Source organism: Eublepharis macularius, chromosome 2 (assembly GCF_028583425.1).
Source record: "Eublepharis macularius isolate TG4126 chromosome 2, MPM_Emac_v1.0, whole genome shotgun sequence".
NCBI lineage: Eukaryota > Metazoa > Chordata > Lepidosauria > Squamata > Eublepharidae > Eublepharis > Eublepharis macularius.
Window position 1 is genome coordinate 234,108,774 of NC_072791.1, and position 128,604 is coordinate 234,237,377.

Sequence of the window (128,604 nt, forward strand, 5' to 3'; positions counted from 1 at the left end):
TCAGTCAGGGAAAGGGAGGCCAGCTGTGTGCTGCCTGAATATGTTGAAGTATTTATGAGAGAAATATGACCTGTGTGGAACCTGAACTGAGCCTGTTTGTGAAAGGACACTCAGTCAGGGAAAGGGAGGCCAGCTGGGTGCTGCCTGAGTACGTTGAAGTGTTTTATGAGAGAAATATGACCTGTGTGGAACCTGAACTGAGCCTGTTTGTGAAAGGACACTCAGTCAGGGAAAGGGAGGCCAGCTGTGTGCTGCCTGAATATGTTGAAGTATTTATGAGAGAAATATGACCTGTGTGGAACCTGAACTGAGCCTGTTTGTGAAAGGACACTCAGTCAGGGAAAGGGAGGCCGGCTGTGTGCTGCCTGAGTACGTTGAAGTGTTTTATGAGAGAAATATGACCTGTGTGGAACCTGAACTGAGCCTGTTTGTGAAAGGACACTCAGTCAGGGAAAGGGAGGCCGGCTGTGTGCTGCCTGAGTACATTGAAGTGTTTTATGAGAGAAATATGACCTGTGTGGAACCTGAACTGAGCCTGTTTGTGAAAGGACACTCAGTCAGGGAAAGGGAGGCCAGCTGTGTGCTGCCTGAATATGTTGAAGTATTTATGAGAGAAATATGACCTGTGTGGAACCTGAACTGAGCCTGTTTGTGAAAAGACACTCAGTCAGGGAAAGGGAGGCCGGCTGTGTGCTGCCTGAGTACGTTGAAGTGTTTTATGAGAGAAATATGACCTGTGTGGAACCTGAACTGAGCCTGTTTGTGAAAGGACACTCAGTCAGGGAAAGGGAGGCCGGCTGTGTGCTGCCTGAGTACGTTGAAGTGTTTTATGAGAGAAATATGACCTCTGTGGAACCTGAACTGAGCCTGTTTGTGAAAGGACACTCAGTCAGGGAAAGAGAGGCCAGCTGTGTGCTGCCTGAGTACGTTGAAGTGTTTTATGAGAGAAATATGACCTGTGTGGAACCTGAACTGAGCCTGTTTGTGAAAGGACACTCAGTCAGGGAAAGGGAGGCCAGCTGTGTGCTGCCTGAATATGTTGAAGTATTTATGAGAGAAATATGACCTGTGTGGAACCTGAACTGAGCCTGTTTGTGAAAAGACACTCAGTCAGGGAAAGGGAGGCCGGCTGTGTGCTGCCTGAGTACGTTGAAGTGTTTTATGAGAGAAATATGACCTGTGTGGAACCTGAACTGAGCCTGTTTGTGAAAGGACACTCAGTCAGGGAAAGGGAGGCCGGCTGTGTGCTGCCTGAGTACGTTGAAGTGTTTTATGAGAGAAATATGACCTCTGTGGAACCTGAACTGAGCCTGTTTGTGAAAGGACACTCAGTCAGGGAAAGGGAGGCCGGCTGTGTGCTGCCTGAATATGTTGAAGTATTTATGAGAGAAATATGACCTGTGTGGAACCTGAACTGAGCCTGTTTGTGAAAAGACACTCAGTCAGGGAAAGGGAGGCCGGCTGTGTGCTGCCTGAGTACGTTGAAGTGTTTTATGAGAGAAATATGACCTGTGTGGAACCTGAACTGAGCCTGTTTGTGAAAGGACACTCAGTCAGGGAAAGGGAGGCCGGCTGTGTGCTGCCTGAGTACGTTGAAGTGTTTTATGAGAGAAATATGACCTGTGTGGGACCTGAACTGAGCCTGTTTGTGAAAAGACACTCAGTCAGGGAAAGGGAGGCCGGCTGTGTGCTGCCTGAGTACGTTGAAGTGTTTTATGAGAGAAATATGACCTGTGTGGAACCTGAACTGAGCCTGTTTGTGAAAGGACACTCAGTCAGGGAAAGGGAGGCTGGCTGTGTGCTGCCTGAGTACGTTGAAGTGTTTTATGAGAGAAATATGACCTCTGTGGAACCTGAACTGAGCCTGTTTGTGAAAGGACACTCAGTCAGGGAAAGGGAGGCCGGCTGTGTGCTGCCTGAGTACGTTGAAGTGTTTTATGAGAGAAATATGACCTGTGTGGGACCTGAACTGAGCCTGTTTGTGAAAGGACACTCAGTCAGGGAAAGGGAGGCCGGCTGTGTGCTGCCTGAGTACGTTGAAGTGTTTTATGAGAGAAATATGACCTGTGTGGAACCTGAACTGAGCCTGTTTGTGAAAGGACACTCAGTCAGTGAAAGGGAGGCCGGCTGTGTGCTGCCTGAGTACATTGAAGAGTTTTATGAGAGAAATATGACCTGTGTGGAACCTGAACTGAGCCTGTTTGTGAAAGGACACTCAGTCAGGGAAAGGGAGGCCAGCTGTGTGCTGCCTGAGTACGTTGAAGTGTTTTATGAGAGAAATATGACCTGTGTGGAACCTGAACTGAGCATGTTTGTGAAAGGACACTCAGTCAGGGAAAGGGAGGCCGGCTGTGTGCTGCCTGTGTACGTTGACGTGTTTTATGAGAGAAATATGACCTGTGTGGAACCTGAACTGAGCATGTCTGTGAAAGGACACTCAGTCAGGGAAAGAGAGGCTAGCTGTGTGCTGCCTGAGGAGTTTTAAGCATTTCTGTGAGACAAATATTGAGTTAGAGAAAGAGGCTAACTGTGTGTGAAGCCTTAGAAGAGATCTGTGTGAATGAGAGTAAATGAAGTAACTTTAAGAACCAAGAACTACATTTATGAAACCAGTACGCTCCTTAACTTAAAGTTTGTTTTTGTTTTGTTATATCCCAGTGTAGCTGTCATTGTTATATCCCATTCCTATCCTCAGGGCCACATAGAACCACGAAGGAGCCTGACGCTTAAACACGTTACCAAAGGGAAAATTTAAATAAAATATCTTGGAATAAAATATTCCTGGTGGCAGCAGACTACCCAGAGGGTTAAGGGACAGATTAAAAGAAACATCTACCCCAAGGAAAGTAAAGATTGTAACACCTTGCTTCATTAGTCAGCCTGAATTACTAATAGCTCACTTAAGACTTCCTATATAAGCAACTCCAGATAGGCATTTTTCATTCCAATTGTTCTGATGCACAGTTCGCCTCTTCGCAAAGTTTATTCAGCACCAACTAGTTCTTCTGATAATAGTGGAAGTAACTTATTAAGAATAGCTATTTGTCTACCAGCATAAACCCCAGGAAACAGAACAGGAAACGGTGAAATTGACATCTTGGACTAAACTTTCAGTTTGCACAAGTATCATTTGTATGCTCAGAGGTACATCATGAAATAGATGATACAGCAGAAATATGATTTTTCACATATGTACTTTGTGTGACTTATGCACTTCTATATGACTTATGACATTCTCAGATCTAGATTGTGTGCATGTTCATTTCTGCATCTGCTAGGTAAAAGACGTAGAAAATGATTACTTCTTAAGTTTAATTTAGGCACAGTACGAACGTCATGTACACTCATTTATTTTTGATAGCTTTAGCATATACCAGTGTGATTTGTGCATCTTTGAGTCTTTCATTCTTTATTTTAACTGGAGAGCCAGTTTGCTGTAGTGGTTAAGAGCACACGAATCTAAACTGGAGAACCAGGTTTGATTCCCCACTCCCCCACTTGAAGCCAGCTGGGTGACCTTGGGTCAGGCACAGCTTCTAGCTCTCTCAGCCCCACCCACCTCACAGGGTGTTTTGTTGTGGGGATAATAATGACATACTTTGTAAACCGTTCTGAGTGGGTGTTAAGTCATCCTGAAGGGCGGTATATAAATTGAATGTTGTTGTTATTATTAACATGTTTATACTTTTAGATAAAGTTTTTAACTAGTACACTGTACAATTATTAGCTGGGATAAATAAGGTTCATCACCTATGCAGTTCCCATGTGTGCCTGCACAGAAGAACATTCGATGAATAACCATTACAGGTAGGTGTAACCCTGTTTTTTCACATGGAACCTGGAATCAACTTCTGATTTTCCCTTGAAGCCTGAGGACAGTCCTAGAAAGTGGAGGAGAAGTTCACTCACCACTATGACTTAGTGGTTACTCCACTGCTAAAATCCAGCCAAGATGTCTCGTTTCCATGTGGTTGTTTTTCGGTGACACCCTCTCACAAGTGGATGTTTTAGACTGGCACAAGGCAGGTCCAGTTCACTATGCCAAGTGCAGCCACAATCATCTAAAGCGAACGTGGATTCTGCCAGTTTTCCAAGGGAAGTGCCTGGAAGTCTCTCTGAACTGTATTACGAAAAGCCTTCAGGTAAAGGATGTAAAGATGTGGTGGAAAATACATGCGTGCACATTTTTTTCCAGAAACAGCACAATATTTATTTTAATCTTTATATATTTATATATTTTCTCTGCATTGCAGATTTCTTTCAATTTTATACATCTGTATTTACAATGATTTAAAATATCCTTTATCTCTGGCAGATATTTACAAGGTCAACAGTTAACTACATTTCACATTTCAACAACAGTCAACAGCATTAACCAGGTTCAGTAAGACAGTTAAGATAATGGCTGACATGCACGAATATAACGATCTTCAAACATGTCATCTGAGCTGAGCGTTCTTCCACAGGGCTCACATTAGATCACCCCGATACTACACTGCCATTTATCACACCTCCGTTTCGATTAGTCTTTTGCCAGCACCTAACCTTGAATGTTTTGGGTGTCATTAACCAACATGCATCCTCACTCATGCTGGTGGCATATTAACATAACTTCAAGTCCTTTTGCCAAACAGATTGTGTTTACAGTTAAGTGGGGTATTTTTCTGACTATGCTTCTTTCATGAACGAGGTAAAACAGGTTGCATAATGTCAACAAGTAAAAATTCTTCAAAATTCTCAGAGAATAAACCTTGTACAAGAAAGAGAGGGGAAGGAAAGGTCTTTCAACCCTAGAGGATTACATAGCTGCTTGTCAAACTGACTTCAACTCAGCAGGACAGTAAGAATCAAAAGATTAATTGCATTTTATTACAAATATTAAAAATGCATTGGGGCATCTCCATTCACAACTTGTAATAAATTAATAGTTTGTAAAAACTATTCAGACCCATGAGTAGTTTTAGATGGGTGGCTGGATCAAATAACGATAACCCTGCCTCTAGGTTAATCCGAAAGTGTGTTCCCAATTAAGAGTTTATGTATCAAGCCACTTTTCAAACAAAAATAATTACTTAATACCCTTTCCACAATGTCTACAATAAAGGTAAGAACATTATAAGCAGTCTTGCTTTAAAAATAGCAACAGCTGTATGCACACAAAAAAGTTCAAAGATCCATGGAAATTTTTTCACTAGCATGTTTATCCAGAATGATTACTAAATCAAAATCGATTATAGGATGGAAATGATACAGACTGTCCTAGTCTCGTTTATCATAAATAAAAATTTCAAGTTTTAAGGAAGGAGAACTTGTGTAAACTTAAGAAAATTCAGTAGTCCCCCACCACACCCCATGCGTGCCAATTTCAAGGCCTGTTTTATGTAGGATAAAGATATGGGTCTTCAAACTAGATGGACTGGTTAATGGTAGTACCCAAATGAAGGAATCTTGGTCCCACTTGAATTAAAGCACCAGAAACTATTCTGTTATTTTACGCTTAAGAGTAGTCATATGATTTAAATGTATAAGGATTTCAGCATTGAGACACTGCACAGAAGACTTCCTGGGGATTCAGTTTTTAAAATAAATGATAGATAATAATACACTTCTTTGCATCCACGAAAATATTTTTACCATGTAATTTCAAGAGGAATAGTCTCGGAAATAAAAATAACACTAATGACTAAGCAAAACACAGAGGGTTACATCTTATGAAGTGTGAGCAGAAGGCAGTCAGGCACGGACTCCCCAGGACTCCCAAACGGCAACGCTGAAGGTCATGGAATTTGCATGGTTAAAACGTAACCTCAGCGGCCCGGGGCGGGGGGGGGGGGGAAGCGGGCTACACTGAGATAAGGGAACTGGGCAAAAAGCGCCCCTTTGCTGCCATGCCAATGGAAGCACTGCTTGCTGTAGAGGAAAATGTGTGTGTCCAGGAGGGTGAGGGGGGGCATGATTTTGTCCAGTTTCTCCTCCTTATGGCAGCTTGTGTATTGAATCTCATGACTTGCAGCACCGCATTGGATCTGCTTCTGCAACCTGCACACATGTGCTTCAGAGAACCCAGCTTCCAAATGATCAAGGATTACTGCACATGTGTATCTAACAATGCTTCTGGAAAAGGAGAGTGAACTGACTGGAAGAATTCTGTTTTTAAAAAAAGACTTCACTGAAAGGTGGCTGAACTTTTAATCAGGGACTATAAACCAATTCTCACAGCATAAGCCTGCCCCGACCCTGGATGCTCTGGGCTCAGTCCAGCAGCTGCACTCCTCCGCTTTGCCTCCCTCCCTCCGGCAGTCCTCCGTGACCCCTGAAAATCCCCGGCCACCAGGCCAGGCCAGGCGTGCTGCATTGAGCCGGAGGAAGAGGATAAAACTGCCCTTCCCTCACTCGAAATGGTGGAGGAGGCACGGGTGGAGTTTCCGCCCAACTCTCTCACGGCAACTTCCTGTATTTGAGGTCCTTTGGTCCACAAGCCCCACCGATGCCCTTCCAGGGAGTACAGAGAGAGCTGGTGCCCAAAGGCTAAAGGGCCACACGGGGGATCCACCCTCGTGAGCGTCTTCCACTGGCACAGCAAGAAGAAACGGCATTATACATTGTATTTTCAAAGATTATTATAGAACAGGTTGTGATTTATACCCTTCCCTGTCCCAATCATCCCTAAGTTATGCAGTAAGTGACTGATTTAAAATGGCTACACCCACACATGCACTCCTTACTCTTGTGTCAAAATGGAAAAAAAAATGTCGCTGAATTTATCTTTGCATTTACAAGGTGTTGAAAATGGTTCTATGACTATTTTTACCTGCACTTACTTTCAAAATCTCCCTCATGTACTCTCTGGGATGCCTCAAGTTTGATAAATACCTTCTAGTCTACCAAACCAATGTAATTATCATTACACATTTTAGGGGAAGATTATGGATTATTTAAATTACCAACTGCACACAAAGTTAAAATACTAAATGAAATGGTAAGCGTACATGATCTAAAACTCGTAAGAGGGAGCTACAGACATTTTCCTTTAGAAAACAAACCTCTCAACGTCACTCAGCAAAGTCTCTTTAAAGCTGGAGTTTGTGGTGTGGCTTGTATGTCATCCCCCCCCCCCAAAGGAAAAGTAAAATATTAAATTCAAGAGGTTAGCATAAGCACAAGACATCTTGACTAGCTCTTTGGATTTCAGCCTTAAGACATGGCAGAAATAATTAAATGGTCAATTTCAAAAAAGGATGATGAAATCCACAGGGATCCGACATATTTAAGATGTGCTGAACAGAAGTGCTCAATGATGCAATACACAGCTGAGCCAATGAAGTCTCCATGATTTCAAGACAATAAACATCTCTCTAGACTGTACCCAGCAAGTTTGTCCATTTTGTTGCACCTAGTTGGGGGGTGGTGGTGGTAATAAAATAAACGCAAACTGACCAGCGAAGGATTTTACATACATAATCTATCCCTATGTATCCCTGTGTGTATGTAATGCATTTAAAACTAGACAACAATTTAACAAGTCTTTGGCAATTTCACCAGTTGAACTTGAAGGTTTGCCTGACTTCCTTTTTGAGTATTACAGCTCACCTGTTCCAACATATGTGGTTTTCTGAAAACAATGTTACAGGATAAAATTATCCAAACAGTCTTAATGTTGACTTTCGGTATGTTCTTGTTTGATAATTCTTAAATATAACACAGTATATATCATCCAACACCTGAACTGTTTTACAAGTTAAATTGCAATTGGCGCATTCCCAGGATGGGGGGGCGGGGGGCACCATCACAGTTTGAATCACAGCTTTGTGGTAGCACTTCCGGCTCAAAAATTATTCCACCAGAATGTATCTGTAGCCAACTTTTCCTTAACAAGTAAATACTGATTATTAAAGATGAAACTGCAAACCATATTATATATTAAAAGGTAAGAAAGATGCAGTAGCTTTGCCACTATTTAGGAATATATTTTGCCTTAGGATCTTATATTATGATTATATCTACATACAGCATACAACTGAGGCAACCGATAGTCCACACGTGACAAATGTAAGTATCTACCCACATACACACACCCATCACATAAACAAAATGTCCCTCACCAAAGTCTACTGTTCACAAAATAGTGCAAATAAAATAATTGGAAAACGTTATAGTTTCACTACTTTCAGCAAAGCAAAGCGTGTGGAATCAACTACTTTAAGTGTGAAACGTCAGATTTATGTATCAAACACATCTGCAAATCCTACACGTAGTTTAAATAACACAGGTCCACTAGGACAGGAGTTTCTCATTTTCGTATGAAGTATACGTGTTTCACACTGACAGAACTAACCCCGAGAGCTGCCCATAACTCACACTTTTGTAGTGAACGAGGTGCAGCCTTCAAAGTCAACACAAAGCTGCTTCTTGTTGGGTATCAATCCAGCCACTTCCGGTCATGCTGTGGTGGGAGGGCAATTCTGAAAAGTTGCTCACTCCTGTAACCAAAACCCCCATCCATTTAAGTCTGCCGACTAGCTGGTAGTTGTGTGTTTTTACTTTTCCTCCTCATCGCTAACGGCTGGAAGGTCACACGCTAGCTCAACTGACACGCGACCTCCTCCTTCCACAGTGTATGCAAAAAAGCTGCATCGTCCTCCTTACCCAGCTCTTGGCTTGTAAACTGTCCCTGTAAAAGGTATCAATTTTACAATTTCAAGGCAACTTTTTCCTCTCTGACATTTCTTCCACAGGTACGTAAGTGCATACCTCTGAGGCACCTTCTGCTCTTATGTTAGCTGCGCCTGGAACAAATTACTGTCAGGAGCTGCCATCGCCACGTAATTGGAGCTAGGACGCCACAGAATTCCCGGAGCAAAAGTCTTTACAAGCAAGTATCTGTTTTTGTCAGGAAAGCATATTCTGTTTTAACATTTTCTCCTTTGCCAACAGAACTGACTTTTCATGTGAGAAGGCTCACACACTCATCTCCATCTGACACCCTTTCATCTCCTTTCCCTAGCAATTCACCCAGCACAGAGGGCCACGCTCAGAAGTCTCCAGGATCACTTGGCCCCGGTTCAAAAGCAGCCCGATACCCTCCGCCTCACACGCTTCCGTTTTTAGCATTATGTCTGGTTCATGCTCAATGTTATCCAGAGTTAGCTTTAAACCAGTATTTGAAGCCCTGGCTAATAGCAGGCTACAAACTCTGACTTAAAGCTAGCTAATTCCTTTGCATTCATCTCTGTGCATTTTTAACTGAACAATAGGGAGGAATTTCAGAGAAAGAGGGGAGGAGCACACAAGCCTACATGAAATTCCCAGCCTCTTAAGAAACGGGGTACCCTTCCTTGCACATCAAGCCATGATTTATAGCCACGCAGCCGCACGTGCAGAATGTTTCCATACACACCTTTGGGACAACTTGGCATGGAGCGGCAGAGACTAAAGCAGCAGGAACCACAAGCTATTGAAATGACGGCTTCCTTTTAGTGAGTAAGAGCCCAGTCTAGACAGGATGAGGGGCTCCTGCGCCTTCGGTGGGGGGGGGGGGCTGGTTTTTAGATGCCTTACAAGTGTGGAGTTGTTAATCTAACTGGAAAGTGACACTGGGGGGGGGGGTATTTAACCTCTCCCCCTGATTAAAAAGACACCCAAAGCAGCTTGGTGTGTGTGTGTGTGTGGAAAGTATGATTTAGACCACAGAAACTGCAGAGAAGGAAACCATTACACACACACACACACACACACCCTGCCACTTCTCCAGTCAAGTGAGCCTCTCCATACAACTGCTCTGAAGTCTGCAAAAGTGCAGGAGAACACAACCCCGGAACTCCCAGGCCGTGTCTACTTCGGCCCAGTAAGACATACATCTTCAGCAGCACTCATTTGTAAGAGAACACACCTCACCTGAGGCCACAGGTATGGGAGAGGATCTAAACACATGCGAGAGTCATGAAATAAAGAGCAACAACACACAAAGATTAAAATATGCCAAGAGAGTAAAAACAAAGAAAACAATAAGCAATTTAACTGAACAGAAGAGAACCAAAATATTGATCAGTTTGAGTTTGAATACCCATATCTGACTACATCACCCGTAAAAATTATTCTAATTTTAATCTGAACTCAAGACAATATATTTTGGTTATTGTGTGTGTAATGATCTATAAGCCCCACAAGATGAAGACAAACCTCCGCATTCGACAGCAGGGCTGCCAACCCTCAATAGGCTTCATATGCAGATTTTTATATGCTGTGCGCACCGCCACTGTCTGTCAGAAATAAGCCGGCCCCGTCCTTTCAAAACTAGTTTGAGCATCTGACCTCCTCCTCCTGATGGGCACAAAGCAGCAGGACGGGTCGGAAGCACGGCTGTGGCGGTTTTCCCCTGACTAACGTTCCTTCTTGTTTGCGCCACGACCCAAAGGGGCGCCTGGAGGGATTTTCACCTCTCTGCGCAGATGACCTGGCCTCAGTCCACCCTCTCTTGCCGTGTCTGGGGCGCGTCTTCGGGTTCAACAGTGGCCTGCCCCACGGCACAATGGGCGACTGTCCTAAAAAGCACACCCATCTTGGGCTTGTGGCCCTCCGGGTCCCTGCCACAGTTTCTAATGTTTTTGAAAAAGGAAACATTTCTGCTTTAAGTACGGATCAGACCAGTGCCCTGGAAAATGGAAGGCACACCCCTCATCCCTCCATGGAAACAAGCATTTTCTGAAGCACCTTCTTGGCATTGCCCTTTTAACAATTTAAGTCAGAGCCAAAAGCAAGGCCCAGAAAGCTAAACACCATATATACTGATTTGCAAGTATTTACTAAGTCACCGTTTAACTTTCCTGGATTTGTTTTATATAATGTTTAATCTCGGGGCCCTTCCAAAGCAACTGTTATAATAACTCGGCTACAAGAAATGGCTCTTCGCTTGGCCAGGCTTCTTTTTAAAAAAAAAAACAGAGTCAGAGAGGAAAAAAGGAGAAGAGGAAGAGGCAACAGTCCGTGACGTTTGAAAAGGGTTTTAAAAGTTCACTACCAAAATAATGGCACTTCATAGTTCTGAGTGACAGTCTAATCCACCCAAGACAGCTCATTATATTTTTACTACTGCAAAGTTTCCTCATCTAATGTAATGAACTCAAACTGCCAATGGGAAAAAATATACCATCCATTCATTCCCTAGATTAATAAATAACCTGTACAATTCCAGTTCAACATATAGCAAGGGATAAAATGAAAGAACACATTGTCTGTCTTTTGTTTCTTAGGTACACAAGGCAGACCAAAGCATGGTCACGCTTGCCTTTGGAATAAGAAACGCCATTTAAAGCAGGGATCGACAGCGCCAGTGCCGAGAACTACCCACACCCCAATCACAAGCATTCGAGAGCGGGTTCACTGGCACGAGTTCTCAGACCGTCACGGGTGGGGGGAACCCCCTACTAGCTACATGAAATGGTCACAGATGCACTGGGAGTAGTCAAAAGACAGGCCTTCTGGGACAGGAGGCTGCCACCGCGCTCACGGCTTGGACAATGTTTAAAGGGAAACCCAATGGTTCCGTGTTTCCAGCAACCGTGACCTCTGTTCCCTGACACAACATGCTGGTGAACATGCCATCTCTACCGCAATCGAATTTAGTCACACCACTGTAAAGACTGCAGCTGTTCTCGCTTGGTTCCAAGATCACCAGTGTACAAAAATAACTTTTTTAAAGAAGCAGTAACCAAGCAGCTTGGGAAAACTGGGTGCCCCTTTTCCATTGCACAGTTATTTTAAACATGATTCATTTTTCAAAGTCCTAGTGTATATATGCAAAACAACCCTGTGTCCTGGAGGGGGAAGGGGGAAGACACAGAACATGAAATATGGCTACAACGCCATTAGAAGTGCATTGTAACCTACACTGTCTACTTACCGCCCGCTCTTTCCGAGGGGGCAACAACTTGGTAACATGCATGTCTCAGTTGCTGAACATTAAACATTTGGGGTAAGAGAGTGGAGCATGGCAGAGAAGGAGGTCTCCTCTTATTCCAATGACAAAGTGCATTCAGACAGCCACCAGGAGCCACGACAGCACTCCCTCCCTGGGAACTGGCGGCCCCAACTCAGAGTCCAGAAGTCCTACTGCCATCTCTGAGGCACTCCTGGTTCCATGAAACAAAAAAGTCACAATCCAGTAGTCTGTGCAGAACTGCAGATTGAGAAAACTAACCCGTTTCTACTCCTCAGAAGAGCCAAAAGCTTCATTTTCATAGGGATCACATTCGCCATTTCCTCTGATCTTCTCAAGACTCACAGTGTTGAAATGGGACTGATCAGCCTACAATGGATTGCACATCACCCAAGGAGAAAGGAAGGCATGGAAAAGGCATATCGTACATATTATACGGCTTCACAACCACATTTGGGGGGGGGGCAGGAAGGGGGGGGCAAGGACTGGAACATGAGGTTTTATTGCTGTTTCAGTACAAAATATAATATGGTATCGAAAATGAGTTGAACAAGATCACAAAAGCTAGGGTTCTCACACCACATAGGATGATAGTTGCTGTTGATGCTCAAAGAGGAACTGGGTAAGAGGGGAAAGTGTAGGAAAGACAACAAAGCTAAACTTGCGATATCAATTGCATATTGAAACTTGGGGATCGGGACTGCTTGGTCAGAGGAGCTCCGGCAGGGAGGATATCTTGACCATTCCCAGCTTGGCCTAAGCGGTCCTCCTGTAGACTGATAGTTGAAAACCTATTGGTGTTGCCTGCTGCTAAGTTAGTAATGCCCTCGCTGCCGATGCCAACAATGGAACCTGCCTGACCGCCATTCACATAGTCAAATGATTTACTGGAAGAAGCACTGGCAGTCCGGATCAGGCTCACACTATTGGCTTTTGGCACCACTTGCCCGGCAGGCAGGCTCAGGTGTTTCTTTGTAGGAGTCATTTCAACTGCGCCTGTACCGAGGTCGACCGACTGGTGTAGGTACTGCTTACGGGCAGACTCTCGAGGGCTCTCGCTGCTGGACTTGGCAGCCGAGGTCACTTCTTTTTCTTTGGCCGAACGCCCACTTGCTCCTTTCCGTAAGCTGCCCCTCTGGGATGTGGATGAAGGTGGTTTGGCCCCGACTGGCTGGCTGCTCAGTGATGCCCCTGATGAAAATCCTTCATCCGCATCATTCAGATTCACAGATTCTTCTCTTCCATTGATACCATCAACATCTAAAAATCAAAAATAAAAATTGGGCTGAAAAACTAAACTGTTTTGGTGCAGATCTGAGAAGTTTCAAAAACAGCCCCTGAAGCATTTCTTTACTGTTTTGTGTTTCCCACAGGAATACCTTTGGGCTGCAGTGTTGTATTGTTTTACTGAACTGCTTTAAAGCACAAGTAATTCTTGTGCTTCCAAGCGGCAGGAGCCAAAGTCGCTTCGGGGAGCCGCTCCCTGGGCGGACGGCCCCAGCCATGCAGTTCCTCTCCAAGCCGACACTGCCGCTGTCAGAAACGTGCAGTAACAACGCACACCTCAATATGGCAAGTGGCTTTCAAATGTTAATGCTATTGTGTGGAATTAACAGCATATTAATTCATGCTATTGTATGGAATGAGCCACCTTAGCATTCCCAAAACCCTCCCCCACGTAACCGTGTAAGAAGTGGGTCTAGCCCTTACTTAAAAAAAAAAGCATTCCTGTCTCATAACACTGCAACATGACAGAAAGCAGATCCTTCTGTCGCTGATGCTGGCCACACGGTGGAACCACCGCATGAAACCCTGCCAGAGGCCCTTTGGAATCTAACATAACCCCCCACTGGGCACATTCTTCATTCCCCCTCCCACCTCCCCCAGAAAGATTTAAGAACTGCAAGCATTTCTTTATCTAGAAATAAATTCAATAATCAAGGGGTGGGGGCTAAAGATGTTATACCCAGAGAAATTTTTTTTTTGCTAAACACGTCTGTTCAATTCAGCTTCATACATCATCATACTGCCCTGCAGACCAAAAGAATGCCTCACAGGCAGCGCACCTTGCATTTTCATACACTGCATCCCAAGAGAGCAAAGGAGATATTTTAAAAATAAGCCACTTTTCACATGGTATTCTTCAGAAAAGAAACTGGAACACCGTTTTATACATACCTAGAACAGAACACCCTGAAAGCAAAAGCGGCGTTTAAACTGAGTCCACCATGCAAAGCTGGGGTGCCAACGCACCGGCCGAGCAGCGGGCAGCACTGCCCCTCTCCCCGCCTCCTGGGTCTAGTGGGCAGCCCCCCAGCCGGCAAGGAGAGAGGCAGGCCTCCCCGCACTCGATGGCCAAGGCCCCCTCCACGAAGAAGGGAAGCCTCCCCACGGCTTGCCCAGGAGGACTCAAGGAGCGACGGCCGGAAGCAACACATTCGAGAGAAAGGAGCGCTGCAGGAGAGGGTCCATTCGAGTCTGGACAGGGGCCAGGGAGGCTACGAGGGAGCGTTTCAGGGCGCTACCGCCATGCAGAGGCCCAGGCAGCTCAAGAGTGCCCCCGTGTGAAAGGAAGACAACATGCGGGGGGGGGGGACACCTTCCAAGCCAGACTCCGGGCTCTCCCAGGGAGGTTTCTGAGCAGCTGCACTTCACAAAGCACGTACAAAGTGCCCCCCCTTCCGTTTACCCGTATCCATGTTCCTCAGTCCTTTCCTTTCCCTGATCAGACCACTGTTATCAGGGGATATGGACTGTTCTCCCCCCTCCCTTCCAAAGTAAGTTATAGCCTCCAAAATGCTAGTAGGCCACAAAACATTTGCCGTAACTTTTCCTCTTCCCCTTTGTGCATCAGTGTTTAGAGCTGTAAGCCACCTTGAAAACAAGGGCAGAAAGGCAGGACAGAACCGTATTAAATATGTCAATGAGAGAACTGGAAAACATCAACTAAATCTTTATTGTGCTAAAATGGCCGGGGGGGGGGGGGGGCTTTTCGTTTCTAGTTTGATAAAACTTGCAGTCCAATGACCACAAACTATACGTGCTGCAAGGTTATTGTCACTGCCCAGCAGCAGAAGACAATCACCACACGCCGTTTAAAACATGCACTTCTCCCAACAAGTGTTATTAATCCACTTTTTACTAACTTGCAGACTCTTTCTGCAAGGAAATACAATGGGTTGGACCCAAAGGTTGTTTTCTGCCCGCATAAGACACCCCCACTCATCAGGGTGTGTTCAGCCCACCCCCACTGCATGAGCCCTCCTCGCCCCCCACCTCCCCAGGGCTGTCAGTCCGGAATCCCCCCGGAGCTGCATCCCGGACAGCCTGGCAGGCGGCAGCAGGAAGGGGGAGCCAGGACATTTCTCCTCCAGGGATGGCACTTCAGGTCCAACCCAAAGTATTTTTTTGCTAGCACCTGTATTTCCTGATTATCGTTAAAAGTTACAACAATAGCAGGAAGACTGCACCAATATAGAAAAGGGACAGAACATTTCAGAAGTAGTTTAGGAAGATGCACGTCACAATAAAATTTCCAAGTAATTTTATGGAAGTCAAGTATCCCTCCACCAGCACCAAGAGGACCGAATTCTGATACCATATGCATGCTTGAGAAGACAAGAGGAAAAAGAGGAAAAGTTAACAGGTTATATGAATACCACCACCACCACCACCCCCGGAAGAATACCACTGTACAAGGCTGTAAGAATTTCCCCTCCAAGTTTGGGCTGTTTCTATCGTGACTCCAATACTTTGATGACTAAATTCAATTTTCAAAACATCTGCATTGTAAGAGACAGTCCACTCCCATGTTTCTCAAGATGAGATGACAAAATAAGTTAAAACTAGGAAGTCAGCAAATAATTTTTTTAAAAGTTTGGCAGGGATTTTTTCTTTTTAAAAAAATCTCTATTCACCTCCCCTCTAAATGGACTCCCATTTTCCAAAACCATCTCGGTGTGTCTGTTTGGTGAGCCCTCCTGTTTTAGGGGACGCACACCCAGCTACAGAGTGTTTCCAAACAATCCCAAAGTTAGCGGGGACAGCCGTTAGCCAGGTTTTGCTCATGGCAAGCCAAGTGCTGTGCAGAGGCTGAAATGCCTCCGGGTCACAAAGAGCAGCACCGATTCTGCTGCCAGATGTGGGAAGGGGAGGGCAGTGGGAGCAGGTGTGTTACGAAGAGCAAGCAGTACACTCTGGGATCGTGGAAATGCCCGAGAACGGGAAGGGGTTTTGCTTGGGAACGGGGCGTCCTGCTCCTCCTCCTGCCTTCCTGCCTTCTGCTTCCTCATCTCTGTCCTACCCTCTGTAGTGGCTGCTGCCAAGTTGAGCTCCGGTGAGCCACGCTCAGGGGTCCTGAGCACCAGCACGTCCCCCTCTTGCTCGCGTTTGATCCCTAGGTCTGTGGAGCCAGGAAGGATGGGGGATCCAGGAATGCTCAAGTCAGCATCGTTTGAGAAGTCAAAGCCATCTGGGATTCAACATACAACATTTTAGTTCTTTTCTCCTCTCTTCTGGAACATTCCAACCCAGGTAGGGAGCATTTGTAGCCAGAATATCAACTGTGCACCACACGAATAAGTAGGTATACTGTTTAGTATATATAAACAGACCAGAACACAACAAGTCAACAGTAAGGACACACATGATCAAGGATTTGCAAAATGGTACTGCTCGTTTTTAGGGTCAGGTAGCCAGAGAAGGAAAAAACAGAAATGTTAGTACACCTTTCCTGCCAAAGAAAAAGCACAGGAAGAAATATCTACTTTTTAAAACATTTCAGTTTCATGCTTTAGTACAGTATGACACATGAAATACTAAAGATCTTAATCATAACATCATTGAAGAGACAGAAAAGTTACCATATTCACATTTTCCTTCATTATTTTGCTGACAATGGCCAAATATCAAACCGAAGGCTTAGCTAGAATGCTGCACATCACTAAGAATGAAAAAAGTTTCTAAATTAAGTTAGATACATGATTAGAGATAGCCCCAAGTTTGGTTCCATTTCTAAATAATATAAAAATAATAGTAGTAATAGTAAATTGTGTGACCAAAGACACTACATAAAGAGAAACAAGACTCTCTCAGATATTGAAGGAAAACAAAAGAAAATAATTGTGCTAGAAGATCAAAACATAAATGAAGAAATGGAAGAACCTGAAAGGGAAAAGTAGAAACTGAAATAGTGCAATCGATGAGCTAGTATTCATCACATGATGGAAGAGCATCTAATTTTAACAGAGAAGCAAGAAAATTTAAGAAGGAGAATCCTTGAAACAATGACTAGCGTGGGTGACCGAAGGCATATCCCAAGCGTGAAACTTGTCCCGAACAATAAATTAGAGGAAACAATCCACAACGAGAACTCCACTGTTGCTGCAATACCAACAGCCACTGCCTAGCAGACAAACCAGTGGCCGTACAGTTCAGCCATAGTCAGAAAGAGGGAGGCGTGGGCATGACACAGACAGATCAACAAATATATTGCGGGGGGGGGGGGGAAGACCCTGAAATGGACACTTGGCCTTGATCTGAAGTTAAACAGAAGTCAGGAGGACACAAGTTGCTTGGAAAATTTGAAAGAGAGAAAATTAAAGAACAAACAAATGAAGATGATGTTAGAAGAAAACTACCTGCTGAAGTTGAGAACGATTCCAGAAGCACTGCCGACATTGAAGCAGCAGATAACTGCAGTTGCAAGAAAGATTTCCAGATATGACGCTCATATAAGCCAGTACAGGCAGAACACGCAGTTCAGATTGTAACCAGAGACAATTCTACAAAACTCTGGTGAATGTAGTAGCCGCAATATGCTTCTTGAGGAAGAAGAAACCACTGCATTTTGGTGAGGCATATGGGATAATCCGAAGAAACATGACACACACGCAGCCCGGACTGGTCAAGTTCGGAAAGACTTAAGGCTGGTATGGCGACGACCCTCTCTGCAGCCTTTCACCACCCTCGCCACTCACCCCAAATCTCCCTCCACACGTCTGAAGCCTCCCAGACAGGTAAAGGTTGAGTCGCCACACACTACAGCAGGCAGAGAGCCCTGACCCAAAGCCCCACGGGGTGCCCTCTCCCCTCCTCCAGAGGCTCCACTGGACAGGCAGCCCTTCCTTGTATGTACCTCCCCGGGGTCTCAGATGCCTCGCTAAGGAGTCGGGGACCACAGACTTCACCACTATGTTGCCTTACATATTGTCTGTCGTTTTAAATATGTACTCCTATGTACTACCTGTGCTTCATGTTGTCTAATGTCAGTTGTAGAATTGATTATGTTCTGCTTCAGTATTTCTTCTACTCTGTATTGGATTCTTGCTAATGCCATGTCTTTCAAACTTGTATCTATTTACCCTATGGCAGGGGTGGGCAATTGTTTTGGCTCGGGGGCCACTTTGTGGGAGCGGAGGTTAGCGGAGGGCCGCACCTTTTAAAATGATTGCATTCATTAGTTAACTTTGCATTTCAGAAAAGGTATAAATTATATCATAAAAATCAATAAATATAAATTAAATAAAATAGTGGTAGTTTTATTCAATTTATTTATTGTGTGAGGGAGAAAAGCTGCAGAGTGTTGCTCTTTCGGTGCCAGGTGCCCAGTAGGTGACTGGCTTGGCGGGCCGCATGTGGCTCTGTAGCGGGCCGCATGTGGCCCGCGGGCCGCAATTTGCCCACCCCTGCCCTATGGCATTGTTTATGGAAACGTCTTTGATACTGATTTGTACTAATCTCATACTGTGTAATCCACCTTGAGTCTCAGTGAGAAAGGTGGACTAGAAATGACAAATCAATCAATCAATCAATCAATCAATCAATCAATCAATCAATCAATCAATCAATCCATGGGTTTTGGCTAAAAAAAATTAACTAATACCCAAGGATAGCAAAGCAGTTTAACATCATGTTACAATCAGCTACAACTGACAACTGGGTGACAACTGGTAGAACAGTATTAATTGTGAACAATAAAAGCAAAGGGGCACGCCCTAAGAATTATCGACCAATCACTTGTCTGCTAACAATGTTTAAAGTGTTAACTGGCAAAATTGCTGATGCAATTCAATAGCATCTAAATGATAAAGCCCTTTTATCAAAGGAACAGAAAGGAAACTGCTGAAAGTCTCATGGAACAAAAGTTCAATTACTGATGGATAAAATGGCATTAAAAATTGCAAAAGGAAGAAAACAAATTTGGACATAGCCTGGATTGATTACAAAAAGGCATTCGGCTCCCTGCCATATTCACAGATTGAAAAAAACATTAGAAATGTTTGGAGCTAACAATAATATTACAATGTTCTTGTCACCAACAATGAGAAAACTGTGCACAACACTGACAGCTAATGGTGTGGAACTAGAATGTGTCAGTATCAGGTGCAGAATATTTCAAGGTGATTTGGGTCGCCTTTATTGTTTGTCATTGCTAGGATACCACTAACAATGATACTGAATAAAACACATTTCGGATACGAGATTTCAAAGGGAGCGGGAAAAATATCTCATTTACTATATATGGAAGACCTTGAATTATATGGAAAATCTGAAGAGGAAATCAAGTCTCTGGTGCTTACAGTGCGCCTATTTAGACAAGATATAGCTCTGGACCTTGGAAAGGAAAAATATGCAGCGCTACTAATAAAACGAGGGAAGATTACTGAACTGGATGGAATCAGAATCAAAAGACTATGAAGAACACCACAAATATTTGAGTATAATGAAAGCTAATGATACTCAGCATACAATTGTGAAAAATATGACTTGTGCTGAATACATAAAAATTATGGAAATATAACTCATGCTATGAACGCCTGGGTCATCCCAGTGATTTGTAGTTTGGACACAACCTAAACTGGATGCACTAGATTGCAAAACAAGGGAAATCACAACAGCCATTCCTACTGCATAACCTAGAAATGACATACATCAACTTTATTTGCCATGAAGTGATGGTGGCCAAGGATTGTTACAAGTAAAACTGTAGAAGAAAAAAGGATGCTGAATGATCACATCAAGAGCAAGGAAGAAAAGACGCTGACCGGTGTCTTAAGAGAAGAAATAACTAAAGTTCAGGGTACAAAAAATGAATATAGGAAAGAAATGTTGAAAAACCGCATGTATGAGTACTGAGGGTAAAAGTCAACAAGAGCAACAACTGGAAAGGGCTAATGCAAAGGTGGATACTGAGTAAAGAAACAGGACTTACATTAGCCGCACAAGAAAAGGCATTAAGAACGAACCGTATGAAAGCGGAAACTGAAAAGACCATGAATGACACCAAGTGTAGATTATGTAACAACATGGATGAACAGTGGACCACCCCATCAGCAGACGCAGTAAGATCGCACGAACTGACTACAGAAACCACCATAATAAAGTGGTTCAAGTGAAAAGCGGAGACAACTTTTGGCAAAGAAGGGAAGCTCGGGCGGAGAATGACATTATCTGCAAACATCTTAATGAAAGGAGAGTCATATCTCAGGGCTTGCAATCCACTCACCCCTCCTAGCTGAGGTTACGGTCCCCAGAGAGGTTGCTTTTGCTACCAGTACCTTAATGGAGCAGGTAGCTAGCGGCTCAAAAAGTTTATGCATGATTGAGATGAGAACCAAGGAGAGACTCCACTGGGAAAGAGGCCTAGACGTTGGGGGATGTAGGTTTGCCAGACCTCTACGGGAGGAAGTGCGTTGTGGCTGGGCCAGGGGGGATTTGCTGCTGACGTCGTCATGGTAGGCGGGAATGGCTGCTAGGCGGATCTTAATGGAGGCACTAGCCAAACCCGGGTCCTTTAACGGGACCAAAGAGTGTAAAATGGAGGGCAATGAGGCAAAGGCAGGGTGCGGATGGCTCTCTTTGGTCCAAAGAGAAAATCTTTTCCATTTGGCTAGATACGATTATTTCCGGGTGACAGTTTCCTAGCTTTCAATAGGACCTTTTCAGAGGAAAAGACTAATTCAGGTAGAGATTAACCAGGCTGTGAGTTTTAGAGCCCAGGTTGTGGTGGAGAACCACATTTGTCCTGCAGCAGGTCTGGGTTTCGGGGGAAACGGTGGATTCTTCCCTGTGTTATATGAAACCGAGTGGCAAACCAGGCCTGCCCCGCCCGGCCAGTAAGGGACATGGATGTTTGCTGGGGATCATTCCCGCATCACCTTGCTGAGCGTCAGCGTCCTGAGAGGTAGAGAGGGAATGGCACACAGGAGAGTGCCTGACCAAGGAATCTGAAACGCCTCTCGAAGGGAGGCCTTCCCTTTCACTGCCCTCCAGCAACGCACACTCCTTGTTGAGGCAGGTGGCAAAGAGGTCTGTCATCGGAGGCCCCACTTGGCAAAAGATCAGGCAGAGGAACTTCATGTGTATGGACCATTCATAATCCAGGGATTCTGGCCAACTCAGAGCATCTGCCAGAACATTCTCCTTGCCTGCTATGTGTATGGCAGAGAGAATGGCTCCATGTTGGATGACCCTATTCCAAATTAGTAAGGATTCCTGGGAGAGAGCTAGGGAAGGTGAACCCCCCCTAAGGAATGTATGGCAGTTGTATTGTCCATGCATATCTAAACATTCTTGCCCTCTACTAGTCGTACAAAATCCTTCAGAGCATACCTCATCACCCTGAATTCAAGCAGGATATGCACTGATGATTCCTGAAGGGACCACAATCCCTTTACCTGCCTGGTCCCAGAACAAGCCCCCTAACTTGATAGAGTGACACCTGTGATGATCAAGATCTGTATAGGAGAAGTAACAAATGGGGCATCCACTAAGAGGTCCAGTTTGTTGCTTCACAACTTCAGGGACTTGTGGATGAGTCTCGGGATAGAGAACTGCTTATACAGGTTCTGGCGGAGTGGATGGAAGACTCTGACAAACCAGTTTTGAAGGGGACGAAGCCTCAGCCTGGCAAAGAGAACTATCAGAGTCAGAGAGGCCACAAAACCCCAGAGTCTTTGAATTTGTTTTGCACTTTGGTGCCTGCATGAAAGGACTTTGTTCAGAGTGAGGAGAAATTTTGTTATCTTGTCTGGAGTGAGGCAGGCAAGGAAGGAGTCTAGGACTGCCCCCACAAAAACACCCTCTGTTGGGGAACCAGCGATTACTTCTCCAGACTGGCCCTGAGGCCCAGTTGGTCCAGGACGGTAAGAACCAGAGAGATGTGTTGGGACAGAGATTCTCTGGTTGGCCCACTAGAAGCCAATTGTCAAGAGAGGGAAAAATGGAACACCTTTTTACTCTGAGATAGCTCACCACTACTGCCATGACTTTTGTAAAGATACGAGGGGCAGAGGAGAGACTGAAAGGAAGAACCTTGTATTGGTATTTTTTGGAGCCACATTGGAAGCAAAGGAACTTTCTAAAGTGAACATTTATCGGAACATGAAAATATACATCTTTTAAACCAACAGTAGCAAACTAAACTTGAACTTTCAATAGGGGTAGAACATCCTTTAACAACAACATTCAAAACTTCTTGAAAACCATGGACTTGTTTAGGGAATGAAAGACTAAAATGGGACAAGAGCCCCTTGACTTTTTGTCCAAAATGAGATACTGGGAAAACACTCCATTCATGCCAACAGATGGAACTGGTTCTACGGCCCCTTTTATTAACAATGATTGCACTTTCGCTGTAAGCAGGATGGGGAGAGGTGAAGGGTTGGGCAGAGATGAGATGTTTGGAGGACTTGCCTTGAACTCCAAGCAATAGTTCTGGCTGACAACAGACAACACCCAAGCTTCCTGGGTGACTGACTCCCAGGCCTGCAGAGGAAGTGAGAGGGTTTGGTGTTAAAAACTCTGCTTATTTGAGCCAGATTGACCCTTTGGGGACCGGGAACTGTCTTTTGACTTGGTTCTGATGTACCTCCTATGAGACTGAATGGAGGTGGAGGAAGAAGGCTGCTGAGAGCCTCTGGACAATGTATGCATCAGCTGGGAATAGAACAGTTGTATTTATTATAAGGTGGGTATGGCCAAGGGGGATCTCTCTGCTTGAATGGATTTGGGTAGAAAGATGTGATACCCGAGGATCCAGCTGTCATCTTACCATCCTTAATCTTTAGTGCCTCGTCCACAATGGACAAAAATACATCTGAACCTTCAAAAGGAAGGTCTTCTGCCCTCCTCTTATGGTTAGGAGCTCTTGCTCTGGTTCTGAGCCACGCATGACTACGTATGACAACAGTGAAGGCCATAGTACTGGATGAGCAAACCCCAATATGCCTAACCGTGTTAATCCGTTGTTTGGGGAGGCCTTAGAGCTTCTCCTTGCAAGGTCTTAGTGGGCTTTCGTTTGTCATTGGGGTTAGATTCAAATATGGGCCCATCTTTTCCCATAAGAAAAGCTGGTAGCAGCCATGATAGCCTCATAATGACCGATTCTAAAGGTCAAAGCCTTTCTACCAAGTATGTCTAGTTTCCTACCTTTCTTATCTATTGGGGCCGAGTGGCCTGTGCTCTTTTAGAGGCCTTGGAGAGACTCAGTGACAATGGAACTGGCAGGGAAGTGAATAAGGTGAAAACCTGACCCGTCTTGTTTGGTCTTACACATATTATCCAGCTTTTTTGACATTGCTGGAGTCGAAGCTGGCCTGGACCAGGCATCTTGGGTCATGTCAGGCATCCCCTGCATGACTGCAAACACTGCAGGTCTGACCGTTTCTGAGCAAAAGACCTTGAAGACCAGATCCTAAAAGGTTGGCACGGAGCAGTTCCTCTCGATTTCCAAAGATCTCGCCATCCAAACTGACTGCTCAGTGTACAAGCGGAGATCCTCACTTGGAGAAACGGCAGAGTTCCCACTAAGGAATTCTGCTGGAGATGGTTCCAATGCAAAATCTGAACTGACGCTGGAGCTGCCATTGGACTGTATAGCACGGTTCAATGTCGGTTCCAGAGCAGTGTTGTCTTCTGGAACTGCAGTGGGAACCAAGGTAGACTTTGTTTTTCGCCTTGGTCCCAAGAGAACCAATACATATGGGTCATGGAAGAAGTAATGAGGAGGCAGGTACACACCCAGTGAACCGTCATATCCGTATGCATAATAATGGTAAGGGGAACCTTAACGGATAGTAAAGGAACTGATGGCGTCTTTAATGATGAGCCAGTTCCAGTTGACTGTTATTGGCAAACGGAACTGAGGAACCTCTCTGCCTTTCAACAGACCATATCTGAGGGGGTGGCAGCCAGGAAATGGCTGTAGATGGTTCAATGGCTTCAGGAATTTCACCCTCTGAGAGAGCTGGAACTGAAGCAGAGCAACAGTTGGAGAGGTGGAGATGGGGTTCTCAGAGCTTGGATGGACGCGATGAAACCGAAGTGGTCGGGCCCGAAGAAGAGGATTTCTTCCTCTTGTGCAACTGCAATGTCAAGCCTTTATCGATGTGCTTTGACTTGAACTCAGCCTTTTTAGCAGGCAGCTCTGTCTGGCACCAAGTTGGAACCAACGAAGCTGTGGCTGAAACCAACTGGTCCTTCTGAGCCATGTCAGGTGCTGAACATCCTGGTGGAACTGAGGAGGCCCATTCTGGGCACTGCAGTTCTTTATCTGTGGCACTGTGATTGGAGTCAATAGAGTCTGTCAAAGCTGACTCCCGAAGAGCCACTTTTAATCACGACGCCCTTTCATGGTGTGCTTTGGCCATGAATCATTTGCAGACCGCACACCGCAAGGCTCATCGTCTTTGCCCAGACAGAAGAGGTATTTGCCGTCCCCATCCAACTGGGCCATCTTCGTCCCACAATAGGAACATTTCTTGAAGAGGGACTTTGACACCATGGAACCAAAGGCCCTAACTCACATTAAGCATCAGGGATTCAAGGAGCGGGAGGAGAGACGTGCATTTATAGCTGCACCTGGGGGGGAAAGCACGTGAAAAGGCTAGGAGAGTGTTTAGAATATCCGCAGCTGGCCTGCAAAGGTCCCATGTGTGCCTGCACAGAAGACACGACGATGAACAAAATATCAAGATCTAAGATTTGAAGTTCAGTGTCTCTGGGAGAAATATACAACGGTGATTCCAGTAGTGACAGGAGCACTAGGTGCAATTCCAAAAGGACTAACTAAACATCTAAACTATATCAGTATAGACAGGATAACAATCGGACAGTTGCAAACAGCCGAATTACTTGGAACATGGTAAGGTGATAGCTCACAGACTCCTAGATACTTGAACGAAATCCGAGTCAGTGAGGGACCCAAAAATTCCAGCCCAAACATGTCATGGACTGTGATAACATCACATAATTGTAATTCTAGCAGATAATATATTATCTGGAGAATAATAAATAAAGGCTAGACAGAACAAAAGCGTTTGGGAAATTTTGTTACTAAAACCTGGAACTGATAGGGTTGAACCCTAACCCTGCCTCCCAGCTTGCCTGCTCAGCGTGTGGCCCACGCAGGGGGCTTTTGTCCCTGGGTGCCTCATTTCCCCAACAGGAACTTTGGGTTCATCAGAAGCGGCAAAGGGAAGAGCCCAGCATGGGAAATCTGCCTCTGTCAGTAGAGTGGTGGTAAGGCACAACCCATAGTTTTATATGCAAACTCCCTCTGGTCCAAGTTCTAGTGTTATTTTAGATTTCGAAACAGTGTCATTTTGTACCGAGAAATTCTCTGGAAAAGAATAAGAACTTCATTTTAAAAATATTTCATAGGTGCAGTTTTCCCATGAACTGCAGAAATCAACATTACATTAAAAAACAAGTCATTTCGGACACTAGAGAGGCAACGCAATTCAGCAAATGCAGAGAAGGTTGTCAGCAATTCTAGGCTCCAGTCTTGCAGCAAACCCTGGTTTGTCGCTGGATACCATATTCAAGTCCAGCTCTTATGCCTTCCGCGCTAAAAAGGCAAGGGAAATACTTACCTCCCTCGCAGGGTGTGGCTATGGAGATTACCAGTTCTCACACATACCACATACGGAAAAATGATCAGCACTCTGTGCGCATTACAGAAAAGGGCATTAACATTCAAGTTCAGAAAACTGCTCGTAGCCATGGAAGTGAAGGCTGCTCTGCTACATTATCCGTTTTGCCCTGGAGAGGTTTACCTTCTCTTCTCCAGCGATGCCGGCGGATTGAAGCGGTTGTGATGGCAGTCCGAGAAATCCTCGGCACTGTTGGGGTCACCTCCACCTTCAGGACTTTCTGTCCTCCTTGGGATGCATCGGGGGCATCAAAGGGCAAGGAGTTCTTCATAGCATTTGCAACCTGCGACAACAAGAAAAGGCCGAATAAAAGGCATCTCAAGGGGCAGATCAAGACAAGGCTGGAAGGAGAAACAGTGCCGGACGTGATGTCACTTCAACAGCAGTCCAAGGGTCCGGGCTTCATAAGCGCAGGCTTGTGCAGGGTATCTGCAGCTTCGCCCATGCACAGGTAGGATGTCTGCATACAGCTTTAGCCATCATTTTATACATTCTTCTTTATATTAAAATGATTTTTTGAACTTAAAAATTTGTATCGCCCTTCCAAAGTTCAAGGTGATGAGCAGTAGGAATAAAAGAATTAACACAATCATAAAATCCGAAGGCAAAAAAGTCACAAAATTCCTTCTCTTTGTCCGAATATCCATGCCCCCTCTTACCCCAGCTAATATTCTAAGCTGTCCAATCCACACCCCACACTCTCTCACAATTTGTAGTCACTGGTTTTGCAACCATAGATTTGTGGGCCTCCCCTGTCCTTTGGCGTGTGTAAACTCTAGATCCTGGAAGTAAATATATATGCCAACTGCTGACACTTGCGCTGAGAGAGCATCTTTTACCATTCCTATCAGTTACATGGGTTGTGTTGCAAGTCGTTAAGCTGGCGAATGCTGGTCAGAACAGAGCATGAACAGACTGGTTCCCGCTCCATTACAACTCAACATGCCTTGAGATCCAGAGGAGTTAGCTGTCTTAGTCTGCAGTAGCAAAATAGAAAAGGGTCCAGTTGCACCTTTAAGACTAACCAACTTTACTGTAGCACAAGCTTTCAAGAATCACAGTCCTCTTCGTCAGAGAAACGAAATTCTTCGTAAGAATTTCTTCTTAACCTCCATGCATCTGACAAAGAGAACTCTGATTCTCGAAAGCTTATGCTACAGTAAAGTTGGTTAGTCTTAAAGGTGCCACTGGACTCTTTTCTACCTGGCAGTTAGACACCCGTAGTCACTTCAGAAGCTTTTTTTAAAAAAACAATGAAATAACCTCCGCCTAGGGAAACAAACTGCACACACTCATTTGGGAAATACTGCACAAGTGTTGATTTTACTGAGCATGTATAGGTCAAAAAGCTGCAGTAGACAGAAACCTTTTGAGCCACATATTGCTCTTAGAAAACTAAACAGGAGTCCAACAACCCTGTGAAGACTAACAAAATGTATTCCAGCACAAGCTTCCATAGGCCGGAGCTCAGATTCAAACAATGTCTTTCCAAAGCAGCTAAATCTACACTTGAAATACATTGCACTCCCCACTTTTGATAAGAGTTTGTCTTACCCTTGTAGACCTGGTTAAGAGCCTAAGCATTATACTGGATCCAGCACTACCGCTAGAAAAACAAATTAAGGTATCTGCAAAAAATGCTTTCTACAGCCTCACTGGAAGATGGCTCCTTACCTCGACACAGCCAACCTGGCCACCTGGATCCATGCTATGGCAACATCAAAACTTGACTATTGTAATGCACTATACATTGGTCTCCCATCTAAGTTAAGTAGGAGGCTCCAGTTGGTGCAAAATGCTGCAGCTCAACTGTTAGCAGGAGCGAGCAGGAGCTTGAACATCACTCCACTGGCTACCTATCAGTCATCGTGCTCAGTTCAAGGTATTGGTTATTACATACAAAGCTCTTTATGCACTGGGTCTCGCATACCGACGGGACTGCCTCCCTCCCTATGATCCTCTGTGGCAGCTTTGCTCTTCCGAACAGGGTCTCCTGCAGGAGCCACCCTGCACATGGGGAAAATCAACAGCCGCCAGTACATGAGCTTTCTCTGTGGTGGCCCCTACCCTATGGAACAGCCTGCCTGAGGAGGTCAGGAGAGCCCCCACCCTCCTGGCTTTCCGCAAACAATGTAAAAGCAAATTATTCAAAAAGGCTTTTTACTCAGATAGGAGGGAAGTATTGTAGGGAGGGGGTCTCAGATGCTTCACTAACGAGTTATGGACCACTGACTTCACCACTATGTTGCCTTAAGTCCTATCCATTGCTTTAAGTATGTGGTCCCATGTGCTACCTGTGCTTCAAGTATGATTCTACTGGGTAGTTCTATGTTGTCTCATGGCAGTCCTACAATTGCTTCTGCTCTGTTTCAGCATTTTTTCAGCTCTTTATTGGATTCCTGCTAATGCTACGTCTTTGAGAACTTGTATCTATTTACCCCATGGCGTTGTTTGTGGAAATGTCCTTGATATTGTCTGTACGCATATCGTACTGTGTAATCCACCTTGATCGTCAGTGAGAAAGGCGGACTATAAATGCCATAAATAAAAACAAATAATAGTATTTGAACCTCTCAAAATCTTCCTTCCCATCTGTCCAAATGATGAAAACATCATCAATAAATCTCAAGCACAGGAGAGGCATTACTGGGTAGGAGCAGAGCAAAGGTTGCTCTAAGTCAGCCATGAAAATGTTTACATACTGTGGTGCCTCGTGGGGCCCATGGCTGTGTGATGAACTGAAAACATCCTTCAGTGCTGCAGAGGTCTTGGGCTCAGCCTAGTGAAATAAATCTGCAGGACAATCCAGAGTGGGTGTGTGGCACACTGCTGACAAGAGTGCCACAGTCACATTCAACCAAGTGGCCACACAAGCAAGAGAGGGCCACTCCTGCTCTGCCCCCAGTATACGTATTTCCCATACTTTGGCCACATGATATGTATACATTGAGTGATATGGGAAACCACCTATTTGCTCATTTTTATTTATTATCAATGATATACACCCAGGAAAAGCATTGTTAGGCACAAGCAATGAGTAGGTAGGATCTCCTAATTACACAAAAGGTGACAAGTGACTGCTCATTAACTGAACCTTTCAAATAAACTGCAGTTTAACACAATCATTTGTCTTACACAAGAATGCCAAGGATTTATTTATGTCGTTTACAATATTTATATACTGCTTTTCTATCATACGCTAAAAGCAGTGACTTGAACCCGGAGAGTACCACAAAGAGTGCAGCAGGCTCTTGCTTGAATAATTACATATCTCATTTTCTACTTTATGGTGGTCTTTGGCCAGCTGCATCAGCTGAGCGGAAAAACTTGGCACCTAGAAGCTGGCTGGGGGAGGGGGGGAGGGCAGGCACTGAGGACAGAAGGGCAGAAAAAAGAGAAGAAAGCAATGCAAACGGTGGCAAAAGAAGAACAAAAAAGGAGAGAATGTGAATGCGGGCAAAGGAACACAAAGGAAGTGGGAAACTGAAAAGGGATAACGAAGGGTATGAAAGGACTGAGAGGAAGTTGAGCAACAAGAGGATACACTAAACACTCCCGGAAGATAAAAGGTTCTTCTGCCACTACCATCAGCACCACAGAAAAGAATACCTGCCTTCCTCAAGAGGGATGCATGGAAAAAGCCCTTACACATAAAACATACTTTCGTTCACGCCTGTTTTAAGTATGAAACATCGCTTTCAAAAGCTGATGCTCTTGGATAATAACTGGATGGAAGTTTGCTTTTCACTTAACATCACTAGAAAGTAGGGTATAATCCATCTATCTGTGACTAGGCTACTATTTTTGAGAACTGACGGGGTGGGGGGCTGGGAAGGCAAGACATTCTGAATCTCTCTGAGAAGGGTGCAGAAGGGAGAGGTATCTAAAGGAAAACAAATAAGCATAAGGTGAAAAAATGGGATGGGAGAAAACCTACAGATATCTGAAAGAAGACGGTTTTCCTGTTAGTAATATAAACCTAGGCAAATCAAACAGGAACTACAATCAGTTTCTGTCGGGTTTGTTGTTCAGCTTCAGGCAAGACTGAAGGCTGAATTTAAAAAAAACACGGCATGCAGAGTCTTCTTAGTAGCGCTGATCTCCAAGGAACTCCCTCAACAGGCTCAATTGTTCATTTAAATTTTCCAGTCTAGTAGCATATTTAATCATTCCCCAAAGAAAGTCGCTGTTCCAACAATTCACCAAGTAAGAAGCATTTAAATCATCCTATTCAAAAGCAATGGCTAAAGTTACCCAAGCTCAGGACTTTTTCCCTGCCGGACCGCACCGGAACTCTGTTCCGGCAGTTCTCCAAAGAGATCATGTGATCACGTGTTCTCCTCCCCTCCCTCTCAACCAGCCCTCACCCTGCATGTTCACAATATTGTGTCTTCTGTTCCATATCCTCCCCTCAACCTCTCCCTGGTAGTTATGTTAAATCCCTTAATTCTCTTTTAATTTTGATACCTCTTTATTGACAACAATTAAAAAGGACGTATTGTTTTTAATCAGTCCCAGCTGAAGTAGGGGAGGGTTAAAATTTAAAGAGCCCTTTCTGTGTATGACCTGAATTGGCAGGAGCTTTGTGGCACAAGGTAGCACATGGGCAATAAACGGGTTAACAATGAAGTTGGAACCGTGCACTATGGGAGTTGTAGGCAATAAGGATACTGGGAGCTGTAGTAAAACACTGTGCTGCTTCCTGTAATGGCCCGTCCCAGGGATGTGAGGGGGGACAGTTCTTTCAGCGCAGTCTGATTCTCTCCCTACTAAATGCAGCAAATGGCCCTGAATGAGAAGCTGCTTTTAAAAATGTATTTTTAGTTTGCTTAAAAATACACAGGTCAGTTGTGCCCTTCTCCCCCCACCCTTTCCTATATTCACTTTCTTAAATTCTGGTACACTAGCAAATAGGCTTTCTTGCTGGGTGGAGTTCTTTTTCTTGTGTTCTTTATATTTTGCCGAAGTAATTGCATATTTGTGACATTTTTTTACTATACCTTCCTTTACTCTTTACCTGTGTAGGTAGATTTGTAATGACTCATTTCTCATATGTGCACCAAGTGAAATTACAAGTGTACTTGAAAATTCATTTGGGTTTTATTTTTTGTTTAAATTTAGGCTTCAATGAGGAACATTGAATTTTATTCTGTGGATAGTTCCAGATGCATTACATTTGCCTTTAAAAAAACACAATCTGTGCATGGTGTTTATTTCATTTCCATGGTCAGTCATTTTGCATACTCCAAGTCTTGGTATTGCATCATGAAAACGTTAACATAAATGTTTTGAAGGCAAGAGATGTGATTTGCCATTACCAGCCTCTACGAAACAACCCTGGAGGGATCACCTACTTAGCTTCCGAGATCTAAGATCAGGCTAGCCTGGGTTGTCCTGGTCTGGGCTCAGGTGGTATACTGCCCCAGTTGACTCTTACGGTCTCGAGCCTATGCTTGGTCTCACCTTGCTCATCCCTGATTTAGATTGGGGTTGTGCAGGGAAAAGGAAGGAGTTCTGGCCCTTCAAGCCCAGTTTGCTTTTGCTAATCGAAGCTGTGTTCCCTGTGCTGTGGTAGCATTTTAAAAGAAAAAAGATGCTTCATTTCCCCTTTAAAATGCTTAAAACAATACAAGAAGCCCAGTTACGAGATGTGTGAATATACCTTTCATTCACACATTTCTCTAATCATTTTTAAAGTCCCTAACACCCTCTAGCAGTTGCCACTTCATGTGGCAGTGGATTCCATATATTACAGATGCACTCTTTAATATCCAGAGGACTTCGCCGTGTTAGTCTGTAGTTGCAAAATAGTAAAAAGTCCAGTAGCACCTTTAAGACTAACCAACTTTATTGAGGCATAAGCTTTTGAGAAGCACATACATAAGTGGGTGTCATCAACATACTGATGGCACCCAATACCAATACCTCAGACAATCTATTTCAAAAGTCTTTTAATCAAATGGATTCTGGTTTTGGAAAAGGTGTGCTCAAAACTTGCAAGTTGCTGCCCACAAAGTAGATTTCTGGCTCACAACAATGCACCGCTTAGAGGGAACACTGATGCCAGGTAAGAGGCGGGGAGGCGAGCAGGCCTGAATCGCAGGAGCATTCCTGGGAGTGGCTCCGCCCTGCACAATGATGTCACTTCCCAGAAGTGATGTCACCGTGTAGTCCTGGGAGCATGCTCACGCAAAGCGCGTGAGCATATGGTCCCAGTGAGTTCCACCACCTCTTTTCCCAGAAAAAAAGCCCTGCCCAAGCCAATAACAATTGGTCAGGAAAGTTACTTAACCAGTGACTTGTCAGGAAACTCTCAAAAGACTTCACTTCAGGAGTTAAAGTTCTTTATTGATAAGATGCCAGTTTCATGCTCTTACTCCATCCTTGCTAGGAGTGGTGGCCACAGACAAGCCTAACGCAGATAAAAGTTCCCCACGGCTACTCCGTCCTAATTCTGCCCCCCTCCTCCTGGCAGTCCTCAAACTCTGTAAGCAGAAAAACAGGCTGTGGGATTCACAGACTTCTCAAGGCCAGGCAGGCTCCCAGACTCAGAAGAGATTACAGCAGGAACCAACAACCACTTCCTGTTCTCAGTGTCCCACCCCAGAGACAAAATCACAGAGAGAATCACTACAACAGCTTCAGTTGCAGGGATATTAAGTATGTCAGGTGACCCTGAGTGCCTGACACTGGAAAGATGAAAAATGCGATTCCCAGACTCCTCAAGTTTTCCTTTGTAAAAGCATATAAAATAATGCCAGTATTTAAAAGATAGATGAATTGTTAGACTGAAATAAGAGTCGACTTCAGCACCACTGATTCTACCTACTATTTTATTTATTTATTTATTTGACTTATACCCCGCACTTCCCACAAGTGGGCTTAGGGCGGCTTCCAACAATATTTCAATAAATACAATAGAAACATTAAAACCACTTACTCCAGATAAAGAGATTCAGGCGCCACTGATCAAACCAGGCTACTATAAAATCACTACCCCGGATTTGCACTGCCATGGTGCAAATCCGGGGTGGCCGCAAAAGGAGGGCAAGGCGGTCAGAAAGGGGGGACACAAAGCTGGCCCCTAATCAAAGGCCCGGCGGAACATCTCACTCGCAGGTCCTGCAAAACTGTAATAGGTCCCACAGGGCTCAGATCGCCAGTGGGATCGCGTTCCACCAGGCTGGGGCCAGGGCAGAAAAGGCCCTGGCCCTAGGTAAGGCCAGCTGAATGTTCCTCAGGTTGGGAACCACCAGGAGCTGCTTATCCACAGAGCACAAAGCCCTGCGGGGGTCATGACAGGAGAGGCGGTCCCGCAGGAATGCAGGTCTCAGTCTGTGAAGGGCTCTGAATACTAGAACCAACACCCTGTGAGGACGCGTGCCACTGCGTTTTGGACCAGTTGTAACTTCCCGGTCAAGCCCACAGGCAGCCCAGCATAGATCGAATTGGAGTAGTCTAGTCTAGAGGTGACTGTTGCATGGATTACTGAAGCCAGGTCCTGCGACAGGAGAAAGGACTCCAATTGCCTGACCTGCTGAAGGTGAAAAAATGCAGCTACGGATGTGGCTGCAACCCGGGCCTCCATAGAAAGTGCGGCACCCAGGAGCGCACCCAGGCTCTTCACCGTCAAAGAAGGCTGTCATTGCACTCCGTCGAGGGCTGGGAGCCAGATTTCTAATTCCCACGACCCAGATACAGAATCTCCGTCTTCAGGGGATTCAATTTCAGGCGGCTCTGACACCACCATTTCATCACTGCATCCAGACATCTGGCCAAGGAGTCTGGAGCAGTGTCTAATTGGCCATCCATCAACAGATAAAACCTGAGTGTCATCAGCATACTGGTGACAACCCAGCCCAAAGTTACGAACCAACTGGGCAAGGGGGCACATATAGATGGTAAATAACATTGGGGAAAGAATCACCCCTGAGGGACGCCACACACCAAAGGATGGCGGGCAGACATCTGTTCCCCTAGTGCAACACTCTGTCCCCGTCCATGGAGAAAGGAGCTCAGCCACTGCAGGGCTGTCCCACGAATTCCCACTTTGGCGAGGTGGTGAGTCAAAAGTTCGTGACTGACTGTTGAACGCTGCTGTAAGATCCAAAAGTATCAGCAACGCCGACCTGCCCTGATTCAGCTGTCGCTGTATATTATCTGTTAGGGCAACCAGAGCCATCTCCGCACCATGGCCGGGCCGGAAGCCATACTGGAATGGGTCCAGGATAGAGAAGTCATCTAGGAACTCCTGCAGCTGTCCCGCCACTGCCCTCTCAATTATCTTACACAGGAATGGAAGATTCAACCCTGGGCAGTAATTGGTTGGATCAAGTGGATCCAGTGATGGTTTTTTTAATAGGGGCCACACCACTGCCTCCTTCAATGAGTCCGGGAAAACCCTGGAGCTCAAAGAAAGGTTAAAGGGGCCTGGACCCCAGAAGCATCAGCTTTCACCAGCCGTGATGGGCACGGTTCCAGTGGGCACGTGGTAGGCTTCACAGAATACAGGACCCTATCCACCTCATCCTGGCATAGTAGCCTGAAGTGATCCAATATCAACTCTGAAGGCAGCCAACAGGCTCTAGTTCACATACTGTATCAAGCTTCGCTGGCAGATCCCGCTGGAGTGACAGGAACTCATCTGCAAAAAAAGCTTCCAAATGCCTCACAGCGTAATGCTGAATTAGCAGTTTTTATCACCCCCTGCAAGAGGGACATTCATGACCAAATTACCCTAGACAGTCGTGCCGGGCAGGAGCTTGTGGATGCAACGGAAGCTGCACGCATAATAATCCCTTTTTGCAGCTTTCTCTACCATCTCATAGGCTTTCATAAACGTCCTATAAGATGTTATTGACACTTCGTCACGGATCCACCCCCCACACTCGCTGTAGCCATCTCAGCTCCCGTTTAAACCACTGTAGCTCCCCGGTATACCAGGAGGCCACTTTGGCCAGGCACGGAGAGGGTGACGGGGAGCGATCTCATTGATGGCTTCAGAGAGACGGGTATTCCAGTCCTCTACCAGTGCATCAAATGAGCTGCCAGGGAGCATCAGATCCTGCAGGGCATTCTGGAAACCAACTGGATCCATTAGGCATCGCAGGTGAGCCTAAATCTGCTCGTGGCCTAAGCAGGGGAGGGGGTCGAGGTGCCCAGACGAGCCCTCAGGACGAAATGGTCGGACTATGGCACTGCCCCCTGCATATCCAGATCCATCTATAGCCCCATCCCAGAGATCAGGTCCAGCGTGTGTCCTGCACAACGAGCGGCATGCAAGACAAACCGGGAGAGTCCCAGTGACGCCACGGATGACACTCGGTCCGTGGCCCGTGAGGAGGAAGCATCATCGGCACGGACAGTGAAATCACCCCAGATCAAGAGTCGAGGGTGTTCCAAAGCCCAGCCAGTTACCACCTCCAGCAGGTCAGGCAAGGCAGCTGCCAGTGCGCTGGGCAGTCGGTACACCAGACAGCCATACTTTCCTCAGCGCCTCATGCCAGGACCACACAATCAGTGCCGGCAATCTTTGGTGTGGAGAGCGGCCTGACGCAGAAAGACTCTCGGATGAGCACCGCCCCCCCCCACTCCCCCCCCCCAGCCACCGTCTCGAGACTGACGAAGGAGCAAGAATCCTCGGGCGGGTGGGGGGGGGGTGCTCTTTTAAGGCGACAGTTTCGCCTTCCCACACCCAGGTCTCAGTCACACATACCAGGTCCATTTTCTCCATTTCAAAAAACTGCTGGAGAGTTGCAATCTTATTCTTTATGGACCTGGCATTGTACAACAGCAGTGTTCTTAATCCTCGCCCCACTACCAGCATCCCTCAGGATGAGGCAAAGACTGGAAGGGGTCTGAGGACAACCATATCTCCGGCTCCTTCCCTTAAAAGAACCTAGCCCCACCGCCATACTTCCCTTGCCCCATAAGCACTGCCCCGATCTTCTGCCTCTGCCCCAGGGATCTGCACCCTACAGTTCTAGAGTCTAATGCAGCCTGGCAGAGAACTAAATACGGCTCTTTAAAAAAGAAAATGAAATGATGCTAAGGTTTAGTGAAGGGGTAGGTGAGACGCTAGAATCACCAATATGTGAAGGGAATGGCAGGCAAAGATTTTTTTTTTAGGCTAAAGGGCTTTTTAAAGATTATTTACAGAAAGGGAAATGACAGGAGGGAACAGTGGCCAATAGTCCAAGTGAAAATGGCGTAGATTTATGCCACTGCAGTACAACAATCGCACAGGGTTCCTCCTTGGATATTCATTCTTTATTGTGAGACCTCGCGTGCTGCTACCCAACAAAGGACTCGCAATAAACCGTGTTTGAGCTGTAGAAACTGCCTGGATCAGCATGCCTATTATCAGTAATGTAAGCTGTAGAGTTTCAGTTATGCGAACGAGTTTCTTTAACGTGGCTCTGGGTTGTGTTCCGAAGACTGATGTCGTTTGAGTCTTTGATTATAAATGACTGCTGACCCTGCTCTAGTCCTCAGAGCGTTCAGCAACGGCCATCCCTTGGTCTCAATATGCCCCCCAGAAAGCACGTGAAATTAAAAGAAGGGTCTGGAGAGGGGTAGAAGGGGTACTTGTCATAGACCTCTTGTAAGGCGGGGCCTTCGCCAAATACTCTCTGGTAAAGCTACTTGCTAAATGAATATGATTTTCGTCTTCTCCATTGATAAGACAAGATCAGAATCTCTGCCTTTCAATTCTATTTTTATTCATTTCTACTATTTCAACACTGAGGAATAAAACTGCTGATGCAAGATCTGCTAAGGGACTTATACAGATGACTGCTAGGCCATGGTATTTGCTGCATAGAGTTCTCAGGGTAAAAGCCCCAGGGGAGAAGGACAGACCGCTTCTGCTTCAACTACTCACTGTGGGCCAAACGAGACATGAGGGAGTCCTTGTGTCTGCCGTGGGGACATCACCATTTTAAAGAGATTTTAAAATGCTGTGACGGTTCAGACCAAATCATATACGTATATCTTGTGTGTGTGTGCATGCCTTTGGTGTAACCAGAGTACGCATACATGCATTTGTACACCTCAGGAGACTGTCATGGTACAGCATGGAGAGCACACACTGGTCCCTCTCCAAGCTTCCCGTAGTCACGCCAACATTCTGTCTACCCCTGGCTTTCCGTCCCAACTCTCTAGGAATAAGCTTGCCCTAAAGAGCCCATAGCATCACCTCAGTTCCAAAGTACTAGAGCTTCCATTGCAAATGCATAGCACATTAATATGTACATTTTAATCACATCAACAGAACGCAGTCACTTCTCCCTTACCAACAGTGGCTGAGAATAGAGTTCAAGCTGTGCTCTGTAAATTATGTCATCCAGGGTTTCTTGGCCACGTTCCCACTGTCCATTGTATCTACATAAGGCAGCAATAAAAGAAGGGATCATTTTCCTGAACTTATCTTTTCCTTGCTGAATACCTTTCAAGTATGTGTGTGTATGAACACACACACACACACTTCCTAGAACTTCATTAAGTTAGAAGCAATCCAGTGATCTGAATGGCACCCTCCCTATACCCCCCCCCAAAACCAGGACAGTATTGTTAGTAACATTTATAATACAATAGCACTTATCTAAAAGTTAAAAGATTATTTTGCCAGATAACACTGAAATTAAATTCCACATTTGATCAGCCCAGTAGAAGCACATCACACAAATGCAGTTTTCACTAAGAACAATGGCAAACTGTGTGTTAAGTACTTCAACAGGGGGTTAATTCAAGTACACACACCTTTCATTACCATTTTTTAACACAAATACACACACAACTATGTGTACTCACAAATGTCTAATTAGCAGCAGGGATACACAATCTTCTTTTTTTAAAAGTATGCTGTTGAGATTCATCTAAAAAGAGAGGAAGCCAGAAGTGCAACACTCCAGGGTTGCAACATGCCGTGTGAAACAGCTGATTTAGACCAATAAAGATAGTCACAAAATGCCAACGGACTGAAGCGGCAGGAAATGGGGCAATAAAAGCAGCCACTGTTCAATGCCTAAATAAGCATGTGGGACACCAATTAAAGGGAATATATTCCAATTCAGTTGAAAACGGGGGTCTCTTCTGGTCTAACCCCCTGGATACTCACACGGCATAATAAACCCCCGTGAGGAGCTGGACCATGAAGTCGGGATCCAGGACGACTCTGCCACAGTCTTCCTTCCAGCATTTTTCATGTTGCCGTGGAAACCCACTCACACAGAGCCTAGCAAAACGCAGTAAGAGCATTTAAAAGACACACAATTTTGAGTAAACAAGTTTTTATACAGTCAGTTACACAGCTGGAATAATCAAAGTATCATTATTAATCTCCACAAGAAACAACTTTGATTTTTTAAAAATTATTTTATTCACATCAATTTTCTTGTCTTTAGAGAAACACCTCTAAGGGAATAAATCATGATCTCATACCAACTCTAACAAGAAACAGATCCCAGCAGAAAAAATATACCTCAGAGTTTCAGGAAGGAAAATCCAGTTTCCCTCCTTTGCAGACTGGCAAACTAGCCTAGCGTTTTAAAAAAATAATAACATTCTGCTTACTATCGTTCTTTAAGCACGTACCCTTACTTTACTTTACCTGGTGTTAGTATAATCATTCAACGCTGGGAGCAAGAGGGGGAATTTGTGATCCGTAAGATTTAGGGACAAGACAGAAACCCTGGAGGGGCACAGCCTGCTCTCGAGTGCTTCGCCCAAGGATCCTTTCCACAACAAAGGAGTGCCCCTCCGTTCCCCCACAGAACGATGAACGGGAGCTGGGCTTCAAGGTCACCCTCGCTTTGAGCCAAGTCCCACCTGGGCTGAGAATTGGCTGGGAGAAGACGAGCGGCAGAGCAGAACACGAGTGAACCCGCATGCCCCCCCCCCATCAATCTCTCAATGTGGTTAACTTCATGTCTCCACTGAGTCCTTCCATGCAACCTGGGGACCCACTGTTGAGAAACACAAGGCCCCCCGAGGGCATACAGCAGGAAGGTTTTCGGATCCTGTCACCAATACTTGGATTAATTGTTCAAAGATGCAGTTTGATTTTTTTTAAAAAAAATATTCTATGTAACAGAGAAAAACGTGAGTAGTTTCAGCCTATTTTTATTTCTTTGCCTTCTGTGGCAAATTAAGTCAAGGACACATCCAACTGCTGTGACAAAAATCATTTATTTAATTTCAAATCAACTGTGACAACACGCGCAATGTAAACTTTGTTGATTAAAAAGTACCCTCACAAAAGTTTCCCCCTCTACAGTATCGTGAATACCCTCCTCACCTGGAGCCCATCTGGCAAAGCGACTGATAGGAAGAGGCAGGCATATAGACAATGGCAGAGTTGTAGCACAGCATAAGAAAGCTCAGCACCTCAAACCTAAAGACGGAGGGAAAGGAATAAAAGGTTGAAACAGCCACGACTCCTCTACAAAAGACTCTTCTCAATGGGCCCAAACAGACTATATTATCTCTTGCTTCATGCCTCTTGGATTCGGAACAGAGGTCTTTCATGGGCTGTAGGCCCACGAGGAATCACGTAAGGGGAGAGCCATCCAGAACCCCCCCCGCCCCCCCCCTCCATCCACCATGACTCCTGAACGATATAAATGCCAAGGCTTCAGCAGGCAAATTTCCCTTCCCTTTATTTTGGTTTTTCGCTTGGTCAATTTAACTTTTTCTGCATACTTGAGGGAGTCCCCCGAATACACAAAAGACTCTGCCTTGCCTAGGGGTGACTGCCTGGCTTTCTCCCTTTTATGACTGGTGGGAGCCACTCACTTAATTCCTAAACATGCAGATTATTCACTGAGTGCATTTCCCTCCACTCTTCCTCCAGGCAGCTCAGAGCAGTGCACACGGTTCTCTCCGCCTCCATTTTATGTTCAAAGCCATCTGGTGAGGTGGCTTAAACGGAGAGAGAATTGCTGGCCCAAGATAGGAGAGCCAGTTTGGTGTAGTGGTTAAGAGCACGGGACTCTAATCTGGAGAGCCTGGTTTGATTCCCCACTCCTCCACTTGAAGCCAGCTGGGTGACCTCGGGTCAGTCACAGCTTCTAGGAGCTCTCTCAGCCCCACCCACCTCACAGGGTGATTATTGTTGTGGGGATAATAATAACATACTTTGTAAACCGCTCTGAATGGGTGTTAAGTTGTCCTGAAGGGCGGTATATAAATCAAATGTTATTATTATAATCAACTATGTTTCATAGCAAGAAGGAATTTGAACCTGGGTTTCCCCAGTCTTAGTCCAACCATCCGACCACAATTACTACACTGCAAAACATTAGGGCAACTGGACATATTGTTTTTTTACAGGATAGTCCAAACAGAACTGGAAGGCATTGATAAGCTACAAATGTTTACATCCAGCTAACAAATAGACACCTTGACCTTGATGATCCAGGCTAGACCAATCTTGTCAGACAAGGGAGGGACCCGCAAGGACTTGTGGGGGCATCTCATGCCCCCTCCCAAACCTGCCCTCTTTCCCTTCCCTGCTCCCCCCCCCCCAATAGCCTCTTCCCTTTTCCCGATTCCTTTTCCCTTCCACCTTTGGTCTGTCCCCGTTTTCACCTTATCCCCTTTCACCCCCGGTCGCCTTTCCCCTCCGGCCCAGTTTCACAGAGCCAGTTGAGCCAGGCCCAGTTGCTTGGTGGGGAACCTGCAAGGACTTGTGTGGGGTACTTCACTTCCCCCTGCATCCCCTTCCCTACACTATTTCCTCTTTCCCGCCGCTGGGCAGCCCCCATATCCTCACCTTTCCCCATGGCCTCCTCTCCTTCAAACCCACTCAACCGTTTATCTTTTATTTGTCCCCCTTCTTCATCTATACTTACTTACTCCATTTATATACTGCCTTTCTTCACAGTGGGGACCCATAGCACCCAATATTATGCCTCTTGCCTCCTTATTATCCTCACAACAACCCTGAGAGGTAGGTTAGGCTGAGAGTGTGTGACTCAATCAAAGTCACCCCGTGAGCTTCCACAGCCAAGTGGTGATTTGAACCTGGGTCTCCCACATCCTACTTTGAAACTCTGACCTCTACATTACATTGGCTTTTGGGGTGGGTGGATGCGCGCACATGCGTGCTGTTGAACAGCAGCTGGGCCTGGGTGAGCCACATGGTATCAGGTTGCCCGGTGGCTGCTTCTGGGCCTGGCCCCAGCGAGTCCTCCCTCAAAGGCCAAAACAGCCCTGGAAAGAGCCTCCCTTTTCCTGACAGAAACCAAGCCTGGAATACTGGCCTGTTACTCAGTTGCCTAGCAACAGCCACTGAGGGCATCCAGTTAAACCTATCAGAGCTCCCTTAATCGTTTGAGGGAGGAGGTTAACCTCAATGTGTGTGTTTTTGTTTTTTTTTAGATTTCAGGTTTTTCAGCAAACCTGGGGCATTTTTCAGGTGTGTACAAAGATCCGTCTCGTCCATTCATGGCTCCAGTCTCTGGATTTAAGTATCCTCAGATCAGGGCCATTCGATCTGAGGATCTGGGAAGCTAAGTGGGATAGGCCCTCGTTAGGACTTGGATGGGACACCACCACGGAAGGTCCAGAGTTGTCACACAGAGGCAGGCAATGGCAAACCACCTCTATTCACTTCTTGCCTTGAAAACCTTACAGGGTTGCCATAAGTCAGCTGTGACTTGATAGCACTTTACAGATACAATAAATATTCACTGACTGGGCACATCTAAAAACTGAAGCTCTTACAAACCACAAACAAGGCATCCCTGGAGTACCTATAGATGTAACATACTAAAGAAAGCCTTAAGAATAAATACATTAGAATAATAATAATAATATTCGATTTATATACCGCCATTCAGGACAACTTAATGCCCACTCAGAGCGGTTTACAAAGTGTTATTATTACCCCACAACCATCACCCTGTGAGGTGGGTGGGGCTGAGAGAGCTCTGAGAGAGCTGTGACTGGCCCAAGGTCACCCAGCTGGCTTCGTGGAGGAGTGGGGAATCCAACCCGGCTCTCCAGATTAGAGTCCTGTGCTCTTAATCACTACACCAAACTGGCACTATGAAAGTAATTAGTGGGTTGGATCCCAGCGAAAGGTGCTGGTGGAGGTAAGTCTTTGCCATGTGTCCCTTCCAGTCATAGGAAAATCGATTCTCGGCTTTGAGGGACCCATGCAGATTACCACTGACATAGCACTGCCATTAACCCCAAGGGCATATTAGTCCAGGTGGTCCTGTAGCCCCACAGATCAGCTTTTCCAGGGCTTTTTTTCTGGGAAAAGAGGTGGTGGAACTCAGTGGTGCAACTTAGGACCGCACAATGATGTCATTTTGGGTGTGGAACAAAGAGGGCGTGGAGGGCAATCTAAACTCCTTTCTGTCTGGAGACCAGGGGGCGGGGCCACTGGCTATGTAACCATTTTCAAGAGGTGCCGGAACTCCATTCCACCGTGTTCCAGCTGAAAAAAAGCCCCCTGAGCTTTTCTTTTTCTTTATAATATAATTATTTATTAAGGTGCAAGGTCACATCAAAATGCACAAGGCCCCTTAGCTTTTCTGAGGTCCAAAAGGACTGCTGCAAAGATCTGTTCCAAGGTATGTCTAACATTGTCTGCTCTTGTTAGAATCTGAGAAACCTGGGAACGTTCCTCTTAAAAATTCATTTAAAGGTGGTTCAACAGTCCTGGGCTTCCTCTGCTCACCTGTTCTGTGCTGTGAATGTTTCTCTCTGAGGGTGCAGATCACTATAAACTACTCGGAGGAGGTCGTGTTGACACAGGGCTCCTTCTGTCAAAGCCATGGATCCAATAGTAGACGGCTTAAATCAAAGAAGCAACATGTTACTTAAACTACAGTATATGAACGTGGATAAAGAGAGGCAAGAACAAAACACTGAACAAGGCCATCCCAAAACAGTGCAATGAGGAATGTACACGGCCCAGTTTCTTCCGTACTGGCAACTTCTACTTCTTACCTCATGGTAAATGGATGGCTTGGATAACGACGGGATGGTGAAAGATAAAACTTTATTGTTCCCATCTTTGTCAGCAATTTCCTGCAACGAAAGGAAAGCTATTGGAAAACTAAGCTACCTTGCATCACATTATTAGGTCGGTATGCTGGGAGCTACCTCACCTATCAAATGCAAAACCAGCACTGCAGAAGATGACGAGGATGCAATTTAAAGGGCAGCAAGTTGTTAGCAATTTCCTTGGCCATAAATAGAATTCTGGCTGCTGCCTGATACTCCTGAAACTCCATAACCCCTGTTCAAAAACAACGTGATACCTATCATTATCATTATGTTTGCTTTTTTTAACGTATGCGTAGCATGTATGCTCCAGTAACTGGGAGAGGAATGCACAACCTCTGAAGAACTAAATAGAAACCAAAACAAAAATAACTTTTTAAACACAAAGTAACACCAGATGAGCACTCTCGTTCCAGAGAGATACTGTGACATGGTGCAGCCTATGAAGCATTGCACACACACAAAAAAAATTATCAAAAATCAACAGAGTGGGGAGAAGAGTCCCACATCGCACAATACAGCGGTCAAAATCTATTACAACTAAGCTTACAAAAATATTGCTGGTGATCAGAATCTTGGAAACTGTGTAACAGAATGGGAAAGAAACTCCAGTGACTCAATTTAGCTGTAGTCAATACCGATGCAAGAGATCAAAGCACTTCTTGGCTGCTTCCCCAGAGATTTACTTACCAAATTGTAAATCCCTAAGAGCAAGGCTTCAATACAGCCGTTACTCTGCCGATCTTTGCTGGCAGTCAGACGCAGATAAACCCAGATCAGTTCTGGCAAGAACTGCAGCGTGAACCTTTTCAGACGAACCTCAGAGCTACGATAGAGTTCAAAGAGCTGGTGACAGACAGGCTCCAGAAGCTACAAAAGACAATCCAAACACACACCACAGGTTATTATTCTGACCTACTGATAAATACTAAGCAAATAATCATTTTCCAAGGGGTAAGGTCTCATATTTGTTAATGTGTTTTAAAAATTGGTACAATAAGAAACGATATTAAAGCCTATTTCACTGAATGTCAAAACAAATCCTCCAAAATAAACAAAAATAGAAGTAAAATACTCCTAAAACCGAAAGCAAAGTATTACATGCATGAGCATGAAATAGAAGTAGCATAAAATGGAAGATTTGTATACACTTACCATGAAGCTTCCTTTCTCGGTGGTCCAGGAGTGGGGCAGTCCTTACTTTTGGGATATATCTCCTCCTCTCCGAAGGCAGGGTCAGCCAGCTGATTTTGATCCCAGGGGGGAGGGGCTTGTCCCTGGAATCACCAGTCTGTTCCCAAGCCCTGACTCCCCATCACAATACCAGAAGGGAAAATAACAACTCCCCTCAATATTTTTTTAAATAAAAAGATCCCTCCCTTGAATCCTAACTCTTCATCCAATCCTAGAAGCCACCCCACAAGAAAACTTGGGTGGGCAGGACTGCCCTGCTCCTGGACCACCAAGAAAGGAAACTTCACGGTAAGCGAATACAAATCTTCCATTCTCCAGTGGTCCTAGGAGTGGGGCAGTCCTTACTTTTGGGACACACAAGAGCAGTGTACCCAGGGTGAGCAGTCCAGCTTCCAGGCCTAGAGGGTGTATAGTAGTACCCTGCTGCTAAAGGTTGTCTCTGGGGAAGACATCTATCCTATATTTCTTGATGAGAGAATATACTGATTTCCGTGTGACCACCTTATCGATCGTTTCTAACGACTAAAGGATTTAGAGGCTGCCTGTGTCGCTGTTTCCCAGTGAGTGCGCCCTGACCTCTATGGGCATCTCCAGACCTCTGGCTTGACATGCCAGAATTATGTACCTTCTGCCTTACCTACTTAGCCAAGAAAAGGACACTCTGGGTCCCAAGAAGGACCTCCTGCAAACACACAACTAGCATCCCAGACTTCTGAAACACTGTTTAGTCCTGCCCAAGTGGAAGCTCACATCTCTACATATATCAAGGTAGTGAGATTTATTTATTTATTTATTTAGTCTTCCTGTGTTTTGGATTAGATTAAAAGGAGGGAAGTACTATCTCTCCTGTCCTATGAAAACATGGAGTTCACCTTTGGAAGAAAGTTATTTCTGTTCATAACTTGCTCTACCATCTTGGAGGAAAGGGCATAGCTCTCTATCTACTGCTAGTGCCTGCCATTCTGACACTCGTCTAGCTGATTTTATTCTCATCTGAAAGATGACTTTAAAGGTCAGTTCATTTAGGGAACATGAGGTCATAGGCTCAAGGCATCTTTTGTATAATGCTCTCAATACCAGATTTAAGATTTCATGTGGGAAAAAACCAGCGAATCCTTGGAAGATTCTACAATGAGGTCCCTTTTTAGAATCCATTGCCATGACGGTGATATATAAGGAAACGTCCCTGCCTAGAACCCCTAATTGATGGGATGGTCACTACCTGTTGTCTAAGGGTGTTGGTATTAAGACTTTTCTTCAACCCCTCTTGAAGAAAGGATAGTACCTCCCTAATTGGCCCCCAAAGGTTACATGACTCTATCCATGCACTCTTCTGGGAACTTGGCAGGAATTTTTATAGACTCTGTGGAATTCTTCCTGGAGGCTAGCACAGTACCAATCATTCCTTCTGTTTAGTCCAATCCTATTAGCTGTTTGTGTTCGACCTCCACACTGTGAGGCTTGTCAGAGCTGGTTAGGGGTGTCGTATTGATCCCTGCACCAATGGGCCCTCCTGCAGTGGAGGTGGCAGGGATCCATGCTTGAAAGATTCTTCAGGTTTTGAGACCATGTCTTTCTGGACCTGAAGGTTGCTATTAGCATCACTTCTGCACTTTACTGTGTGATCTTCTGAACAGCTCTGTGCAATAGCTGTACTGTGGCAGACATACAGGACGTGTGAAGGCAGCTTCCTGCTCATCTATCCCTATGGTTTGAGGGTTTCTTCTCCTTGTGCCTTGTTGAAAACTGTGGTAGACCAGTTGGGGAATCTCTCTGGATAGCATCCATTCTGCTTGGTTCATCACTCTCTGGCTTAGCCAGTCCGCCTCAGAGTTGTCCTCTGTATAAACATATAGTGACCTATGGGAAGATTCTGAGATTCCACCACACCGTGTCTGATGGCTCCAAATTCCAAAAAGTTTACCCTGTTGATCATTTGTCCTTCAATCAGATGCCCGATGCCATTCTTCCTTGGGTGTGGGATCCCCATCCCTGAACACATGTCCATGGTCATCACTGTTCTCTCTGGTTCCCTGAGTGGGACACCATCGTGGGACTGAATGAGGTACAGCCACTGGTTGTTTTCCTGCTTGAGGATCTCTGGCAATTCAACTATCTTGGACCTCTTGTGATCTAACGCCCCATGGGATGGCAACAGGCATCTCTGAAGTGCACAGATCACGATGTCATTTGGATATGGGAAAGGAGCCACTCTCCGCGGCCTAGCCATGCTATCAGTGATACTAGGATTCTGGTGAACACCATAGGTGCCGTTTTCAGCTCAAAGGAAAGGGCCCAATGTTGGAAGTGCCTCTGAGAGATCGATGGAAGCCAGACAATCTCCCTCCTGAATGGCAGTCATGACAAATTTTAGCCTTTCCATTCCGACCTTCTTGTTCCTAAGCATCTATTTTATTTGACCAAATTCCTTTGGATCTAGGGGGAAAGGGACCAGGTGGCACAGAATTGAATTCCACTGATCACAGTATCCAACACCCACCTGTTTCTTATTATTAGCTGCCAAGGGTTTGTCAAACGTTTTAAGCTTGCCCCAAACACCATCGCACCTGCTGCCCTGGTGTAGACACACTGAGTTCCCTTCTTTGGCCCTTTAGTATTCTGATCAGATTTGTTGAGGGAGAAGGTACTACCCTTCTCTCGATGTCTGGTCTGCTGTCCTTTATTTAGAGTTTCTCCAGACAGGTTGATATCTTTGAAAGGAACCACGGTTACTTTGGCTTTGGGGCAAATGGTCCATGTTCCAATTTCTAAGCTAAGTGTTGTGCCTGGTTGCCTGAAAACCATGGTCCTTGTTGCCCACAGCACAGCATATTGCCAGGGCTATTTTCTTAGTTTTGCTCTTTGGCAGGAGTTTACTGCTCACTGCAGCCAGGTCTGAGACCCGAGAGAATGTGACTCTAGGAAGGAGTGGCGCTGTCACCAATGCTCTGAAGGATGTAGCGGAAACTTCCAATTTTCTGCACACAGCCAGTTCAAACCACATCATCCACCAATGGCAGCTCGATCCTCTCAGTAACCCCTGGAAGTAATGTATAAGACTTGGGGCGGGGGGGAGATAAGAGTAGTTAGTTTTGCCAAAGTTTCCCTCTTAGACCTCTACAAGTATGGGAGACTACTGGAAGGGAATCCCTGATGGGGTTATTCCTGATTCTAGGGAGGATTCTCTGCAGCCCCTTAGTCCTTAAGGGAGAAGACTCCAGGATCCTCATCACCTTAAGGAGCTTTCTAGGATACGGCTCCTGAGGAAGACCTGCGAGGGAATTTTCCCTTCTTTTAACAGCTCCCCTTTCTTCTTGGCTGAGCTCAGGGTCCTCAGGTTGAAGGCTTAAGCGAGATCTGTGCTCTTATTTCCATCCTGGGCCATGCCAGTTCGTTTGTTAATGAGTAACTATGGCTGTGACTATGTAAATAGGGGGCATGTAATTTCTTTCCCCTTAGTGGTGGAAAATGTCATCCAGTCTGTGAGGATCCTCCCTCACTGGCGCCCTCTCCTGACGGCCTGCCATCCTACCAGCTTTCCAGGCAGGTGTGCTCCGGCCTCAGCCGTGCAGGGAAGGGGGTTGCACCACCTTGTTCCTTCTCCTGCCCTGGGAGTAGCAGCACGCTCCAACTGTCTCTCCCTGCAAAATCCCCCTCGGCCTTCACAGGAACCTGAATTTAAAGGCCTCCCCTGGCCCCACCTCCCTGGCTCTGGCCCTAATCGTCACCCCACCTCCCTGACTGGCCCTGCTCCCAGCCTATCTGATAGGAGGGCTGGGTAGACTCTGCAGTCTCCTGGCCCCACCCACTCCATCCCCACCTAGGGTGTGGCATTTGGTCTGCTCTCTGCCTGGCTTGCCCCTGCTGCTTCTGAGCCTTCCCCAGTGGCTCCCTTGGCATCTTGGGGCCTGTGCCTGCCTGACTTGGGCTGATGGCAACCTCCTGTGAGCCTGGATGAAGTGGAGCCATCTGGGCAACTGCAGGAGACAGGTGAGTCTGCTGGGTGGCTGCAGGCTGTTCCCCAGAGTTGTGCCTGGGCGTCGGCTGCAACTGGCCTAAGGGTGGGAGAGGCCTGGAGGCCTGTGGGGACACCTGCAACTGAGGTACTGCCAGAGGCTGTGCTGCAGGGCCTAAAGGGGGTGTCTGCTGCTGCAGGGCTGGTGGTGAGGGTGGACAAAAGGCCGGCGTCGCCAGACACAGTCATAGTTGTCTCTGCAACACTGGTCTCTTTTTTGGAGGTCTCCCATCCAATTGCTAACCCAGGCCAACCCTGCTGACGTACTGAGATCTGATGAGATCTGGCTTGCCTGGACTGTGATATCAGTCAGGGGTGTGATAAGGTCAGAATCATCATTATTCCCCCAGAACTGCTAGGTAATTGAGACTTTTACTCAAGGTCAGCCACCGAGTTAAAGTATTATGGGACTCAAACCAGCAGGGTAATGATTCATGGCACTTATCCACAACATTACACCAACTCACTTCAGGCTTCCTTGCCTGGTGGATGCAAACCCCAGACCTTCTCCCTTTCACTAGTCTCTTGAGAGGCCCAGGAGTAGGCCGACGCCTGCAAGCTGGGCAAGTTTAGGCCACAGGCTTGCACTCTCTGAGGCCTGGGAGGAGGCTAGGCCTGCCTTTGCTGGCCTAACACCAGCAGAAAATGGAAGATTTAACTTTCACTTACTATGAAGCTTCCTTTCTCGGTGGTCCGGGAGTGGGTCATTCTCTACAAATGGGAAGCGACTCCTTTCCAGCGCAGGGTCAGTTGAAAGTTTGATGATCTCAGAAAGGGAGGGGCTTCCTTCTCTCCTCAGTTCTTCCAAAAGCCCTGACTTCCGCCAGGTACTCGTAACCTCTATGTAGAACCCCTCCTTATCTCTAAACAAAATCTACAATATTCTATGTATTGTCGAAGGCTTTCACGGCCGGAGAACGATGGTTGTTGTGGGTTTTCCGGGCTGTATTGCCGTGGTCTTGGCATTGTAGTTCCTGACGTTTCGCCAGCAGCTGTGGCTGGCATCTTCAGAGGTGTAGCACCAAAAGACAGAGATCTCTCAGTGTCACTGTCTTTTGGTGCTACACCTCTGAAGATGCCAGCCACAGCTGCTGGCGAAACGTCAGGAACTACAATGCCAAGACCACGGCAATACAGCCCGGAAAACCCACAACAACCATCTACAATATTCTGATTAACACAACTTGAAGAAAGACATGAAGTCCAATCTTTGAACTGAGAAAACTACATATAACAGATAGTCAGTTCATTTAACTAGTAATCCTGAACAGCCCTTTGTGCCATAGACATACTTCTGCACGACCTCCCATTCTGATTTGGGTGGGCAAGAATGACCCACTCCCGGACCACCGAGAAAGGAAGCTTTACGGTAAGTGAAACTTAAATCTTCCATTCTCTGGTGGTCCTATGGGAGTGGGTCATTCTCTACAAATGGGACTTTAAAAAGCAGTATGTCCCAGGGAGGGTTAAAGAACAACACAGAGTTAGACAGCGTGCTGAAGTACTCTCCTCCCAAATGCCACCTCAGCCGAGGCAATTTTGTCTATTCTATAGTGCCTAGTAAAGGAGTGTACAGACCTCCATGTAGCAGCCCTGCATATTACCTCTAAGGAGGGACAGGATCTATAGGCAGCTGAGGTTGCCGCTCCTCTAAGGGAGTGTGCAGTGATCCCCTCCGGGGAGTCCAAACCCCTAGCCTTGTAAGCCAGTCTAATGTATTCTCTAATCCATCTACTCAGAGTAGACGTAGAAACATGTTTCCCTATGTTCAACCCCCTAAAGGAAATGAACATTGATTCACATTTCCGAATCTGCTTCGTCCTGTCAATATAGTAACTAAGGGCACGCTTAACGTCCAGACAGTGCCATTCCTTTTCCCTCTCATGTTTGGGGTTAGTGCAAAAGGATGGCAAATTAATCTCCGCACCCCTATGAAAGGAGGAATTAACTTTTGGAATAAAGGCCAAATCTGGTCTCAAAACCACTCTGTCGTCGTGAAAGACGCAGAGCTCCCTATCTACTGACAATGCATTCAACTCAGACACCCGTCTGGCGGATGTAATTCCAACTAAGAAGAGAGTTTTGAATGTAAGTTCCCTAAGGTTACACATGGCCATGGGCTCAAAGGGTTTCCCCGTTAATGCCTGCAACACTACATTTAAATTCCACGCTGGAAGCCTAGGGATCTGAGGAGGATTGAGGAGAGCTGCCCCCCGCAGAAACCTCTTTACGTGCCGATGCTGAGTAAGGGACCTTCCCTTCCTGCACCCTGCTATAGCAGATATGGCCGCCACTTGCCTTTTCAGGGTACTTGTACTAAGTCCTTGGTTCACTCCCTCTTGAAGGAAAAGCAGTATCTCGTTGATGGACACTTGTAGAGGGTCCTTCTGCCTATTTGCACACCAATGCTGAAAAACTTGCCAGGTATTATTATAACTTGAACTTGTGGATTTTTTTCCTTGACGCTAACATGGTAGCTATAACTGGATCTGAATAGCCTAGCTGCCTGCGTTCAACTTCCAGGCAGTGAGCTGAAACATCTCTGGTCGAGGATGCAGCAGGAGTCCCTGTGTCAACAAGTCCGGCCTGATAGGGAGGCACCAAGGGTCTGCTGACGACATGCTCATCAGGTCCTGGAACCAAGTCCTTCTGGGCCAATGTGGTGTTACTAGTATAACTTCTGCTCTTTGCTCTATGATCTTTTGTATTACCTTGTGAAGTATCTGCATTGGTGGGAAGGCGTACAGAAGTCCTTTTGGCCATTCGCATGTCAGAGCATTCGTATCCAATGCCAGGTATTCCCTGCCCCTGGAGATATACCGTGGCACCTGACTGTTCCTTACGTTGGCAAACAGGTCTGTGTTTGGCATGCCGAACTTGGAGCATATCCTTTGAAACACCTCCCTGTTCAGCATCCATTCGTCCTGGTCTATCTTTCCCCTGCTTAGCCGATCCGCCAGGATGTTGTCCTTTCCTGCTACATGGACCGCCCTTAGCGACTGAATGTTGTTTTCTGCCCATCTTATTATAATGCTCGCTTCTGCGTGCAACTTTTTGAACTTTGTTCCACCTTGCCTGTTTAGATATGCCTTCGCAGTCATGTTGTCCGTGCGTACTAACACATGAGCATCTGACATTTGAGCCTCGAACTGAAAGAGCCCGTTCTTGACAGCTCTCAGTTCCAGCAGATTCATACTCTGATAACGCTCTGCTCCCGTCCAAGGACCCTGAGCTGTGAGCTTCTGAAAGTGAGCTCCCCAGCCCCAACGACTGGCATCCGTTGTCCATGATCACCCTCTTTGGTTCTCTGAGGGGAACTCCCATCGAAAATCTGTCTGGAGCCAGCCACCATTCCAACTCCTGACCAATACTCCTTGGTAATTTCACTATGACACGCTTCCTGCGGGCGATGGCCCTCTGGTAAGGAAGAAGGAACCATTGAAGTGGTCGTGTGTGAAACCTCGCCCACTGAAGTACATCTTGACAGGAGACCATCATGCCTGCTAGTTGAGCCAGAGCCATGACTGTCTGGTACCGGTTTAGTTGTATCTGAACAATCAGAGACCGTATTTTCTTTTGTCTCTCCTGGGATAAGAATATCCTGTCCCTTGCCGTGTCTATTAACACTCCTAGATGGACTATTCTTTGTACGGGAGTCAACGAGCTTTTCTTTGCGTTGATCACAAAGCCATGTCGCCGGAGGCATTCTGATGTCTTCCTTACTGTTTCCACTCCCAGTTCCAGGGAGGGTGCCTTGATCAGAAGGTCGTTGAGGTAAGGAAAAAGTGATATTCCTTTCAGCCGAAGCACCGCCACCAGAGTGACTAGTACTTTGGTGAAGACTCTGGGAGAGGACTTGAGTCCGAACAGGAGAGCTCGATATTGGAAGTGATGTCCATTGTATGCAAAATGCAGAAACCTTCGATGTGATTCTCTTATCGGTATGTGCAGATACGCTTCCGAGAGATCTATAGAGGCTAAGAAATCTCCCTTTTGAATGGCTGCTGCAATAGTTCTTAAAGTCTCCATCCTGAACTTGCGTGTTTTGATGAATTTGTTCAGCCACTGTAGATCTAGGATGGCTCTGAAGTCTCCGTTTTTCTTTGGTACTATAAAGAAGGTGGAGTAGATCCCTTGGTCCCTCTGGTCCATCGGTACGGGTTCTATAGCCTTGATTTGTAGCAGGTGATGAATTGCCTGCCACAGAAGTTGGTGCTTTAAGATGGAAGGGTTCTTTGGTAGTCGTAGCATGAGTCTTGGTGGAAGAGAGAAGAACTCTAGAGAGTATCCCTCTGTCACCGTGTCTAAAACCCATTTGTCTGAGATCGTCTGATACCATACGTCTGCAAATTCCTGTAGCCTGCCCCTGATCTCTGGGACCTGATCTGGGGCAGCGTAGTCATGCTGAGGCCTCCTTTTTCTGTGTCTTGTTGAATTGTCCGAATCTGGAGAACGATGTAGATCTGGTATCCGTTCTGGACCGGGATTGCCATTGTCCCTTGAAGGGCCTGGAACTCCCGAGGCGAGGAGACCTCTTTTGGTCACGAAAGGACTGGAATCTCCGTTTGTGCTGAATTTCCTTCGTTTTTGAAGGCAGTACTTTTTTCTTCTCCTTGTCCTCCACCAGGAATCTTTCTAAAGCTTCTCCAAAAAGGTTGGTCCCCTTGAATGGAATAGCCACCACCTTAGCTTGAGCCGAAGGATCTACTTCCCATTTCCGCAACCAGGTATTCCTTCTGGCCACTACATTGAATCCCATGGCTCTGGATGAAAATTGAAAAGCGTCCATTGATGCATCTGCCGCAAAAGCTCTGGCCAATGCAATCTTCTTGACTTCGTCTTTGATTTCCTTGGGGACGTCACTCCCCGCTGCAGCCAAGTCCGATGCCCAGGAAAAGGCCGCTCTAGCAAATAAGGAGCCAGCTACCGAGGCTCGTAGAGACGTTGCTGAGGCCTCAAAGTTTCTCTTTAAGGACTGCTCAATTCTTCTATCACAAAGGTCCTTAGGTAGGCCATCCGCCCCCATGGGGAGAACTGAAGTTGTAGCCAGGCTAGACATGGGATCGTCTACCGCAGGGAATTTTACTTCTTTTGCCGTATCTGGTGTCAAGGCATAAAATTTTGAGACCACTGACTGCGTAGCCTTTGACTTAGCTGGGATCTCCCATTCTGCTTTCATGATGTCATAGAAAACAGCCGGTAAACGAATTCCAGCTTGCGCACCCCCCTTCTTAGGAAGAGCCCTTTCTGATCCCTGTGGGAAGGCAGAGGCTGTTTCCTTCTTATCAGCCGACATTGGAGAAATCTCAAGAACCCTAAGTACCTTAGGCAAAAATCTAGCAAATACCTCCTGAGGAAACAATCGCACTTGAGTAGATGCCACTGTATCCTCCTCCTCTGACAACTCTCCCTCTTCTTGAACTGAAGAGATGTCTGACATGCCTGAGTTGGAGTGGTCATCTTCCCAGGGGCTAAGTTCCCTATGGGCAGCAGATTCCTCCTCTCTTCTCTTTTTTGATCTTGGAGGGGGAGGAGAAGGTCCCCTATGCTTGCCTGACTTGGAAGTACCTGGTCTAGACCTGCCTGTCTTTTTACTCCTGCCTAGCCTCTCTGAAGGGGTAGAAACCTCCTTAAGTAAACCATGTTCTTTTAACATTACTTTAAATTCCTTCCTCATTTCTGAGCCAAGCCATGACATAGTGTGTGCTTTGGCCTCCTGAACGGAAGGGTCAGATTCAATATTTTCCCCTTCATTCCCTGGAGACTGGTGAGGGGAAATGGAGGCTGGAGAGTTGGGGAGCTCTAGTTCACGCAGAGCGTCCGAGGTCGTAGACAATCCTGCCTTTGCTGCCATGGCTCTGTTTCTTCCCGCCCTATGAAACAGATAGAGGAGTCTTAAGGCAATGAAAAGGGAAGGGGGGGGGAGGCAAACTCAGCAAAACTAACAGAATAGTTACACAGCCAGCCCCAAAGCTAAAGGCAGCAAGGAATTAGCCCTCGAGGCTTCTTACCTTTCTCTCTGCCGGCTGCCGCTTTTCTTTGCAAGCGAAGAGGTGCTGGCAAAAAGCCCGCGCAGGAGCTAAGATCAAAGCCCAGAGGCCGACGATACTCCTGCCGGTCTTCTGGAGCTCTCCTGCACCCTCACCGAGGAGAGGATGAGAGGAGGGAGGAATTCAAGCACGCAGGCTGAAATCCCGTGCAGGAGCTCCTGCAAAGGCCGTGGAAGCTAGAGTTTCCAGCGCCGTCGGCCCCGCTACTCGCCGTCGCTCTGAGTTGTCAGGAGATGGAAGAGACCAACTCAGAGCAAACGGAGATGGGGGTGGGGGAAGAAAGCCGAAGCCCTCTCCACCCCGGCGAGCCTGTCCGATTTTCCTCTGTGGGTTTGTTTGTTTGCTTTTTGCTGTATAAAGCTCCGTGTTCTCGTGCTCTTACAGAGAGAGCAAATCGACGTCCTGCACCCAGGCAGGGTCAGAAAAAACTGAGGAGAGAAGGAAGCCCCTCCCCTTCTGGGATCATCAAACTTTCGACTGACCCTGCGCTGGACAGGAGTCACTTCCCATTTGTAGAGAATGCCCCACTCCCATAGGACCACCGGAGAATTTCCCAGGCCTTCTTGCCTGACGGGTCCAGGCCCTTGGGCTTCTTCTCTTTCACTGGCCTATTGGGAGGCCTAGAAGAGGCTGTAGGCCTGCACTTTTAGAGGCCTGGGAGACGGCTAGGCCTGTCTTTCCTGACATTCTGCCACCCAGGCCCCTGGGCATTGCTCTTTCACTGGCCTGTTGAGAGGCCCAGGAGAGGCTGATGCCTGAGAGTCTGGACAGTCTAGGCCGCAGGCTTACGCTCTTTGAGGCTTGTGAGGTGGCTAGGCCTGCCTTTGCTGACATTCTGCCAACAGAAATTTTCCCTCCAAAAGGAGAAATGAAAGTGAAAGCATACCTCACAAGTCCCGGCTGAAAGGAAAGAGAAACAAAGGAGAGCTCCCTTTTATTTAGAGCAAGCTGGCTCTGAGGCTTCTGCTAATCTTTTCTCCTCCCTCCTTCCTTTCGCTGCCCCCGTTACCTGCAGGATCAGTCTTACCACAGGCTGCCGGGGTTGGAGCAGGTCCTCTGCTGCTGCTGGAGGCTGCTCCTTCCAAGCCTGAGGGAGTTCCCGATAATATCAGTCTCTACAACAGGCTACCGCGGACTCAAACACCGCACCCTCTGGCCATCTGGGGGTGGTGGTGTTCCTCTCAACCCGAAGGTGGGGAACCTCGGTGGAATTTTGCGGTTGCGGTCGTAGAACCTAGGAGCAACCTAGGGCCGTCGGCTCTAATGCTCGCCGTCACTCCGAGCAAAACAGGGGTGGAGTAGGCGGTAGGGCCCTTCCTTTCCCCTGCGAGCTCCGCACTGCCTGTGGCCTCGGCCTCCCTGAGTACTGGGATTACAGGCGCACACCACTACACCCGGCTCACCTCTGGCAGTTTCTTCTTCACCGGGATCGCTGTGCTCTGCAGAGTGTTGCTGAAGACGTCCTGCTTGGATGGCAGGGCCAGAAAGACCGGGGATTCCAGGGACAAGCCCCTCCCCTCCGGGATCAAAATCAGCTGACTGACCCTGCCTTCGGAGAGGAGGAGGAGGATATATCCCAAAAGTAAGGACTGCCCCACTCCTAGGACCACTGGAGAATTCTATTGCTACAGTTGCACAGTGAAAATCAGAAGTCTGCATTTTACTGTGCTGTTAGCAAAGGATTACTTGAAATATTTTTCCGAACATTCCATCCATACTTGAACTTCAGGCTATATGGACAGAGATGTTATATGTTTTTGTTGCCTGTTCATTTTACATTAGCAGTTAAAAACTTGGTGGATAATTGGGAAATGCAGTATTTTTAGGAGGGCCATCGCTAACTTGCCCAGAGGCGACGACTTCTGGGAAGCGGGGTAGGTTAACTGTTGCACTGTTTACATTTTACATCTTCATTGAAGTTTACATTTGCCTATATGACTTTCTAAGCTCTCATTTTCAGAGAGCTTCAAGGAAGAAATCAGTTCAGAGCTGGGTCTCAGACTTGGGTTCCCAAAACAGCAGGCTACAACGGAGATTTCTTTCAACACTAAGAGGACTTTCAAAGGTAGTGACTGATATGCCGTTACGTAGGGCCTGTTATTACAAGAAAAAAGGCATCAAAATTCCACTTAGGGTTTGACACTAGTATATTTTCATGGCCTTACAATGTATAATTCTTTCTGCTCTTCGCTATTCACATTGATGCAAAAAGGAGGGAGGTGAATCCCACAGGGAACAAAAGAATCAATTTCATGCCATTTATAATACAATGAGTCAATTTATAAGTGCAATTGAAAGTGCAAAGTGCTAACAATTCATAAATATTCCCACAATTTAACAAATGCATAAATATCCATTCACAAATGTCCATACAAGTCCATACAAGGCAACATTTCATATATGGGCTTTCTCCCATATATGCCCATATATGAAATGTTGCCTTTTATGGACTTGTATGGACATTTGTGAACGGATATTTATGAATTTGTTAAATTGTGGGAATATTTATGAATTGTTAGCACTTTGCACTTTCAATTGCACTTATAAATTGACTCATTGTATTATAAATGGCATGAAATTGATTCTTTTGTTCCCTGTGGGATTCACCTCCCTCCTTTTTGCATCATAGTTTATTACAGGGACGGCCTAATTCTTTGTTTCTTCGCTATTCACAAGCAGGAGATCACAGTAGCTTTGTTAAAGCGCTGTTAACATTAAAGGTTAAGGAGTCAGCCTATTTATTTCCTACAGTAGGAAATTAAACTCTTTTCTGTATCCTGCTTCTAAAACGGAGCCCAACACTCTTGTACTGACTTGCAAAAGACCCCCTTTGTCAGATTCGTAATGCAATTCTTCAAGAAATCCAACCTGTGTCTACCTCTCTGTACAATGACGATCATCAAAACCAAGCAGTGGCACTGGAGACAATTCAACAGTAAAAACAGATAGCACTCAGCTGGAAACATGTTTTGCAACTCTCAGTCCTAAAACAGAATAAAGCAGGGTGGAAGGGTTTAAAAATCCCTCCCCCCACCATTCAATCAAATAATAAAACAGCAGCGACACTGTTTTTAAAATACGGCTGATTGACAGAGTTCAGAGTTGCACTGTTAATGAATTTGGTTGTTTCATACCTCATTATTTGGGTCCTGAATGACCTTATAAAGAGCAGGCACCAATGTTTTCTTCCGGTGAAGCGTGGCAGCATAACTGGAGATCTGAGTTTCAGGTAATGCCTAGAAGAAGCAATATATCCATGTTAATAATGGGTTGCTTACCTCTCAGCACAGACTACCGTAAGTGACCAACACAAAGATCCTCTGCACATCCCATGCAGAAGGCCAGTGGCACAAAAATCCCCCTCTACAGAGAAGCCTCCCAGGAAAACGGCAAATAGATTTCGGCTTTCTCACCTTGAATTCTGATAGCCATTCTTCTACCACCCCACGTTCTGATCCAAGCATTTTCTTACAACTTCTACTCCTTTTTCACCTTCGCAAAGGGAAAACAGATCCAGAGGAGTTAGCCGTGTTAGTCTGTAGTAGCAAAATAGAAAAGAGTCCAGTAGCACCTTTAAGACCAACCAACTTTACTGGAGCATAAGCTTTCGAGAATCACAGTTCTCGTCAGATGCAAAGGAAAAACAGTAACTGAGTAACAAAACATGCAGAACCAGCTACAAGGAACAAACCACTCCAGGTAACCGATTTTTTTTTTTAAAAAGGTCACCCTATTTTTGTTTAAAAGAAATTCTTTATGCTTGTTATTGCAGTTAATACATTCAGAGGGTGAAAGGGAACAGAGAAGTGCCCGCTGCTTTAAGGCAAGCATACACACTCAGTCTCTTACCAAATATAGTACAAAGGGTAGACAACTAGAACAAGCTAAAATACATTATGGAACAAAATCATGTGACATCCTCGAATGATAAAGCTGGCCATGGAACAAAGGAAAAACAGTTTTGTAGAGTCCCTTGAAGTCATAACGGCAACATGTCTACTTCCTCTGTTTGTTCCTAAGAAGCTGTGAAACCTGTTCCAAAGGTTCTTAACCTTGAATCCACCATCCCCACCAAGTATGCAACTTTGTCACTGAATGCCCTCCAAGCCACAAGTGCCACGTAAGAGCATAAAAACAGCTCTCTAGCCAAAGCAACCAGTTTCTGATCTATGCCTGGATCATGGCCTACACTCCAGGGAGACCCTTCCCTTGTGCTTGAGAGGCACCAGCCACCGCCTTACTGTTATAGCTCCCATCCCTAGTTGCTGCATGCCCCACTTAAGCAGCCTGGGGAAGAAATCTGGAATTTTAGACTCAGGGCTGAGTAAACAAGAAATACTGGAGAAGGTGAGGAGAAGGAAGCCAGTCTCTCTGGGTCCCCACAGAGAAGAAAAGCAGGGCACAGATATCTAAAATAAAATAAAGAGCATTTCAGTAGCTCTGTCCATTGTAAGTAGAAAGGAGGGCTGCCCAGAATTAAAAACACCCCCAAAAGTTCTGAATGCCCCCCCACCTTTAAGAGTCATTGCCCTACTCAATGGAGCACAAGTCTGAAATTATAGTATAGTTAGGAAAATTCATTTAGAAAACTAGCAACTATACCAAACAATAACGTTTTCAGCTTCAAATTCAAGTGTTCAATTGTTGTTAAGATATTTTAGTTCAAAGAAATTGCCAATTAGCAACTGCCTGTGTTACAATATCTGCTGTCCTTTTTTTAAAAAAGTGGTGGTGTTGCAACCTAATTTAGAATTAACTTTGACAGCTCAGGGTTTCTGCTTGGCCAAACTCTAACCAAGGAAGGCTCCTGCTGCCGCAGGCTCCGCACACACTTTCTCGCCCAGACGCCCCCAACCTTTGTGAGCCTGAGGGCAGCTCTGGAGTCCCGCCGCAGGAGGCAGAGCCAATCACAGCATGGCAGGGAGCAAGGCCAGGCATGGCTCCGAGGGCAGCTCTCCAAGGTTTCGTGCAGAAGCTCTGATGAACAGGCCGCCTTGGAGTCCGCAGAAGCCCTGCTGGCAAAGGCCCCACCTAGCCCTGCTCACTTTCCAGCACACTTGGCAGGTCCCAGGAAAGGTGCCAGAGGGTGCCACGTCACCCACAGAAACCGCACTGGGGACCCCGTTCTACCAAGTTCCATCTATCAGAGCAGCTAAGACTCCACGTTCAAATAAAACTGAAAATGGAGTGGAAAAGCAACGTGCATGTTCCTCACATAAGATCTGCAAGGGTGTGCGGTGCTAAGTCCAGCAGCATCTACAAGACTCACAAAATCTGTGGTGGGGTCTGAGCTTTCGTGAGTCACAGCTCCCTTCTACAGACTCACGAAAGCTCACACCCTACTACAGATTTTGTGAGTCTTATAGATGCTGTTGGACTTTTGCTCTTTTCTACTGCTACAGACAGACTAACACAGCTACCCATCTTGACCAGTACTAAGTTTTTTGTTACTAAATAGATGTCACTGATTCCATTTTGTACGTTTTTTGCTGGGATACTAAAAGGCAGTATCTATGAAGCTCGTAAAAACATTTTGAAAGAAGTCTTCAAATACGATTTCCAATTAACCAATGTAACCAAGATCCAAAATATTCCCAAATCATAAAATTAGTCCCTCAGGTTTATCAATTTAGTTTAACATTATTTCTGTACAAAGCCCCTCCACTCCAACTGCACCAGTACTGTCATTAACAAAATTAAGGTTCTCGCTGTGTTGATGTTCTGATTGCTTACAAATGCAAAGTCTTGGGAAGGTCGTCTTGAGAGTCTGAAATATTAAAACAGCCAAATGAACTATAATCTACAGATTAGTGGGGGGTCCGGAATTCCAGGCTAATTTGGCTGTTAAGTAATTATGGAAAGAAAGACTCTTAGGACAGAGTGGTTGTAGTGCCAAAGGCAGCAACGGATCACAAAGTAAGCAGAGCTTCCTTTTTATAAGATATGTATACAAGTAGCGGATTGTTGAACTGCTGAGGATATTGGTTAATTCTCCTCTCTCTTCCCCAGGTCAACAGCTCATAAAAACTGACTTTCACTGATCATGCTGAGAAGTAATGCTATTGTTCCTTCACCGCTTAACTAAAGTACTTCCCATGGTAAGGACAGCACACACCTACCTCATGTCTTCCAGACAGGCAGGCCCAAAGCGGGAGAGCTCATTAGCCTCAGTGGGGCAGTGGGAGCCAATGGGGAGGGTGTGTGTGTGTCAACCTTGTGCCAACAGCATGATGTTTCTTCTGACACAAACCTGGAAGTGACATCTCTATGTTAACTCTCTAGGATTCACCAAAAACTCTATGGTTACCACAGAGTTTCAGATGGATCCTAGAGCATTGTGCAAACATGGTGATGTCATTTCTGGGTTCACACTAGAAGTGACATCGGTGTCAAAGGGACACCTGGCATCTTCTGAGGTTTGCCAGTGCTGGACTGACAACCCTACTTCCAGAGGAAAATTAACAACACAGGCATTTGCAATGCACTTTCATAAACAGAGCAAAGCATTCAAAGGAAGAGATGGGGAGGGGGGAATGGAAGATTTTTCACTCACCGTGAAGCTTCCTTTCTTGGTGGTCTAGGAGTGGGGCAGTCAGGACTTATGGGTAGCTCCTCCTCCGTCTCTTGAGCAGGGTCGAACGAAACACGCGATCCTGAGGGGGAGGGGCTCCCAGGCTGCTCCAGTTCCTTTTCAAGCCCTCAACGATTTCCCCCGGAGTTCTGGTCAAGACTGCAACCGTCCTGTTTCAGATAACTACAACGGCAACTTGATAACTTTATTGAAAAAACATAACATTATAACTAGATCTCAGTCTAACGAACTAAAGAAGGCTATATGTCCCTTCCTCACGTCCTTGTCGGCTATGTCCCTGTCGTTTGTAACCATGTCTGTATTGGGTGGGATTGTGACTGCCCCACTCCTAGACCACCAAGAAAGGAAGCTTCACGGTGAGTGAAAAATCTTCCATTCTCTAGTGGTCTGAGTGGGGCAGTCAGGACTTATGGGACATAAGCATAGCAGTTAACCCAGGGGCGGGCTCTCTATGGATCTAGGACGTGCTGAAGAACCCTACGGCCGAAGGCCGCGTCGGCCGAGGCCATCTGGTCTATCCTGTAATGCCTGGTGAAGGTGTGGACAGATTTCCACGTTGCGGCCTTACATATCTTTTCCAGGGATGGGAAGGACCTGTAAGCTGCTGAGGTGGCTGTTCCCCTGAGGGAATGGGCAGTGATGCCTTCTGGGGGCGATAAATTCCTAGCCTTGTAGGCTAAACCAATGCATTCCCTGATCCATCTACTTAGTGTGGATGGGGAAACTTTTTCACCCATGGCGTTCTGCTTAAACGAAACGAACAAAAACTCTCCCTTGCGAATCTGACTAGTTCTATCTATATAGAAGCTTAGGGCCCTCCTAACGTCTAGCCTGTGCCACTCCCTTTCCCTGTCATGCTTAGGGTTAGTGCAGAAGGAGGGTAGGACAATGTCTTCCCCCCTATGAAAGGACGAGTTGACCTTAGGGATAAAGGCAGGATCTGTCCTTAGCACTACTCTATCTTGGTGAAAAATGCACAAGTCCCTATTCACTGAGAGTGCCCCTATCTCCGACACTCTCCTGGCAGATGTCAAACCCACTAGAAAGACTGTCTTGAGAGACAAGTTTTTTAAAGAACAGGTTGCCATAGGTTCAAATGGCTCCCTCGTGAGTGCCTTCAGCACCAGATTCAAATTCCAAGTCGGGAAACGATGTACTTGGGGCGGATTCAGCAAGGTGGTCCCTCTCAAGAACCTCTTGATGTGGGGGTGCGACGTGAGAGATGAACCAGTCTTGGTGCCTCTGATGGCAGAAATTGCTGCCACCTGCCGCTTCAACGTGCTGGTACTAAGCCCCTTGTCCAAACCATCTTGTAAGAATAGAAGAATCTGATCCACGGGCGCCGAAATCGGATCGTGGCAAGTCTTGATGCACCAGTCGTTGAAAACTTTCCACGTTTTATTGTAGCTTTTGTTGGTAGAACCTTTTCTTGAAGCCAACATCGTGGAAATGACCTTCTCCGAGTATCCTAGGTCCCGGAGCTGGACATGTTCAACGCCCAAGCTGTCAGCCTTAGGGACGCCAGGTCTGGATGCCGAATGTTCCCCTGTGTTAGAAGGTCCTCCCTGTACGGCAGAGTCCATGGGTTCCCGCCGGACATCCTCCTGAGATCCTGGAACCAGGGCCTCCGAGGCCAGAACGGCGCTATCAGTATGACGTTCGCCCTTTGGTCGAGGATCCTCTGAAGCACCCTGTGGATGATCTTCGGTGGAGGGAAGGCATAAAGAAGACATCGTGGCCACTCCTGAGTCAGTGCATCTACGCCCATCGCCTCTGGTTCGCTGTACCTTGAGTAGAATAGTGGTACTTGCCTGTTTTCCAAGGAGGCGAAGAGGTCCACCTCTGGAGTGCCGAACCTTTGGCATATTTGCACAAACACCTGTCTGTTCAGAGCCCATTCGGACTGATCCACCCTGTTCCGACTCAGCCAGTCCGCCAGCGTGTTCTGTTGTCCAGCAATGTGGGCTGCCTTCAGTGATTTCACGTTCTTTTCTGCCCATAGAAAGATCTGCTCCGCCACCCTTGTCAAGAGCTTGGACCTGGTGCCCCCTTGCCTGTTTATGTAGGCCTTCGCTGTCATGTTGTCTGTTAGAATCATCACATGACTGTCCATGAGGTCGCTTTCGAATTCTAATAGGCCATTCCTTATGGCTTTGAGTTCCAGGAGGTTTATGCTTGCTTCTCTTTCTTCGGGAAGCCATTCCCCTTGTGTCATCCTGTCCTTCGTGTGGGCTCCCCAACCTGTCAGGCTGGCATCTGTTGTCATCTGTCTCCTGTTCGGTTCCCTGAGGGGGGTACCTACTGTGAATCTGCTCGGTTCCAGCCACCAGTTCAACTCCCTGGACAGAGATAGGGGAATCTCCACTAGTTTGTGCCATTTGTGACATATGACACTTTGATAAGGGCGTAAGAACCTTTGAAGGGGTCTGGTGTGAAATCTGGCCCACTGGAGCGTATCCTGACAGGATACCAGCATGCCCTGCAGCTTGGCCAGTTGCATTATCTCCACCTGCCTGCCCGACTGAATGGACTTGATCAGTGAGAAGATCTTCTGCTGTCGTTCCTGAGAAACGAAAACCTTGTCCAGCACAGTGTCCACAATCACCCCCAGGTGAACAATCCTCTGCGATGGAGATAGTATGCTCTTTCGTCGGTTCACAATGAAACCGTGGTCCTCCAAGCAGGCTATGGTCCGTGCTACTGCCGCCTGTCCCTCCTGCAGGGACGGCGCCTTTATTAGAATGTCGTCCAGGTAGGGCGACAGGGCTACTCCTTGCAGTCTGAGGTAGGCCACCAAGGTCACCAGGACTTTGGTAAATACCCTCGGTGCAGATTTCAGGCCGAAGGGGAGAGCCGTGTATTGATAGTGCTCCCCGTCGTAGGCGAAGCGCAGGTACCTTCTGTGAGAGGGACGTATAGGTATGTGCAAGTAGGCCTCCGACAGATCTATGGATGCCAGATAATCCCCCTGTTGTATGGCTCCAGTAGTGGATCTCATCGTCTCCATTTTGAACCGTCTGGACCTTACGTGAAGGTTCAGCCACTTCAGGTCCAAGATGGCTCTGATCTCTCCGTTCTTCTTCGGGACGATGAAAAACACTGAGTAAACCCCTTGTCTCCTGAACTGAAAAGGCACTGGCTCTATGGCCTCGATCTGTAAGAGGTGATGAATGGCTTCTTTTATTTTCCGGTGTTTTTGCTGAGATTGGTTCCTTGACACATGGATGAACCTCTTGGGTGGCGTTTTCTCGAATTCCAAGGAGTAGCCCTTGGATACCGTTTCCAATACCCATTGGTCTGTAATCGTCTGCCTCCACCTGGGTGCAAACAACTGTAGGCGACCCCCGATGAGCTCGGTCTCCCCTCTGCCGGGATAGTCATGCGGAGGTGTTCTTCTTATGTCCCTTGGACTGGGTGGCCGCCTTCCTGAAGCCAAAGGGCCTGGAGTCGGATCTTGACTTGGTTTGCCATCTGTTCTTGAATGGTCTGTCGGTGTTGTGTCTGACTGGTCTCCTGAAATCACGAAAGGAATGTTTTCCTTTGTACCGGAGGTCTCTCTTCTTAGATGGGAGCACCTTTTTCTTTTCAGCATTTTCGACTAGATATTTGTCCAGAGCCTCTCCGAAGAGCTTAGATCCCGAGTATGGAATCGCTGCAACCCTGCTGCGGGCTTGTTGGTCCACGTCCCAATTTCTTAACCACGTATTTCTGCGTGCTGCTACGTTAAAGCCCATGGCTCTGGATGACATTTGGAATGAATCCAGAGTGGCGTCTGCTGCGAAGGCTGCAGCTAAGGCAATTTTCTTTACCTCGTTTTTGACCTCCTTGGGTACCTCTCTACCTGCTGCTGCCAAATCTGAGGCCCAGGTGAAAGCTGCCCTGGCGAACAAGGATCCAGTTGCCGATGATCTCAGGGACGCAGCCGAAGCCTCGAAGTCTCTGCGCAATGCCTGTTCAATCTTTTTGTCTGACGGGTCCTTAGGCATGCCCTCTGCGTCCATGGGTAACACCGAGGTCGTGGCCAGGCTGGTGACCGGATCATCCACGATTGGTAGTTTGAGCTTTTTAGCATCCTCTGGGCTCAAGGCATAAAACTTGTGGAAGATGGATTGGTATAGCTTTGGTTTTGCTGGATTGTCCCATTCTGTTTTCAAGACATCGTGGAAGATAGCCGGCAGGGACACTCCCGAGTGCTTTGGTCCCATCTTTGGCAGTGCTCTTTCCAACCCCTGAGGGTAAGAGGATTCCGTCTCCCCTTTTCCTGCAGCAGAGGGTGAAATCTCCAAGGTCCTTAATACCTTGGTGAGCAATTTAGAAAACATTTCAGGGGGGAACAGCCTATATTGAGACTGGTTAGTGTCCACCTCTTCCTCCTCAGACAGTTCCCCTTCTTCACTCCCTGAGGATCTAAGGGATGTTGCTGAGTCTTCTTGGGAAATGTCTGATTCACTAGAGTCCTCATCCTGCCATTCCCTTGCTTTACTCTTTTTTGCTTTAGAGTGGACAGTAGGTTCTGCAGGCCTTTTCCCTTTGGAGGTGGCTGGCCGCTTATCCTTCTTTTGGGAAGCAGGCTGCCCTTTGAGTTCTTTAACGGCATTGTCAATCCCTTTTTTTATTTCTGCTTGTAGCCAGGCTAAGATGTTTGCCTTTGCTTCTGGGCCTGTCAGGTCAGGGTCCCCGCTTCCTAGACCTTCCCCTTGGGATGGATGATTTTGTCTTGTTAACTTTGGGGACTCCATGCTAGTGAGGGCAGACTCAGCCACTTTCTGTTCTGCTGCCCCGGCCTGTGACGTCATTCCCGCCAAAATCTTCCCGCCTAGGGTTGAGAAAGGCGTGGGCGGGGATTACTTATACAGTCTGAATTAAGCAAACTCAATTTTCCCTCCAAAGAAACAGTAAGGGTCATGAGACTCAAGCAGGAGAGAAAAATTCCTCTCTTCTAATGCCAGTTGCAAGGGCTATTGTGCCATGGTCTTCAGGGCACCCCCGCCCTCCCCATTTGCCCCTGGGAAAAGGGTTTGAAATCTCCCTTGCACAAAAGGGATCCGTCTTGGCCATTTCCCGCCCTTATTGGGACTTAAGGCTGCTTGCTTCCTAGCCCAGCTGGGGCCTAAGGGAAGACTTCCCCCCCTCCCCCCCCCCCGCGTCCTCAAGGTTCCCAAGCCTCTCCGCGGGGTCCGAGCAGCTACTCACGATTTTGGCGCGATTAAGAGGCCTCCGCAAGGAAAAAAGCCGCGCTGGGCTGCCTCGCGCTCCCGCGGCTTCTTGCCGACCGTTCCTTGCTGCCTTGCCTCTGCAGACGCCGGGTCCTAGCTAACTAGGATCGTCGGCGCTGCTGCTCGCCTCCGCGGCTTCCTGGCCGCCCCAGATCTTGCTCGGGTGGAAGGAGGGAGGACGGGGGGGTGGTGGAGGAAAAAACCTTCCTTTCCCCCGCGAGCGCGCGCCTCGATAAGGAGTCTTGCCGTTTTTTTGGATCGCTGCTCCCTCGGAGCAAAGAATTTCGTGCGTTCCTGCAGAGGCAGGGCCGAAAAAACTGGAGCAGCCTGGGAGCCCCTCCCCCTCAGGATCGCGTGTTTCGTTCGACCCTGCTCAAGAGACGGAGGAGGAGCTACCCATAAGTCCTGACTGCCCCACTCAGACCACTAGAGAAGAGAAGGTCTAACTTTGGAAACAGCCTCTGCAGCTAAACACTGCTGGAAACATCAGAGATTGGTGCACAATTGTGGCGAAGGTGTTTTAAATATAGCACAAATTCCTGGTTTATGTTTTGTTGCTGCAACAAACTAACACAGATCTCCTTATAGTATTATTAATAATCTAAAAGCCGCACTGTTCACAAACGCTTTAAAGCTCCTTACTCTTGATTCCAAGAGTTAAACTATAGCCTTCCTGATGCTCTTTCATTTAGGGCTCCCTGGGAATAAGGAGTGTCGAATTATCCCAGAACAGAAAATGCTGGGGGAAGCACAACTCAGCTGAAGCCTTTAGTTTTTTTCAGAGAAACCAAGTTGCTTTATGCCTTCAGGTCACCTATTTAGTTTATTCAACTTTTCCCCTAAATAAGACTGAAGGAAGGGGCAGGACCACAGGGTGTTCTTAACATGTTTCTTTCTCTCTTACAGTCACACTTGAGTGGCTATGACACCAACTCATCAGGTTCCCACATATCATCAAAGGTTCATATTAAGACAGTAAAGGCAATTAACCTTTTATAGTATTTGGGAACCTGATGTTAAATATTTTTGGTCGCCTAGGCCAATTTACTGTCTCAACATGAATTCCTCTAAAATCAAAAGGAGCCATTTCTCCAGGAGTTGACAGAAGTTAATGTTACCTACTCTGTCACTCAGTTACAGAGATAGAAAAATAAGTGTTTCTCAAAAGTTTTGTTTTTTTTCCTAAAAAAGGTCCCTTCCCCCTATGGCTTCAATATTTCTGGAAATTTTCTATCACGCCAACAATATAAAATACATAATTTAAAGCTTAGCACAATCAAATTGTATTAACTGACATATTTGTGGAATTCAAAAATATGCCTTCATTTTCAAAAATCATAATTGTAAATATATTTAATACTAAAGCAAGAGAACTGAAAGTTACTGTACCCTATGCTCTGAGGTCATTCTACTCATTTCAAAAGAAAAAAATACGGTACGGGAATATTGAGCACTCCTCCAAATTTCCATTTTTTCCCATAGAAAAAATGGGAAAAATGTCTTTAAACACACACACACACACACGAGAGGGTTGAGGCAGGGCTCACAAAATAAAATCTACAACACAAATAAAACTGGAAATGAATTGTGTGACAATTCTACCTTGGCAGCTGCAAATAAAGAGCCAATAACCCGTAAACCGGAGCAGCTTCCCCATCTCCATGTTGATACGAGAAACTGTACTTATGGGTAATTTCGAAAAGGTTGCCATGTTAGTCTGTAGCAGCAAAATAAACTCAAGTTCTGTTTTATTTTGCACTTGTGGGGTGTTCCATGTCACTTTTACATTCTACTGCAAAACAAACAAGATTTAAACACACACACACACACACCAATTTTTTAAGGAAGTGTCAGCCTCAGCCTTCTGTGGAATATACTGAAAATCACAATAAATTACAGTTTACTTTTTCTGGGGATCCTCTGAACCTAGGGGGGCAGCACGTGTGGTATAGAGGACTGCGGTGGGAGGGGGACGCTCCATCCAATAAGTTCCGTTCCATTCACACGTTATTGAATACATCCCAATGTTTTAATGGAGTGGAAGTCATGCATTCAACTACAAGTCATATGACCCAACAGAGAATTAAGCACTTGTGCATACTTGTACATTTATGAACTAGCCCTTTAGGAATACAGAGACTCAGCAGAAAAAATTGGAAAATCTCCATCTTGTAACACCAATGAAATAAACTGTTGGATACCAAATCATTGCCTAACTTGCCACCACTGACACAGAACATTCCACAGCATATGCGCTGTTCTACTCTACCTGTGTAAGTCAGTTGTCTAGTGGAAGTAGCGAAGGAATGCCGCCATTTTCCAAACGGGAATGCATTTGCCAGTCCTGCAAACAGTCACCAGTTCTGTCAATAAAATGAAAAAGGTTATAGTTCAAAAAACAAGGAAAAGGAAAAGGGATCAAAACAAAACTTGAAGTAAACCACAACTTGGTTCAGACGCATCAATACAATGTCTGAAGTCGGCTACAGTTATTGTGTGAATAATAATTTTTGTTATCAGGCTATGTACTCTTGGTTTAAAAGGTTTACAAGGCGCACACAATGCTGTTCATACACGGAGTTCAACATCAAAATTCTGTACCGTTTGGTGTTTGCTTTGCCTACAGAAAGATGTGCAAGAGTGTAAATAATATCCATAGCTAAGGATGCCTATTTAAATGGCTGCTTCCTATAGGGAGAGGATATTAGAACAAGTCCTCCTTGTAGGACTGCGATACATGCTGAGCATCTAAAAAGCTCCAATAATTGCATAAATATACCTTGGTTTTACACATCATCATCATCATCATCATCATCACCACCCACCCACCCGCCTTTATAAAGGCGGCATTAGCTGAAGAACCACATATCAGCCACCACTGGGGGCGTGGATTTTCCCAGGATAAATCAGTCTCAAAACATGACTCTGCCAAAATGCTTTAAGAAGGAATGCCGCATACTATTGTTCTTAACACTCCACCTGCTGCACACAGTACTTATTCTCACTCAACCAAACGACACTGAGAATGGCTATAAACTGGTCCCTTACAAACTGAAATCTGCATTATCCAAGTACAAAATTCAGAGCATGTTGGTGTTTCACGCTGTACTGGAAATTTAACAAGCCAATTTCAGCTTCCTACTGACAATTCATGGAGGAAAATAGAAACAAGTATTTGTATAACTTTTCAAACGTGGCAAACTCTCACACAGAATAGAGGTCAGTTATAAAAATCAATCCTTGGGGACGTTAAAATTATTTCCCTAGAGCATACTGAAGCAGTTTTTTTTACTTTAAAAATGCAAGGAAATTACAGTTTTGCAACTAAAACATACACACTCAGCACCATGCACAAAATTAGTATGATCTACTTCCAAGAAAAAACACGGTTCAATGTTCATCTGAGCCACTTCCCTCTTAGAAGTCCCTGAACTACTTCACTGATTTCATTTAAACACAACAAGCATTTTTCAAAAACTGACCAATTCTATCAAGCTTGATGTCAGAAATAGCATATTTATAGAGTTTTAAAACTTTATTATGGATACTGTTTACTATACATGGGGAGGGATTTAAGGAAAGGAAAACAGAGGGGCTGATTTGTCTTCTTGGAAGTTTTCATTATTAAATAATTACTTCCTTGAACTTTTCCCTCGCCTTGGAAGACTTGCTAAGTGCAGGCTAAGGTGGCACAGGCCTCCCGGCACCAGGCGCAGAGGAACATCGTGTCCAGGCGTGCCATTTGCCCACTTGCATAAAACTCGTCCTTGGCCACAATCTCCTCCCTCGACAAACTGAGAGGCAGAAGAAAAAAATGGCTAGAAAACGGCCTCTATTGAGATGGTCTAGGAATTTCCACTTGTCTCTATGGTAAAGGTTGGGGGAAATCCCTAGAGCATCACCCAGAAGTGTGTATAATTCCATCGAATTCCCTAGCACAGTGTAGCAGTTAGACTGTCACACTAGGATCCGGAAGACCCGGGTCGGAATCCCTACTCCGCACTGGAAGCTCGCTGGGTGACCTCGGAGCAGCCACACACACGCAGTCCAACTTACCTCACCAGGGTTGTTGTGAAAATAAAATGGAGGAGGATGATAGAAGCTGCTTTAGGTCCCCACTAGGGTGAAAGGCAGGGTATAAACGAAGTCAAATAAAAATAAAACAAGTGACCTGGCATCCTCTGCAAACTCCACCCTTGAAGCCTCCCAGCATTTGACAAGGCAGGGCTGGGCACCCCGGCCGGGTCCCGCTGCTTGCTGACCTCATGCCTACATTGAGGCATCCGACAATCAAAGGAAACGGCTAACGATGCAGCAGCAGAGCACAAGGGGCTTCTGGGGAGCGGAGCCACAGGCCCGAAGGGTATCCCAGGTGCCTGGGCACCTCGTATCAGCAGCAACGTTTTGAAGTAGGGAAGCCTGTTTTAGGTCTGTTCCAACTCTCCGAAAGAACGGCAGAGACGAGCAACGCAGTATTTTATATCTGCTAACAGTGACATCACTACTTCCATGCTCTAACTGTACATTACGTTCATTTTATACCCATGCCACTTTTCCTCTAAAGTGTAAAATTGTCATTGTCAAATGCAAAGAAGCCATGATCAAAGATTCTGTATCAGTGGTGTCCAGCAGTAGTTGAACTGCATGAGATGAACAACATCAGACAAATTGCTGGGAGGGTACATGGTGGACGTGTGGTGAGGCTGAGCAACGTGATCAAAGAATCTTCACGGAAATCTCAGCTGTAATTCATCCATCCGCTCAACCAAGTCTGCAGCTTTCCTTGCTGAACATTATTTCAGATTAGCTCAATGGAAAAATAGTACAATTATCTGATGACAATCTGCTACTCTGCAGCCACAAAATAAAAAAGGAATCCAGTTGTACCTTAAAGGCTAATAAAATGTATTTCAGCACAAGTTCTGACTCAGGAAAACTCATGCCAGAATAAATTTTGTTAGCCTTTAAGGTGCCACTAGACTTTTATTTCACTAGTGGTCGCTCAAGTATATGGCAAAGCTCAAGTACATGGACTGGATCCTGATTAAATTTACACTAATGGATAGAACTCGTATCAGCATAACAGAGCCAGCACGGTGTTGGATGCAGACACGGGAAACCCGGGTTCAAATCCCCACCCTGCCATGGGAGTTTGCTGGGCATTATTGGGCCATTTGCACACACTCAAGCTAACCTACCTCACAGAGTTGCTGTAAAAGGAAAATGGAGCAGAGAACAATGTAAGCCACTTTGGGTCGCCACGGGGGAGAATGTCAAGAAATAGACCAACAAAACAGACGCCATTTCTTATCTCTTCTTTCCCACTGCAAGCCACCCACCTCCCTGCAATTCAGTTCCTCAAGGACATGAAGGGTGAGCTGGAGGCCTGCAGGGTGAGCAAGCTAAATCAATGAAAGCCCCTCTCCCTGGTACTGAGACCCAGCCTTAGAAATTACTGGTATCCAACCATTTGGGAAGACACAATAAATGGTTAAATGAACCCATACATTTATATTTGCAAAAGGCCTTACTAAAACAGCTTTTGATTTAAAAATTTATAGCATAATAACAGTATCGACGGAAAATAATCTTACACTCCCATCCCAATTACATATAAATAGGTTTGGTTTCTAACCCAAGGTAGAGTTCCTTTTTCTTACATAACATAATAACATGCATCACTATTTATTTGATACACTCCCCCCCCACATTCCATTCCTCCTGCATTTTATCTTTTCTGTTTATTTTGTTGTAATTTATAGAATGTTAAAAAACACCAACAGTTGTGGACAAGGCATAACACATCTTTCATGTTTGCTCCAGCAACCAGAGCAATAATGCACAGCTTCACAAGGGATACAGCTGAAATAATAGTTGCTAGTCCTTCTACCCTCCCTTCTAAATACTGCCACAGACCTCAAGTAAAAGATTGATGGAAATACTTTAGGCTAAAAATCACTTTTGTCTGTGCAATTCAATGCTGCAACACTAACATTTGTATCGTTTCAAAACAAAAGAAATAAAAGATCAAAGCAAGCATACAATAGATCAAAGCAAGCACACATCGTAAGATGCATCCTGTAATTTAACAGAGCTTTTATTTTATTTTTCCAGTTAAGATTTGTACCTGGGAATAACAAGAACTTCTAGCAAAGTGGCAGAAATCACGGTCACCCACAAGGCAGCTGTCTAGACTTCAAAGAGCTGACAGGTTTTCCCATGCCACAGAATAACTACCTCACGCTACCCACCCACTGACATTGCTTCCCAAAAGAGCAACATGGCTGTGAATAACGTAACGGAACACGACACACAAGACACACATTTCTCTTAGCCTTCAGTAAGGCACTGGAGCAACCAGGAAACAAAGCAAAGCAATCTTGCCAAAGGGTTACACCACTCACGAGAATGGGTGCAATTCTCAAGTTTGTCATCAAGAACCACATGGGAAAAATGTAACGTGTTAGTGGACTCAAAGGGAACGTATCAAATTCTTATACACCTGGATGAAGCCACAGAGATTTTTACAGCCTTGCTTGTATTGAGCAGGCCAACAATTTTAATATTTGTGTTAGGAACTTCACTGAGCCTACCATATTAAACTGCTATTCCTGCTTCTGCTAAGCAGGGAGAGAGATACAAAATTTCTGGACATGTTGGAGCCATTGAGAAAACTATGAGTTACTTATCAGCTGAAGTCCATTTGTATTCATTAAGACAGAGAACCAAAATAATTTTCTCATCAGCTGAAACTATTTAGAATGTAGTTCTTAGCATAATTCTTCCTCTTAATCATGAACGAAAGTGTCAAAAATCTAAGCATGGCCTTACAATCCAAAGCATTTGGAGACAGGCCCGGGGCACTTTTTCACCAACTTGGTTTCTAAGCCTTTGGAACACACTGCCACATTTCACGTTCTTCTACTCGGAAAGTTCTAGCAACCAGTTAAAGTAAAGCTTAGATTCTCAGAAGTCTTACATTGACACAGTACTGAACGTAAGTCATGCATAAGCCATGCCGATCTTCTTACTGATTATGCAGTGGGACACTTCCCATCCTATGAGCAACAACCAAAATAGATTAACACTAGAAATCATAAAGCAATGTTTCCCAACCTGTTTCCCACCCTGCCCTTCCCCTCTGCAACAATAACGAGGGGGAAAGAACTGCCTGGCAACTAGTAACTTTACAATAGTAGCTGGAAGGGGGGGGGGGGGAGAGGCTGGAGAGTGGGCGGGAGCTCTTCAGCGCCTGGAAAAGAGAAAGGGCAGAAAGTGGCACGTGGAAGCAGAGGCTCTGTCTTGGCACCGCTCCTTAGCAGCCCAACCTCTTGCCCAGCCCCCTGCAGTGCTTCACGGCCCTCCACCTGCTGCCAGAGACGAACTGCATCGAGCCACTTGTTGCCCACCTCTCTGTCGACATCTGCCACCTTCCTGCATCTCCTCAACTCGCTCCTCCCCACCCACGGCAACTTCTGTATCTCTTGGACCAACCCAGGATGGGTCACCGTATGAAGGACATTTGGACTTCTGGGTCACCAGACCAAAAAGGGACCTGCCCTAAAGGACTGTAAAATAGTCAACAGCGGGAGGGGTTTGAGCTCTTTTACCCATTTCAAGAAAAGTCGAATCTTTATTAAGAATACTTGTGCACGAGGTTTCCCCGTTTTTACTGCTGCTTATGATGACGACTGCAGCTAACGACAGGGGCTTTTTTGTTGTTGTCTGCACTGTTTTCCTGTTCTGTAATTCTAGTCCTGCCTCATTGTTCGTTGTCTCATATTTGACTACATAGACCCAAAGCCTTAGATATGATTCCTTGCTTCTACTCGAGTCCCTCTTCGTCAGCTGCTGCAGGGTTCTTCTCTGGTGCCAGGGGTTTTTTGGTTCACAGAAAGACGCGGCTCTTGCATGAGTATTGGTCAATGGGTTTCTGGTATATCTACATGCCTCCAGCCACCACCCTGAACATACCACTCGGTCGATTGTCTACAGCCAAGCCTTATGTTACAATCGTATCTGCTCCAATGCTCTCGACCGAGACTCACACTTAAGAGATTTACAACAAGCATTTTTGGGGCTACAGTACCCACCAAATGAAGTGAGGAAACAAATCGACAGGGCCAGACTAGTACCCAGAAACAGTCTGCTACTGGACAAACCTAAAGGAACTAACAACAGAACACCACTGGTTGTCACCTATAGCTCCCAGCTCAAACCCATCCAACGTATCATCAGTGAGCTACAACCCATCCTGGAAAATGATACCTCTCTCTCAGAAGCCCTGGGTGGAAGACCTTTCCTTGCCTACAGACAGCCCCCCCCCCCCAACCTTAAACGACTTCTCACTTACAATCATGAATCGGCCAGCAGTCACCAGCACAGGTACCAGGCCTTGCAACAGACCCAGATGCCAGCTCTGCCCTCATATCTACCCAGGAAATACGATTACAGGACCCAATGGCATCAACTACACTGTCTCTGGCTCTTATAGCTGTTCATCCTCCAATCTGATATATGCCCTCATGTGCCAACAATGTCCTTCTGCTCTGTACATTGGACAAACCAGCCAACCTCTACGCAAAAGAATAAATGGACACAAATCTGACATTAGAAAAGGCAACGTCCAGAAACCAGTGGGAGAACACTTCAGTCTACCAGGACATTCCATCAAGGATTTAAAGGTCACTGTAGTTCAACAGAAACCTTTCAAAAACAAAAATCCAACGGGAGGCTGCTGAACTGGAATTCATATGCAAATTTGACTCAGTCAGACTTGGATTGAATAGAGATTATGAATGGTTATCCTGAGATTATGAATGCTGTTATATGAATCTCTATGAATAGAGATTATGAATGCTGTCATCCGCCCTGAGCCTGCTTGCAGGGAGGGTGGAATAGAAATATGGTAAAATAAATAAATAAAATAAATCTCATTATCAGAAGTAGCCGATTTCATTATCAGAAGCAAACGAATCCCATTATCAGAAGCTACTGATTGCATCTACTTCCCCCTCCCCTCTCCACCTATATATCTGACCAGTTTCTTCATACCCTCTGTGGCGGAACGGGCACTAGCTCTCAGTCCAGGCAACTGAGCTGCCGTCAATGGCCTGCTAGCCCCGCTATCCGCCTCCCACCATCCCTGGTGAGCGTGGCTCATACTCTCAGTCGCTGCCACCACTCACTAGTTTGTACACCGCCTGACTGAGGGGCAGTGAGACCCCTCCAGCTGAATTTCCGTACTGGGAAATGAATTACCCAATCTTCGGTTGAGCCCTGGAGAATTGGGAACCCACCAAGGTCTGGCTTTATGAGTTTCTCCCGGGTTCCCTCCCTTCTTGTTGCGTGCCAAGTGGGGGAGGTTACATAATCACAGCACCACAAGGTTCTTTATATTTAAAAAGTATAATTCAATAACTATATACATAGCATTTGCACACAAAGCAGGTAAAGGCACAACACACAGGGGTAGCCCCCCCCCCCATAACCCATAGGGCAGAAAATCAAACAGAAGAGAACCGCTGTCTGCTTTCCCTACCACACTGTTCCCTACTCTACCTTAAGGGGGGGGGTGTCTCAGGGAAGCGGATGAGCTACCCCCCCCCCCATAGAAAAACGGACTGTGCTATTGAACTTATTACTGGGGAAAAGTTGCCTAAAGGTAAACTGTATTCAATGAGCCCAGCCAACTATAATACAAGAAAAAACAGATAGCTTATAATATACTACCAATTTTCAAATATAATATTAACAAAGGAATAAGAAGATTCGGTTAGAGAATTGCAATATACCTAAGCAGAGAGGGAGGTTCTTTACAGTTTGTATGAAACCTAACATATTGCTCAGAAACACCATGAGACAAACGATATATGTTTTGGAGGGTGTATATCATTGGTCAAAGAAATAGTCAAAGAAAGGGAGCCATTTTGTCATAAAATCAGCTTCTTTTGGAAAATGCTGAGATTTATAAATAGAATCATAAACCTTCTCCTGGATATAATAATCCCAGACTCTAGAAAACCAACTATCGATAGATGGGATTTTGGGGGACCTCCAGTTAGCTGCCAAAAGGGATTTTCCAGCCATTAGGAGGTTATTAATTAATTCTTTCCTAATGTTTGGGATATCCACATTGTCCCATTGATTTAGAAAAATTAGCTTAATATCAAAGGGTATTTCATAACCTGTTATTTCTTTTATATTCTTTAAGATCTCTATCCAATAGTTTTTAACTAGGGGACAATTCCACCAGCAATGATCGAAAGAACCTATCAAACTACATCCTTTCCAACAATAAGGTGACTGAGTTTGTGAAAATAATGAAAGTCTCTTCGGTGTTAAATAACATCTGTGGATAATTTTTATAAGCTTGAATTCTGTTGTTTATGATGCAAGAATCTCTTATATTAGAAGACCAAATTTTCTTCCATTGGTCTGGGGGAATTACAGATCCACAATCAGTTTGCCAGTCTAATTGATATTTCTGAGGTTTTAATTCAAAGGTATTAAGAAGCAAATTATAAAGTGTGGATATCAAACCTTTTTGTGTCCAATCTGTTTGATTTAAGAGCTGTTCAAATTCTGTCATAGGGTCACTAAGGATTTGTTTAATTCCAATTTGATACATCATGTGAGAAAGTTGAAGATAGGTAAACCATTGCATTTTTGTTGTAATTTATGTTCTAAGTCTTGTTTACTTAAAAAACCTGTACTTGTGGATATATCAATTAAACGAGTCAAATTCTGTTGTTGCCAGAAAGACATAAAAGAATTAGGTTGGCCTGGGGGAAACCATGTTTGTCCTAAAAAGGATGAAAACCGGGATAATTTTGGCAAAATCTTATTTTTGTATCGAGACCATATGTTCAGTATATCCACTAAAAAAGGATTATTTATCAATTTGCATAAATGATCATTTTTAACATTCCATATTAAATTCTGTATTACAAGAGGTGAGTAGTTAGGATGTATCGTTGTAACCCAATTCAAAGAAGTTGGGGTTCGTAAAATCTGGACTACATTCAATAATCTGGTAGATACTTGGTATGTGTTGAGGTCCCCCTTTCCAATATTTCAGTCGGAGTGTGGTAAAAGCAATTCTCTGTTTTTTATAGTTCCATAAAAAATTTTTTTAACAAACTTTGCCAATTTTTTATCGTTTTCTGTGGGATCTTGAGTGGAATTGCTCTCATAAGAAATAAAAGTTTTGGCAGAATGAATGTTTTAATTATATGATACCTTTCAAACCAAGAGAGGTTTAATTTGTTCCATTTGCCTAAGTTTAATTTTATTTGTTCTATAACTGAATTATAATTTAAACAGTTGCTTCAAATCTGTAGAGATATCAATGCCCAAATATTTTATGTATTTAGAAATATAAATGATTTAAAACAAGTGTTTTAAATCTTGTTTTCACAAGATTATGAATCGCATGTGAAATTAGTGCGGGAGGTGCTGAAAACCCTGCGGGCCCACCAGCTGCCAGTTAAATTGTCCAAGTGTGAATTCCATAAGAGAGTTGGACTTCCTGGGCTACAGAGTCTCGGGTAAAGGGCTGAAAATGGAAGATTTGTTCACTTATCGTGAAGCTTCCTTTCTTGGTGGTCCAAGAGTGGGGCAGCTGTGACCAACAGTAGCTTCTCCTCCTTCTCTTGCGCAGGGTTGGACCAATTTTGTGATCCTGTAAGGGGGACGGGCTCCACAGACTCGGCAGTTCTTGTTCAAGCCCCAAGCTTCCCCTTGGATAGTACTTGCCACACACTGTTCTATATGGCTAGAAAACTAACACGTTAACAGCAAACAGCAGTAAACCAAAACTCCTGAACCATAATCAACCTAACTATATAATCCCTTTTTATTTTATTACTATTTTATTTAGTCAGGGTGGGTTCTGGACTGCCCCACTCTTGGACCACCGAGAAAGGAAGCTTCACGGTAAGTGAACAAATCTTCCATTCTCCAGTGGTCTCAGAGTGGGGCAGTCATGACCAATGGGACATATCCCTAACAGTGTACTTTCAGGTGGGCCATCTAGCTTTATGCATCTAGCACTTGCTGCAGAACCCTCCTACCGAAGGCTGCTTCAGCAGAGGCCAATTGGTCTATCCTATAATGTTTTGTGAAAGTATGAACAGACTTCCACATTGCAACTTCGCATATCTTTTCTAGGTATGGAAAGGACGTATATGCAGCTGATGTGGCCGGTCCCCTTAGAGTGTGTGCCATAATCCCAGCCGGCAGTGTGACTTTTCTGGATTTGTAGGCTAGACTGATACATTCCCTAATCCACCTACTTATAGTGGCAGACGTCACTTTTCCCCCCAAGGAACTTTTCCTATAGGCAACAAACATGTTCTCCACTTTCCTCGTCTGTTTGGTTCTCTCTCTATAAAACTTGGAGCCCTTCTAACATCTAATTTATGCCACTCCTTTTCCTTTTCATGTTTAGGATTAGGACAGAATGATGGTAAAATTATATCTTCCTCCCTATGGAATAGCGAGTTCACTTTGGGTATAAAGGCAAGGTCTAATCTCAGCACTACCCTATCAGTATGAAAGATGCACAGGTCCCTGTTCACTGGCAGGGCTCCAATTTCCAATACCCTTCTTGCAGACGTCAACCCCACCAAAAAGACTGTCTCTTCACCTGTCTCTTCAGGGTGCTAGTACTAAGTCCCGTATCTAGTCCGTCTTGCAGGAAGAGCAGTATTTGTTTAACAGATGTGGTCAACGGATCCCGTCCTCTTTTTCTACACCAATTCTCAAACACCCGCCATGTCTTATTGTAGCTCTTATTCGTGGAGTCCTTCCTTGATGCTAACATCGTGGCAATCACCTTCTCTAAGTATCCCATTTCTCTGAGCTGACTGCACTCAAGTTCCAGGCTGTCAATCGTAGAGTCTCTGGACTTGGATGTAGCACTTCCTCTTGCATTAGTAGATTCTTCTTGTACAGAAGTCTCCATGGTTCTGTGCGTGACAGTCTTATCAGCTCCTGAAACCACAGTCTCCAAGGCCAGAAAGGAGCTATCTGTTCCACCACCTTCTGTATTACTCTGCTTATGATCCTTGTAGGTGGGAAGGTGTACATTAGCCCCCTGGGCCAGTCTTCGCTTAGAGAGTCTGTGCCTATAGCCAGTTGTTCCCTTTGTCTGGAAAAGAACTTTGGGACTTGCCTCTTCTGTGTGGTTGCGAAGAGATCAACCTCCGGGCGACCGAACCTCTGGCACATCCGTGAGAACACCTGTTTGTCCAGCTGCCATTCCAACTGGCTCACCTTGTTTCTGCTCAGCCAGTCCGCCAGAGTATTCTGCTGATCTGCCATGTGAATTGCTCGTATAGATTCCAGATGTCTCTCTGCCCAGAGGAAGATTTCCTCTGCTTCTCTATTCAGGGTTTTGAACTTGCTTCCCCCTTGTCTGTTTATATAGGCTTTCGACGTTACATTGTCTGTTTGTACTAGAATGTGTTTTCCTCTCAGACTGTCCTGAAATTCCTTGAGACTGTTCTTTATTGCCCGTAACTCCAGTAAATTTATACTGCGTCCCTTCTCCTGTTGGTTCCAGTCTCCTTGAGTCATGTCCTCCCTCAAGTGGGGTCCCCAGCCCGTTAGGCTCGCATCTGTGGTCAGTACAATCCTCTTTGGGTCCCTGACAGGCGACCCCGAGGAGAATCTGTCCATCTTTATCCACCAGTTTAGTTCCCTGGACAACGTCTGTGGAATCTCTACTGCCTTGTCCCCTTTTTGCATTATGAGCCTCTGGTAGGGTCGCAGAAAGCGTTTTAACAGTTGTGTGTAGAACCTGGACCACTGTAGTATGTCCTGGCAAGAGACCATCATCCCCTGTAGTTTCGCCAGTTGCATTATTTCCACTCTCTGTTCCAACTGGATGAGCTTTAACAGGGTAGTAATTTTCTGTTGTCTCTCTGCTGACACAAAAGCCCTGTTCCTGACGGTGTCCACCGTCACTCCCAGATGGACCATCTTCCGCGAAGGAATGAGAAGGCTCTTCTTTCGGTTTATGACAAAACTGTGCTCTTCCAGGCAGTTTATGGTCTTTGTCACTGCCTGCTGGGCCAAATCCAGGGACAGGGCTTTTATCAGGATATCGTCTAGATAGGGTGACAGGGCTACTCCTTGAACTCGTAGGATGGCTAATAATGTGACCAGTACTTTCGTGAATACTCTCGGTGATGACTTCAGGCCGAAGGGAAGGGTTCTGGATTGAAAGTGTCTGCCATCATAGGCGAATCGTAGGTACCTTCTGTGAGATTGCCTTATAGGGATGTGTAAATAGGCCTCTGCTAGATCTATGGAGGCCAAGAAATCCCCCTGTTGAATGGCCTCCATGGTGGACTTCATGGTCTCCATCTTGAACTTTCTGAACCTTATGTGGAGATTCAACCTCTTCAAATCCAGGATGGCCCTTATATCCCCATTCTTCTTCAGAACAATGAAAAAAATTGAGTATACGCCCTTCCCTTTCTGATATGCAGGTACTGGTTCTATGGCTCGTATTCTCAATAGGTGCTTGATGGCCTGTTTTATTTTCAGGTATTTTAGTTGAGATGGGTTTCGGAAAACTTGGATAAAGCGTCTTGTCAGTCTCGTCTCGAATTCCAAGGAGTAGCCCCCTGATACTGTGTCCAGCACCCATTGGTCTGTCACCGTTTCCTTCCATTGGACAGAAAAATCCTGCAAACGTCCCCATATTTGTATTGTTGCTTGTTGGCGCAGATAGTCATGCCTGGTTTCCTTTATTCTGGGCCTTTGGTTGGGGAGCTGATTTTCTAAAGGAAAAGGATCTGCCCTCATGCCTTGATCTGGACTGCCAGCAGCTCTTAAAGGGTCTGTCTGTTCCTTGCCTTGAGGTCCTCTTGAGGCCCCAAAAGGAATGCTTGTTCTTACATCTCTGATCCTTTTTCTTCGATGGTAACACTTTCTTCTTTTCTGGCTCCTCCACTAGGTATTTATCTAGTGCAACTCCAAAAAGCTTGGTACCCTCAAAGGCTATCGTTGCTACTTTGTTACATGTGGGAGGGTCAATGTCCTAGTTCCTCAGCCATGTGTTTCGTCTTGCCGTGACGTTAAAACCCATCACCCTGGAAACCATCTGAAAGGAGTCCAGAGTCGCATCTGCGGCAAAGGTTGCGGCTAAGGCAATCTTTTTGACCTCATTCTTGATTTCCTTAGGGACCTCTCTACCCGCAGCCACAAGGTCCCTACCCGCAGCCCAGGTGTAAGCCGCTCTGGCAAAGAAGGATCCTATTGCCGAGGAGCGTAATGACGCTGCAGAGGCTTTGAAATCAGTGCCTGTTCTATTTTCTTGTCAGAAGGATCTTTTGGCATACCTTCTGAATCCATGGGAAGGACAGATGTGGTAGCCAGGCTGGTAACCGGGTCATCCACTGAAGGAAGCTTGATCTTTTTGGATGCATCAGGTGTCACAGAGTGTAGAATTTGCTGAATACCGATTGGTACATTTCTGGCTTAGCTGGGTTATCCCATTCTACCTTAAGAATGTCATGGAAAATGGCTGGAAGTGACACACCCATCTGTTTGGGACTCATCTTAGGGAGTGCTCGTTCTAGATCCTGAAGGTAGGATTGACCTGACTCCTCTTTGGTTGTCTGAGTAATTTCTAGAGTCCTCAGAACCTTTGCCAGCAGCTTAGAATACACTTCCGGTGGAAAAGTCTAGTTTGAATTTGGCCCACTTCTTCCTCCTCTTCCTCAGAAAGCTCCCTCACTGTCTGAGGACTGATGGGATGAGTTTGATCCCCACTGGGACTCTTCTGAGTCACTGGAAACCCTGTCTTTTTCCACCCTCCTCCTCTTTGGTTTGCTGTGGGTGGTTGTTTTAGCAGGCCTTTTCCCTTTTGCAGAGCCTATTAACTGCTTGGGCTTCTTCTGAGGCACAGCTTGCCACTTAAAGTCTTTCACAGCACTGGCAATTCCTTTTTCGATTTCAGACTTTAGCCATGCTAAGATGTTAGCTTTTCCCTCTTGGCCAGAGAGATCAGGGTCCTGGCTATCTTGCCTATTCCCTAGTGTAGAGGAAGTGGATACTGGTGATCCTGGGGATTCCATACCACTAAGAGTTGTTTCAGTAACTTTGAGCTCTGATGGGCCTGCCTTTGCCGCCATTCCCGCCAAGCAAACTCTTCCTGCCTAAAATGAAAGTAGTGGGGCAAACGTTACAATGCAGCCAGGCTAAGACCCAGAGCAATCACCCCCATTACAGGAAGCACCCATTTTGGCTCTGATCAATTGGGGCAATGATCCCCACTACCCTCCCTTCTGCGGGAGGTCGACTTTACTCACCGTCCCAGCACGCTGGGAGAGGCCGTTGCTGCTTCGGTGTCTAGCAGGCTCTCCCTGACTCTGCGGCCGCGGTGGCGTTCCCATGCACACTTCCGTTGGCCTCTGCAGTAGCCAGGTCCTAGATCTCTAGGAACGTCGGCTCTGCTGCTTGTTCGTGCGGCTCCTGCCACTTCTGTATTGTCGGACTGGGGGGGCGTGTCCTTCCTTTTCCCCAAACAAGCCTCGCACCTGTTTTCCTCTTTTAATCTTCTTCCAGGATCGCTGCTCTGAGGAGCGAAAGGTCCGTGTTCCTGCTGAGCAGGGCCGGAAAAAACTGCCGAGTCTGGGGAGCCCCTCCCCCTTACAGGATCGCAAAATTGGTCCAACCCTGTGCAAGAGGAGGAGGAGGAGCTACCATTGATCACGACTGCCCCACTCTGAGACCACTGGAGAATGGACCCAGCGAAGGTGCAAGCCGTAGTGGGGTGGGAAGCCCCCAAGACCCAACGGCAGCTGCAGTTGTTCCTGGGCTTTGCTAACTTTTACCGATCCTTCATAAAGAACTTTGCCCAAATCTCCTTGCCGCTAACTGACCTGTTGAAAACCAAGGGGAAGGGACTACAGAGAATGAAGCCTAGTGCTAAACTACCATGGACTGCTAAGTGTAAGGAGGATTTTGAGTGCCTAAAGCAGTTGTTCAACTCGGAGCCAGTCCTGCACCACCTAGATGAGAATTGCAAGTTTGTAGTGCAGGTGGATGCCAGCAATGAGGCAAAGGGGGGGGATTTTACAGGAGGATGATGAGAGAAAATTACACCCCCGTGCTTATGTGTTGAAAAAAATTTCGGATTCTGAGTGCCACTGGGCAATCTGGGATAAAGAGGAGGCGGCAGTTAAACTGGCTGTATGTACTTGGAGGGGGCTAAAATGCCGTTCAAAGTGTGGACGGATCATAAGAATTTGGAAGTGTTATGCACCCCTCGCAAATTGGGCGCCAAGCAGTTACAATGGGCGGAGTTTTTCTCTCAATTCAACTTTGTATTGAAACACCTCCCGGGCAAATCAAACTTCCTGGCAGATGCCCTTTCGCGCCTCCCCCAACATGATAGTCAAAAGGAGGAGGTAGTGGACACTAAGTTTTCGCCCGCCCAGCTGGGAGGGGCAGTCATTATTAGGCAGCAGGCGAGAAGCAAAGCAGCGCCGCCTGTTCTCACCGAGTGGGAGGAGAAAGTGAAAACTGAGGTGGAAAAGGAGGGGGAGGAAGTACCTAAAGATTAATTGGAACAGGGCGAACAGGCTGGTACCGGCAAAGCAAACTATACGTTCTGGCTAGCCTGAGAGGAGATGTGCTGAAAAGCTGTCATGATGCCAAGTTAGCAGGGCGTTTCAGGTACTTAAAGACCCTACACCTAGTGCAAAGACAATTTTGGTGGCCGAAAATGCGGTGTGATGTGTCGCAATATGTTTCCACTTGCCAAGTGTGCCTGATAGGAAAGAAGGGGGGGGGGCAAGCTTCCTGGGTTACTGCAGCTGTTTGAAACTTCCGCCCAGCCATGGGCCATAATTTCTATGGACTTTATTACTGACCTTCTCCCCACCAAGGGGAAAAACGTGATTCTAGTGGTGGTGGATTTATTTTCGAAACAGGCCCATTTCATACCGTGCTCCAAAATACCAACGGCCAAAAAGTTGGCCGCTTTGTTTATGCACGTGGTCAGGTTGCACTCATTACCAGAGAAGGTAATCTCCAACAGGGGGGGTACAATTCGTAGCCAAGTTCTGGAGGGAGTTGCTACATGTGGCGGGGATAGAGCAAGTTCTAAGCTCCGCCCATCATCCTGAGACCGATGGACAAACTGAAAGAGTTAATCAGCTGTTGGAGCAATGTTTAAGGTGCTGCATTAATTATCAGCAGAATGACTGGTTGAACTTTCTGGTTTTCGCAGAATATTGTTACAACAAAAACATACAGAGCTCCACGGGAGGCTCCCCCTTCATGGTTGCTCAAGGGTTTGAGGGCAAAGCCATGCCGTTCATACGTACCCAGGAAGAGAACAAGGGGGAGATCTGACTGAGTGGTGGACTAAATTAACTGACCATTAGGAAGTGATCAAAGAGGACTATAAGAAGCAAGCAGATTGGAAATGCTCTGCCCCCTGGAGTCTACAAGTGGGAAACTATATTTACATCTCCACCAAACATCTGTCAGAATCTGTTTTAACCTAAGTAACACCATGTTTAACCCTGTAGTGTTTAGACTTTTTCCCCTCCAGGCCACACCTGCAAAGAGCCAGTTCCATGGGAACGGATACTGTCTTATCTGCTGTTTTGACCTCGGCCAGCTCGGAGCTCCTCTGAGAAGTTTTGCTGTATGAACTCGGCGGGGAGGCTGGGCTCCAGGAGTGTGAAATGTAACAACCTTTGCTCTATGAATCATTCCTAGCAATGCTTTGCTCGGCCAGGATCTCTAATCCTGGAATATGTACACCTGGGCTTGAATGCTGTCTTTCACAATAAACCATTTGAAATCAAAAGACCTCGTCTTCTTGCAGAAGGGAGTGAAGCAGACTATCGAGTCTGGAATGCCATAGCCTGACATTTTGCTAGGAATGATTCAGAGAGAAAAGGTTGTTACATTTCACACTCCTGGAGCCCAGCCTCCCCCGCAAGTTCATACAGCAAAACTTCTCAGAGGAGCTCCGAGCTGACCGAGGTCAAAACAGCAGACAAGACAGTATCCGTTCCCATGGAACCGGCTCTTTGCAGGTGTTGCCTGGAGGGAAAGAAATCTAAACACTACAGGATTAAACATGGCGTTACTTAGGTTAAAATAGATTCTGACAACATCTACAGGGGGAGCAGCCGAACAAGAAACTGGGATGGAAATATTTGGGACCTTTTGAGGTCATTCGGATGGTCAATGATGTGACTGTGGAAGTAAAACTGCAAAAGAACCTAAAGAATATTCACCCTGTATTCCATTTCAGCCTCTTGAAGAAGGCTCCACGCCCTGACATGTGGCATCCAGATCCGGGGGTCCTGCCCCCCCCCATCGTGAATGTACAACCGCACCACAAATTCGAGCAGGTTTTGGACTCTAAACTGAAGCGGGGGGGGGGGGTTATTTCACTTAATTCAATGGGTTCAACAGGAGAAACGTGGAGTGGGTAAAGGCTTCCAATGTGAATGCTCCTAAGCTTGTACGTCAGTTTCACAAAAAGTACCCGGAGAAACCGGGGGTGTGTGTCTCTTTAGAAGAATCTTGGGGGGGGGGGGGCAGTATGTCAGATACGCCTCCAGCATATCTGCCATGTGTTATGAATTTCTTGCTGCAGTGTGTAGTGTACCTCTGAGAACATGCAGAGGGAACCTGTTCTGCTGACTGGTTGCTAGCTGCTTATCTTGCAGGTGTTTTGGTTACCATTTCCTGGCCGACCTGTGAACGTGGCGTTGAAGCTCCAGCCAAGACCGCACCAACCTCCCAAGAGACTGAGCAGAGCTCATCCTTTCCCTCCTCCCCTCTCTCCTGGCTCCCTGGCTCAGCGTGCCAAAATCCTTACGGACTTTCTTTCTCATGGGTGGGGGGGGGGGTGGAGTTTGCCCTATAATCAACCTTGCTTTGCACTTCACTTCATTGGTCACTTCAGCCAATGATCCTGTTTGACCATCTTGATACTCGTATTCATCTTTAATAAAGCAGCTTTAACTCATACACCTGAGTGATGCAGTGAAGTGCTTGGGGGGGAAATACCAGGCAAGACCTGACAAAACCAAGACAAAGGCCTTTGGTGGCAGCGAAAACCTTTCGAGGGGATCAGGGAGGCAGCAACATACAGGTCACACAAATATAAAAGGGAAGGTCCTCTCAAGGAAAAAATCTGGATAAAGTAGAGAACACCTGAAGAACTGTGTGAATGGAGAGAAAAAAAGAGTGTAGGTTGTGACCAGAGCACTCCTGAGGTATAAGTTTAAGGTAACATAAGGAGGAACTGAATTAAAGGTCCGAAGTCAAAAGTTCAGAACAAACAGCAAATCATTACATAGTCTTTTCTTAATAACCTCCAAAGAAGGAGAGCCCACCACCTCCCGAGGAAGCCTGTTCCAGTGAGGAACTGCTTTAACAGTAAGGAAGTTCTTCCTTATGTTTTGAACTGCAACCCACTGGTTCTATTCCGACCCTCTGGAGCAAAAGAAAACAACTCCGCTCCACTCTCTATGTGACAGCCCTTCAAATACTTGAAGATGGCTATCATATCATCTCCCAGTCATCTCCTCTCCAGGCTAAACATACCCAGCTCTTTCAATCTTTCTTTGTAGGACCTGGTCTCCGGACACCTCAACACCTTTGTTGTTTTCTTCTGGACACCCTCCAGGTTGTCAACATCCTTCTTAAACTGCGGTGCCCAAAACTTAACTCAGTACTCCGTGCCAAGTGCAGCCTAAACACAGCAAGCTGATACCAGCACTTGGCATATTTCTGTTGATGCAGCCGAAAATCACATTTGCCTTTTCCGCTACTGCATCCCTCTGCTGACTCATATGCAATGGCTGATCTACTAAGAGCCCAAATCCTTTTCATGTGTATTACTGCTGAGACAAGTCCCCCCGCCCCATCCTATTTGGTTTTTCTGCCCTCTCTTTATCACTTGTTAAAATTCTACTCCCCCCACCAGCAGTGGGCCTCCCTCTCCCTTGTTCTCCAAACATAACCCAAGAACTCTTTTTTGCTGTGTTTAGCATCTCTTGCCAGCTTAAGCTCACACTGAACTTTAGCCTAACACTTTCCCTACAAGCACCAGCTATTTGTTTTTATTCCTCTTTAGTTATTAGGCCCTCAGCGGTTTATGGAGCCACCCTGGCTGCTTTAGGTTCCTCTCATTTTTCCTTCTGATTAGAATTGTTTGTGATTGGGCCTTCAAAATCTCACTTTTAAGGAACTCCCACACATCTTGAATTCCCCTCTCCATGGGATTCTACCCAGCACAACTTTGTGCTTGTTAAAATGAGCTTTTCTAAAAATGCAACCTGTATGTCTGACTACGGTATGAAAGACCTTGACTTGATACTCTGGGAAGCCACCGCCAGCCTGAGTAGATAATGCTGACCTTGAAGGATCAGTGGTCTGACTCAATATAAGGCAGCGTGGTATTACATACATTAGTGGTGATATATGAATAATCCAACCATCTGAGAACTATGGCTATAGACTGGGTGTCAGGCAGTAAACACTGGAGGACCTTAAGGAAACATCATCTTTTCAAAGAATTCCTGAGTACACGGCTTCAGATCGCTCTACTGCACTGGTACCATAAGGAAAGCCCCAGCTAGCAGCAGAGTTTAAAATTATCTCTTCCCCCTGCCCCACATACATACTCTCTGCCTCGATACAATTCTGCCGTGAAAAAGATCACTCCAGCTTTAAGTAGCCCACCAATAATGACATAAAACATTTCTAGTACACAAAGGTAACACTTTTATCCTTCTTTCACAACACACAACTACTCACTCTAGACTATTCCGTATTTACCCTCCAGCAGCATGCAGGGTGCAGGGGTGACCCATTCCAAAGCAGGATAATTAGACTGTAAAGGATCAGGAAGAGAAAGCTCGATGTGCAGCCAAGTCAAATCAGGAAATGTGTTAACAGCCCCATCACAGCAAAATGTCTACCTTCAAAAGATTAAAAGACATCACCTTAAAACATTCTCATGTCCATATTTAACATAATACATTTTTGACAGCTCCAGGTATAGAAGACAAAGCAGTACACACAGTCAGTCTAAAGCAGCTCACAGGGATCCACATATCACTTTTACGTAGTCCTCTCAGGAGCAGATCTCTTTACCTTTTCACATGCTCCCACCACCAGTTTCCCTAGAAACAACATCACGCAGTCATCCTACAGTAAACCTCCCATCAGCATCTGTGTGATAAACCCACCAACGCAGAACAAGACAGATTTCAAATCCATCTTTTGTCAGCTCCTTTAAAATAGGATCAGCTCTTCCACCGCTAAGCATAATAACATTGATTACATCACTCAAATCTGAAAGCAACTTCAGAAGTTTCTTCACACGTGCAATTCTGCCTTCCAAGACTTATTCCCGTGAAATGAGAAAAAAGCTGTCCTACCTTTTCAAAAGCTAAAAGTTCATCCATTCAGGTGCACTATGAATCCAATCCTGCCAAGAAAAATGGCTCTGAAATGTGGTCAAACGTGCCTCCTACGTATTTTGCGTACTCGTATTCTGAGAATGTATATCCCACTAAATCCAACACGTGGCTACTTGTTTTCCTGCATTAACCAGACACTCAGGTTAAGTGCCAAAACTCTGCATACACAACAGGGATAGTAAGGCGGGAATGGGAAAAGAACTCTTCTTTCCACCAGACTGAAAGCAAAGTTACGTGGCCTGTTCTCCCACTCTGGCTGCAACTGGCCATGAAGGACCACCTTAAACACTCATCCTACGGTTCCTCAGCTTGCTTCATGTAGCACCCAAAGTTCATTTGCATGGGCCACGGTGAGATCTATCCAAAAAACGACAGTGCACATTTTTTACTTTTCCATGCATTGTATGTGCCCCAAGGGATACACGATTCATTTGCAAGGGGCGTACGTAACTCCAGGCGTATGCTGTTTTTTCTTGAAGACTGCACTACAGGCTGCTCCTAGGGGTGTTCATGTACCCCTGTATCTGAAACTGTAACACAAGAAAACTGTATGCCTGTCTACTTGCAAAGTGGGACTGGTATATTTAGGAGAACTATGTTTCTGTGTCTGCAAATACACGCTCCCACAAAAGCATGCCTTGAGCGCACAAAAATGACTAAAGGTGCTTCTTCACTCGGCAGCAACAGAACGAAGCAGAAAAGGTGACTGACTACAGCACTCCCGTAGGCCCTGGAAATCGCTTTGAGCTGAGCCTTCCCCCTGCTGACACTGCAAAATGAGATGGGACCTGACCCGAAACAGCGTTGGGCCTAGCCGGTAAGAACCGTGGGCAAGTTGCTAGGATTTCCTCTTTATTGCTGTCAACAACTGCTGTAGCTGAACACTAGAGCCTGAAGAATCTGCACATGACTAAATGTGACCGGTCGCCCCAGAGAGAGCCCCGGGTCAGGAGGCGTGCTTTTTAGCGACTCCTCCATAGCAAAAGCTAAGAAATGAAGACTGCTCTCCAGATGCCAGTACACGAGGGGAAAGGACTGGTTCTCCCTCCCGCTCAGACACACCTCAAGAATGGCTCTACTTTTTGGCTTCCTGAGGTCTCCTTAAAATTCCAGCCATGACTAACAGTCAAGCATTGCAGGGCAATAATCAGCGTTCTAGGGCCATCTAGGAATTGGACTTAGGATGCAGACTTCTCTGGAAACTTAAATCATAAGCAAAGCTAGGGACATTACCTGTCTCCAGGCCTTTCTTAAGCCTGACTCATCAGGGAATGTAATCATCGCATTCAGACCCATCACTCTTTCCCCATTACCTCCACCTGGTACCCTGTCCTCTCCTTCCTTATTCTCTCACTGAGTAATCCTCTTACCAGTACCATGCATATAGGAAACATCAGAATCTGCCAATAGGAACTAGGATCCTGACTCTCTGAAAATGTGGGCCAAGGCCAGAAAAGATCCAGAAGTTCCACTAATGATCGGGGGGGGGGGGGAGTAGAAATGTAGCATCCTGGCATGAACAAACGGGGATCAGTTCCATCCCAGAATATTCCTCCACCACTGAAGGTCAGGACTCAGTGGTGTAAAAGTTCACTCTAAGGCCACAGAGCAGACCTCTTCTTTCCCCACACAGGCCTCGCTACTTTGGAACTGCTGTGCTGACTTGTGAAAGAGCATTCACACGTACCTCCAGGGTCCAGGGAACAGATCATGGCCCAGCACTCCATGGCGTGACTACTAAGCCACTGGAGAAGACTTGCGTATGTGTGACTTTACTTTTTAAAGAGTAGCATGTAACTAAAACCAAGTAAGAATATCAGGCACAGACAGATGAGGGAGAAAGCACATTCAGAACTTTTTCAAATTCCAAATGCATTGACGCCAAGGAACCAACATCATAGCATGTTTTGTTCATTAGTTGGTTCATTTATGGTGGTGTTAAAATGTAGGGGAAAGATGCCAACAAACCAGGAGCTGAAGCGAACAGGCATCATCAGTATGTGCCAGACAGACGTGCAGAAAAGATTACCTGTACAGTACCCACAAATAATCTTACTAATTAACAAGGCGCAACTCGCGAAGTTAAAATCAGGTATCACTTCCATGCAATCTTTAATGAGTGGAGGTGTTATTGCTTATTTAAGAAGCAATAACCCATTTTAAGCAGTTTGCATTTAACATCTTGGAGTTCTGAAATAGAGCATATCAGAAACAACCTATGTGGCAATGTTATGACCTCCCAGCAGAATATATTACTGCAACGGACATATGACAGTTCCCTCACCCTCTTTAATACTAGTTTAATAATTCACTATGCTACTGAATAGTTAAATACACTGCAGCCTATTGTTTACACTCCTCAGAGCTGAAGCTAACAATACAGCCGTACAGGAAATGACTCTTCTTCAGGCTGAAAGAGAGATACAACAAACTTTGTTGTACTCGGTGTAAAGAAAACACAAGAGCAGAACATGCAAATGTATAAAACTGAATCAGACCATTAGTCTGTTTCACCCACAACTGGCAGCAGCTCTTCCCAGGTCTTTCGGCAAACATCCCTGTAACTGGAGACGGGAGGGGCTGGGCCCTGGTCTTAGAGGAGTACAAAGACTGCTCTCCACTACTAGAAATTAAACGAGCCCATTTGCAAGACTGAAGAGCATTAAGAGCAAACGCCAGCGCTGTGCAGGACATCCCAACTAGTAACCAGTAGGGTTGCCAGGAACCTGCAGGAAAATGTCCTGCCCCTTTAAAAGGGGTTTCATGTGTGGCCATGAGCCAATTAAGCCTCTATTAAAGGGACGGGACTGTTTTCTCACTGAGCAGCATGCAACTACTAAGAATGAGATCCCATCGTCAGATGCAAGAGAAGAGTTTAGAAACAAAATACCCAACAGACACTATGTGCATGAATAAGCTTCAGAATGACACAAACTTAAGTGCTTTATGCACAGAAAGAGGAGCTAAACAAGGGAAAACAAACACTGCCTATTGCTTAACAGAAACAGGATACCCTCACAGTCAAGTGTCGAGTGTTCCTGGGCGGGGGGGGGGGGCGGGGGGGGGGAGGCTGCATACTGAGCGGACACTGCCTGAATTCTGCACCTGCCCTTCATGGGGAAATTCTTAGCACAAGTATAGAGTACTTGTAGTGCTTCCAGGCAACAGAGAAAATACTTACTACTTCTCCTTACTTCTTAGAGAACTCTTATCCTGACCAAACTCCACAGGTCAGGATACTCCAGCAAAGAAGTGAGAAGGGTACTTACTTCTGCTCACTCTGGCCAGGATCCAAAGAGTTACTGTAGGTGCATTCAAGGGCTCACGTATTCTCAGTGTGTTTCTTTCTTTAAACAGCTCATCAGTATGACATATCAGAAATGGCTTTGTAAGCTCCCCTCCATTTCCGAAGCAGTTTGGCGCGCAATCTGTCAGGCTATTGCTCAATACCACCACCAAGCCACAGCATAATCTTGACAACGGCTTGACATGATGCCAGCAACTAACGTGTAGACGGCAGAATCAGAACCCACGGGCTGAAGCAGGCTGGCAAACCGTTGACTCTGCTCCCTACAGTTCGATGCAGAGATTTGCTGCGATGCCTGAACTGAGCCACCGTTACTTCAATAAAAAACAATCAGAAATATTAACGAGGCCTGTTACATACATGTGTCAGTTGCCATGTTATCATGATGTTATATTCTGGGGGTGGTTCAGGGTGTCACAGATGCTCCTGTATTTTCAGCCTGGAACTCGGACTAGGTCAGTATTCTTCAGTGGGCATCTACGACAGCCAGATCCTTTGAACCGCTTGCACAAAGGCGGTGCCTAGACACCTGCACTGTGGCTCTGCTGCCATAGCAAATGGCATGCTTACATGCAGGGGACTTTTTTCACCCAGCATATGCATACTGCCAGGACTGGGGCAATAGAGTCACCTGGGAACAATGGAAAACAATGAGGGGAAACGGCTACGTAGAGGGGGAGAAGCAATTGTTTAGCAGGGTGCTACCGCTGGTCTCCTGATAAACTCCTGCCGCCTTTTAGCATTATTCCAACCACAACCCCAGGAATCTGTCACTCCGGCTCAACAGGTTTTCTCTTGACCAGTTAAATCTGAACCCTAATACTTTAAAAGAAGAGGTGTCAGATCAGTAGTCCGTTGCTGCAATGCTGGACTTAGTGCCTCCTTCCCCCTTATTCTATTTATTTATGTCATTTATAGAGTCTGCCTTTCTCACTGAGACTCAAGGCGGATTACATAGTGTGAGATTAGTGCAATCAGTATCAGGACATTTCCATACAGTGTCAAGGACATTTTCATTAACAATGTCATAGGATTTTACAAAGATATAGCATTAGCAAGGATCCAATGCAGAGTTGAAGAATTGCTGAAACAGAACATAATCATTTCTAGGACTGACATTAGATAACACGAAGCACAGGTAGAATATAGGAGTACATATTCAAAGCAAGAGATAATAAGCAAGGCAATATAGTGGTGAAGTCTATGGTCCATAACTCTTTAGCAAAGCATCTGAAACTCCCCTCCCTACAATACTTCCCTCCTATCTGAGTAAACAGCCTTTTTGAGAGCCAGTTTGGTGTAGTGGTAAAGAATGTGGGACTCTAATCTGGAGAACCGGGTTTGATCCCCCACTCCTCCCCTTGTAGCCACCTTGGGTGAGTTGCAGCTTCTAGAAGCTCTCTCAGCCCCACCCTCCTCACAGGGTGATCCTGTTGTGGGGATAATAATGACATACTTTGTAAACTGCTCTGAGTGGGTGTTAAGTCATCCTGAAGGGTGGTATATAAATTGAATGTTGCTGTCGTTGATGATGATGATGATGAATAATTCGGTTTTGCATCGTTTGCGGAAAGCCACAAGAGTAGCCGCCCTCCTGACCTCCTCAGGCAGGCCATTCCACAGGGTAGGGGCCACCACAGAGAAAGCCTGTGTACTGGCTGCTGTAGATTTCGCCCATGTGCAGCCTGGCACCTGCAAGGGACCTTGTTCAGATGAGCGAAGCTGCTGTGGAGGGACATAGGGAGAGAGGTGGTCCCATAAGTATGCTGGGCCAAGGCCGTGAAGAGCCTTGTATGTGATAGCTAACACCTTAAACTGAGCACTGTAACTGATAGGTAGCCAATGGAGCGACTGTAGGATGGGAGTGATGTTCCTGCTCCTGCTCACTCCTGCTAACAGTTGAGCTGCAGCATTTTGCACCAACTGGAGCCTCCTAGTTAACTTAGATGGGAGACCAATGTGTAGTGCATTACAATAGTCAAGTTTTGATGTTACCGTAGTATGGATCCAGGTGGCCAGGTCAGCCGTGTCGAGGTAAGAAGCCATCTTCCAGGCTAGAGTGAGATTTTAATAAGCATTTTTTTTGCGGGCGGCCTTAACTTGTTTTTCTAGTAGTAGTGCTGGATCCAGTATTACCCCTAGTCTCTTAACCGAGTCTGCAAGGGTCAGACGAACTTCATTAAAAGTGGGGCGTACAATGCCTTTCAAGATCTCTGCCTTCCCAACAAGCAACACTGCAGTCTCGTATTCTATGCTATCTTCAACTGACCTCTCCTACCAATTTGATTAATATGGTCACTTGAAAGGACTGGGTTGTTATCTCTGTGATGGCATGCTAATTTATCTTTTTGCCTTTCAACACTTAGAAGTAGTCAGTGCCATCTGTCAGTTGTATGTGAATTCAATCCTGTCTTCTCTGCTCTGCAGTGGGAACAGAAATGGTAACCAGATGCCTCTTCTGTAATTAAAACAACTGATTTAACACTGAAGTATCTGACATATGAGTATTTTGTTGCTCTTAATGCTATTCCTTAGAAAAAGCAACATGTTTTGCAAGAACTGAAGATCTTTAAAAGCTTTCAATTCAATTCAAATATCTTTAGTGGCATACAAAGATCTAAGACAGCAAACAGGTCACTATAAAATTACATAAAATATTGGAAGACAATATATTTATACAAAGCTTGTATGAATCTTAAGCATACCCACTAAAAACTCCGCAACCACTTTAGAAATCGCTGTATCATTATCCTTTAACAGAAAACGACAAAAAGGATAGATTGTCCTGGCGTTCAATACGTTTTGGCAACCTTTCAAACAGCATTCTTCGCAATTTATCATATAAATGGCATTCCAAAATTATATGCTGGATGGTATCTGGTCAGTTGGCTCCACACAAACAGTGTCTTTCTGAAAAGGGGACTCGCTGGTATCTCCCCTGAAGGACATTGGAGAGAAAGGCACTTAGTCTGGCCAACATAAAGGCCCTATGACAGCCTGGGGTCTCAAGATCATAAAAGTACTGCGGAATTCTGCCAACGTACGTAGTTAATCCTAATGCAGTTGAGGAGCAAACAAAAGGTTGGGCTGGAAATAACTTCGGTTGCTCCCAATCTAGTAGACGCTGCTTAACACAATTAAGGACATAGGCCTCATCAGACATACATAAGTCCTCCACTGCTAGTCCCATATAGTTAAACTTACTCAGTATTCCCGCTGACCACGCCCAGGAATACTGATCCCCTTTCAAATAGGTTAATAGACTAGAAGGCTCAGCTCTAAAATAAATTTTGAGCCAAAATTTAAAGGTAGTGATCCAAGCCCTAGTCTCAATCAAAAATTGACCCAATTCCGCACACAAAGCAAATAGGAAACACAATTTGGGACACCAAAATTTGCCTAAAGAATGTTGCTTGGATATTCTCCACCTTTCTGTTAAACGCCAAAGTCCATATAGGTATACCATAGAGCATTTGAGCTAAGATTTTTGCTTTTAAAACTTTTATGGCTGCCGGGACACATTGATTACCCCTCGAGAAATAAAACTGTTTAATTTGGGAGGCTGTGTACTTAGCCAACTTTATCGACCTCTCGCAATATAACACCCAGCTAAGATTGTAGTTAAAAGTAATGCCCAAATATTTAAAATTTTTGGTTTGCTCAATTGGCAAGTTACCAATCGACCATTTCTAAGGGCGCCAGCTTTTTGAGAAAACAACAACTTTTGATTTGGAGTAGTTAATAGATAAAGAGTTAAGTTGACAATACTCATAAAAAGCATCCAAATATCTTTGTAAACCAACTCTTGTACATGATAAGATGGTTGTATCATCCGCATACAGCAACAGTGGTACAGCAAGGCCTCCTAATTTAGGAGGATGGCCATTGCTGAGTCCCAGGCATTGCGCCAAATCATTTATAAAAAGATTAAAGAGGTGTGCGGCCAACACACATCCCTGTTTAACCCCCTTCCTCATCAAAAAATTTTCAGTTAAAAGGCCCTTATTGGAATATTTCACTTGACAAGATGTACCTGCACGAAGTTTTCTCAGTAAAAAAAGTAAACGAGGGTCAATACTCATATAACTTAGCTTAGACCATAGTTTGTCTCAAACAACAGAATCAAATGCACTTTTTAAATCCATAAAAGCCACATAAAGTTTCCTTTTCCCTGAGTTCATGTATTTATCTGCAAGAAAACTTAATAAACGAACGTGATCTAAGGTGGCCTTTCCCTTAGAGAAACCTATTTTTCCGATACCCACAATATTATTTGATTGTATCCATCCTTTTAGATGCAATTCCAGATGTTTTGCGTATACTTTGCCCAAAATTGATAATAGACTAATGGGGCGAAAATTCTCAGGCAAATCCATTCCTCCCTTCTTATAGACTGGAACTATTATAGAACTGAGCCAAGCGTCTGGGAGGATACCATGCAGATCAATCAGGGTAAACAACTTGGCTAGTGGAAAGCTTTCCAAAGATTCTGAAATCCAGTGAGCCTAATAGATTTTATACACCTTCTGAAGAGCACAATTTTAAAAATTTGTTTACCGCCTTTCTGAGACTCAAATGCGGATTACACAGTGTAAAGGGATCCAGTCAATATAATGAGACAAGCAACAGTCTAGGATTGCAAGAATTTGAACAAGCACAGCATATTAGGCATGATACAGAGTGCAGATGCAATGAAGAAAAATGGTCAATCAGTAGAAATCAAGGCAATGAGAACAGGATAATACATACAGCAAACAGATAATAGGTCATATACACACTAGTACAACCCACCAGTGTATAAAGCACCTCCTGGGATCATATAATGTATTTTTGTACAACCTTGGTGCCTCAACCGTGCCTAATCCATAACACTACCAATAGGCAAAATGAAGCATGATGTAATCCCGCACCCAGCCCACGGGTCTCCTCCACCGCAAATGAAGCCAGAGCCATTGAGGGTGCTGGAGTCTGGGGATGGGGGTCAGCTGGAGAAGACCTGCCCGGACACTTGCCCCTTCTGAACAACCCAGAGGAGGCACGAGCCAAAGGACAAGAGCCAAAGGCCTCTTGGTCTCAACCCCACCGCCAGGAGCCTTGACCTGCGCTGCACTAGTAAGATACCAGAGCATGACACGGCCTACGGTTCACACACTGCCAGGGCCTGCGAGAGACGCCTGGCTTGGCCCATCTCCCAAGAACAGACCAAACAGCTGCCCTTTCGAGGCTAACAGGCGCAGGTCAGCACCCAGTGGCCACAAAGGGGAGAAGGCTTGCTTCCAGCCCAGAACAGGGCAGCTGCAAGCAGCTAGATGGGACCGGTAGATCTTACTTTCAGCAGCCTTCTCTCTTTTGGATTTTGACCGGTTGGATGAGGACTGTCAGCATGCTGAGATGTTCTTAGGTGATTTTAATTGATACGTTCTGGGGAGTTTTATAGTGTTGGTTACGGTTGCTTTTATATAAATCACTCTGAGTTTGCAACTGTCTGAAGAGCGGCAGCACTGAGAAGTTTTAACTTAACGCCTGGGGGCAACCCAGAAGACAGCCCTCTCGGTCCTGGCATCCAAACCCTGGAGCTCTCCCCCCCCCCCCCCCCAGGGAGATTCGCCCACCTCCTTCTGTTGTCATCTTCCGCTGGTGGGCGGGGACTTCGTTTCATTGGGTGCTCTCCTCAGAGATCTCCCTTCCTTGCCCAATGTTTGAATTGTGGTTTTCATGTCTTTGCAGGTATTTTAGTTCTGGTTTTAATAATAGGTTTTTGTAAATTTTGGCTGGTTTAATGATTTTAAAATGTAATTTTATAACATGTGTTTTAATTTGTTGCCGCCTTAGTGGTCCTCATGAGGACAGAAAGGCGGGATATAAATTTTGCAAAATGAATACATACATAAATGAATGGGGTGAATGGGGTTAAAGGAGGTGGAAAGCAGCATGGAGACAGAAGCAACGGACGGCAGATACAAGAGCGGGAGGGTCATAAATAGGGGTGGGGGCCATACATGGGCCCAGGTGGCAGAGAACAGGCGGAGGCAAAATATCCCAAGTTAACTGGCCTCTGTATGGACCACAGAGGCGACACTCTTCCACTGTAGCCCCCACGCATGCTCTGTGGTCACACTCCTGGCTACACCTCAAGACAGCTCTGAGACAACCTGCAGCAAGCTTTATTATTTTAGTGATCTGTTAATGTTTCTTCTTAACCAGTTTTCCTTTTAAAGTGCTACCATTTTTCTGTAAACCAGCTGAAGCAATTAAGATCTTTCTTTTAAGATCTTTGAAACCCCAAACTCTCTCTAAATAAATCAGCAAAAATAAGTATTTTAAACAATACCCTGTAGCTAAAGAGTGTCAATTTGTCAAGATCTAGAAGGCTAAGCATGTTAATCTGTTACAGCACAAGAGAAGAAGTGTCTTGAGACGCCTTAAGACTAAAGATCTGTGGCGTGCGTTTTTATGGACTGGGGCCCTTTGAAGCAGGGGCACGAGAGGCATCCTCAGCTGGCAGACCACCCTCGGGCACTTCACGGCTGTTTGACCTCACTGGGCATATTTTTTTCCTCTGTGATCCCATGCCTGTACATGTAGTGAAATGTAATGAGCATGCAAAAACATACACATGGACAGTCATAGAAAAAATGTAAATACTAAAGTCAAATGGCAATAAAAGCAAGAAGACACTGTCAATTGAAGACATGCTTTATTAGATACATGAAGTGGGCTGTTAAAAGCTAACAGCACAATAAACCTTTTGTTTAAGGCACCACTAGAACCATTTTTTGGTTAATTCTAGTTTAATGAGAATACAGCGATTCAAGGCAGCACGTTAAGAAGTTCATCTCAATGCTGAGATCCCATGAGGTTGATGAAACTCTTACAGACAACCACATAGAAGAGATACTTGGTCTATATAGGACTGCCGATGGTGGAAAGTTCAGCCAACTCACTGCTGACTTACGGCAATCCTGTAGGATTTTCAAGGCAAGAGACAGAAAGAGGCGGTTTAACACGGCCTGCCTCGGTGGAGGGATCCTGGGATTCCCTGGGGGTCTCTCATGCAAATACTAATTAAGGCTGCCCCTGCCTAGCTTCTGAGGTCAGGCTAGCCGGGGCCATCCAGGTCAGGGCTATTTACAAGTTAACTGTGTTTAAGTAGACATAAGCAAAACACAGAGGAGTGGCACAATTGATAGTTTAATTTAATCTGTAGGTAATTAAGTAGCTCTCTACCTGGATAAATATTCAATAACATATCTGATCTTAGCATTTGGTGCCAATATTGTTTTATCTTTTCTGTATTTTGACAGCTATAATTACACAGGACACCCCCCTACAATACTTTTTGACCCCCTACATCCCACAGCCTCCCGCAAGCAGAGGGTCCAGCTATTAATGGCGCTTGCCCCTCAGCACTGCAGCATTACAGGTCAGCTTCTTATTATCAATATTTATTGGTATGTTTCTATTTCCAATGAAAGCTAAAGCAGACATCCAAAATGTGCCCAAAACATTTTGGGAAACAGCAATAAATGCTGGAGAGCACAAGAGGGCACAGCAGGACATACGGCATACGATGAACGAATATAAAGATTTAAGTCTTAAATATTTCCTCATAATAAAACACATTTTCAGCTGAAATTTATTGACTAACGGGACCAATTCCAAAAAAAATACTAGGAAAGGAAATCCCTGCAAACACATTACTTCATTCAGCAATGAAATCCAGCCTCCAGCCAATTAAAACTCTTCTGAACAAATGATCACAAGATTACGATTACCGTAGCTTCTGAACCATGGCACAGAGTCAAACATCTGATGCAAGGCAAGAACGGAAATTCATAGCTATACTACACATAGTACAAGCCTATACATCTTTTTGTCTGCATAAAAATACCTGCTCAAGGAACTGCTTTAATACCCCTGCCCTGCAAGAAAAGAGCCTGTTCTCCATCACGGCAGGCGTTGTCGTATCTCATTAGAGAGTAAGTTCCTCTTGCACTCTCATCACAGTACGGTGAGGCTTTCTTCTCATAACCGACTAGCTTCATGTGCCAAGGCTATTGAGATGGCTGGAAATTTGGTGCAAGGGCCATTTTCCCCAAAGGGAAAAATATTGTGCATGAAACAGCAGTCGTCCTTTTTAAGAGCTCTTATGTCAATCTTCAAAGTGAAAACTGCTAATTGGGTAGCTTTTAAGAAAGAAAACATAGCACCAAAAGTGTGGGAGCACCGATCAAATATGCACTCTCATTCTCTGCATATCAGGACTACAACCTATGACTCACCTTCTATTATGGAATTGACTCTGTGCTCAAGAACCATGATCTACCTGCAACACCACCTTTCCCTTCAATGCTGTTTAACTGTCTATGGAGAGAGTCTGGAATGGAAATCACCTGTAAACGAATGCAAGGGCATCTGTCAATACCTCACAGCAGTTTATGCAGAATGCCTTCAAACCTGAAATTCCTCATCCTCTCTCAGCTGGAGACCTGATCTGCACAAAGCCAAAAGGCTGGGTCACTGGATCTCGGGGGTTTTCATACAATTTAGTATTTTCACGCCAGACTTCACTACTGTAGGTAAGACACAGCTCCTCTGCTGGTCTCTGTCCTGTTCCTCAGGGATCTGCAAGGTGTTTTGCTAGGCTGCCAAAGGCAAGACGAAACTGCTCTGCCTGTGGCTTCTTGCCTGTAGCGCTGAGCAAGCCAAACGAAGGAAATCAGCAGCAGCCCATCACAGGGGAACATCATATTATGCAAGGTCTTGTCTGTGTCTGTTTTTACATTTAGTCTGTAAGCTGCTTCAAGTCTCCAGATGCAGGAGAAAAGTGGGGCGTAAATGCCTAAACAGATCTAGATTTCTCAGGATGTTGGTTTGAGAAATATGCGAGGTCAGAAACAAGCACAGCATCACAACAGAAAGACTTGGTCTACAGCAACAGTTTACCAACAGATCTAATCAGATAAGCAGCTCTCAAACTTTTCTTTGTCAAGGGGAAAACAAATCGAGATTCTCTTGCAAAACTGAAAGCTTTCTGCTGCTTCCTTTCCTACAAGAGAACAGGTTCTTATTCAAGAGCAAGCCGGGGGTCAGGAAAATCGATCGCTATTAAATTCCACACTTCGGTTGTGGGGATCCAGGAGAAATTTGTGTCACCAAAAAATTGCACCCACCTCCCCAGGCACATTTGCCTCCAATTCTAATACTTGTAACTATGAGAATTTTGTAGAAGTAACAACAGCACTTCCCTCCTCTGCGCTCCTGTTCAAATTAAAATTGCTTACTGGTAGCAAAATGGTTGGTGAAAGAAAATGAATGAGGTTGAGAGCCTCACTACATGACAGACAACCGGTTGAGCAACGGGAAGAGCAGTGATATCACCCAACAGCACCTAGGTAGGTTTGTTTATCTCATGGAAAACAAGGAACAAGCTTAATTAGATTTAAGCAACAATCTCAAATTCTAGTATGATCTGAAAGAGAACAGCAAGAGAGGCATGACCTAAAAAAGAAAACAAATACATCTGCTACAACCAGCTCTTGCAAAATACGGTTGCCGGCAAAAGAACCGCTGAAGAAATCCAAAGTCCCCCCTCTCATGTATTCGAGCGGCGAACACAATCCTTTGCTCAACTTCAGGCCAAAATAAAAAATCAGCGGACAGCCTGAAAGGCCCAAAAAGGGCACAAAAATACTGGTGAAAGTTGCTATGCACGAGCCTTATATTTATCCGTTTTTAAATATCTTTCCAGTTTTGTTGTGATACGAATATACACGTGTCAGTTCTAAACTAAGAGTGTGATCAAAATATGTATCTTTACATCACAATAAATGATAGAGGAACAAAGGCAAAGTTTTTCAAAACGTGGCTGGTTCAACTGAGCACTGCAGAATTCTTCAGCGCCTGTAAGGAAACAATCCTATACACCAAAGCACACACAAGCAGGGCAGGACTTGTTCCCTCACCAGTGTCAACCAGCTCATCACCACAAGCAGAAGGGCCAGTCCGCCACAGGGAAGGCCAGGTTTCCAATCCCAATTTTGCCATGTGGTTCGCTGAATGATCTTGGGCCAGCCACGCCCTCTTAGCCAACTATACCTCACAGGGGTGCTGGGAGGATAAACAGAGGAGAGGGCATTATGTACGCTGCTGTGAGTTCTCTGGGTGATTACCAGCATAAAATCAAAAAAACAAACTAGACAGGTAAGTTCTGGCCCCTGCATCAGTATACAGAATGCTCACAGCTCAGTTATACTTGTTTGACTACAGGAGTGCCACATAGCTTTGCAAGTAAGTGTTCATAAAATAGGGCTGGCTCACTTGTTCACTGCTGACGAGTGCATCTTTTAATCTAGCAACAGAACCCACCCTTTCCCAGAAGAGAAGGGGTTACCCCAGTGCCACTTGGGGCTTTAGAGGCACTTCAGAATCAGTAAGATGTCTCGTCAAATTCGGTGCATTTGCAAAGCTATTTCAGGAGGGATAAGCCCCACGCGGCCTGCTCCCCCATGCAGCCGCCGCAGCGGCCTGCAACACGTTTCAGGTTCTTCCAGAGCTCAGTGCGCTGGCAGAGACAAGGGCCAGGTCCACCCCTTCGGAAAGGTAACAGGACCATGCCCACATTACAGTTCTGATGAGGATACCACTAGAGCTCAGCCCCTTCCTTTACCATATAGGTATCCTGGGAAGCTCCAGACCAAACAAGAGAACACCCAGCAGTTGCTCCCCACACCAGCATTGTCTTTCCCACAAAGCGTCTTGGGAAACAGCTGCAAAGAAAACAGGGGGAAAACTCCTCAGACGGTTTGGTAAGACAGGACATGGCATACGACGGTAGCAGTAAAATCAATTCAATCCTGTGTATATTGCCAGGACCGGGACACCAGCTCGCATCCACTATCAGAGCATTTTAATAAGACGAATGCCCAGTTCTAGTGGACAAAAGCCTGACCTCCCTTCAATTAGTTCAAGGGCCCCTCGGTACAGGTAGCACCAATGTCCCAAAGTGCCACAGAATAACCCCCGTATCCAGCTGATGCGCCCATTATATCCTCATAGAGACTCCCTCACAGCCACTTATCCTAAAGACGAGCCTTCACTTTGTGCCAACCTCCTTCATCCTTCCAAGTATATACCCTGCTGCAAATCCTCACATTCAGAGAAGCAGCTGTCCAGCCACAGGAAGTCTACAGCTAACAGACACTACCGGCAAATCACAGAGCATGAGGCATCTCACAAAGGGAACAGAAGTGCTGTTTCACTCTCGGGGACAAAACACAGAACACAGGACAGGATAAAAGATTTAAGAAGCAGGGAGCAGTAACACGCAGGGGTGCAAGCAGAGCTTAGCAGCAACGTTCTCTTAGCTGGCCCATAAGTTGAAGGGGACATATTATTTGTTCAGGAGTTCATTTTGGCTATCTGCTACAGTACCCTTACCACAAGAAGACAAGGAGGTCTGAAAGAAGGCTCACAGTGCATAATCTCTTCATATTTTTCCAATGCTGGAACACGAGGAAATGATTCAGAGCCCTTCAGCAATAGGAAAAAAAACGAGGTATATGCAATGGCTTGTATAGCCTTGTATTCCCCTCCAAGAGGAAAAACAGCATTTCAATCCATGTATGGCAGATTTTCCCCATGAACTGATATTGCCCAAACAATCCCACTGACTCTTCAAAAGGCTTTTCAAATGCGCAGGAATCTTATATAAAGCTATCCACTAGAGAGAACATAAATGGTTTGAAGGTCAAAAACCCATGACCTGTATTTCCCATGCATTCCCTGCCTTCCATTACATCGATCCAAACAATTAATTTACTATGATAAAGAGAAGAAATTTCCCTACCCTCTAGGACCCTCTATCACTTATAATAATACAACTCTGCTCAGCCCACCAGAATCCAGATACAAGACAACATCATCAACAGAATATCATCCACTCGAATCAAAATCATCATAAATATCTGGTCATCCGCTATTTCAAGAGAAGTGTTTTTTATACAACCACAGTAGACAGCTAATGCCCCAATGTAAAGTCCTGTGAATCAAAAATAGTGTCTCAAATATTTTTCTTAAAAATAACCAATAAGGCTAAAGTATAAACATTGAAATGATAGCAAAGCTACATTCTTTTAATATATAGTGACTGCTATATACAAAACAAGCAAATCTGAATAAATTACCAGCAAGCTTCAAAGTGTGTTAAAGACAGCCAGCTGAAATTTCCCTTTCGCCCAGGGATACAATACTCATATTAATCAGTTTTAGATTTTATGTAAAATTCTGTGAAAATAGCTTTATTCCCACGTAGCTTGTCACTGCACCCAGAACTGGAGACACTGTCCGTTTGGTGGTGGAGACTGCCGTCAAGTCACGGCTGACTTATGGCAACTCCTAGTGGGGTTTTCATGGCAAGAGATTAGCAGAGATGGTTTTGCCATGGCCTGCCTCTGCAACCCTGGGCTTCACTGGAGGTCTCCCATCCAATTACTACCCAAGGCCCACCCTGCTTAGTTTCTGACAAGATCAGACTCGTCTGGGCCATACAAGTCAGGGATCCAACTAGCAAATCTGAATGAAAATATCAACTCTGAAACCAAAGTTTCACACCCGGGCAAAAGAGGTTGCTCTAATCTGCATTTAGAAAGAAGAAAATAAAGGAATATGATCACACAACATCTAACACTCAGTGAAAAACTTTTGAACCAGGAGACAACTACATACTCAACCCTACAGCACAGCACAGATGGAACAAACTATACACAGCCCAGGCACATAATTTGCAAGCTAGTAAAATCTTCAGGGGACGTTTTAATAGAACCCTCACTGACCACTCTGGACATCTACTCACTCTTGAGAAGCAGTCACTTGAGGGAATAAGGCTGCAGTATAATGACTGCACGTGTTTGCACACAGAACAAAATGCTGACCTTTCATTTACCTCCTAGCATAGATTACAGAAATGCGTGTCTGCTGCTTTCCCCCCCAAAAAGCAGCTGACCTATCGGAAGTCCAATTTTATTTTAAAGAACTTGTTGTCTAAGTTTTGTACACAGATACGAATATGGCAGCCTCTACCCTCTAACTGCATGAGCATCCAGATTTATGTGCACGTCACCTGTTATTTATGAAATCCCTCTACCTCTATGTATACAGCAAAAACATTAAATATGTAGATATATAAAAGCATTCTTTGCTCTGATCAGCTAATACAGTTCCCTTGCTCTTACAAGCTAATAAATTGCAACGGGTGCCAGTGGCCTAACTCGAAAAATAAAGTCAGCCAGAAGAGGAATTTTGTTTTGTTCAGAAAGAGGCTTCTAAACATTTCATTGAATGAAGAAGCAACTCAGCAAAGACCATCACGAAGCACCTTCAGAAAGGAGGAATGGGGGTGGGGGCAGGGTTGCTACTACTGCGGCAGCCATAAGGGAGCAACCAGATGGTTCAAGTCTCTTGGGAGATTTTGAAAAAATTTTTGAAAAGCTTTTCTGTCTTGGAACCAGGTCCAAAAACCTCAACCACAGCAGTGAGGAGGTCTTTGTGGGGCATCTGGGGACCGTTAGAAGCACCTATAATAGCAAGTAGGTTCAGGGACAAGCAGATGAATCGTGTATGCACACGAGCTAAAGAAGAATGCCATTCCTGAAATTCCTGGGACAAGGAAAGGACAGCCACTCCTGCTTTCTCTCTCTCTCCCCCACCTCACTTGTCAGGACCAGGGTAAGAAAGGCTACTGCCTGTCCACCCTATGGGGGGGGGGGGGGGGAGAAAGCATTGGAGGGCAATGGCCTGGAGAAGGAAGATGGGGAGGGGGAGGAAAGGGTGTGCAAAGTGCCAGTGACAGAGGAACAGCCACCTCACACAAGATGCCTGAGAGATTAAACCTTAAGAACATGGCCTGAGAGTTCTGCCTGCAAGCTTTATGTTCTTAAAGTTTGATCCCTCTGGCATCCTCTGTGAGGCAGCTGTTCCTCTGTCACTCTCGCTCTGCATGTATAACAGTGCGATCCTCTGCACAGTTACTCCAGTCTATGCCCACTGGAGTCAATAAAGGGACAGGGACTATAGACTTTAATACTGTAAGTATGATCCTACTGGATAGTTCATATGTTTGCTTGTCAGTCTCAGAATTACTCCTGCTCTATCTTAGCATTTCTTCAACTCTATATGAGATCCTTGCTAGTTTTGATAATAACAATAACAACAACAATCAATTTATATACAGCCCTTTAACACCCACTGAGACAGATTTACAAAGCGTGCTATTATTATCCCCACAATAGCAAACACCCTATGAGGTGGGTAGGGCTGAGAGAGCTCTGAGAGAGCTGTGACTGACCCAAGGTCACCCCAGCTGGCTACAAGTGGAGGAGGAGTGGGGAATCAAACCCGACTCTCCAGATTAGAGTCCCGCACTCTTAACCGCTATACCAAACTGGCTCTCTTGGCAAATGTGCCTTTAAATACCCTATTATATTGTTTATTGAAATGTATTTGAAATGGATTGTACTGACTCATGCCTTAAACCTCAGAGAGTAAAGCAAACTATAAATACTGCTAATATTGTATATATACATGTATTGTAAAATGTATGTTGTCATGTGTGTGTATCATTTTGTTTATTTATATAACTATATTGTTACATGTATGCCCACACAAATTTTCATAGACGATCGCAATATATACATGCATATATGTGTGTGTGCATATGTGTAAATCTGTGTGGTGGTGCAGAAGAGTGCCCTCGAGTCACAGCTGACTCACGGCGACCCCCCCCCCTTGCAGGGTTTGCGTGGCAAGAGACTAGCAGGGGTGGTCTTTCCACTGCCTGCCTGGTCTCCCCGGGAGGCCTCCCATCCGATTACGAGCCAAGGCGGGCCCTGCTTAGCTCCCAGGGTCTGAGGCGATCAGGCTCAGCGGGGCTATCCAGGTCAGGGCGTGTGTGTGTGTGTGTTACATCCAGCCTGCGGAAGAGCTGTGGCCGCAGCTCCCCGGCCACCTGGGTCGGGCCTGGCAGGCAGGCAGAGCGGAGGCCGCCCCGCGGATTCTCGGCTCAGAGGGCGAGCCAGGAGGGAAACGGCGCTTCGGGCGCCTTCCCAGAGCCGCCGCCGCCGCCACGGCCTCCCCGCAAGGGCCCGCGCAGCCCCCGGCTTCCTCTCGGCGCCCGGCACTCACCTCAGTCGCCGCCCCCCGCCGCAGCCCCTGCCGCCCTCATCTTCGCCGCCGCCACCCTCCTCATCCTCGCTGCTGCTGGTGCTGCCGCCCCCGCCGGCGGCGCCTCCGTCCTCCTGTCAGCAGCCCCCGACGCAACAAGGCGCCCGCCCATTGGCTGCCGGCCCGCCGCAAGAAGCGCCGCGCTCATTGGCTCCCCTCCCACCCGCCTGGCAGAGAACGGGGCGGGGCCGCCGCGGCCGGAAGGGGCCGCCCGTCCTTCCTCTGCCCGGGGGGAACCTCTCGGGCCGCGCTGCGGGTCTCGCCGGCGGAGAACGGGACGGACCGGCTTCCGCTTCCGGCTGTGCTCTGTTCCGGCGGAGGGCTCGTCGCTTGAGCAGGTACGGGACCGGGCCTCGGTGCGGCGGGAGCGCCGCCTGCCCCTGGCCGCCGCCCTCGCTGCGGCGCTCTCAAGGGCGGGCCGCGGCCTGCTGCGGGCGCCGTGGAGGGAGAGCGGAGGTCGCTGGGAGCGGCCCTGGCTCGCCGCCCGCGTCCCCCGAGACATCCCGCGCCTCAGAGGCCCGCTTGGGCACGCAGCCGAAGGGCCAGGGGCCGCGGCCGCGTCGCTGCGGGCAGAGCCTCCGGGGCCTGCTGCGGAACATAAAGCGGGGCAGCGCGACCCGGCGAGTCCGCAGTCGCAGGACAGCCAAGAGGCCCCCAGGGGCACCTTGAAGACCGGCCAACTTGGCTTGGCGGAAGCTTCCGGGAGCCGCCGCTCTCGACCTTGTCAGGCGCATTTTGCAGGCCAGCGTGAGCTCTTGTAGGCGGTTAGGCAGGGCCGGGCGCGTTATACAAGCAGCTGCTGGACTCTGTCCTGCTCTTCGGCCCCAGCACAGCCACCCCCACCCCCACCCCTTCCATGGAGATAGATCAGGACGGGCAGCCGCGTCAATCCGTCTGTTGCGGTAGAGAACAGCGGGAGTCCAGGAGCGCCTCTAAGACAGACAAAATCTGTAATAGGGTAGGAGCTTTTGTGAGTCACAGCTTCTACCACAAATTTTGTCAGTCTTATAAGTGCTGTTGGACTCTTGCTCTTTTCTACAACTGCCCACCTAAATCTGTTAGAACATGTAATTTTAAAACTTTCTTAATAACCCTACTTGACTCTTAAACAGTGGCACCAGTGATGATCAAAGCAGGAGAAAAGAATAATGTTTTTAGACACCCCCATAAGCCAAAAATAAAACAGTTACCTACAGATGTGTGCTACCTATTTACTACTGTCTTTTCATAAAGCTCCAAAAACTGTACTAAATAAATCTGTTCTATAGCCCTTCTTGAAAGCTAGTAAGATGGGCCTTTTCCCCCACATCCTCAGGAAGGCAGTTCCTGTACATAGGAGGTGCTACGGAGCCCGTGGGGTATATATCTGATCCTGTGTTAATGCCAAAAGGGCTTATGAGAAGGAGTTGCCATGATAAATGGAGTTGCAGCTTGAATTTGTACAGGATACCATGTTATGGTCATAGAAGGAGGAGGAAAATGGCTTTTGAGGGAAATAATTTGGTTGGTCAACTTAAAAACAAATGTGCTCCAGTGCAGGAATAAGGAATTGCATTGTTTCTGGAAGCATTTAATGTTGCAGCATAATATTGCTCCCTAGAGTTACCAAGGCCCAGTGTGTCAGCCAGGCAGAAAGAAAGCAGCTGTTAATGCAGACATTGGGGGGGGGTGTTATTTGCAAAATTCATATCTTACCAGTGCCCGTGCATAACATTGGTGCAACTGCTGATCATACAGTAACTGGGTTAGAAATGATACCACTGTCTGTGGAAGAATTGAGATTAATAAACACTTGCAGTACGACTATCATATATTCTTATTTCAAACCTGACTGTTTGAGATGTAAAGCTTAAAGTAGGACTATCATATATTTTTATGTTTGAGACTAAAGTGCAACTAGCATGTCTCTACTGTGAAGGTTTATGGTGATTTAGTCTAGTTCAGGTGTGCAAGAAACAAGGCAACTTTGAGGGGTTTTGTGGCAGTGTAAAGGGTGTGTGTGTTGCAATCTAGTCTCTGTCAAAGTTTGCCAGACTGTGAAATTGATGATAATTATTTTTCTAAGAGTATAGTTAGTTGCAATATTGCATTTTGACTGGATTCAGAACCTAAGGAAAGTAATACATAACTGTAGCCATTAGTAATCTGGCAACTTGATCTTAAACACTCATCAATGAAAATCTAATTTGATGTAAAAAGAAATGTCAGAAGGTGTACTTATTTGCCATCTCTTACATGTATGCTTATGCCTGAGAAGCAGAAGTTCTAAAGACTTGTTCTCGCGAGGTGAGCTTCTGCAAAGAGAGGGTAATAATGGTAGAATCAAGTGTTTATGCTGCTGTCTTAAGGTTGTTGACTTGAGCTTCTTTTCCCGAATCAGCTTGTCTGTGCAGGCAGTGCTTTTCGATGGGTCTTAGCCGTAATCTCTTGTTTGAAATGTGTCATTCACAAGATCAGTGAAATCTGCTGTGAATTCTCCATTCCACTGACTTGCAGGTACCAGACATAAACCATAACAACACTCATAGATTTTTCATTTTCCCCTGGATGCAAAAAAAGCAAGAACAGAGGTTCCATTTTTTTTCCTGGAGTTCTTTTCCTGAGTTTCAACTAGCATCAGATTCACAGTGTAAACAAATCAAGGATTGAAGAGAATTAAAGCTAATTTTCCTCACTGGAAAAAAATGTAAAGAAAACAAAGTTCAAATGCAGAGAGGACATTTTAAAATCTGTAAAAGGTTGTTTTTTTCCATTTTTAATCACTGGTAGCCTTGTCAAACTCTCAGCGCCTCTGTCGTCTGTATAAGACCACTGGACCTCGTATTGGAGGGAAGGAATTCGCACCCAGCCAGAGTTTTACATTTCATTCAAACCATGTCCTGTGCTAAAGGAGCAGATTGAATGAAATGAGCAAAGCTGAATCCAGGCAAGTCCGCAGTGATTGTAGTTGCCTGTTCGATAGAAGGGCGACCACCTTTGGAAGGTCCCGGCCCAGTTGTCACGGCATCTGGGGTCCCAGGAGGCAATAGTGACCTGGGGCACTTTTTATCAGCTCTCTCTAGGGAGAAGGCAAAGAGTGCATCCTATCCAGAGTTACTCCAGTCAAAGCCTACTGAAATTAATGAACTTAGTCTGGAGTAACTCTGCATAGGATTTCATTATTCAGAGGTGGATCTGGCAGAAATAACTTGAGGCTCCCACCCAGATAGCACTTCATGACTACTTAGAAACCCCTGCTAGTCCTCCTTATAAGCGGCTGGCCACCAGTTGGAGGTGGAACGCCACAGCCGTATTATGCTTACACCTTCAGCATCTGCCCTGCCTAACAACAACAACATTCGGTTTATATATCGCCCTTCAGGACAACTTGTGCCCACTCAGAGCAATTTACAAAGTATGTTATTATCATCCCCGCAACAAACACCCTGTGAGGTGGGTGGGGCTGAGGGAGCTCTGCGAGAGCTGAGACCGACCCAAGGTCACCCAGCCGGCTTCAAGCGGAGGAGAAGGGAATCAAATCCTGCTCTCCAGATTAGAGTCCCGCGCTGTTAACCACTCCACCAAACTGGCTGTCCTTTGATGCTGTTTTTTATCTGATAGGATTTAAACATCTCAGACCAATGGGCCTCGTGTCTGCATTTATATATTGTGTTTTCTCTGAACCCGCTCTGCCCCCCCTATGTGCTTTGGAGCCCTGAAACAGGCTTGCCTCGCTCACACAAATTAGCTGCTCTGCTTGTGCTTTAGGTCTGGGGGATTAGAGTGTATGGAGTGTGGCCCTGAGAAGCTGCCTGTGCTATTAAAGCATCATGTTTAATAAAGAATAGCCGCTTAATGAAATTTAGTGCCTCTAGAGAGCTGGTGGCTACCTTTCAGCAAAGGAACTTTTGGCACTTAATTGGTACCCCAGAATTTGTGCTGATCTCCTGTGCATTATCCCCTGACCCTCTCACAATTCAGGATGCTGGTTTTGGCGTAGAGTCTTGAATGGTTTAGTCCCCAGTGTTCTTAGACTTCCTCTGAGGTTGCCCATGGATACGCTTAATAATCAATGTCACCCTGTATGGTAGCTTCAGGTTTCCAGGGTGGGCAGGAAGGCATTCTGCCAGGGTGGATAAAAATCAATGATTTTTTAAAAAAAAATTTAAAAAATGGATTTTTTAAATTTAAATCGGATTTTTTTAAATAAAATGCTTTTTGCGGAAAATATATTACCATCCAAAGGTTATTCCATCATGAAATAAAGATTAGTTTTTAATTATGTAGAATAAGGCTGTATATGTTTAATTTTTTTGGTAAATAAATTCCATTAATCCATTCACAATGGCATGCTCTTCCAGAGGTTTTTGTAAGATTATTGGGCAGTTTCTCTGCCTACAAGATATTATCACAGATGCTTGGTATTGCAGTTCTCAAAACTGAATTTGTGTCAGCTCAGCAGAGATCACATGCCTCTTCTTCACAGCAAAAATGTTATAACATGAACAGAGTTGAGAAAAAGACCTTAATCCTATTGTTCTACAAACCTATGAAGACAGAATCAACCCCTCCAGTGCTAAGTTTCAAGAAGTTCAGTGAATAGAAACAATCTTTTTCTGATTGTTTGGAGTGGAATAGATCTGCACAAGAAGAAACTAAGTCTGAGGAGGGAGGGGCAAGCAGTACAAGATGAAAGTGAAACTTTTTGAGCACAATACTGCACAAGTCTTTGGATCTTTTGTGTGTACGACCTGAGGTTTATCACATTCTTTCCTTGGAGGAAAAAACCTATAATGGCAGCAGGCCATAAAAGAGACCCAGTCTGGGAATACTTTAATGAAGTTCCTTTACCTATCGGTAAGGCAGACATCTACTTGCATATTAAAGTTATACCAGCAAGAATTAGTCTTTATGTAGAAAACTATGATTTAAATCAAGCCTTAATGACTAGTGATTTAAATCGTGATTTAAATCAGTTTGATTTAAATCAAATCCATTCTGCATATTGGTTCATAGTAGCTCTTGGAAATATCTAGGTCTATGAAACAAAGGTTAGTTGAATAAGCAGAAGAATTGCCTTGCTGGATCCAACCCACCTCTACCTAGTCCAGATGCCTCTGGGAGGCTCAGCATCTGGTTCTTAGCTACCCAGGTCAAGATTCATCGGCCGTTCTTCCCTGTGGGAAAGTCAGTTTGGTGTGGGCGGAACGGACGTGATTCAGTGGTGTGATGTTGGTCCTCTTGCTTTGCTTTCATTCTGGGGGGATTCCATTCCAGTGCTTCAGTTGTTTGTTTTAAAACATTTATTCACTGCCTTTTACCTTGCAGAACTCAAGGCAGTTTACAATATAAATAGAACAAACAAAAATGTATCAAAAGCACAATTTAAAATCATAATTTAAAATTATCCAATACATTTAAAAAACTGGCTAAACAAATTCAACCCTGAATAATACAGTCTTCAGCTGCTTCCTGGAGACCGAGAGTGAGGGGCCAGGCATACGTCCCCAGGAAGACTGTTCCATAATCTTGGAGCTACCACTGAAAAGGCCCTTTCCTGTGTACCTGCCAGTGAGCTTCTTTGGTTGATGGAGCAGTCAGAAGAGCTTCTCCCTATCTGGGCAGGAATGTACAGGAAAAGACAGCCTTTCAGGTACTCAAGACTTAGAAAGCTTGTCAGTCTTACTAATACTGAACAGTCCTGTGCAACTCGTTAAAGTTGCACTGACAAATATAGATCCGTCGGTCAAAAGAATGGGAAGAGGTTTGCCTGGCTTCCTGGTTCCTCTGGGTTGCGTGCTTCCAGGGGCCCTGCTTCGGCAGAGGCTTTCCCTTGGCCGCCTCTTGCTGCCAAGTCAAGCCAATGGAGATGCTTCTGCCCAGAGGCCCTTATTTTATCATTTCTGTTATGTACAGATCTGGAGTATGACTAATGCAAGTCAGCACATCTTGTTCGCAGCCGGTTTGTTCCATGATCTTGCACAGAAGCCCTTTGGATTCAGGTTTTATAAAAAGGAAATCAATTGTGACTAATAAAATGCAGCTGAATGCCAAGACGAGCTACTAAATGGGTAATATCTCTGGAAAACAGTGGCTGTCTTCTTTCATTGATAGGAAATTTGTTTTGAGAGACGAGGATGAGGCGGGTATAGAAGCCACTCCCCTGGACCCTGTTTCTGTCTATAGCATAACCAGAAAACCCTCTCCAAAACCAAGGCTAGACTATGCAGACATAGTAATTGTCTTAATTCTTGATGGCTCCTGTTTTATGAGACAGAGAAAGCAGGTTGGAGATTCCCCCCCTCTTCCCCACCCTCAGCTGAGCTCGCTGGAGACAAGAGCCCTTACTCTGACATCGTCTCCAAGTTTACCTCTTTCAGTTTTTTCATATAAATGCACAGCTGACATCAGTGCTGGGTGGAGGCACAAAAATGCTGCCTCTGGAGATACAGCTGAGCGAGACTGAAGCTGCCCCTCATCACAGATGGATGTGCTCTCCAGTGGGGGAGACCACGTGGGGTTCCTGCAACACACACCCCTGTTCCGATGCTCTTGGTTTGTTCTAACGATGGGCAGGTTGCTAGGCTTTTGGTTTTTTTAAAAAAACCCTGAGTTTGGCTATTTTACTTGTATAATTATTTTTGTTATGCTCCTACTCCACTCCAGAAAGGCAAAGAAAAGAATTTTCCCTCAATTTTTTTCTCTCTGTTTTGCACCCCTGCTCCTTGCTCAGGCCAGCTAAAGAGATTCACAGTGAAACTTTTATCGTTTGCCGGATTGGGAACCACGTGCCTAAGTCAGAAGCGTATCCAGCCACGAGCGCTGGACACCCACCCTGTGTCGGTCTCCGTGGCAGGCGCACCCAAGAGGGTGTGCAGCAGGAAGGAGCAGGAGTGGGCGGCTACGCCTAGAGGCACTTCCACAGTTTGGGCCCCTTGTGTAGACGCACATCCCATTTCACTCTGTCCCCACACCGCAGCCCGTGAGGATAGCTGGGTGGGCAGCCGTGTCGGTCTGCAGTAGAGCAGCAGCATTTGGGTCCAGTGGCACCTTAGAGACCAACAAGATTTTTAGAGTGTAAGCTTTAGAGAGTCAGAGCTCCCTTCTTCAGACACGGTGAGCTCTGGCTCTCAAAAACTTACACTCTGAGCTCTGATCCTGCTATTCTGCCACTGAAGAGCCTTTTTTAAAACAAAGCTGACAATTGGCACAGTATTATAGAGGTATGACAATCAGTTTTCCAGCTTCATGTGAATTCTCAACTATCTTTTTAAAAGAATCTAGCTCTTTCATTGCAGAGATAAAAGGGTAAAGGCATATCTTCAGTATGAAAGGAGCTAGAGACTTCCTTTTTTAACTGAAGCTGGGGAGTTAGAGAACCTGATATACAGATTTTTATAACTCTAAACTGATACATCAATTGCTGACTTTAAAAACCTGAAAAAGCTCCCCACTGCCAGGGGCAGGGGTGCTAGGAAGGGAAAAGGTGCCTTGTGGAAGCTCCATTGCCACTCCATTGTCTCGGCAGCCACAGCAGCAAAGGAGAAAAAAACCAGTCCCCAGGTGGCAGATGGCCTGACAGCTTCCCTCCAGGAAACACTTCTATGCAGTGCAATCGTTTTCTTAAAATGTAGTATTTTATGGTTGGGAACATGAACTTGTTCCTGCTTGCTGTTGCAGTTTGGAATGCTATGTGGTTGTGTGAGAGTGTTGTAATCTACCAAATGTTACCTGTGGCATTGTTCATGAGAACCAACCCTGTTCCCGTGCATCTTCTGAAGCTTCGGGCCTGCGGATCCTCCCCTGAGATGCCACCGCAGCCCTGCCATATTCTGCTGCTCCTTGTTTATTTTCAATCCCTTCCCTCAACTCCAGCCTACCATTTTATGAAGTTGAGAGCAGAATTGACAGTGGGAGCTTTGCCACACACCTAAGGCATAGATCCAGAGGAGTGAGCCGTGCTCCTCTGTAGTAGCAAAAATAGAAAAGAGTCCAGCAGCACCTTTAAGACTAACCAACTTTACTGGAGCATAAGCTTTCGAGACCCACGGCTCTCTTCGTCAGCTGCATGGAGGGTATGAAGAGACTGGCCAGAGATATATAGGTGGGGAGGGGAGGGGGGAGGGGATGCAATCATTGGTGGCAAAAGTCATGAAAGAGGTGGAGTGCACAGTCCAGGCTGGGTGTGACCCCTCCCCTCCATAGCTGAATCTGAATAGAATGCCCGAAAGGCAGTTACTTCTGTTAATGAGATGACCATTCATAGTCTCTATTCAATCCAAGCCTGACTGAGTCAAATTTACGTATGAATTCCAATTTGGCGGCTTCCCATTGGATTTTATTTTTGAAAGGTTTCTGTTGAACCTCCTTTCAAAAACAAGACCTGGAACTGTTGAGGAGAGCGTGTGTTGCCCGTAGAACTTCCATGAATGACGCCAGCCTCCTAACACTGCCTGCCATGCTGCTGATGCGGCTAAGGGGAGGGGCATCTTGCCTTGCCCGTTTATTTTATACGGATGACCGCAAGATGTCAACCTGCCTCTGGTGGCAACTGCCTATCTCTGATTTTTTTCCAGAAGCATGGGGCATGGGCACGAGCATGACAAAGTAGAGCTTCCTGACTATAAACAGTGGAAGATTGAGGGGACTCCTCTGCAGGACGTACAGGAGCGCTTGGCCCGGCGGGGGCTCAGGGATCCCTGGCTTCGGTAAGAACTTGCCTCAGGGCAGCCTTTCGCTTGCTCTGGGAGGGCGGCCTATCTTTGCTTCTTTGTTAGGATGAAAGGCTCAATAACGAATAAGAGCCCTTGTTAAAATTTTCTGTTTGGGGCCACAATCCAGTGAGACACTTAGGCACACACCTCTGAGCTCCTTAACGGCATTGGAGACAGTTTTTGAAATGGCCTCGCTTTCAAAATCCACTTGTTAAGAAATGTGCAGACCTGTGCGTGGCTTCTTAAAAACGTGTTTGGACACAGCTCCTAGGATCTGCTCTTTCATTTCAGAGCACTAGGGGTCCTATTTGGTGCTTTATGGGATTGTATGGGACTCCGTGTTCAAATTTCTTCTGCCAATGAATTCCCATTTGAGGTTCAGGTTCAGTAGCAAGGACCTAAATTTCAGTGTATGTGTTAACTTTCATAACTCCTGAGAAATTTCATACGTTTTTCTGAAAGGCATTTTCTTAAGTCCCCACTGAAACAGCAGCCAACAATTACAAACCTTTTGAGTTACAAAATATGTTCAGTGGTTTACTGTCATACCATCACAGAATTAACTGTATGAAAAAATTCCTATACCAGTCAAATAGTTAACATCCAATATTATCAAACCAGAGTAGATATTCTTTTCTAGCCCGCATTGGCTATAGATCGTTTCAAGACACAACTGAAATTGTTCAACTTTATCTGCAAATCCCTCCATATTTTGAAACCTGGATTTCAGAAATCAGTTTCTTTCCAGCACATCTTCAAAGAATCTAAGATCTCCTTTGAAACTCTGTAGGTGGGGGACTTTAAGAACGTGTTAACTGGCTGCCATGACAATATGATTCCCAAATAACTTGGGAAATGTTAGGCTATCTTCTTAGTGCAAAGAACAGATGGGTGACATGTTTTCCTTTTTGCAGAGGAAAAAACTCTGCAGAGTCATTTCGTATCTGGATGAGCAATATGTGAGTGCTTCAGGAGCCCTCTGAATCGTCTACGGTGCTCCTCGGGGATTCTGTATTCACACACTTGACTAAGGAAGACCTTTTGAGTGTGGAGGTGGCCAAGGTGATCTCTCTTTCAGAGCCTAGAACCCAAATAGAAAGTAGAAGTGACACGTCAGAGCAGCCATGCGAGATCAGAGGCAGACACAGGCACACGGCTGATTATGGGAGACCACTTTCTATGTGTATTCCACGCTCTTGGGCAACTGAAAAAAATATTTTTTTCTTAATGTTAGTTTGCCATTTATTTTCTCTTAATGGAAGATTGGAATTTACCCATTTCATGATTATATATGGGGTGGAAGTGGTGGATGCTTTTGAATTTTTTTGTTTTTCTCAAGCTTTTTTGATACCTAGAAATTCCCAGTCTCAATCACCCATCCTAAAGAAATGTAGGAGAAAAAATGTCTCTGAGACCATAGTGGTGCTTTTAGGAATTTCTACTAGTCCCTACGGTCTTTATCATAGAAATTAGGGGAGATTCTTACAGTGTCACCTATAAGTGACATTGCACCCTCCCCAGACATCACCCCAAACCTCCCAGCACTTGTGAGGCAGCGTTAAGAACCCTGTCTTCTTCACCCCATGGATAATTCCCCAGCCTTTCTCATTTCCCCCCTTTCCCTCGTCTCTTCTCTAAGCTAGAAAGCCGTGCTTCAAAAGGAAGGGTATTTCGATGGCCCCTGTCTGTGCCTTTTCCAGTATCCCCTTTGAGAGACAGCAGCAACCAGGGCACCTTTGTTCAGAGAAGAGGCCATTGCTAGAAGGAAAACAATTTTTCTCCTCACATGAGGCCAGAGCTTCTCAGAAACACCCCCCATGCCCGTGTCTTGCTTCATTACCAAGGGCTGCACTGCTTGTCCAGAACAGGCAGCCCAAAGCATTCCCTTTCAGACTCGGCCTGGTCTTTTGCATGGTATTGTATAAAGTTGTTTTAACGTTATTTGTATACTGTTTTATCTCTTTTTAACTGTATTTATGTAATTTGAAATGTTGTACTCCGCCCTGAGCCTGCCTGGCAGGGAGGGCGGACTAAAAATCGAATCTAATAAATAATAATAATGGCTCTGATGGAAAAAGCTGCCCTGCCTCTTTGACAGCTCACCAGGGAGGGCCTGCCGCATTGTGTTTTGTACTTGGAGGCTTCAAGAGCTGGCCTCTTCTGCCTCTGGTAATCTGAGCAGCATGTTTTCCCATTTGAATGCGGAGCGATCTGGGCTCCCAAATATAACTTATTCATGTGTCTCTTCAGATTAATGGCTTCCTAGTGGCAGTTGCCAGATGTGCGGCCTTTATCCAAGAACACCTGGCTTTTGCCACGCAGACCTCTCAATCCACAGCGACTGCCTGTCTGCCTCTACAGAACTGGTTCATTGATTAGTAGATGTGGGCCTGGAAAGGTGGTTAAAGTTCTCCTAAGATAACTGTGTATCCAAGGGAAAATTTTTCTTCAGCAGTGACTCAATATCCTGCATATATCAAAGCGTAGCACAGGTTTCCCTTAGTCGTAGACTTAACAGTGAAATCCTAAGCGGAGTTACTCCAGTCTAAGCCCATCGATTTCAGTGGGCTTAGACTGGAGTAACTCTGCTTAGGATTTCACTGTTAGTTTATCAAAGGTGACTTGACAGGGTCATCCTAAACAGAGTTACACCCTACTAAGTCTACCGGAGTCTGTGGGTTTAGGAAGGGTGCAGCTCAGCTTCAGGTTGCACTGCTAGTAAGTCCCATTCGATCTCTGAATGCCGGGTACCAAGTGAACTATACAGACCGTCCACAGGAAAGGATGCAGTGAGGTCTCCCTTAAGACTTTTGACTGTGGACAGTTCAAACAAATGTCCCATGATAGCATTAGAACATATTAAGAATTGCACTTTTAAAGACTCCTCCAGACACTCAGTGATCGTAGGAGAGAGACATGGGGAGATTATTGGGTCATATATTGTACGCTTATAAGGCCTTGTGTGTGTATATAGCTATGGGGATTTCTGCTACCATAAGCCTTCAACAACAACAACCCACAGATAAAAATCTACATTTAGACTATGGAGCATATAGAGAAACCTCTCCCCCCCCCCCCCCCCCAGGATCCAACCTTCTCGTTTCTCTGGTTCATCAAACAAGCAAATGTAACTGGCAGCATCAAAATGCATGTGTAGATTTCCTGGATAGCTTAGAAACGCAAGAACAAGTCAGTAAAAAGCCTAATACAAAAACAAGCTCCTCTTAAACCAGAAATGGGAGCTGCTTCACTAGTCGAAGGCGTCAGTGGTGCAGGTGACCCCCTCCCGCTCACCTGGCTGCTGCCTCCATCCTCCTTTGTGGAAGGCGACTGCGTGTGCGCCGGCAGGGAGGCCCCACTCCTCCTCTTCAATCTTCACATTGAAATACTGGAAGAGGAAAATAAGCCCACTTAACTCTGTCGTGGCAGAATCATAAAGACAAAAAGAACACCTGATAGTACTGGCTCAAATTAGAAAGAGCTCTTTAGAAGTCAGCGGTTCTGTTTATCTTTTTTCCAAAGTTGTGTTATTTATTACTGAGTGACTATAAGAACCAGTGTACATCACAGTGTGCCACAGCAGTGACTCCCAAGTCAGCAGCAACTGCAGTTGGCAGCAGTCTGATCATTGATCTTTACCTGCTCCAGTCTACAACCTGTTAATCTAAAAGAGGTTACGAGAATGGGCACTTCAGGCACTTGGAACAGCACTTTAACACGGGTCTATGCATTGTTTTCTGAGGGGGGGGGGAGTGTGTGTCATTAATTAAGAGGGGCTGCATGGGTGTGCAAACGGGTATCATCGCACAAAGCTCACGGAGGGTAGAACGGGAAGTGGCAGCATTAATCACGACTTTCCGTTGCCTTCAGAGTACCCTTCAAAATACATGTTACGGGACTGGTGCTTCGGGGGGGGGGGGGGGTAAAGTTGAAGCATCCTAACTCCACATCCATCTTTTGTCTTTGGTTCTCCTCTAGCAATGAAGCCTGGCGGTACTCCGGGGGCTTTGCCAAGCCTACCACTTTTATGCAAGTTATCGGCAAAGGATTCAAATGGGGATTTGTAGCCTTTGTGGTCGCTCTTGGGGTGGAGTATGCCTTTTTCCCTCCAAAGAAAGATGAGGGGCATCACTGAAGATTGGCACTTGGATCTTTTTTTTCTCTTCTAACATGAATAGTGCGTTCTGACATAGCGAGATGCACATTAAAGCTCTCAACAGACATAAATATTGGTGTGTCGTCTTTCTTCCAGGAGCAGGAGGGGCTGAAGTTAACCGGAGGAGCCTCTGGTGCATTTCATTGAGCCCAGTGCTAGGAGAGGCTCCAGAGGGCTGATCTAGGCAGGCCTTCCACGTGTGGCACCGTCCCAGAGTCTCTCACCCCAGTAGCACTTCTTGTGGCTGCTGAACCATTTAGGTGGGTTTTGCGCTGGCCCAGAGAGGCGCCGCATTCTGGCTCAGATCCAAGTGAACCTTCTGCCCCGAGGCAAGGACTGCCACCCCCAGAATGCAGTTCTCCCATCCCTGCCCTCCTGCAGCAGCCCAAAATGCCCCCCGAGATCTTGTTAGGGGGTAGAGGACCCCAGGATTTGGAGGGGGGGGCTTGGGCTTGGGCTTGTTTGAGAGGGACAGGGCAAGAAAACCATGCTTTCTGGACAGAAATCCATGGGCCTGTGGAAAACAGTAGCCTGCATCCAGTCCCGTGTATATAGAAGCCGGGAGAATTTGTGCTGGTGTTGGGCTGCTGCGTTGGGTAAGAACTTAAATCAATGTAATCTTGGGTAAGAGTTTTCTTAGCAGCACTGCAGACGGGATGCATCAAGCCTGAACTGGCCTTGAATCTCACTGAAGTTATTCAGACTTGTGGGTCTTTTCTTTGCTTAACCACTCCTTCAGTGTTGGTCTGTGAAAAAAATCTCGATCTTCTAGGTCTTGCTTTCTGTCGGGGAGCAGCTCTTGACTCCCTCTCTGCCGTTCTGTCCCAAAACAATGCAGATTTGCATTCTAAGGGGACCCGAAGCAGCTTTGATCATCCTTTCCTTCATTTTATCCTCACAACAACCTCATGAGGCAGGTTAGGCTGAGAGTGCGTGACTGGCCTAAGGCCACCCAGCAGGCTTCCGTAGCAGAAGGGGGATTCAAACCTGGGCTTCCCAGATCCTACTCTGATGACTACACAGCACTAAAACTCTGAAGAAGATGTCAGACTTATTGCCAAAGGTGGTCTTCACCGATGAGCAACAGGGGCAGCTGGCTCAAGCCCAGTGCTGCAGGGACAACTCCCCACAGCCCTACCCACTGCCAACGAAGGGGGCCGCCAGCTGGGAACAGCAGCTGCCTCTGCTTGCCCAATCCGATGCTCAGGCAGCCGTGCCCCCCCCGCATGTCTCGCACAAGGAGGCGACCTCCCCTCGCGTGGACCCTGGGAGCGAGCGGCAGGTGCTGCAGGGGGCCCAGTGGGGGCGGCCGTGATTCTAGGGCCCCTTCCTGGAGTCTTGTCCAGGGCCCCCAAATCACTAAGACCCACCCCTGCAGCCCTCCTTTTGCAGAGGGGGACCTACTTGCTGTATTCTAACACTAACGTCTGGAACAAGAAAGTGGCAGGATGAAGGGAGGGGCAGGTGCTGTGTCGGTCCTTAGACTGCCAAAGAGAAGGATGCACCGTTTGAAACGAGCTCAGCTTCTGGCGGTCTTAAAACACCAAAGCAAATTACATCAGTACCTGTTTACTGGGTGCCTTTTGTGTCCCGCCCTTCTTCCAAGGAGCTCACAGCAGTGTAGACGGTTCTGTCTTCCCCTGCTTATCCACGTAATACCCCTGCGAGCTGCATTAGGCTGGCAAAGTATGGCTGGCCCAACAAGCTTCGTGGTGGTAAGGGGGATTGCACCTGGGTCTCCCCAAACATAGTCTGGCACTCTTCACCATCACACTGCCCAGGGACCTTCTCAACTGTATCACGTCGTACAGAAGGCCAACCCAGAGAGGCTGCCAAGGGTACACCCAATAGGTTGCTGCAGCCCACCCTGCATGTGATGCAACACCCATTACATATTTGGCGTATTCACAATTAATGTCAGGTGTACTTGCAAAAATAGAAAGTATGAAGCAGAAATACTTTTAGCTGAATTTTCCCTTTTGGTTTCAGGAAATGTTTATCTCCCATTGATTTCAGTGTGGCAAAAGTGCTAAAATTCTCCCACGGGAAGAAATTGGGACTTAATGGTGTTTAATTTGGCTAGATTTCAAGCCTGGTTTCATGGAGACTAGAAGTCTTTCAGACAGGCTTGAAGATAAGCCAAGGGGCTCTCAGATGTGGCGAGACGGACTTTGTGTTCCCTGGAGGCCTGACCGGGGGGGGGGGGGGTTCAGAGGAGGAAGGGGTGGGCGGCGGTCCCTTTTCAACCCTTGACACAAAAGTGAAATCTTAGCACACGACACAGCCTGGCACCAGTTTGAAAGACGTATAATTTCAGTGCAATCCTAAGAAGAGTTACTCCAGTCTAAGACCATTGATTCCAATGGGCTTAGACTGGGTTAACTCTTCTTAGGATTGCACTGTTAGTCTCACTCTGTGTTATTGTAAAGGTTTCTTACACTTGCAGTGGAGGATATGAACATGGTTTCCGCTTGTAAGTATGTTACTTTTACTAATGAAATTAAGATAATTGTTAGATTGGATGCATTGGTGTGGGTGTATGGCTTTGCTTCCTGGGGCCAGAAGAAAAGGCACGGGGACCCCTCTTGGATCTCCCAGAGGGCAAACAGGACTCAAGAAAAAGGAGATTCCTGTGGGTGATAAACAGATGGTTCAGATTTAGACAACAAATATCCAGCGTAGCCTTAAGAATCAGCCTGTGCTATTAGAGGCTTCCCTGTTGGTAATTAGAACTAAATTATCTGTGGAACTTCTAAAAGAAAAAAGCTCTCGACAACAATAATCTCTTCTCAACAGCCTGAAAGCGTAGCAAAGTAGCGTAAATGTTACTTCAACTTTTTTAAAATCTCCAGCAGAAGAGTGTAATTCTTCAGCTTCCTTCTCCTTGTCCATATCCCACATGCTGAGGAGGGATTCAAAAGCATGTACCTGCATTTCACCATCAGCCCTTTGAAGTGCAGCCGAGAAACTGGCCCGAGCCCCCACCCCTTAACCAGGACGTTTAATACAGGTTACCCCAAACCGGACCCTGGAAACGAATTCTGTTGTGAAAGAACAGCGCTCTGCTTCCGTGATGCAGTTTCACCTGGCTTTTTGACAGCTGAAAAGCGGCACTGTTTATCTGCTGTTCCTCTTCTGCTCATGTTATTTCCCCTTTCAGGCATTCTATTTTTATCTACTACTCTCTCCTAGAAAAGCAAAGCAGGAACACTGTGTTTAATGACTTCTGCATACAAATTTTCCATGCCATATTCCAGTCTTCAGTGTATGTTTGCATTGGGCTTCTATGCCCTAAGTAGACCGAGGTCACAGTTAAACTACAAATGTTGCCTTTATCTCAAGATAAAAAGAAATTGTGATTTTTCTTGAACAGTTGCAGGACAGTAGAAGTTAATGCTACTTGTATTACTTTTAAAAAATATATAGAACTTTTTCTGAAATAACAGTAGAAAAACATAACCTAGATATTTCAGTGATACCACAGATCTGTGGCTACTTGCATCATGAGACTAGAGCTATGAGCAGACAAGACAGATTGTTCTACACACCTGAAAATGCACAGGTACTCTACAGCAGGTTCTCAGAAAAATCTGAAATCTAAAAAAAAAATACATTGAGGGGTGGGAGGTTAAGAAAAATACAAATGATAAAAAGGAGCACCTGTAGCTTTAGCCAGATGCTAGGCAACCATGACAGTTTAGCCAGTATTCTAGGCTTGGTTGCTTTCAGTAAAAAGCAGAGGGAGAGGTCAGGGCCTTTCCCAGGGTTGTTTTGGCCTTTGACGGGGCTCTCATTGGGGCCAGGCCCAGAAGCAACCACCAGGCAACCTGATACCACGTAACTTACCCAGGCCTGGCTGCTTGCTACTGTTAAATAGCAACCTCCCCCATGCCAGTGTAGTGTAGTGGTTAGAGTTTCAGAGTAGGATCTGGAAGACCCAGATTTGAATTGCCACTCTGCTGTTGAAGTTCACCATGTGACTTTGATCCACTTACATATTCTTGGCGTAACCTACCTTTCAGCATTGTGAGGATAATATGGAAGCACGGAGAATGACGTTAACCTACTTTGGGTCCCCATTATGGAGAAAGGCAGCATATAAATGAAGTAAAGTAATAAATATAGATGGGGGACAGATAAAGGTAAGTTGTTTAGTGGGAGAGAAGAGCAGGACTGATTCTGACAGGAATAGAATGAACTGGGAGATCTGTCTTACACACAAGGTTACCAACCTCCAGGTAGGGCCTGAATTTCTCCTGGAATTACAACTCATTTTCTATGGAAATAAGTTCCCCTGGAGGAAATGAGCAAGATTTGGGCCCAGTAGCACCTTAAGGACCAACTAGATTTCCAGGCTATGAGCAGTCGAGAACCAAAGATGATACCCTGGAAATCTAGTTGGTCTTTAAGGTACTATTGGATCTGAATCTTGCTCTTCTACTGGAATCAACACAGCGACCCACCCGAAACTATCCGCATGGAGCTATCCAGGCCCCACCTGCAGGTTGGCAAGCCCACCCTGCATGCTTCTGGCTCCATGTACCTTCCGTTGTTACCTGAATTGGTCTCCTTGCAAGTAAGCAAATTGTGGAGGAATTAGCAGCAAGGAGTAAGGCTATGCAAAGAGCCCCGTGGCGCAAAGTGGTAAGCTACAGTACTGCAGCCCAAGCTCTGCTCACGACTAGACATGGGCACGAATGGAAAAAAAACCCAAACACCCTGTTTGTCATTCGGTGCCATCCACGAACGAACATGAACTGTTCCCGGACATGTATTGTCGAAGGCTTTCACGGCCGGAGAACGATGGTTGTTGGGGGTTTTCCGGGCTGTATTGCCGTGGTCTTGGCATTGTAGTTCCTGACGTTTCGCCAGCTGCTGTGGCTGGCATCTTCAGAGGTGTAGCACCAAAAGACAGAGATCTCTGTCTTTTGGTGCTACACCTCTGAAGATGCCAGCCACAGCAGCTGGCGAAACGTCAGGAACTACAATGCCAAGACCACGGCAATACAGCCCGGAAAACCCCCAACAACCATTGTTCCCGGACATGTTCGTTGTTTGTGGGGGCCAGAACCCCACCCCAACCCCCCCCACTTAGCCCCCCCTCCCCTCAAACCCACTTACCTGGCCCTTTAAAGATCCCTTTAAACGATCAGCTGGCAGGCGGCAGGGGGGATTCCCCCCTGCCTGCCAGGTGATTGTTTAAAGAGCCCTTTCTTGCCACGTGCAAGGGGAAGGGCCCTTTAAACACCCCACAAACTGACCTTCCCAATGTCCAATACCCACCAAATTTGCAGGGGACATAGTCCTCACTGTCCTCTGAAGACTTCCCCCCCGCCCCAAGTTTCAGAGAGATTGCACCCCAGGAAAGGCATGATCCACGGGTCTCCCCGTTGGCTGTCATTTTCACAGTGGCAAAAACGGGACTCTGCTGGAAGTACTTAGAAGGGTTAAAGCCAGAAGGAAAGCCAAAAGGAGTTCAGAGCTCAGTCCCTCCTTGCCTCCGGTTGCTAAGGGTACCTCCCTGCTCCAATTGCAGCAGGTGCCAGACTGTCTGGCTTGCCGAACGGCTGCTGAAGGCAACGAACAAGGCTTTTAATGACCACCTGTTCGTTTAGGATGGGGACTCGAACAGCTTGTTCGAGAACAGCAGTTTAGGCTGTTCGTTGATTTTTTCTGTTAGTAATGCTGTTCGTGCCCATGTCTGCTCACGACCTAAGCTCGATCCTGGCGGAAGCCAGGTTCAGGTAGCCGGCTCAAGGTTGACTCAGCCTTCCATCCTTCTGAAGTCGGTAAAATCAGTGCCCAGTTTCCTGGGGGTAAAGTGTAGATGACTGGGGAAGGCAATGGCAAACCACCATGTAAAAAGTCTGCCAAGAAAACGTGATGTGACCTCCCCCCATGGGTGAGTAATGACTCGGTGCTTGCACCTTTACCTTTAGTAAGGCTATACAAGAGGGATAACGGCAGGAAATCTCCACCAGTGTTTACGGGGTCCCTTTGTTACCATAACTGCTATTTTATGGGGAAATTAGCTTGCAGTCTGGGTTTAATTATTGCAGATCTTAACCAGCTATACCAGAGTCCCTTTTTCAGATTACTTGTGCAATAAAGAGGCAAGACTAATAAAGATAAAACGTTTTCTTACTAATAGTATTGCACATGCCTACTGTAACACACACAAACAAGGTACATACAAGAAACTAGGAAATAAAGAGTAGGAAAAATAGAGCCGTTTTCATTAGCAGGGTACCCACTTGAGATCAAAGGAACTGGGTATACTCACCTGGTCACGGTGAGGAATAAAGATGTAGCAGCAAAGCGTGGCGATATCTAATGCCTGCACTAGACACACAGAGTAGCAGTTGAGGTTCAGGATAGGAATGGCACGTGCACCTCATGGCAAGGGAAGCCTGCTTAAGTACCCCAAAACGTACCCTGAGTCTAGTGCCTTCCATGTGGTTATCAAAAGGGGAACAAAGGTTTGATGGGCCTACAACTATCCTTAATGGGCCACTTAAGTGTCTAATTGTGTGATAGTGACACCTCGGGAAGTGGGGACAAAGGAGGGGAGTGCCAGGCAGGTTGACTGGATCGGCCAGGAAGCTGGCGTTGTCTTGATGGCATCAGCTCTGGAATGCGGTGGTTGTATTGAGATGCGTCCATTAGATGTTCCGGACAGCTGGCACGTGGCTTCTATTCCGGGGCGGCTTCCAAGATACGCATGGCAGGGCGAGGCTGGCCGCTGCGGACGTGACCGGCTCGCTTTCACGAAATGGCAGCTGTGGAGTAAACTGTCCAAGCTGGCTCTTTTCTGCTTGGGAACATGGCTTCTTCCTTGGCACTGTTTGGGCTTGCTAGCAGGCTACCCAGCGGCGAGGGCAGACCCAGTGGCCGTCCTGCAAGGGGCTCTCCGCGGGAACTGACCAGGGGGTGCCTGGCCAGGTTCGTGGAGACTCCCTCCGGCTGGCACTGCGTTCCTGGCAGCATGGCTCTGGGCCCAGGTGAGGTGGGTGCCCAGGGAGGCAGGAGACAGACATAGATGGCACAGTCCATTGCAGCAGAGAGAACAGGATACAGGCCTGGGCAATGCTGCCCCTGAACAGAGTCTTTGGTAGAGCCTTAAAACAACAACGCAGGAAACTGACACAGTCCATGGCAGGCCCCGTAACAGGAGGGGGGGGGGTCCCTGGCAACACCTTCTCCAAGACAGCCGACGAGACTGGTGCTTTCAGTTCAAAGAGCAATCTTTTATTAAAAGAGGAAAACACACGTGCGCATAGCAATAAATAATAAAATGGTTGCACACACACAGAGACTCCTAGGGAGCTAGGCAGAAGGTGGACTAGAATGAGGGAGAGGAAGTGTATTTACCGATCCTGGAGAGGAGTCCGCGGAGGAGGAGAGCTTCAAGCGTCCAGCGTTCTCGGCCAGGAGAGAAAGAGAGGCTCAGGGAGGTATCCCCAAGGGTACAGCGCTCAGATCTGGAGGCGCAGCATACACCGTTTGAATGGGGCAAGAGCCCTGGTTCTTATGGGGCAAAAACATGCCCTGAGGCTGTGGGAGTCCCTTCAGCCATTAGGACAAAGACCGTAAAGGTCAGTCTCTGGGAATTACAAAGGTTTGATTACCTTGATTACTTGCTGTCAGGGTGTGTGAAAGGAATTGCAAAGTCTCTCCTGGAACTGCACGAAAGAGGCAGTTTGCTAATGAATCTACTGGAGCTGCGTTGATGAATTTAGATATGAGGAAATATAAGTTCCCAGAGATAGAAATTAACTTACGGATGCTGATTGATTGCTCATGAGTTTGGGGTGGGAAATGTAATCACGGGAAGAGGGCGTTGGAATGTGCTAATGGGGTGACTCAGCGCAGCCCGCTATTGTCACGGTCTCAAGCCAGTTGCTGGAAAGATAGTAAATCCAATCACCCTCGTCCTTTGCATTCACCTGCACATTCCAGGCATACCTGAATCTCTTGGTCTGGGTCCAGCGAATTTCCCGATGTAGATCAAGCTGCTTCAATCCAGGGGCCCTGTGACCTTTTGTATCACAGGCCTGTATTAAAGGAGTATCAAATATGGCGAAGGCCAGGGCTGACTGCTTACAACTGGGGGCTAGCCCCTGCACCTCCCTCCTCTAGGAGAACAATGTGGAAGGAAGTGGGGGAGCAGCAGTGGAACCTCCTTTTGTATGGGTTCTATGGGGCAAATTTAGGAAGCAAACTTACACACACACACACATGTAAGTTGAAGGGAAAATTTTTTTTTCAAACCTTTTAACCATTCATACAATTCAACTATTTTTCTTTTATGTATTGTCGAAGGCTTTCATGGCCGGAGAATGATGGTTGTTGTGGGTTTTCCGGGCTGTATTGCCGTGGTCTTGGCATTGTAGTTCCTGACGTTTCGCCAGCAGCTGTGGCTGGCATCTTCAGAGGTGTAGCACCAAAAGAGATCTCTGTCTTTTGGTGCTACACCTCTGAAGATGCCAGCCACAGCTGCTGGCGAAACGTCAGGAACTACAATGCCAAGACCACGGCAATACAGCCCGGAAAACCCGCAACAACCATATTTTTCTTTTCTTTAACTAAACTCCTAAGTGCAACCGTACAGAGACTTTCAGCCAACTATGTCTTTGAAAAGGTAAACAGTTCAACTTGTCGGATCCCACCAAGCGACAGAGTCCTTTGACACAATCCTTCTAATTTGAAGCAAAACGAACCCAGGCTTCTGTCCTCTTCTTGGGGGATTACAGCCCTGCAAGAACACTCCAATCCCAGGAATAACACCAACCAAAC

General features: G+C 45.9%; 2 protein-coding genes across 4 annotated transcripts; one reads left to right on the plus strand and one right to left on the minus strand.

Moving 5' to 3' along the window:
• Nucleotides 1-4,198: 4,198 nt before the first annotated feature.
• Nucleotides 4,199-107,026, minus strand: HYCC2 (hyccin PI4KA lipid kinase complex subunit 2). 2 transcript variants are annotated; one of them, XM_054970171.1, is made up of 13 exons: nucleotides 106,921-107,026; nucleotides 68,225-68,318; nucleotides 57,561-57,683; nucleotides 57,282-57,383; nucleotides 43,579-43,758; nucleotides 42,832-42,912; nucleotides 42,560-42,675; nucleotides 39,167-39,262; nucleotides 37,988-38,104; nucleotides 37,164-37,251; nucleotides 25,993-26,152; nucleotides 16,239-16,406; nucleotides 4,199-13,195 (listed from the first exon to the last, which is right to left on the minus strand). In XM_054970171.1, exons 3-13 carry the CDS (start codon nucleotides 57,609-57,611, stop codon nucleotides 12,591-12,593), a joined length of 1,764 nt encoding a protein of 587 aa, XP_054826146.1. In that variant the 5' UTR covers nucleotides 57,612-57,683; nucleotides 68,225-68,318; nucleotides 106,921-107,026; the 3' UTR covers nucleotides 4,199-12,590. The 2 variants fall into 2 exon arrangements, with proteins under 2 accessions (XP_054826146.1, XP_054826147.1); XM_054970172.1 differs by lacking the exon at nucleotides 16,239-16,406 and having other exon boundaries at nucleotides 106,921-107,025.
• A 128-nt stretch (nucleotides 107,027-107,154) lies between these two features.
• Nucleotides 107,155-119,879, plus strand: NDUFB3 (NADH:ubiquinone oxidoreductase subunit B3). Of its 2 annotated transcripts, none has more exons than XM_054972189.1 (3): nucleotides 107,155-107,297; nucleotides 115,518-115,646; nucleotides 119,631-119,879. In XM_054972189.1, the coding sequence occupies exons 2-3, from the start codon at nucleotides 115,519-115,521 to the stop codon at nucleotides 119,785-119,787; spliced, it is 285 nt and encodes a 94-aa protein (XP_054828164.1). In that variant the 5' UTR covers nucleotides 107,155-107,297; nucleotide 115,518; the 3' UTR covers nucleotides 119,788-119,879. The 2 variants fall into 2 exon arrangements, with proteins under 2 accessions (XP_054828164.1, XP_054828163.1); XM_054972188.1 differs by having other exon boundaries at nucleotides 107,157-107,297; nucleotides 115,515-115,646.
• The last annotated feature ends 8,725 nt before the right edge of the window (nucleotides 119,880-128,604 follow it).

What these genes read in the sequence shown, in the direction of transcription:
- HYCC2 (XM_054970171.1), bottom strand. Translation starts at nt 57,611, where the DNA reads ATGCTTGGATCAGAACGTGGGGTGGTAGAAGAATGGCTATCAGAATTC. An exon ending in AGCCATCCATTTACCATGAG is followed by an intron (nt 42,676 to 42,831) that starts GTAAGAAGTAGA and finishes CTTTGATTTAAG; the next exon opens with CCGTCTACTATTGGATCCAT. An exon ending in GCATCGCTGGAGAAGAGAAG is followed by an intron (nt 16,407 to 25,992) that starts GTAAACCTCTCC and finishes GTTGAATCCCAG; the next exon opens with ATGGCTTTGACTTCTCAAAC.
- NDUFB3 (XM_054972189.1), top strand. Translation starts at nt 115,519, where the DNA reads ATGGGGCATGGGCACGAGCATGACAAAGTAGAGCTTCCTGACTATAAA. An exon ending in CTCAGGGATCCCTGGCTTCG is followed by an intron (nt 115,647 to 119,630) that starts GTAAGAACTTGC and finishes GTTCTCCTCTAG; the next exon opens with CAATGAAGCCTGGCGGTACT.